This window comes from Amblyomma americanum, chromosome 4 (genome assembly GCF_052857255.1).
Source record: "Amblyomma americanum isolate KBUSLIRL-KWMA chromosome 4, ASM5285725v1, whole genome shotgun sequence".
Classification (NCBI taxonomy): domain Eukaryota; kingdom Metazoa; phylum Arthropoda; class Arachnida; order Ixodida; family Ixodidae; genus Amblyomma; species Amblyomma americanum.
This window is the reverse complement of record NC_135500.1, coordinates 11,640,753-11,781,939: the sequence shown is the minus strand read 5'-3', so window position 1 is coordinate 11,781,939 and position 141,187 is coordinate 11,640,753. Positions and strand designations below refer to the sequence as shown.

Genomic DNA, 141,187 nt, shown 5'->3' with positions numbered 1-141,187 from the left:
GTATGTCGTTGAGAATATTTTCAGACACAATTGCCTCTAGGTCCTCGTGCTGCTCTTCATTATTTTCTGGCACACCGTAGACAATTAGATTATTTCTCCTGCTTCTATTTTCTAAGTCGTCAACCTTACGAAGCAAAGTTTCCACAGTTTTTTGCATCTCGTCGACTCTCTGTGAATAAGATGTAACAGTAGAAGTCAATCCGTCCAGTTTTCCTTCGATAGCAGCTATCCTGTTATTTGTTTCGCCAAGTTGTTGATGTACTGACTCGTGGTTTGCTTTAGGACATTCAGTTCAGCCAGAATTTGTGTAAACAGTTTCAGTGCCAGGTCCAGGATTAAGTTCGACGTCACCACAAGAGCAAAGCAAGTCCACGAAACAATGGTAAGTCGCCAAAAGCACTACGCTCAGGGGCCGTGGGCACGGCAGAAGCAAAAGAAAGGCATCATCGCTATGGTAAACGTGGACAGGACGCTTGTCCCTCACCTGGATAAGAAACAAGAAGGGGCTTGTAAGACGCATATTCCTTGAGCTTCCGCCGCGCCCACTGACAAGGCTGCACCGCAGGTCCGTCTTTATACCCGTCAGAGCTGGTGACGTAGACGATGGTGGCTGGTGATAATCAGCGTGTGGTAGATTCCAGGCGGGCAGGTCCGGATTTTCAGTTCCGCAGGTGTTTTCCGCTGACTGGTTGGTCAAGAAAACGTGATGCTCGGTCGCTTCGACAGGAAAACCGAAGCATATTTCGCCTGGTGAAAGCTTCACAGCGATGAAGTGCACGGCCTGGATAAGAAACAAGAAGGGGCTTGTAAGACGCATGTTCCTTGAGCTTCCGCCGCGCCCACTGCAGCATGACAGCTGCAGGTATGAGAGCTTGTCTGTCGAGTTTACTCGTCGGAGTCTTTCTGCGTGCTTTACGGCAGAGGCGGTTTTCCAAATAGCCCAGAGCCATATACCTTTGTAAAAAATCTATTGCCTTGCCTGACTACTATTGAATGAGGCGAAAAGTCTGCGCCTTTTGGAAACTGGAGCAAATTTTTCCGAGGAAGCAAGGGAAGCAGTCCACATTGCTCAGACTCCCCTTTCTTAGTTTAACTTGGCAGGGATAATGGGATTCAAATGAATTGATTAGCAGGGGCTGATTTTGTGACGTTTCTTTGTAAATCAGTCACTTGATAATTTTTTCTGGAAGTTTCGAAAAAAAATTTAACGTCAGTTAAATTTGTCCTCCAATAAGGCTACTTAGCAACTATGAATCTGCAAAACGTCGCATCGTATCAATCTACACGTCTACACCGTTCAGAGTGAAATCCAACCGTCTGCATGATTCTTCAGCGGAACAAGCCACCAAAGCAGGTGAAAAAGTATGATCATTAGGTTTCAGACATGCCACAGCTATACACCTCGGAGCTGTGTGGCGACGGAATGTTTGGAAGAGAAATTTGTCATTGCCGCTTGGAATTCTCTACATATGGGGAAGTAATGAAAAAAAGGGATCCCAGAGAATGTTGCAAAGGCGGTTAACTATGCGAAAGCCGTATTTGGCAGGTAATCCTACGCGCTGCTGCCATACCAGAGAAAATTGGCACCTTGGCAACCAAATGCATCATACTTCTGCTGAATTTGGCGACCCATCTTATACTCTTACAACTACGAAGGTATACTGAATAACTGCTGTCCTTTTTTATGCAAGCTTTGAGTGGGGAACACGGCAGTCCATAACTTTTTGATTGCCGTGTAGTTAGAGCGTCTCAACCATGCTTAATACGCACACTCAAGAGTGCCAGAATACCATTGCCACCAGCGAAACAACTATTCACTGCCTATTTACAATTCAGTCGCCACGAAGCCGCATACAAACCATGCCACACGCATAGCGCACTGCACGCAACTGACGCGTGGGACCCAACGTGAGCGACTCCAAAACAGCCATTCGCAATTTCGCGAGGGGCCGCATCACATCTACTTCACTCCGCATCCTTCAAAACACCCCCCTTCCGATTAGAGAAGTTGAATTGATCTGGGTCCCGGCACACTCGTCTAATCCAGGGAACGAGGCGGCTCACGCGCAAGCCCGCGCGGGGTTTCCTCGACCGGGCAGTGAGCGCGCCCTCCGACCCGAATTTCACGAGGGACGGGTTGATCTCATTTCATGACATCACCCATCACTTTAGGCTGGAGAGGTGCGCATATACCCCCCCCCCCCCCCACACACACACAAATCGTTAGCAAAAGCGCAGGAAGTTACCTGGCGCCGACTGCAAACACGCTCCCTTCTGAATCCGGCAGTGCTTGCCCTCACGTACCGTGGCCAGTACGACCCAAACTGCCATAAATGTGGTGAAAGGGCCACATACGACCACATTCTCGAACTGCGCAAATGATTCGCCGTAGGCGGAGTTGATACAGCTCCCGAGCGGTGGGAGGCCGTGCTTGTCAGCTCGGACCCTAAAACTGAAGCACGGGCAATCGAGTGGACCAACGAGGTCGCCGCCAGCCATGAGCTAGCGGTCATCTGGTATGTGTCTCCTGCAACCTGCTCTCGACGCAATCAATGTTTTACAATCCAATCCACCCTGAAAGCGGAGGCGAGCGGGCGGCAGCGAGTCGATGTGCAGAGGACAGCAAGTCTGGGTGGCTCCACCGGATCTGCAAGATTGCCGAAACGCTCTCGGCCTGCGCTTAACCGCTAACCAACGTATTCGGTGGCGGCATCTATGGGAGCCACTGAAACCCCCCGCCCACTCACTAAATAAAATTAAAAAAATCCTGTGCCGAGGCTCGGAATCGAACCAGGGCCTTTGGCGCTTGAGGCGGAGAGGTTACGACACTCCGCCACGACAACTCGAGGTACAACCATCAATTCTTCCGATGCAGAAATCTCCGCGCTTTCGCTACGCATATCCTGGCCTAACAGAGCTAGGCCATCAGCAGTTTTTCTTAACTGCCGTGTACCTTGTCTCTTGTCCCTAATAAACGATTTCCGTTAAGTAGTTGACTGGCACAGCCGGGAATGTTTCGCCGGGCGGGCGTGCGAACACAAAGGTTCACTTGAAGCGGCACCTGGAGTTCCTCTGCTGTTCGGCGCTTGTATATCGAGGCGCGTCAAAAAACAAAACCACGGTGCACGCAAAATAGACGCGAAGGGCTATAAAAAATCGACTCTCTAGATAGATAGATAGATACTTGAGGCCTTGCCCTTTGTAACGGGTGGGCACCACTAGGTTGGGCACCCGGCCAAAAAAAAAAAACAAGATGGAAGCACACAAGGAGAGAAAGAAAGATAAAACGCACAAAAAATTGGAAAAAAGAAAAAAAACGCAAAGGCTAAAGTCAGGAGGTGGGGGGGGGGGGGGGTTCGCTCATCGACCTCGTTCACTTCCGACTCTGCGGCTTCGCGCTTTTAAACACAGTGCTCCACCAAAGAGTTAGTCGACGCTTGGTTCGCAGCACCCCCTCGCTCTTGACCTTGGAGCTGTCTCCTTCGTCGTCCACTGCAGGACCGTAAAACCCGAGCGCCTGTGGGAATGTGGTGCCCTCTGTCGGCATTGGATGGAGTCTCTGGCACGACATCACCAGGTGCTCGATGGTTTCCTCCGCGTCGCCACACGCTCGGCATATTGCTGCCTGTGCTTCTGGTGTTGCGTCGAAGTGACGGCGGTACACCAGTGTTCGCAGCGCTCCGGCACGGGCCTCAAACAGCAATGCGCTACCCAGGCCGTTGTCAAAAATCTTTTCAGGTCCGATGCTGTTTTTGCACTCGCGGTACACTGCCAGTGTCGGTTTTTCCGCGAGCGCCTGCAGCCATTGGCGATTCTCTTTTTCCTGGACCCGTCTCCTTGCCTCCTGCTTCCATGCCGTTGCCGATTCGGCACTTATGGGTGTCTGGAAAAGTCCATACTTGCCTTCTATCTTGTGGAGGCGCTTCACCCATGTAGTGCGTAGGCATGTCGCAGCGAGGTATTCAAAGACCCGCCTTGCCCATCGGTTGTGGCTCATGAACTGCAGTCAACCGCGGTACTCCAGCTTGCTGCATGCCTCCCTTGCCTCAAAACTAGACCATCCCAGGTCGCCTTGAATGGCTGCATTGGCCACCCGTCCATGACATCCGACTGCAGTGCGGCCGACCTCTGTTTGTCTGCGCTCTAACCAATTTCTGGTGGCTGATGGGAGGCAGACCACCGCGTTGGCGAATGTGAGTCCTGGCACGTGCGCGAGCTTCCAGAGGTCGCGGACCATGGTATACTGGTGGCACCCCCACAGGCACCGACGTCGGAGGATGCATTGCGCTCGAAGTGCAGATTGACGGACCTTAGCCTCGTGCAGTCTGAACATGTCAGTCTCAGCACACAAATTTATGCCCAGGTATTTATACGATCTGTCGACTGTCAGGGTCTCTTCATTCAACGTCAGCGATAGCTGATCATTCGCCTCGCCTGCCAGCTGAACAACCCTGCATTTTCGCTGGTTGAACTTGAGGCCAAGGCTTCGCAGCTCCGCGGCACAAATGTCTAGCATTTTTTGCACATCCTCTGCGTTTTCTCCCATGATTACCAAATCATCAGCAAAGGCAAGACCCGGCAGTCGGCTGGAGTTGTCAATTCCTGTGGTGCTGTACTTAAGGCCGAATCCCAGGTTTGCCTGCAGGAGTGCCTTTTCCAGTCCGGCCACATACAGGAGGTAGAGGAGGGGAGACAATGGACATCCCTGCCGAAGCCCCCTGTGTACGTAGACCCGTTCCGAATGCACATTGCCAAAAACGGCTGTGACTACGTTTTCCCTGTACAACCTCTTTATCGTCTCTAGAAGTGGCGGTGCCATTCCAAGAGTACCAAGGCGATGGAAGAGAGTTTCGTGCGGGACGTTATCATAGGCCTTTTCGACGTCCAGAAAGCAGCAGATGAGTCTCCTGCCTTCCTTCCTGGCAATGTCTGTACAGCTGGTGAGTACGAAGAGGTTGTCTTCTAGCCGTCTGCCCGGACGAAACCCATTCTGCAGCTCCGTTAGGACGTGCGCTGATTCTGCCCATCCGCTGATCCACGCTTTCAAGACTTGCATGAAAACTCGGTACACCACGCTGGTGACCGTGAGTGCCCGGTAGTCGCCGATGTGGGCTGCATTACCGCCGGGCTTCAGCAGGAGCACCACCCTGCCATTGCGCCAGTCCTCGGGTATGTCTCCGCCGTTAATAATGGTGGTAAACAACTCGGCCAGCTGTTCTCTCGAGTTTGGACCGAGTAGTTTTAGTAGGCGAGCTGGTATTCCATCGGGTCCCGTGGCTGTGCAAGCGCTGATGCGGCCCAGTGCCCGGTTCATGCCTGGCAGTGTGACCTCCCATGCGATATCTGGTTGGTCCTGGGATGGAGCTGAGGGCGATGACCCTTCAAGCTTGTCCTCAGGCATGCAGGCTGGTGGCCCATAGAGGCCTGACAAATAGTCCGTGACGTGTTGTTACAGGTCGGTGATGGGCTGTCCCGTGGCACTATCGACCATTTCTGTTGGCCCCACCCTTTCCCTGTCCAGGGAGCTGACATACCGCCAGAATTTCTGAGCCGCCGACTTGCCCTCTGCCCGCGGGGTTTGCATTTGCTTGAGATTTGCGGCAGCCAACTTTGCCTGCACCAGTGATTGCATTTCATGTTTGCGTTTCAGGTACATGTCCCACGCCACTGCTGCTGCGCCCTGGTCCTTATCTTTCACCGCCCTGCGATGGGCGCGGTTCGCGTCCCGGCGCACTTGCCATGCCTCTGCCACCTGCCTGTCCCACCATGGCTTCTTGTAGGCTTGCCTATGTCCCTTGTGGACCATATGTGAGCGCATTATCGCACGCAAGGCTTCCATGTACTCGCCGTATGTAGCGGCTCCTAGCCGCCTCTGGCTCTCTTCGAATTCCTTGGCGACGACCTCCATCTGCCTTACCGGAAGGTAGAGAGCTTTCAACCGTTGGAGTCTGTTTTTCCGACGATGTGTGTGGGTGAAGTCCAGACGCAGGCGATTATGGTCGCTGCCCATGCTAACCAACCCCTCTTCATCAATGTGGAGGTGCTGCATAAGGCTCAGAAGACGAGGCGATACCAGCGCATAGTCAATACATGTTGCACTGTTTCTGGCGCACCACGTATATTGACCGTTGCATCTCGAGTCTAGATTGGCGATGTTGAGCTGGAGCTGTTCCGCCAGCCAGAGGAGAAGGTCACCGTTAGCGTCAGTGTATCCGTCAAGCTCAGAGAGGTGGCCGTTGAAGTCCCCAAGCATGATCACCTCCCTGTCCTTTGCAACCAGGTGAGCGTCTCTGCACACGCACTCCACTAAACCACGGTTAGTGTCCGGACGACTGCTGCGTACCGAAAGATATACCACGAATAGCGCTGTGGGGACCCCAAGAAGATCGCCTACCACCCATAAGTGGTCGCTGCATGCCTCGTCATGACCCACACGATCACTGCACTCTTGCGCCTGCCACTCCAAATCACGGCGCCACATCACTCCCACACCTCCACCTTTCCGACTTTCACCCAATCTGTTCTTTCCCGCCCAACACCAGCTCGGGTCGATGGGAGGCTCCTCGAGATCGCGGAGGTGGGTTTCGGCAACCGCGTATACGGATACTTCCTCTGTTCGAAGCGCGCTGTACAGTTCCGCCCACTTTTGTTCTCGTCGAGCGCCGTGCAGATTGAGAAAGCCAACTCTGAAGCTTCTTTGCTCCTTGCGCCGAGGTTCTGGGCGGCGACGCTGCTGCGCGCCCCTTACTGCGCTTGCCGCGGCCACTGCTGCCGTATGTGGTGTCGGACGAAGTCGCCTACCATCTGGAAAAGGTCGCCGGGCACTCCCCCCGAGTGAGCCAATTGCGAGAGGTGCGGCGTCGCCTGGAGAGGGGTTGGGCCACCGTGCGATGTCATCACATTGCTCCGCATCGTGCCCAGATGCCATGGGGCCGCCGACAGCGGCAGCTGCGTCCTGGGGGGCAGCTGCTCCCAATACATCGGTTGGTCCCAAGGTGAAGGCGCCTGTGTGAGGCCTGTCCTTGTTCCGGAGCTCGCCCGGACACCTTGGTCTGCTGGGGCTGGTCCCGCTGCCCCGACCGCATCGGCTGTGTTCGGTTTCTTCCCGGCCAGTTCCACTTGTCGACGGGGTGTGTGTTTTCCTAGGGCCGGCCGACCGCTCTTCAGGGCCGGCGCTTTCGGATGCAGTCGGTTGGGTCGTCCGCTCCGAGGCTCCCGCCTCCACTCTAAAAAAGAGCGAGCCGCGAGTGCCACTTCTTTTGCTGCTTGGCGAGCTGTGGCTGCCAGGTAGTGTACGCCATCCTGCGCCATCCGTTTGTCGCCCTCCAAGAGCTCGGAGAAGTCAACGAAAACTGTGTTCCCCGAGGCGCACATCTTCCTCAGCTGTGTGTTGAGGAGCATTGCCCTCGCCCGTGGCTCTTTTCCACGTGTTTTAACTCCTGGCCGCCTGTGGCGCCGCCAAGCATCGGTTTTCTTTGCTTCCAACATCCAGGCTGTCTTTTGTCTCTTGAGTGATAAAAGTGCACTACCGGTTTTAAAACAAAACTTACTTCAATATTGAACTGCGCAACCTTTTTTTTTTGTCAGCCTCAGAAATTCGCGTTACATGTAGGAAGGAAAATTCCTCCAAGGTGGCGTCTCTTGTCCTATGACGTTGCCACGCTTGTACTTGCGAGATTGGCCTGTGGCGGCGATGCCTGTATTTTGGTTCTTGCTATTTTCCACCTCACAAGAGCTTTGTTTTCAGTAAGAGCGGCGTTTTTGTGATCAGGAGCTGGTATTCTATCGATACAAGCCTACTTCAATTTCTCCTCAGTGTCCCTTTAATAGTAAGAAACTCTATGGGCTGGACGTCGTAGCCGTCTACTTGGAGGTATTGGAACGCTATATTACGCATCATCAAGAGAAGGCAAGCGTAGCAGGGGGCCGCATGTATTCGATTCCAGTGTGGTTCACTGCACCGCCAGCACCGGCTCAGGCATGGTGTGCTGCACCAAATGGATGGATGGATGGAAGGTAGGAGCGTCCCCTTTGAAAAGGGGTGATGGCAGTTGCCAATATGCTCAGCTTTTCACCATCGATTCACAATGCCCTCTGCACGGCCGTCCGCGATTGATTTGGGTGCAGCCGGGGTGTCGCTTTGGTGCAAGGAACCACGGCACCAGCTGCCAAGGGGCAAAAAAAGGTACGCCGTGAGGTATCAGGCCTGTATTGTTAGTGGTCCGTAACATCTTTGCACGTTGTTAAATGCGTCAACGTCCAATTTTCTTAGTGGAACGCTTATTGTGCATCAAGTTTGCAGCAGAATTCTGTGCCGTAATTTAACCGAGCTGCGTGCCGCAACTCGGCAGCAAAACTGGCCGGCTGCATTGCACGCAAGAATGTGCAGACTTGCAGCTTTTAATATCGGTTCATAACTGTCAGCTACTCATGCAGGACACATAGTGGATAACACAGCACATGATTAATTACCCATATTCCTAAACGGACGCTGCAGAAACTCATATTTCCAGCGGCTGTAGTCCGCGAACTGCCGAAGCCTCATTGTTTCAGCAAAAAGGCATATTGCGTCATAGCTGCTTTATTTGCGCGATAAAATGGTGGAGCAAATACTGTCATGCACTCGCAGCACGAATGGCAGACATAGCAAGAATGTTTTGCAGGTTTTATTGTAGAAATGTAGCGTTGCTTCCAGTGCACAAGACCTGGAATCTGTAGGCCGGTTCGCAGCAACGCGATGTGCAGCGATTCCGCTACATTCAGTAGTAACACGTCACTTTCAGCAGACAGATGACAAGTTAAGCTAGCTAAACGAACAGACACGTTTAACTACTCACCTATGTGAAAAACGGCACTTCGGCCGTCGGCACTCTCAGCACGGATGTGGGGTCGACCGCTTGTCAAGCAATCACACCCTCTCATAGATTTGCATCCTTTAATTCCTCAGCCTGTCGGCAAACTTAGGCCGTGCACAAGGCTGGCCTCAATATCGGTGAATTCAACGCACGGCAGCCGTATTGTAGTACGTCGCACACCACGCCGGCACCTGCACATTCCTACGCGTCGACGTTTTCACAAAGTAACATTTTCAGCGTGCCCGCTCTTTTCTGCTTCGCGCAGTTCACGGCCTATCCACTCAGTCACATGGTGTTACCGGTCGGACAGAAATGATCTGCGGCGAGACGCTAAATACACTCACATTTCACACATGACAAGCGAGGTAAATGCTGCAGCTGCCGCGCGCGACCACCAACAAGGCGAATGCCGCGCCGGCCACTAGCGCCCCTTGCGGATGACGTCACGTGAATACCTCCTACTAGTGTGTCGAGCCATAGCCTCCTATATTTATTCATGCCCGCGCAGTGGTGGTGCGGAGACCGTCCGTCGCCCTCTCCTTTCCTCCTCGATGTACGCCTCTGCTCTCCGCGAGAGGCGCTCGCACCCCATACTTGCTCTCGCAGACACAGCTAGGCGTCGAGGCCCATCGAAGCACCCAAACCGATCCGTAAAGCAAGAGTTGTGCGATTTCCGTCGTGTTGTTTGCAGGTAAGTGTGTGCGTTTTGCGACAGCAGCATGTTTATATTTTTTCTTGAAATATCAGGGATACATGACCGTGTACACAAATGAAACGACCGTTTGTTTACTAGATTTTCCGCGACCACGTGTTAGTTGTTGGCGTCGTTGCAATGTATATTGCTTTACTACTATAAAATCTACCATTTACGATGCATAGTTCTTATCGTTTCTTTGTGTTACTATCTTTTTTATACCCAATCAGTTTTCTATCTGCAGTGTGGAATCGGTTGTGGTGTCCTGCGCCCGACAAGATGCCGTACTGCTGTGTGCCACGCTGCAAGTCATCCAGCAAACAACGGGCGCCGGGCGTATCGTTCCACGAAATACCAAGTGATCCGGTACTGTGCGCAAAATGGCTAAAAGTCATTTCTCGTGGAAACTGGGCACCGAATACGACGTCGTGCTATTCGACTGTATGCAGCCGACACTTCAGTTCCTCTGACTTTAAGGAAGGTTGCAAAATTCGGAAACTTAAGAAAGGCGCTATCCCCAGCATTTTCGAAGAATATCCGGCGTACTTGCAGCCTCCTAAAAAAAGAGACGCGATGCGTCAGTGAAAAAGCGCGAGGCTGCTGCGCTAGCCAACCCACCACCGCCGAAGCGACGAGCAGTCGACAACCAAATGGAGTCGAGTCCGCATCCGCTCGACGAATTGCCGGTTGTTGACGTCGGCTTTGAAGATTTGTCACCTGTCGACTGCACCGCTACCGAACCGTTGCCAGCCGTGAACAACGGCGCTAGCGAGCGCTGCATCACCGCGACTGTGCGAATGGACAGAGCAGTGCAGGTGTCTTCACAATTCTCGGTTTCGACAGTGGAAAAACGAAAGTGGAAGCGCAAAGAACGAGACTTAAACGCGCGTATTGAGCGGCTCAAGAATACGGTCGACAACTGCAAACAGGAGATACAAAAGCTCAAGGAAGAGTCCTTTGTTCATGCATTCCTCCAAGTTGTCGAGAAATCGAAGGAGAATGACTTGGCTGCGTCAGTATTAGTAGAACAAGTTAAGAATTTCGGGAAAACGAAACCAATGTGGTCTGATCTTGCAGTGCGCCATGCTGTGGTTTTACGTAACCTCTCGACTCGCGCATACGAGCATATAAGGACTACTGGCTTTCTCCAGCTGCCCAGTCGAAGCACTCTGGAGCGTTTTATGGGCTCATCGCGTGGAGATATCGGCGTGACGGAACTCGTGAAGCAAAGGCTGTCAACCGAGCTCGCTTCTCAACCCTCATCGCAAGCCAGAGCGTGCTCGTTGATTGTAGACGAAATGCGCGTGAAACAGAGGCTACTTTACCATAAACAAAGGGACGCCTTCATCGGCGAAGTAGACTACGGTGGGAGCTTTCCTAAGAAAACAACAAATGAGCCTGTGCTAGCCAACTCACTTCTGTGCTTCGTCCTCAACGGCCTTTCAGTTTCGTTCAAAATACCCGTGGCCTACTTTTTCACGAGAAATTGCACTGGCCGCGAGCTGCACACGCTCATGCGACACGTCCTGAAGGAAGTTGAAGACATAGGATTTTTCGTCGTGCGCATCGTCACCGACAATCACAAAATCAATGTCTTAGCGTTCCAACTTCTATGCAACGGAAGCCTCACGCATTGCATTGAGCACCCAGGAACACCGAATCGAAAGCTTTTCTTAACATTCGATCAGTGCCACTTAGTCAAAAACGTGCGATCGCAGTTTTTGTCGCGTGACATTGGAAAAGGCGGCGAAATAACGGCGAGCCATTTGAAGAGCCTCTACAAAATGCAGCAAGGCAGCCTTGTAAAGCCAGTTCGATTTCTAACGAGGAAACACGTGTTCCCCACAAATATTGAAAAAATGAACGTGAAAAGAGCAATTCAAGTTTTGTCTCCTGCCGTGACAGCTGCACTGAAGCTCCTGCAAGAGCAAGCGGGCCACACATGCGACGCAAGTTTCGCTGGTGTCGGACCGACGGTTGAATTTATGGACACCATGCACCGCTGGTTCATGCTCATGGACGTGAGCAATTGTACCCAGCACATACACCAGAACAATGCCGACTGCAAGCAGTTCGAATCTACAAGCGATGAACGGCTGATCTGGCTTGAAAAAGCTTTCTCGACTGCCTGGCCGACCTTAAAAGCCAGTGCCTGGCGAAGAACTTCCTAACCAAGGAGACTTACAAAGGTCTGGTGATGACAACTCGTTCAAATGTTGAGTGCATTCGGTATCTTCTTGAAGAGATGTGCTTTCACTTTGTTTTAACCAGGAAAATGTCGTCTGATCCAATCGAGACGTTTTTTGGCTGGCTGAGGAAGTCAGCAGGCTCAAATGATCAAACGGATGCCCGAGCTGTTCTCTCAGGTATCAAGAAGACTCTGAAGACTGGAATCGCGTCGGCGTCAAGTACGAGCAACGTAATGGCAGCAGAAGGCAGCGATTGCTTGTCAACGCTGCCGCAACAGAAAAACACAAGGGAAGGAACCAGCGAGGAATTCCCTGCAGATGCATGTAGAGAGCTCACAGAGCGGCTCAAGCGAGGACAGCCTCTGCTTCCTACTCCAGATGTCGCAGCATTGGCTATGGTCGGCGGCTACTTGGCAAGAGCTGTACAAGAAAAGATCGATTGTGAGGAGTGCGTCAGCCTGTTAGCAAAGCCAAACGCCTCGGCGCCCTCGGACTCGCTGATAAAGCACCAAGACCGCGGTGGACTCATCTACCCGTCTGGACAACTTTTAGCGGTTCTCTACGCATTAGAGAAATTTATCTGCGTTCTTCTCGCAAGAAGAAGGCACATGAATCACCCTTTGAAGGAGGCTGTGAGTAATGACGCTGCAATACTCCGCGAGCGCAAGACCTTGATGTGCTCGACGCCAGGACACCAAGAGAACCTGCTACAACTGTTGCTGACGAAGTTTTTTCGCCCAATTTTCACAAATTTTGCAATGAAGGCGATAGACAAACACGACATGGCTAAAGTGTTTGAAATAAAACCGCTGTCACGAAAGACCCTGAAACTGTGAGCTATGATCTCACAGTTAGGCACTTTTTGGTGAAGGGCTGGCTCTCCACAACACGTTTTGTGTTGCTTACTTCCGGTGCACATTGTGTACAAACATCAATTCAACGTGCAATTTTATTTAATAGTTCCATGTCAAATACGAACGCCAAACGTGTCTCCACGAGCGCGCGCGCAAGCAGCGTTGTCGCGTCGTCTTCTCTGGGACTGGATGGATGGATGGATGGATGGATGGATGGATGGATGGATGGATGGATGGATGGATGGATGGATGGATGGATGGATGGATACGGCTGAACCCTTTACATCGGGCGGTGGCTCAAGCCACCTAGCCATGTCTTGTGAAATTTTACTCCTGTCTTGCTTTTAGCCACCAATCGGATAACCTTCGCTTGGTTACTTCTAACCTCTTAAAATCCACTTTCCCTTCACTATCCCTAAACCCCAATGCCTTGGGTAAGTCAGCCCCGCTGCCTTCCACTGTAGGGTGAAGCCCTTTACAGAAAAGTGTCCAGTGTTCAGCTGTTTCCTCCTCCTCTCCGCACGCAATGCACAAAGTGTCCATCTCCTGGTACCTGACTCTATACGTCTTAGTCCGCAAAACTCCAGTCCTGGTCTCAAACAACAAAGAACTTCCCCTACAATTATCATAGATATTTTCTTTGACAATTTCCTGTTTAAAGGTCCGGTATGTTTCTAGTGCAGATTTCGTCAGCATCCCGGTTTTCCACAAAGCTCTCTCTGTTCCTTTAACCTTTTTCTTAACCGATAATTGCTGATTTGCCCCCTTACTGCTGTCCAGATATTTGCTTGTCAATTTTCTAGTTCGCTTTCTCCATTTCGTGTCAACATTCTTTATATACAGGTATCTGAAAACTTTCCTAGCCCACCGCTTTTCCTCCATCCTTCTCAATCGTTCCTCAAATGCTATCTTACTGCTAGCCTCTCTGCTCTCGAAAGACGCCCATCCCATATCACCCTGTACCCCCTGATTTGGTGTATTGCCATGTGCTCCCAAAGCTAACCTCCCTACTCCCCGTTGCCTAATTTCCAGCCTTGCTTGAACATCTGGCCTCATACACAGGACCGCATTCCCGAAGGTCAGGCTAGGGACCATCACCCCTTTCAAGATCCCTCTTACTACCTCATACCTATTATAATTCCACAGTGCCCTATTTTTCATGACAGCTGCATTCCTACTAGCTTTATTCATTACATATTTTTCATGCTCTGTCCGATACTCAACACTGTTATTTATCCACACCCCAAGATACTTGTACTCATTCACTACTTTTAGCACGAACTCCTTTATTCTATGCTCGCCGCCCTCTTCATTAAATGTCATGACTGCAGATTTTTCCTTACTATACTTGAAGCCTAATCTATCTCCCTCTGTACTGCATATGTCTAACAACTTCTGCAGGTCTTCCTTGTTGTCAGCCATTATCACTATATCATCCGCATATATTAGTTCCGGTAATGTCTGTTTAATCAATTCCCCTTGCTTGAAAAAAGATAGGTTGAAACCTAGTCCGCTCCCCTCTAGCTTGACCTCCAAACCTTGCAGGTACAACATGAACAACAAAGGGGATAGAGGACATCCTTGTCTAAGTCCCCGCTGTATCTCTACAGGCCCTGATACATTTTTTTCCCATTTTATGAGCACTCTGTTACCTCTATATATATCTTTTAAAAGATTAATTACTCCATTTTCGACATCCAATGTGCCCAATATGTCCCACAAATGCTCCTGAGTAACGTTGTCATAGGCTCCCCTAATATCCAGAAATGCTAGCAATAAGGGCCTATGTTCCTTTTCCGCAATTTCTATACACTGTGTCAATGAAAATAGATTGTCCTCCAACCTCCTTTGTTTCCGGAACCCATTCTGTAGTTCCCCTAACACCCCCTCGTTCTCCACCCAAGCCTGCAGTCTATCCTTTATAATTTGCATCACCACCCTGTAAACCACAGATGTCACTCTTATGGGGCGATAGTTACTTACGTCTGCTTTGTCCCCCTTTCCCTTATATATCATGTTCATTCTACTTAATCGCCATTCATCGGGGCCTTTCTCATCCACTATCATTTTGTTCACTACCTGTATTAATGTTTGCTTGGATTTTGGTCCTAACTTCTTTATCAACATAATCGGGATACCATCTGGTCCTGTTGATGTGCCACTAGGAACCTTCTTCTCTGCCCTTTCCCACTCTCCTTGCTCAAGTGAAGCTATTGCTGTAACCGGTCTATCCTCCTTCGATAAATTATGTACCACGTGCTTTGCTGAAAATTTTTCCGTCATCCTTGTTCCTATGTGTTTTATTGCTTCATCCCCTTCTAGTCGAATACCCTCATCTGTAACAATAAACCTTTGTTCTAGCCTAGTTTTATTACTCATTGCATTTAGATGTTTCCAGAATTTTTGGGCTGCTTTTCTATCCTTTTTATTTACTTTTGACATCCATTGGGCACCCTTTCTTCTAATTTTCTCATTAATCAAATAGGATGCGTCCCTTCTACACTTTATGAAGGTATCCCATTTTCTGTCTACTTCGGGTTTTGGTTCCCCCCTCTTCTTGGAATATCTGTGTTCCCTGGATGCTTCCTTGCGCTTTTCTATTGCCCTCTTGACCTCCTCATCCCACCAACTCTTGGGTTTGCATCTTTTCCCTTTTAGCTTTACTCGCACCTTAGCTAGCTCTAGCTCCAGTAATCGAGTTAATTTGGTATAAGTCCATTCTGTTTCACTATCCTCAAAAATTACTTTCTCGATTTGTTTGGCTGCTACTTCCAATTGCTTTTCTGAGTAAAAATTCCCCCCTGATTGTTTACCTTGATTCAGTCCTACATTGCTTTTTCTTCTGAAGTTCAACTTGATACGCTTGTGGTCACTACCTAGACTTCTGGAACCATCTTCATCTATGCTCATTACCCCTAATCTGTTATACATCCTCTGTGACAGTGCATAATCTATCGTCGAGTGCAGACTCCCCGCCTCCCATGTTATGAGCCCTTCACACTTCTCGGTGCTGTTGCATACAACTAAATCATGCCTGTCACACATGTCCTGCAGCATGCTTCCTGTCGAATCCGTGTACCCATCCAGGTCTTCTATGTGTGCATTCATGTCGCCTAATATAATTATCTCGCCCTGTCCTCCTAGCTCATCAATGTCGCTTGCAATACATTCTAACATTTTCCTGTTTTCCTCTGTGGCATTAACCCCTGTCCACAGGTATACAAAGCCAAGGAGTGTTTGCTTGCCTGCCACTGTTCCTTTTAGCCATAAATGTTCCCTGCATCCCAGTCTAACCGATCTGGTGGCGCGATCTGGTGGCGAGCGCATGAACTAGGCGGTACGGTCGGCGCGCTTTGTTCCTCCCCTCAGTGGGCGGGCATGAAAATGGTCGAGCGGAGCGCTCTCCCAATGAGAGAGGGTGGCAGCGCACGCAATGCCTTCCAACTTTGGCCGCGAGGGGCGCTGCTCGTCGTAAAGGTGCTATAGTAGGGTACAACTTAAAAAAAAACAGCAGTTGTCAACACTGGCAATAAAATTTCAGTTGTAAGTCAGCGCCCGTCTGTTGTCTTCCTTCAAGTTCGCGCTGTTTTTCAGGAATATGTCAACACTGTGCCACGGTCCGCGGCGTCTTGTATTACTCCGCTAGCCAATGACAACAGTAAACGAAATCAGCTTTTTAATGTTTGACTTTATTAAACGAACCAGGTATCAAAATTTTAGAACTTATAATTTTTTCTTGTGATTTGCTTCTTGTTTAGGTAACAAGAAAAGATTTAACAACGGACTACTTTTTGTCGTAGAGGAATTCTGTGCAGCGGCCCTGAATGTAGGCGGTGCTTCACTGCGTTCCAATATAGACGTCTAACAATACGTCTAGTGTAAAGTGTACTAGAATAGGTAGTGGGCTGACTGAGCTCCATCCGCTGTCGCGGTTTACGTCTCGCCTGCTAGATGGCGCCACCACTGTATTCAATGTAAGCGGCCGCGCTTTGGCCGTGCGAAAGGTACGTGGTCGCCGCTGTAGAAACGGTCTAATTTCTTGAATGCTCGTTTCTCATATAAATAAAGAGCTTGGACAGTATGCTTGTTTGTCAGTAGTACTTCGTCTTTCTTTTCATGAGGGAAAAGTTTCTTTAATCACCATTTTTGTAACGCTGGCTTTGCTGAGCTTGCACTCGTATCGAAAACTCGCGTCTTGCGCCGAGTAAAAGGCTGTGGGGTTCCTCTCCATTGACAGCAAGTTTGGGTATATTTACTCAATAATAGCGCGACATAACAAATGAATCACTTACATTCTTGTCAAAGACAGCAGTTTTACTGCTGTCTTTGATTAGAAGGTAAGTGATCCATATGTCGCGGTGTTATCGAGTTGCGCGCGTGCAGAAATTCGTTTTCGGCGTTACCCTATTTGCAGTCCTTACAGCAATTCAGGCACCTTTGGAACGATGACTTTCCTGTATACCTACCTATTTGACTCTGGCTGAGCATATTGTGGAAGAAAAATAGAGGTATATCAATGAAATGTTAAGCAGCATAGATATGAAGATTTAATCGCACATGAATGTTGAAACAAAAGGTAAACCGTTTAAAACACCTTCCATGCTGTAGCTTGTCACATATGTGCCAGAAAACATGCGCCTATACATCAGTCGTTGCTCTACATTATTCCAACATAAAACGCATTTAATTCTCCCGACACTAACATACTGCATAATTTCCTATATCTGCCTTTCCAGAGAGTGATGTTGGTATAGCCACACTTATTTTTAAGGAAATATTTTATGAAAGAAAAAGAGAAAAAAAAATGCAAACAAAATGTTGGTTGAACAACTTTAACAAAAGTTTATTATCTCGACAAGCACAATGCAACAAGTAGACAATGCAGACAGCATGCACATTTCAAGAGCAGCGGCTCAACTTCAAATGCTTTGTGTGATGACCCCCATAATGCGCAGGTCCACACGGGACGGAGAGGCAAAGAGACACCGTATGGCTCAGTTTAAACAAACAGGTATATTCAATAATTACACATGATTATGGTTATACATCAGAGGCTGGGGCGTCCGAGCTTAAGTGCCGACGACTTCATGGGGGCGATGGAGTGGCTCCGGAGTTGGGCTCGAGCGGTTGCTGGCAGAAGCTGCACGCCGTCGGGCTTCGGCGCTGAAGGCCCTCTTGGCGAACGATGTCGTCCTGAGCGTGTATGCAGTAGAATTTCAATAGTCGTCCGTTTCTTCGAGGATGGTTCACAAACCCTTCCTCTAGTGTCGTTCGGCTTGGAAGATGAACAGGAGGCGAGCTTGTAGATGATGACAGCAGAGCATAATTTTACAACATACATATACAGAGAGTTAAACTGGAAAAAGCAGAACTGAATTTACAAAAGAACAAACTTTGCACTACTTTCTCATCGACCGGGCAGGTTAGTGCCTAAGTAGCATCACATTACATGCTAAGCATGGAGCCCCAGCTCAGACTGAACTGCATCCGTTTACATGCGCTTTTAAGCACTTGATTAACAAAGAACTAAGGGCGGTCATTTCCAGTGCCCCGCCCAAAGCATCAATTCTCCAATCCAAAATAATCATGCGAGATGGGGACCACCCCTTGGGTTGGGCTTAGCCTCGACCCCAGAGTCTGTTAACAATACAAACTAAATAAACACCAAAAACGCCACCACTCTCTCTCAAGTGAGAGTATACACAGGCTCTCTCTTCGGAGCTAATTCACTAGCGCCTGTCTTTCCACATTCTTGGCGAGTACTGCCTGTCTGTCTGACAGGTGTCCGTCACGGCCCTTCTGGGAAGCTGTGGGTGCCTTCCCGGCGATAGCCCACGACAAAAGGGGGGGGGGGGGGAGGGAAAGAATGTTGTCTTCGCGGTAGCGCATAGCGTCGGCTGTGGTACGGCGCGCTCTGGCCCGCTGACAGTTCCCTTGTCCTGGAATGTGCCCGGAAATTGGGGAGGATAAAGCCTGTTTCCCCGGGGCGGCGGCGGGTCCGGTTGTTCTGGTCGTCACTCAAAGAGCATGGCTGGGTAATTGATGATGCCGCTGTCACGGGTCTCCGTCTACGCCGCGCCGTCGAACGTGGATCCTCGTAGCACACACGGAATGTCACACTCGCTCACCCTCCAGAAGAATGTTCTCCGAACATTTGAGTCTACGCAGCTCCCCTTGTCTTTCTGAATCGCCTCGCACAGTGCGTCCGACAAAAACACTTTTCGCTGCACTCAACACCACTGCACAACACCATATGTCTCCGCTGTCATAACTGGCGTCTCCAGGGGCAGCACTGATCTTCTTTTACAGATAAACATGAAACTCAGCACCCAAGCCTCTCTTTTCTAGTCCAAACTGGACGAAATAAATTTACCACAGTTATAAAGGAGCTCCCACTTCTAGCACGATCACGGCACAGACAAAAATATAGACAACGAAAGGAAGTAGGGCAGGTTCTGCATGCGCTCCGCATGCTCTCCTGTGAAGGTGTTACTTAATGACAGAAAGGTCTAACTACCAACTCCGATAACTTAACACATAAGCACATAGCAATGTTATGAGCTGCGGCATTACACAATTCTAACCAGTTCACAACTCCGCTCTGTTTACGCCATTAGTCCGACTTAGCTTTCCGATTTCGCAGCGGATATCGGCCTTCATGAGTCATACTAAGTAAGTCTGTGCCCCTTTGTCTGCTTTGGGACTCGCGAGGGCTCGTGGCAGGAGCCTCTCCTGGCGTTATCTGCGCGGCAACCTCGCGCGCTTCTTCTTCTAGCAATGCATGAAGTAAATCCGGTGGCATTCCGGCCGTCACCTCGGGCGCCTGCCGAACAAAAGCAGGAGAGGGCGTTTCTTGCGAACTATCTGCGCGCTCCGCTTCACTTCTGTCCCCATCAAAATCCGCGCTTTCCCTTTCCTCATTTCGTGAATACTGAACCGGTGCCGACTTGAGGCGATTTGCGTGTATCCTTATCAAACGCCGGTTCACGTCTCGGACTCTGAAGTTTACCGGAGAAAGCTTCTCGACAACCTCGCACGGTCCTTTCCACTTCGTCTGGAACTTACGAGCTAGCCCAATCTGCCTTTGGCAGTTTTCAATGTACACGCTGTCCCCCACATCAAACGGCGCGTCTCTAGCACTGCGATCGTGCACCTCCTTCCTGCGCTTCGCCGCTTTCTTTAAGGACTCCTTTGCGATGTCCCTCGCCACTTGCAAGCGCGATTCTAGCTCAACCTTATAGTCGTCCAGTGAAGCGTATGGGACACGACGGGGGCCCTCTGGCACTTCACTAGGCTGGTCCGGGTCTCGGCCGTAGAGAAGAAAGAATGGCGATTCGCCCGTGCTCTCGTGTGCTGCGGAATTGTAGGCAAACATTGCATACGGGAGCCACAAGTCCCAGTTCCGCTGGTCGCGCGAAACAAAATGCGACAGGAACCCGGCCACGGTTTGGTTCAGTCGCTCCACCGCGCCGTTGCAAGCCGGATGGTACGGTGTTGTCTGCTTCTTAGCGATCTTAAGCAGCTCGCAAACTCTCCTTATTAGCTGCGACACGAAGTTCGTTCCCCGATCTGTCAAGAGTTGCCTCGGGGGTCCATGTCGGAGCACGATCTGTTCGACAAATGCTCTTGCAACCGTGTCTGCCTTCTGATCTGGGAGTGCTACCGCTTCCGCGTATTTTGAAAGGTGATCGACAAATACTAAAATGTACTTGTTTCCGGAAGTGGTCGTGGGCAATGGGCCCATTATGTCCATACCTGTCCGCTCGAAGGGAGCCGAAACCTCAGAGAACGGCTGAATTGGAGCTGGTCTTCGTCCCTTGGGTGTTTTTCTTTCGAGACAGGAATGACACTTCGCACAGTAGTCTCTAACATCCTGTCGCATGCCACTCCAAAAGTACAAACGCTCCACACGCCTGCGTGTCTTTGCTACGCCAAAATGACCGGCGCATGGCGCATCGTGAAACTCGCGAAGAACCCTTTCTGTCCACGACCGAGGTATGACGACTCTCTCCCAAGCGGTTTTCTCTGGTCTCCCTTTCCTGGTTGGCCTCGTGCGCCGACACAGGGTGCCGTCTTTGTCAATGAAATAACCTAGCTGTTCGGGGTGAGACGGTGCGCCCTCTAAGCTTTCGATTATTCGCTTCAGGTCAGGATCTTTGCACTGCTCTGTGCGTAATTCGGCGGGGTCGACTACGGGGACAAACTCATCTATAGCTGCCACGGCAGCTGTGCGGCTGAGTGCATCAGCATTCAGATGTGTCTTTCCTGACTTGTGCTCAACTTCAAAGCAGTATTCCTGCAGGTGTAGATTCCATCTAGCGAGTCGCGAGCTAGGGTCCCTGACACTCATCACCCATTTCAGAGGATGGCAGTCTGTGACTAGCTTGAATTTGCGGCCGTAAAGGTAGCATCTGAAGTGCTTTACTGCCCAGACAACGGCGAGGCACTCCCTTTCCGTAGCTCCGTACTTTTGCTCTGTGGGGCTCAGCTGTCGGCTAGCAAAAGCAACGGGATGTTCTTTGCCCTCGATAACCTGAGATAGCACGGCACCAACTGCGAACTTTGACGCATCTGTGGCCATAACGAAGGGCAAACTAAAATCCGGGTGGCGCAACAGCGGTGCACTCATTAGCTTCCTTTTCAGGGCCCCAAAAGCATTCTCCGCGTTTTCGTCCCAGCGAAAGGCGACATTTTTGGCTGTTAAGGCGGTGAGCGGCTTAGCGAGCTTGGCGAACTCCTCTATGTGCCTTCGGTAGTAACCGATCAGGCCGAGAAACTGCCGGACCTGGCGGACGCTAGTCGGGGATGGAAAATCCGAGACACACCTTAGTTTCTCAGGGTCCGGTCGCACGCCGTCAGCTGAAACAACGTGCCCGAGGTATTTCACCTCGTTTTCGAGGAATTGGCACTTAGAGGGCTTCAGCTTGAGACCGGCTCCTCTTAGTCGCACCAAAACCTGCTCAATATCGCGCAAATGGTTCTCAAAACTGTCACTGTATATGATAATGTCATCCATATACACGAAGCACAGCCTCCCCAGAAGACCTGCCAGGATAACATCAGCGGTTCTCTGCCAGACAGCAGGGCTGTTGGTCAGACCCATCGGCATTCTTTTCCATTCATAGTGCCCTGAGGGCGTGTTGAATGCCGTTTTCTCGGCATCTGCCGGATCCATTGCTATCTGCCAGAATCCCGCCGCCATGTCCACTACCGTGAAGTACCTGGCAGAGCCCAGCTGAGAAAGCGTCTCCTGTATATTGGGGATGGGGTATGGATCGATGCGAGTTACGGCATTTAGTTTGCGGTAGTCCACTACCAATCGATACGAGCCATCTGGCTTTTCCACCAATAGTGCTGGTGCTCCCCAGGGTGACTTTGAGTGTTCGACAATGCCGCGATCAATCAGGTCCTGCACCTGCCGCTCCATCTCCTCACGTTGGGAGTAAGGAATCCTGTACGCACGCTGGTAAACGGGCGATGAAGTGCCGGTTTCTATCCTGTGCTTTATAACGCCACAGCAGCCCAAATCCAGGTTGGACGCGGCGAATACCTCCGAGTAGTCGTTCAGCAAACCAGCCAGAGCCTCCCTCTCCCTGGATTTTACGTGAGAAAGATCGAACGACACCTTTGGAGCAGCCGAAGGACTAGCATGCTCTACAGTTGCGAGTACCGTATCGGTGGGCTCACGTTGCTCTATCGCAGAGGTGAAGAAAGCCAATGTTTTGTTCTTGGGAAAGCTCAGTGGCTGCTGGCTACAGTTAACCACCCGTAGGGGCACTCTGTGGGCGTCATTAACTGTCACGAGGCACGCGGCTGCCTTCAGGCCATTGCTGAGAGAGTCGACCGGCTCAAGCACTCCCACGGCGCCGCTCTCTACATCTGAAGGCACAAACGCGTACAAAATGTGCTCCGACCAAGGAAGGACGACCGCCTCCTCGACCAGCCGGACGGCAACCCGCGAATATACCTTCTCCAATGATCCCACTGTTTGACGGGTGTCAATATCGGTAATGCGAATCTCAGCCCCTCTCCTGTTCAAAAACGGAACTTTTGAGCCGCCCGCATTAACCTCTTCCTCAGAGAATGAGACTACTACCTTCCCTTTTCTCAAAAAATCCTGCCCTAATATACCTGACATTCCGTTTGGCAGAGACACCGTGTCCGGGCATACGTAGCAGGGGTGCTCCAATGCAATTTCGCCGAGAGAGAAGTGTAACCGGTAGAGTCCACTAATGCCAAGAGGATCCCCCGTTATGCCTACAAAATTGGTTGCCATACCACCAGACGCTTCCAACACCTCGCGGTCCCCCTTCCTTCGAAGCGTGTTAAAACTGCTCTCCTTAAGCAATGTCACCTTTGACCCCGTATCTATCAACAATTCCATACAACAACCATTTAACTTGCAACGCACAACAGGGCATGCCTCGTCGGCCACACAAACTACCACCACCTCATCATCTACTGCTCCCTCCCCACGCTCCTCAGGCTGGGGAGGACTAACTAGTTTTTTGACTCGGTATCTGGAGCCCCGCTGTAGGCTTGCTTAGGGCGTGTCTCGCCTGCTTCTCTTTGTGGCTCCCCACGGCGCACGTTTTGGCAGAACCTGGCGATGTGTCCGCGACCCTGGCAAGCGAAGCATACGATTTCTTCAAAATCTGGCATACCGCGCCTGTAGCTTTGTGGCGGTCTCCGGTTTCCAGCGAATGGGCGCTGTTGAGCGCGCGCTTCAACCTCGCATTCTACTTGCTGAGATAGCAGCTGTTCTAAGCGATCTAACCGCTCTGTCAAGAGAGCAACCTCAGGGTTGAGCACCGCTCTCTCTATGACGCGTACTCTCGCTGCGGCTGTCGTTAACGCCTCATTTTGTTCCTCATCCAATGCGGCCTCCACGGCTTGGTCGAAATTGCTCGGCTTGCGCGAGAGCACGAACCGGCGCACGGGGTCTTGCAGACCAGCCACGAACAAAGCGGTCATTTCCTCTTTAAGTATATCCTCCGCGTATTTCTTCTTAAGCTGGTCTCCTTCCTCCTCCCTGCTTAACGTATCGCGCGCTAAGCGCTGAAGCCGCGACGCAAACGTTCGCACGTCCTCCCCTACCATCTGTCCGGCGTCACGGAACCTCTGTACTCGCACGTGACGTGGTTCAGTGTCAAAATGCTCAAACGCGAGCTTCTTAAATTCCGCAAATGATTTTGTGGATTTTACTTTTTCGTCTCGCCATGCAAAATCATGAGCAGCTCCTGCCATCTTACACCTCGCCATTCCCAGCATTTGAGCATCGGACCATGCCCCCATTTTCCCAATCTCTTCTAGCATGGAAAAGAAATCGCAGATTGGAACCCCTGTCTTATCTCCCGTAAACGTCGGAATGACGCTTCCTAATGCCAGCATGCTTGCTCCGAGCGACGGCTGTGGAGTGGGAGCTCCCTCAGATACAGTCATTTTTTTTTTCAAGCCCTCCAGTGCCTCAAGCCTCTCAAATGGGGGTAAAAGTCCCACAATCAGTCCCGTGATTCCCTTTTGATTACAATTTTGATGTCATGAATGTCACAGCATTCAGAGGACATTTGCTTTTGAGACCCCACTTCTGACACCAGTGTGATGACCCCCATAATGCGCAGGTCCACACGGGACGGAGAGGCAAAGAGACACCGTATGGCTCAGTTTAAACAAACAGGTATATTCAATAATTACACATGATTAAGGTTATACATCAGAGGCTGGGGCGTCCGAGCTTACGTGCCGACGACTTCATGGGGGCGATGGAGTGGCTCCGGAGTTGGGCTCGAGCGGTTGCTGGCAGAAGCTGCACGCCGTCGGGCTTCGGCGCTGAAGGCCCTCTTGGCGAACGATGTCGTCCTCAGCGTGTATGCAGTAGAATTTCAATAGTCGTCCGTTTCTTCGAGGATGGTTCACAAACCCTTCCTCTAGTGTCGTTCGGCTTGGAAGATGAACAGGAGGCGAGCTTGTAGATGATGACAGCAGAGCATAATTTTACAACATACATATACAGAGAGTTAAACTGGAAAAAGCAGAACTGAATTTACAAAAGAACAAACTTTGCACTACTTTCTCATCGACCGGGCAGGTTAGTGCCTAAGTAGCATCACATTACATGCTAAGCATGGAGCCCCAGCTCAGACTGAACTGCATCCGTTTACATGCGCTTTTAAGCACTTGATTAACAAAGGACTAAGGGCGGTCATTTCCAGTGGCCCGCCCAAAGCATCAATTCTCCAATCCAAAATAATCATGCGAGATGGGGACCACCCCTTGGGTTGGGCTTAGCCTCGACCCCAGAGTCTGTTAACAATACAAACTAAATAAACAACAAAAACGCCACCACTCTCTCTCAAGTGAGAGTATACACAGGCTCTCTCTTCGGAGCTAATTCACTAGCGCCTGTCTTTCCACATTCTTGGCGAGTACTGCCTGTCTGTCTGACAGGTGTCCGTCACGGCCCTTCTGGGAAGCTGTGGGTGCCTTCCCGGCGATAGCCCACGACAAAAGGGGGGGGAGGGAAAGAATGTTGTCTTCGCGGTAGCGCATAGCGTCGGCTGTGGTACGGCGCGCTCTGGCCCGCTGACAGTTCCCTTGTCCTGGAATGTGCCCGGAAATTGGGGAGGATAAAGCCTGTTTCCCCGGGGCGGCGGCGGGTCCGGTTGTTCTGGTCGTCACTCAAAGAGCATGGCTGGGTAATTGATGATGCCGCTGTCACGGGTCTCCGTCTACGCCGCGCCGTCGAACGTGGATCCTCGTAGCACACACGGAATGTCACATTTGCCTTTTGGCGCTTCCCCGACTTGTCAGTATTTATACTTTTAACATAGAAGTGAAGTCGTGTAGTGACATAGAATTTGATTATATTTGGAGAAAGGGTGGAAGCATGACTGGAACAACCGACCTCTTGGCCAAGTCTGGCTTTGACAACTGTCAGCACATCTAAAATGCTGTCAGAGTGCAGCTGTCCATGGGAGAAGCAGCCTGTGAACAAGTCCTCAAGCTTCTTTATGAAACCAAATAAGCGACCAGTTGGATAGAGGAGCCCTCCATTGTCACGAAACTTTGTCAGCCTCGCAAGCTGGAAAGTTTCATCTGGGGCAGGCATAGTGAGAAGGGTCAGACAGTCTTGGCAATTAGTTTTTAAAACGCATTTTCTTGCAACATAGCCAGCGATGTGAAAAATTATTCTTGAGTCACTGCTGGCAATGTGCTGGTTGTGGTCTTGGGAGGATGGAGCTGTGTGCATGCTCTTAGCAGCACTCATTGGCAGATGAAAGTCTGCTGCATTCTGCGCAGTGTCTGGCAGGCTGTCAACTTTCAGGAGGGAGCCCAGTTCGTCCTGCTGACAGTTACCTTGACTGGCACATTTTACTAGCCCATAAAATGACAAGCAGTTAATGATAACTAGAAATTGACTTGGTGTTGGGTGGTCATTACTGCCAGAAGACTGTCGAACGATCCCAAAAAGGTTTTCAAGAGGGTCTTGACTAGTTTTGGAGGTCATTAGGTACTTAAAACCTACTTTTCTTGTAAGGTAATCTAGCAAGCCTAATGTGCTTGAAATGGTTACACGCAGACCTGTTGCCGTGGACTCACTCACAAAGCCACCTGTCCCTTTTACATGCTCCTCCCATGCTTTAAGATAGGATAAAAAATCCTGCAGCACAGCTGTTGCTCGAGAATCTGGCCGGAGGGCTTCCGCAGGGAACCGCGAAGTCATCACAGATATCAGCTGGTGGATTTTGCTGAAATACACAAAAAAGCTCTTCAGATGTTGCTTGCACCAAGTTAGACTTAAACATCATTTCCAGCTAACAAAACCATAATGCAAAGGTTTCATTACTTTTAAAATTAAGTAGCAGAAGAGAAAATAGGCATTTCACCTGAAGAATTCCTGAGTTGCATCCATTCTTCCAAGAGTGGCTTCTAACGTGTCCTTATACAGGTGAAAAGCTTCGAGCACTTTAGTGCCGAAAAGCTGGAACGCATAACTGACTCTCATCTTTTCAAATGCGTTTGGCTCAATATGACATCGTGTTATCCCTTGCATAACCTTGAGGGTAACATTGCAGGAATCCATTTTGTAGGCTTCCTTTACGTGTTGCATATCCACCTAAAAAGAAATTGGAGAGGACCCTGTTAAGCTTCAAGAGTGAGTAATAGCACAACAAAATCCTCAATAAGATGAAGAAGAGACTTACATGGCCAGCTGGAGTGTTGAATCCAGATTTCAACAATGAGTTGCGTAGACATTTGATAAGATGAGGGAAGTCGGATATAAAAAAGAGGTTTCGTGATGCATCGCTGGGGTGCTGAATTTTGCAGGTGGTAGACTCAGCTGATGCTTGTATCCCAAGTATCCTCCACATCCTTCTATTCCAGCTTGCGCCGTCGCATGTAATGAAATCAACAAAAAGGCCACTCTTTTCGGCCAATACGGTTGCCTCAATAACAACTTTGGCAAGAATGTCCCCCATCATGTTGCCATGTGTGGCAAAATAGCCAATTACCTGGCTCCATTTTCCCTGAAAGGGAACAAATAGTATAACCATGCCATGGTCACATGGGACACCTTTGTCTTTGGCTGCTGTGAAAGGGCCTAGGTCTACAAAACCCTCAATAACCTCAGACGTTTTAACTGCAAAGTGTTCCGACAGCTTTAGCTCGTCTATAACTAATCCACCTTGTTTTTTCCAGGCATCAAGCTCAGCTGACTTCACTTTTAGCTGCCTCAGAACTTTGTCGCTGAAGCCAACACAGTGCGATATGCAGATACATAGCGCTTGAGGGTTGATTTGCACGGTAGGGAAAGAATGCTATTACGGCGAAGATGCTCATACAGACGAGGACTTTTCATCTTCATTATTATGCAGTCCAGGACCCACATTTTCGTGTAGCGTAGACCATTAGGTTTCACTTTTGAAGCTGCGAAGCACTGTCGAACAGCTTCCTGCTGTCTGGGGGGCAGTTTTGAGATCTGTGCTTCTAATGCTTCTGCTTGAATGGCAGCATTTTTCCCTCTCATTTTAGCAAGTTCATTTTTCACATCTCCTAGGCGAACAACTAGCCTCTTGTTTCTTCTCGCTGCAGCTCGCAGTTTAAGCACAACAGATCGGCCGCTCTTTTTATCAGTTCTTTTGACCCTCGCTCGTCTGATCTGCAGTGCTCGTTTCAAGTAGCGGCAAGACACACACTGCGTACCTGCAAGAAAAGTGCATTGAATTGAGTTCCCACGGAGCCAAAAAATCAATGAACGCAACATAAAATGAGTTGCAAATTAGGCAAAATGGACAGCATAATTACCTCTTTCAGCGACCTGACCCAGGCAATTGCTGCTGAAGTACATGTGCTCGAGGGTCACTACGTGGGATTTAAGGTTCTTCGTAAAATACCTTTCTTCATAATCTTCAAGTCGCATTACTCCAGTGCAAACACTCATAGAATCAGTTGCTCTCAGCACATCTTCTGCTTCCCCGCTTGTTTGCAATGTGCTTTTTTTTAGCAGAATTCCTCTCACAAACACTTTGTAGTAACTGTGCGTCTGTGACTGAAAGAACATTACCACTTTTTCTGAGCACACCTCATTTCTTGATGTCAACACAGACGTGCAGTACACGACACCGTCGTGTCCAGGAAACCTGTGCTTGGTCCACTGCTCCGACGGTACCTGAAGACTGTCAAATAACAGCGTGGGTTCCTGCTGACCCAGTGGGCATGAAAATTCTGCATCGGCGTCCGGCTCCACGCCTGCTTCCGTCGAGGAGGCCGCGCCTTGCTCAGCAATCGTTGCAGCGCTTGTGTAGGACACCGTCGTGTCACTGTTCGAGCACGGTCTACGCTTCGCCGGAGACGCGCAACTCTCTGACTTCCTTTTACGAGCAGGCCTCTCTTTCACAACTTTTTTCGTCAAATACGCGGGTAGGTTTGGAAGAATGGTTGGCACAGCATCACTGCTAAGCAGTGGCTTACCACGTGGGATCCGCACTTCCCTGCCACCAATGATGTGTACATAGTCGCGAATTACGTAGCGCGGCTCAAAATGTAGTTCGCACACGGCACTTGTGTCTTCGAGAGGCTTGTCCGCTCGATGGAGGTTTTTTTCCCACAGTCTTCGAAGTGCTTCATCCTTGGGCACGCTGAATAACGACGGCTTTGGGGCACCTTTTACATGTACATAGCCCGTTTTACAGCCGGGCGCAAAACAGTGGTTCAAACGGCGTGGTGCCATTTCACACGCAATAGCGACGCACGATATACTTCCCTGCGATGATTTCTTATAAACATTAGAATTGGTAATGTAAACTTCGGAACACATGAAAGAAAGCACAGCGGAGGCAGCGGCGCGCAAAGCCAGGAAGGCAGCGGCGGAGGCAGCGGAGGTTTACATTGACGACGACGACAGCGCCTCCGCGCGGGTCCCCGGGAAAACATAAAAATGTTCACATTTCCGGCGACGCGGGAGCGCACGCCGCCACCGGAGAGTCAGCTCACTACCCAATAGTAGTTCTAGTTCACTTTAGTCTAGTGTGACGTCTAGAAAGCAGTCTACATGTCCATGTATTTTTTTTTTCGAGAAGTGTGCCATGAGGCATAAGTTGAAAAAAGGAAAGGGGGGAAGGAATGCACGGGATTGAAAGTTAAAAGAAGGAGTGAAGAACCGTTGCGCTGAGGTAGTCGCAGAGGCTGTTAATGAAACGGTTGTCCATTGTCCACTTCACGTAGTCACTTTCGCGGTTCCACCGCAGGCCCACCTCCCTGAGGAGCCGTTTTCTGATAGCAGCCGTCGCCGGGCACATCCACAACAAGTGCCGCACATCACAGATGTCCGGTGCAGCGCTACAGTGAGGGCACCTGTTCGACGAACGTCCATGTATTGGAACTTGTCTACTGCTCACGCCGCCTCGCGGCATAATAATGTAACTAAAGCTTATGAACAGTTGTACTACTATTTTTCACAAACTGAGCAATAACGATAATTAAAAACGTGTTTTCAACAAGTTTACACATTTCTTCTGCAATGACTTTGCGCGTAAACCGGACTGGTGGATGTGCCTATCGGTCAGTCTACTTGTAGCAGACGGGGCCGCTCTTCGAAGACGACGCTAAAGAGATATGCGATTATTCTTTTATTATTGATGCTAAACAGTACATGCTCCTCGAACGTGCTCGTCCAGATGGTCCTGTAAACATAAGAAAGAATACGAAAGACTGTAATCAATATGCGCGAAATGCGATACGGCTAATATACACTGCAACAGGAAAACACATACGTGACATTAAACCTGCTGTCTGCCGTACGTGGCACTCGGAGACAGCGAGAGACCTAAATACAGCAGTGATCTTTAATCCTGCAAAGACTAAAATCAATTCGCAACATGCCGGTGTATTTGTCCTGAGAGTGTAGAGATAAAAGGAATGCACGCGAAAGAGTTGATGCAACTAATACAGTAACAGAAGGACACGTTTGTTAACCGTCACGCCAGCCGTCTTAACGCCTGTCGAGGAAACCAACGACAGCGACGAGTATTCTCTAAAATCAAGGTGCTAATTAAGATCCGGCATCGTCAGATGCCGGATCACGTAAACAGATCTACAGCGTCCGCTGCTGTGGCAAAGCTCTCAACTGCACGATTTTCTCCTGCGTGATTCACTGCTAGGAATCGCACGTCCACGAAGATTAATTAGCCACTAGTTCGCGTACCAAATAACATAATGGAATGACTCACATTTTTCCTTTCCTATACTCCGTGTACTGTCCGACGCCCGCAAGAGCACGACTCGCTCATCCGCGTACATCAGCTCCACCATCTTTAGACAGCAACTTAGCCTGCATCGATGTGGACTTCGGCGCAACAGTCTTATGAGACTGCTTCGCCGAGAAATGGAACGCGGCCCAAGATGGCGGCTGTCCGGCTAGACGTCTAAGTAGCCGTCTACTTGGGACTATTGGAACGCAGCCTTAAAGTTGTATCCGACAAAAAACACTACTGGCTGCAGGCAATCTTACCAGCCTGGCATTACCAGGAGAAAATTCTGGACTGAAACAGCGATCGCCGAAGCGTTTGACACGTACCACCAGGTGCAGTTTGCTAAATTTTTATTCGTTTATTCTTTGTGGTGAACCGCGGAAGGACTGAAACAGAATTCATATTGACTGCCTAATGCTCAGCGAGGTACCCAACTTGAAATAAGCAACGAAATTTGATGCGTTGACCGCATTACGTTGTTGTGATTGAACGATCGAGTATAGTCCGGACTCATTGTTGCTACATGGAAACTTCCAATCGAGATTTTATTCGACTAGGGGCCAGCCGATTGCGATCCACGCATCGCTATCGCGGGTGAAGGATATCGTATACACCTTCATGCTGAGTGAGCGCTCGGCTTGCTCTGTCCAGGTGGAAAGACCGAGTCGTGGCCCCCATTCTCAATGGCGAGCAGAACATCTAACACGGAATGGCGTCGCATATAGGTAAAAGGAAAGCAGGGCACTCTCGCTCTTTCCCACCACAGGTTCGGTCTTCGAATATCGCATATGCGACGATCAACACAAGCAGTTGGAATAGGTCCCACTATTGATGTGTTTTATTTGCAAATCACAGCTTGCTTCATACAACTTATGGAGGTGTGTATGAGCTTGCGCTTCCCTTTGTAACGGAACAAAATGGAATGGTGATTGTACCATTGATTAATTCTTATTTACAAATCTGGAATATAGTAAAAACAGAGCTTGTTGTAAGCACGTGCTTGCTTTGTTCTTTTCCGAGAAAATACACTGTAGCGACCACAAGGCTACGTTCTGGCATCAAGTTTCCAAATGTTACCATTCTTTCTATATACAAAGTGACAAAGTTGTTTTTCTCCGCTCCATACCGTGCGTAGGCTACAGAGCCAGCAGATGGTTCAGATATTTAATTTGGTCCAGGTTGCAGGGATACAAATTGAGTCCAACGGATGCTGATCTTCATAGCAATACAACCCATCTGCTACTGCGGGCATGAGTTCTCACTCGGCTGCTCTGTTGCTGCCGACTCGTCGGAAACATCGTCGAGCGTGCTTGACGGTCCATGGCTGACGCCTGCACCGGCACTGCGCGTTAGCCCTTTAGCGGCAGGTTGGTCACACGTACAGGTTCATCACTTTCCTTTTCGATGTCTTCTTAGGCTGAAGGCTTTTCGGATAGTTGTCGAATACTGCTGGCATGACATCGGGCATGAGACGTGGTATATCTCTGGCGAGCTCGTTGACGACACCGTTCACCGTTTCTCGATGTGGCAGTCTTCAAAATGTTTCTCGCAGACAACACACGCTGGAGTCAACTTGCGGTCCTGTCTTTTGATCAGCCGCTCCGTGCAAGCAGTGTTGGGTACGAGGACACACGGAACACGGAAGCCTTGCCGGATTCGACCGGTAGCCACTCCGACAGAGCGGCACGAAACATGCTTTTTCTCTCACATGGAACAGCACGGACAGAACAGAAAAAAGCGTAGATGCGACCAAAATGCTACAATCCACACCGCGCACGACCAATGCAACTGCAGCATGTCCGGCAGCGACGGCACCTTTACGACGAGCAGCGCCCCTCGCGGCCGAAGTTGGAACAAGCGTTTGCGGGTCGGTAGGCTGGAAACGCTGATTAGTCCAAAAAAGTGACGTCACGCCTGTAACGTCATGGTCACGTGACTTTTAATGACGTCATGTCCGGTTGGGGACAGACATTTTCCTTAGATTTTTCTCGGAATTCCCCACGTTTTTGACAGCGTGCGCGGATAAAAAAGCGCATCTTTACCTCCACCCCACCCAGTTCGACCACTTTGCTGAGCGGGGTGCAGTTGAAGAACCCTTGCCTAAATGCTCCCGCCATTCACGTTTACGCCCCCCCCCCCCCACTTTCCCGAACTCGGATGTTTTGTAGCCTTTTTTATTTTGTGTTTGCATACACAGTGCACGTGTCTCTACTTAAGCTAATTGCGCCGCTGATTCCGCATTGACTATTCCTGCTGAAGAGGCTCCAGGGAAGTGCAAAAAAGACGAACTGCGCAACAAGAACACGGACGAAAGGGAGGCAGACACACACTAACGCAGACTTACAACTTTACTAAAGGAAGGAATACAAGGCAAATATATATAGCGATCCCCAACGCACTTCAAATCTGATCAATATGGCACGTGACAATCTGCCCGGGCGATAAACAGACCACACAAGAACCAACCGCTTACAAGATAATCTTATACCGGGCCGGCCCTTTCTATGAAAACAAAAAGCAAAGGAACGCTTAGCGACAGTGCACACTTGAGAATTACGCGTTCTGCAAAGTAAGGAAATTCATAACAAAAACCACACCACTGTAGCCATCTGATACCACTGAAGCTCGAACCGCTTACAAGCGCAGGTGCTGACACCAAAACCAAGAGACGAAGCACTCCCCCTTTTGAAAGCAAACAAAACGGGAAACAAAAACAACCACATCGGTCATCGTCAAAAACAAAAAAACGGTGAAAAAAAGGGCACCAGGTCAAAAGGGTAAAAAAAACCATGAATCAGCTCAAGAAGCTACGTCACAAAAACAGTGAAAATAGGCACCGAGTCATTTAAAAAAAAACAAAAAGATGAAAGACGGGACAACAGTTTAAGACAACAACGGTTTTAAAAAAGGGGGGTGAATGAAATCCAAAGCGTAGGAAAACATCTCAAACCATGACAGAACCGAAACCAAACTGAGATCGCTAATCAAATGAACAACGAAAGCATCAAACACAATCAGGAGGCACTGCTCAATCACCAGGGCACAAACAGGCCACTAGGCTACACATGCCCCCGCAAAAACGAAAATTCTTTGGATGATAAGGAAATGGAAGCCTTGCTAACACAGTTGTCCGTAGTGCCGATGTAAAATGTTTCGACGACGAGACGCTCCCATTTGTCATTCAATCTGGCCAGAAATTCCGTCTTTTCGAACCATGGTACACAGTCCCGTTGCTTCATTTTTGTGCAGTCCGCACAATGCTTGGCCAAAAACCCTCCATCGTTGTTTGCCACGCTCAACCGGTGCTCCCTTGCTCTTTCATTAAAGCATCTGCCGGTTTGGCCTATGTAGACTTTTCCGCAACTAAGGGGAATGCGGTAAACAACGCCGGAAACGCAATCTTTGAACTTCCTTAGATGTTTGATTTTGCAAGGGGTCTTCTTAGTGTTCTTCATCATCACGCACACCTTGGACAGTCTGCATGGAGCCGAGAAGACAACGTTGACGCCTCCTTTTCTCGCCACTTTCTTGATGTTGTGCGAGAATTTGTGGATGTATGGAATCACATGGGCCTTCTTTTGCTCAGCGTCTTCTTTGTCTGCGTTCTCTCTTAATTTTTTGAAGCACATTTTCACACACACTCGAAATGACGTGCGGAGGGTATCCAGCTGCTTGCAAACGCTGAAGCTGGTACTGGAAGCTCTCTTGGACTTTGTGGTCACAAGTCTTTTTCAGGGCCGACTCAACACATAGGGAAATGATGCCTCGCTTGACCAACTTCGAATGGGCACTAGTGTAGGGAAGCAAAGCCTTTTTGGACCTGGGTTTGAAGGACCAGCACAAACGCTGTTTCTCAAAGTGCAGATCTAAATCCAGGAACTGAAGATGACCATCAAGCGGTAGCTCACTGGTAAACCGGAGCCCGAAAGATTCAGATGAAAATGCCGAGAGGATCTTTGAGGCCAAATCCTGAAGATTGCCGTCCCCCGGTGGGGTCAGGAAGACCAGGTAGTCACCGACGTACCTGCACACGCGGGTGACAGCCATCCCTCGCAGTTTGTCTTGAAGACGTCGGTCAAAGGATGACAGAAAAATGTCGCTTAAGGCTGGAGCTATGCTCGAACCTATACAAATGCCTGCTTTTTGAATATGATAACTCTCATTGAAGTGGATGACGGAAGACTTTAGATAGAAATCTATAAGTTCCAAGAAGTTGCCAGTGTTGAGGCCAACTGAGTTCCGGAACTTCGTCTCTCCGTGAAGCTCCACGCATTCTCTGATGGCAGCGAACAGTCCTTCGTGCGGAATGGAATAATACATGTCCTCGATGTCGACGGAAAAAGCCGTCGTGGAAGTTGGTAGCCCTTTTCCCATCAGCTCAACGACTTCTTTGGAGCTTCTAACGAGGAACGGGTCATTGCCTAATAACACATTCAAATGTATCTGCAGGAAGTTCCCAAGCTTCCTCTGCCAGCAGTTCCTGTCCGACACGATTAGTCGAAAGGGGCAACCAATTTTATGCGTTTTTCCAGTGAAAAACACTTCAAGGGTTCCGGCATCCTCGTTTTTCACGGCCTTCATCAAATGCTCTAACTTGAAATCCTTTAAAAGTCTCAAGGCTTCTCGCTTTCTTTTCTTCGGATTGTGCTTGACTGGCGTGAAGTTCTTTGTAACGGCATCCATCGCCTTGCTCTGGAACAAGCCTTGCGGTAAGACTACAAAACCCCCTTCCTTGTCCGACTGGATGACCGTTAAGCCATTTTCTTTAAGAAAATTGACGACCTTCTTGACAGGTGGCTTAGAAGTTGTCCTGTTACTCGCATGGCGGTAGGCGCACTCCACACCCTCTCCGATGAGTCTCCTTTTCTTGTTCGGTCACTCTCTCGCCGATACCGTGGACTAACCCGAGAAGGCTTGGCCTGGAGCATGGTGGTTCGAAGCAGTACTTGGGGCCTTTGTCCAGGATGGTCTCGATATCCTTTGGGATGCTGGCTCCTCCTAAAACTGTGACCGAGCTTGACGTATCTGCCGGACGAGGAGTGGCGGTCAGCTTCAACATAACCTGCCTCCACAGGAATTCTGTGGACCGTGCTGCCATTTTGAGGTGTTCAAAGTACCGCACGGACAGCGTCGGGGAATCGCTTTCCTCTTCAAGAAGAAACTTCATCCAGTCTCGCAAGAGCCGCACTTGTCGCCAAGCTTCAGACTTCATGAGCTTGCAAATCCTCCTGGCATGTGCCCACGACGGACCGATGTAACCAAAAAGATGAAGGACTTGCAGAGGAACGAGTTTCCTCTTCAGGCAAAAAGACAAAAACCTGGACTGACATGTGGCCACGGCGATGAGACAAGTGCATGAGATCGCTGCATTTTGCCTTGTTTGGGTACACAGAAAAGAGCCCGTGGTACTAGAACGATGTTTCAACAGGACTTTTCGGGCTAGTTGGTTGATCATAATGCAAAAAAGACGAACTGCGCAACAAGAACACGGACGAAAGGGAGGCAGACACACACTAACGCAGACTTACAACTTTACTAAAGGAAGGAATACAAGGCAAATATATATAGCGATCCCCAACGCACTTCAAATCTGATCAATATGGCACGTGACAATCTGCCCAGGCGATAAACAGACCACACAAGAACCAACCGCTTACAAGATAATCTTATACCGGGCCGGCCCTTTCTATGAAAACAAAAAGCAAAGGAACGCTTAGCGACAGTGCACACTTGAGAATTACGCGTTCTGCAAAGTAAGGAAATTCATAACAAAAACCACACCACTGTAGCCATCTGATACCACTGAAGCTCGAACCGCTTACAAGCGCAGGTGCTGACACCAAAACCAAGAGACGAAGCACTCCCCCTTTTGAAAGCAAACAAAACGGGAAACAAAAACAACCACATCGGTCATCGTCAAAAACAAAAAAACGGTGAAAAAAGGGCACCAGGTCAAAAGGGTAAAAAAAAACCATGAATCAGCTCAAGAAGCTACGTCACAAAAACAGGGAAAATAGGCACCGAGTCATTTAAAAAAAAACAAAAAGATGAAAGACGGTGTGACATTCCTTGTGTGCTACGAGGATCCACGTTCGACGGCGCGGCGTAGACGGAGACCCAGATGACAGCGGCATCATCAATTACCCAGCCATGCACTTTGAGTGACGACCAGAACGAAGGGACCCGCCGCCGTGACAGCGGCATCATCAATTACCCAGCCTCTGATGTATAATCTTAATCATGTGTAATTATTGAATATACCTGTTTGTTTAAACTGAGCCATACGGTGTCTCTTTGCCTCTCCGTCCCGTGTGGACCTGCGCATTATGGGGGTCATCACACTGGTGTCAGAAGTGGGGTCTCAAAAGCAAATGTCCTCTGAATGCTGTGACATTCATGACTTCAAAATTGTAATCAAAAGGGAATCATGGGACTGATTGTGGGACTTTTACCCCCATTTGAGAGGCTTGAGGCACTGGAGGGCTTGAAAAAAAAAATGACTGTATCTGAGGGAGCTCCCACTCCACAGCCGTCGCTCGGAGCAAGCATGCTGGCATTGGAAGCGTCATTCCGACGTTTACGGGAGATAAGACAGGGGTTCCAATCTGCGATTTCTTTTCCATGCTAGAAGAGATTGGGAAAATGGGGGTATGGTCCGATGCTCAAATGCTGGGAATGGCGAGGTGTAAGATGGCAGGAGCTGCTCATGATTTTGCATGGCGAGACGAAAAAGTAAAATCCACAAAATCATTTGCGGAATTTAAGAAGCTCGCGTTTGAGCATTTTGACACTGAACCACGTCACGTGCGAGTACAGAGGTTCCGTGACGCCGGACAGATGGTAGGGGAGGACGTGCGAACGTTTGCGTCGCGGCTTCAGCGCTTAGCGCGCGATACGTCAAGCAGGGAGGAGGAAGGAGACCAGCTTAAGAAGAAATACGCGGAGGATATACTTAAAGAGGAAATGACCGCTTTGTTCGTGGCTGGTCTGCAAGACCCCGTGCGCCGGTTCGTGCTCTCGCGCAAGCCGAGCAATTTCGACCAAGCCGTGGAGGCCGCATTGGATGAGGAACAAAATGAGGCGTTAACGACAGCCGCAGCGAGAGTACGCGTCATAGAGAGAGCGGTGCTCAACCCTGAGGTTGCTCTCTTGACAGAGCGGTTAGATCGCTTAGAACAGCTGCTATCTCAGCAAGTAGAATGCGAGGTTGAAGCGCGCGCTCAACAGCGCCCATTCGCTGGAAACCGGAGACCGCCACAAAGCTACAGGCGCGGTATGCGAGATTTTGAAGAAATCGTATGCTTCGCTTGCCAGGGTCGCGGACACATCGCCAGGTTCTGCCAAAACGTGCGCCGTGGGGAGCCACAAAGAGAAGTAGGCGAGACACGCCCTAAGCAAGCCTACAGCGGGGCTCCAGATACCGAGTCAAAAAACTAGTTAGTCCTCCCCAGCCTGAGGAGCGTGGGGAGGGAGCAGTAGATGATGAGGTGGTGGTAGTTTGTGTGGCCGACGAGGCATGCCCTGTTGTGCGTTGCAAGTTAAATGGTTGTTGTATGGAATTGTTGATAGATACGGGGTCAAAGGTGACATTGCTTAAGGAGAGCAGTTTTAACACGCTTCGAAGGAAGGGGGACCGCGAGGTGTTGGAAGCGTCTGGTGGTATGGCAACCAAATTTGTAGGCATAACGGGGGATCCTCTTGGCATAAGTGGACTCTACCGGTTACACGTCTCTCTCGGCGGAATTGCATTGGAGCACCCCTGCTACGTATGCCCGGACACGGTGTCTCTGCCAAACGGAGTGTCAGGTATATTAGGGCAGGATTTTTTGAGAAAAGGGAAGGTAGTAGTCTCATTCTCTGAGGAAGAGGTTAATGCGGGCGGCTCAAAAGTTCCGTTTTTGAACAGGAGAGGGGCTGAGATTCGCATTACCGATATTGACACCCGTCAAACAGTGGGATCATTGGAGAAGGTATATTCGCGGGTTGCCGTCCGGCTGGTCGAGGAGGCGGTCGTCCTTCCTTGGTCGGAGCACATTTTGTACGCGTTTGTGCCTTCAGATGTAGAGAGCGGCGCCGTGGGAGTGCTTGAGCCGGTCGACTCTCTCAGCAATGGCCTGAAGGCAGCCGCGTGCCTCGTGACAGTTAATGACGCCCACAGAGTGCCCCTACGGGTGGTTAACTGTAGCCAGCAGCCACTGAGCCTTCCCAAGAACAAAACATTGGCTTTCTTCACCTCTGCGATAGAGCAACGTGAGCCCACCGATACGGTACTCGCAACTGTAGAGCATGCTAGTCCTTCGGCTGCTCCAAAGATGTCGTTCGATCTTTCTCACGTAAACTCCAGGGAGAGGGAGGCTCTGGCTGGTTTGCTGAACGACTACTCGGAGGTATTCGCCGCGTCCAACCTGGATTTGGGCTGCTGTGGCGTTATAAAGCACAGGATAGAAACCGGCACTTCATCGCCCGTTTACCAGCGTGCGTACAGGATTCCTTACTCCCAGCGTGAGGAGATGGAGCGGCAGGTGCAGGGCCTGATTGATCGCGGCATTGTCGAACACTCAAAGTCACCCTGGGGAGCACCAGCACTATTGGTGGAAAAGCCAGATGGCTCGTATCGATTGGTAGTGGACTACCGCAAACTAAATGCCGTAACTCGCATCGATCCATACCCCATCCCCAATATACAGGAGACGCTTTCTCAGCTGGGCTCTGCCAGGTACTTCACGGTAGTGGACATGGCGGCGGGATTCTGGCAGATAGCAATGGATCCGGCAGATGCCGAGAAAACGGCATTCAACACGCCCTCAGGGCACTATGAATGGAAAAGAATGCCGATGGGTCTGGCCAACAGCCCTGCTGTCTGGCAGAGAACCGCTGATGTTATCCTGGCAGGTCTTCTGGGGAGGCTGTGCTTCGTGTATATGGATGACATTATCATATACAGTGACAGTTTTGAGAACCATTTGCGCGATATTGAGCAGGTTTTGGTGCGACTAAGAGGAGCGGGTCTCAAGCTGAAGCCCTCTAAGTGCCAATTCCTCAAAAACGAGGTGAAGTACCTCGGGCACGTTGTTTCAGCTGACGGCGTGCGACCGGACCCTGAGAAACTAAGGTGTGTCTCGGATTTTCCATCCCCGACTAGCGTCCGCCAGGTCCGGCAGTTTCTCGGCCTGATCGGTTACTACCGAAGGCACATAGAGGAGTTCGCCAAGCTCGCTAAGCCGCTCACCGCCTTAACAGCCAAAAATGTCGCCTTTCGCTGGGACGAAAACGCGGAGAATTCTTTTGGGGCCCTGAAAAGGAAGCTAATGAGTGCACCGCTGTTGCGCCACCCGGATTTTAGTTTGCCCTTCGTTATGGCCACAGATGCGTCAAAGTTCGCAGTTGGTGCCGTGCTATCTCAGGTTATCGAGGGCAAAGAACATCCCGTTGCTTTTGCTAGCCGACAGCTGAGCCCCACAGAGCAAAAGTACGGAGCTACGGAAAGGGAGTGCCTCGCCGTTGTCTGGGCAGTAAAGCACTTCAGATGCTACCTTTACGGCCGCAAATTCAAGCTAGTCACAGACTGCCATCCTCTGAAATGGGTGATGAGTGTCAGGGACCCTAGCTCGCGACTCGCTAGATGGAATCTACACCTGCAGGAATACTGCTTTGAAGTTGAGCACAAGTCAGGAAAGACACATCTGTATGCTGATGCACTCAGCCGCACAGCTGCCGTGGCAGCTATAGATGAGTTTGTCCCCGTAGTCGACCCCGCCGAATTACGCACAGAGCAGTGCAAAGATCCTGACCTGAAGCGAATAATCGAAAGCTTAGAGGGCGCACCGTCTCACCCCGAACAGCTAGGTTATTTCATTGACAAAGACGGCACCCTGTGTCGGCGCACGAGGCCAACCAGGAAAGGGAGATTAGAGAAAACCGCTTGGGAGAGAGTCGTCATACCTCGGTCGTGGACAGAAAGGGTTCTTCGCGCGTTTCACTATGCGCCATGCGCCGGTCATTTTGGCGTAGCGAAGACACGCAGGCGTGTGGAGCGTTTGTACTTTTGGAGTGGCATGCGACAGGATGTTAGAGACTACTGTGCGAAGTGTCATTCCTGTCTCGAAAGAAAAACACCCAAGGGACGAAGACCAGCTCCAATTCAGCCGTTCCCTGAGGTTTCGGCTCCCTTCGAGCGGACAGGTATGGACATAATGGGCCCATTGCCCACGACCACTTCCGGAAACAAGTACATTTTAGTATTTGTCGATCACCTTTCAAAATACGCGGAAGCGGTAGCACTTCCAGATCAGAAGGCAGACACGGTTGCAAGAGCATTTGTCGAACAGATCGTGCTCCGACATGGACCCCCGAGGCAACTCTTGACAGTGTGACATTCCTTGTGTGCTACGAGGTACATTGTTCGACGGCGCGGCGTAGACGGAAACCCAGGTATTTCTTTGTGTGTGCTACGAGGATCCACGTTCGACGGCGCGGCGTAGACGAAGGGACCCGCCGCCGTGACAGCGGCATCATCAATTACCCAGCCATGCTCTTTGAGTGACGACCAGAACAACCGGACCCGCCGCCGCCGCCGCGGGGAAACAGGCTTTATCCTCCCCAATTTCCGGGCACATTCCAGGACAAGGGAGCTGTCAGCGGGCCAGAGCGCGCCGTACCACAGCCGACGCTATGCGCTACCGCGAAGACAACATTCTTTCCCTCCTTCCCCTTTCGACGTGGGCTATCGCCGGGAAGGCACCCACAGCTTCCCGCCGTGCCTCGTGAACAAAAGCGCATTCCCAGAAGGGCCGTGACGGACACCTGTCATGGCGGACAGGCAGTACTCGCCAAGAATGTGGAAAGACAGGCGCTAGTGAATTAGCTCCGAAGAGTGCCTGTGTATACTCTCACTTGAGAGAGAGTGGTGGCGTTTTTGTTGTTTATTTAGTTTGTATTGTTAACAGACTCTGGGTTCGAGGCTAAGCCCAACCCAAGGGGTGGTCCCCATCTCGCATGTTATTTTGGATTGGAGAATTGATGCTTTGGGCGGGCCACTGGAAATGACCGCCCTTAGTCCTTTGTTAATCAAGTGCTTAAAAGCACATGTAAACGGATGCAGTCCAGTCTGAGCTGGGGCTCCATGCTGAGCATGTAATGTGATGCTACTTAGGCACTAACCTGCCCGGTCGATGAGTAAAGTAGTGCAAAGTTTGTCCTTTTGTAAATTCAGTTCTGCTTTTCCAGTTTAACTCTCTGTATATGTATGTTGTAAAATTATGCTCTGCTGTCATCATCTACAAGCTCGCCTCCTGTTCATCTTCCAAGCCGAACGACACTAGAGGAAGGGTTTGTGAACCATCCTCGAAGAAACGGACGACTATTGAAATTCTACTGCATACACGCTCAGGACGACATCGTTCGCCAAGAGGGCCTTCAGCGCCGAAGCCCGTCGGCGTGCAGCTTCTGCCAGCAACCGCTCGAGCCCAACTCCGGAGCCACTCCATCGCCCCCATGAAGTCGTCGGCACGTAAGCTCGGACGCCCCAGCCTCTGATGTATAACCTTAATCATGTGTAATTATTGAATATACCTGTTTGTTTAAACTGAGCCATACGGTGTCTCTTTGCCTCTCCGTCCCGTGTGGACCTGCGCATTATGGGGGTCATCACACTGGTGTCAGAAGTGGGGTCTCAAAAGCAAATGTCCTCTGAATGCTGTGACATTCATGACTTCAAAATTGTAATCAAAAGGGAATCACGGGACTGATTGTGGGACTTTTACCCCCATTTGAGAGGCTTGAGGCACTGGAGGGCTTGAAAAAAAAATGACTGTATCTGAGGGAGCTCCCACTCCACAGCCGTCGCTCGGAGCAAGCATGCTCGCATTAGGAAGCGTCATTCCGACGTTTACGGGAGATAAGACAGGGGTTCCAAACTGCGATTTCTTTTCCATGCTTGAAGAGATTGGGAAAATGGGGGGATGGTCCGATGCTCAAATGCTGGGAATGGCGAGGTGTAAGATGACAGGAGCTGCTCATGATTTTGCCTGGCGAGACGAAAAAGTAAAATCCACAAAATCATTTGCGGAATTTAAGAAGCTCGCGTTTGAGCATTTCGACACTGAACCACGTCACGTGCGGGTACAGAGGTTCCGTGACGCCGGACAGATGGTAGGGGAGGACGTGCGAACATTTGCGTCGCGGCTTCAGCGCCTAGCACGCGATACGTTAAGCAGGGAGGAGGAAGGAGACCAGTTAAGGAAGAAATACGCGGAGGATATACTTAAAGAGGAAATGACCGCTTTGTTCGTGGCTGGTCTGCAAGACCCCGTGCGCCGGTTCGTGCTCTCGCGCAAGCCGAGCAATTTCGACCAAGCCGTGGAGGCCGCATTGGATGAGGAACGAAATGAGGCGTTAACGACAGCCGCAGCGAGAGTACGCGTCATAGAGAGAGCGGTGCTCAACCCTGAGGTTGCTCTCTTGACAGAGCGGTTAGATCGCTTGGAACAGCTGCTAACTCAGCAGGTAGAACGCCAGGTTGAAGCGCGCGCTCAACAGCGCCCATTCGCTGGAAACCGGAGACCGCCACAAAGCTACAGGCGCGGTATGCGAGATTTTGAAGAAATCGTATGCTTCGCTTGCCAGGGTCGCGGACACATCGCCAGGTTCTGCCAAAACGTGCGCCGTGGGGAGCCACAAAGAGAAGCAGGCGAGACACGCCCTAAGCAAGCCGACAGCGGGGCTACAGATACCGAGACAAAAAACTAGTTAGTCCTCCCCAGCCTGAGGAGCGTGGGGAGGGAGCAGTAGATGATGAGGTGGTGGTAGTTTGTGTGGCCGACGAGGCATGCCCTGTTGTGCGTTGCAAGTTAAATGGTTGTTGCATGCAATTGTTGATAGATACGGGGTCAAAGGTGACATTGCTTAAGGAGAGCAGTTTTAACACGCTTCGAAGGAAGGGGGACCGCGAGGTGTTGGAAGCGTCTGGTGGTATGGCAACCAAATTTGTAGGCATAACGGGGGATCCTCTTGGCATAAGTGGACTCTACCGGTTACACTTCTCCCTCGGCGGAATTGCATTGGAGCACCCCTGCTACGTATGCCCGGACACGGTGTCTCTGCCAAACGGAGTGTCAGGTATATTAGGGCAGGATTTTTTGAGAAAAGGGAAGGTAGTAGTCTCATTCTCTGAGGAAGAGGTTAATGCGGGCGGCTCAAAAGTTCCGTTTTTGAACAGGAGAGGGGCTGAGATTCGCATTACCGATATTGACACCCGTCAAACAGTGGGATCATTGGAGAAGGTATATTCGCGGGTTGCCGTCCGGCTGGTCGAGGAGGCGGTCGTCCTTCCTTGGTCGGAGCACATTTTGTACGCGTTTGTGCCTTCAGATGTAGAGAGCGGCGCCGTGGGAGTGCTTGAGCCGGTCGACTCTCTCAGCAATGGCCTGAAGGCAGCCGCGTGCCTCGTGACAGTTATTGACGCCCACAGAGTGCCCCTACGGGTGGTTAACTGTAGCCAGCAGCCACTGAGCCTTCCCAAGAACAAAACATTGGCTTTCTTCACCTCTGCGATAGAGCAACGTGAGCCCACCGATACGGTACTCGCAACTGTAGAGCATGCTAGTCCTTCGGCTGCTCCAAAGGTGTCGTTCGATCTTTCTCACGTAAACTCCAGGGAGAGGGAGGCTCTGGCTGGTTTGCTGAACGACTACTCGGAGGTATTCGCCGCGTCCAACCTGGATTTGGGCTGCTGTGGCGTTATAAAGCACAGGATAGAAACCGGCACTTCATCGCCCGTTTACCAGCGTGCGTACAGGATTCCTTACTCCCAACGTGAGGAGATGGAGCGGCAGGTGCAGGACCTGATTGATCGCGGCATTGTCGAACACTCAAAGTCACCCTGGGGAGCACCAGCACTATTGGTGGAAAAGCCAGATGGCTCGTATCGATTGGTAGTGGACTACCGCAAACTAAATGCCGTAACTCGCATCGATCCATACCCCATCCCCAATATACAGGAGACGCTTTCTCAGCTGGGCTCTGCCAGGTACTTCACTGTAGTGGACATGGCGGCGGGATTCTGGCAGATAGCAATGGATCCGGCAGATGCCGAGAAAACGGCATTCAACACGACCTCAGGGCACTATGAATGGAAAAGAATGCCGATGGGTCTGGCCAACAGCCCTGCTGTCTGGCAGAGAACCGCTGATGTTATCCTGGCAGGTCTTCTGGGGAGGCTGTGCTTCGTGTATATGGATGACATTATCATATACAGTGACAGTTTTGAGAACCATTTGCGCGATATTGAGCAGGTTTTGGTGCGACTAAGAGGAGCGGGTCTCAAGCTGAAGCCCTCTAAGTGCCAATTCCTCAAAAACGAGGTGAAGTACCTCGGGCACGTTGTTTCAGCTGACGGCGTGCGACCGGACCCTGAGAAACTAAGGTGTGTCTCGGATTTTCCATCCCCGACTAGCGTCCGCCAGGTCCGGCAGTTTCTCGGCCTGATCGGTTACTACCGAAGGCACATAGAGGAGTTCGCCAAGCTCGCTAAGCCGCTCACCGCCTTAACAGCCAAAAATGTCGCCTTTCGCTGGGACGAAAACGCGGAGAATGCTTTTGGGGCCCTGAAAAGGAAGCTAATGAGTGCACCGCTGTTGCGCCACCCGGATTTTAGTTTGCCCTTCGTTATGGCCACAGATGCGTCAAAGTTCGCAGTTGGTGCCGTGCTATCTCAGGTTATCGAGGGCAAAGAACATCCCGTTGCTTTTGCTAGCCGACAGCTGAGCCCCACAGAGCAAAAGTACGGAGCTACGGAAAGGGAGTGCCTCGCCGTTGTCTGGGCAGTAAAGCACTTCAGATGCTACCTTTACGGCCGCAAATTCAAGCTAGTCACAGACTGCCATCCTCTGAAATGGGTGATGAGTGTCAGGGACCCTAGCTCGCGACTCGCTAGATGGAATCTACACCTGCAGGAATACTGCTTTGAAGTTGAGCACAAGTCAGAAAAGACACATCTGAATGCTGATGCACTCAGCCGCACAGCTGCCGTGGCAGCTATAGATGAGTTTGTCCCCGTAGTCGACCCCGCCGAATTACGCACAGAGCAGTGCAAAGATCCTGACCTGAAGCGAATAATCGAAAGCTTAGAGGGCGCACCGTCTCACCCCGAACAGCTAGGTTATTTCATTGACAAAGACGGCACCCTGTGTCGGCGCACGAGGCCAACCAGGAAAGGGAGATTAGAGAAAACCGCTTGGGAGAGAGTCGTCATACCTCGGTCGTGGACAGAAAGGGTTCTTCGCGCGTTTCACGATGCGCCATGCGCCGGTCATTTTGGCGTAGCGAAGACACGCAGGCGTGTGGAGCGTTTGTACTTTTGGAGTGGCATGCGACAGGATGTTAGAGACTACTGTGCGAAGTGTCATTCCTGTCTCGAAAGAAAAACACCCAAGGGACGAAGACCAGCTCCAATTCAGCCGTTCCCTGAGGTTTCGGCTCCCTTCGAGCGGACAGGTATGGACATAATGGGCCCATTGCCCACGACCACTTCCGGAAACAAGTACATTTTAGTATTTGTCGATCACCTTTCAAAATACGCGGAAGCGGTAGCACTCCCAGATCAGAAGGCAGACACGGTTGCAAGAGCATTTGTCGAACAGATCGTGCTCCGACATGGACCCCCGAGGCAACTCTTGACAGATCGGGGAACGAACTTCGTGTCGCAGCTAATGAGGAGAGTTTGCGAGCTGCTTAAGATCGCTAAGAAGCAGACAACACCGTACCATCCGGCTTGCAACGGCGCGGTGGAGCGACTGAACCAAACCGTGGCCGGGTTCCTGTCGCATTTTGTTTCGCGCGACCAGCGGGACTGGGACTTGTGGCTCCCGTATGCAATGTTTGCCTACAATTCCGCAGCACACGAGAGCACGGGCGAATCGCCATTCTTTCTTCTCTACGGCCGAGACCCGGACCAGCCTAGTGAAGTGCCAGAGGGCCCCCGTCGTGTCCCATACGCTTCACTGGACGACTATAAGGTTGAGCTAGAATCGCGCTTGCAAGTGGCGAGGGACATCGCAAAGGAGTCCTTAAAGAAAGCGGCGAAGCGCAGGAAGGAGGTGCACGATCGCAGTGCTAGAGACGCGCCGTTTGATGTGGGGGACAGCGTGTACATTGAAAACTGCCAAAGGCAGATTGGGCTAGCTCGTAAGTTCCAGACGAAGTGGAGAGGACCGTGCGAGGTTGTCGAGAAGCTTTCTCCGGTAAACTTCAGAGTCCGAGACGTGAACCGGCGTTTGATAAGGATACACGCAAATCGCCTCAAGTCGGCACCGGTTCAGTATTCACGAAATGAGGAAAGGGAAAGCGCGGATTTTGATGGGGACAGAAGTGAAGCGGAGCGCGCAGATAGTTCGCAAGAAACGCCCTCTCCTGCATTTGTTCGGCAGGCGCCCGAGGTGACGGCCGGAATGCCGCCGGATTTACTTCATGCATTGCTAGAAGAAGAAGCGCGCGAGGTTGCCGCGCAGATAACGCCAGGAGAGGCTCCTGCCACGAGCCCTCGCGAGTCCCAATGCAGACAAAGGGGCACAGACTTACTTAGTATGACTCATGAAGGCCGATATCCGCTGCGAAATCGGAAAGTTAAGTCGGACTAATGGCGTAAACAGAGCGGAGTTGTGAACTGGTTAGAATTGTGTAATGCCGCAGCTCATAACATTGCTATGTGCTTATGTGTTAAGTTATCGGAGTTGGTAGTTAAACCTTTCTGTCATTAAGTAACACCTTCACAGGAGAGCATGCGGAGCGCATGCAGAACCTGCCCTACTTCCTTTCGTTATCTATATTTTTGTCTGTGCCGTGATCGTGCTAGAAGTGGGAGCTCCTTTATAACTGTGGTAAATTTATTTCGTCCAGTTTGGACTAGAAAGGAGAGGCTTGGGTGCTGAGTTTCATGTTTATCTGTAAAAGAAGATCAGTGCTGCCCCTGGAGACGCCAGTTATGACAGCGGAGGCATATGGTGTTGTGCAGTGGTGTTGAGTGCAGCGAAAAGTGTTTTGTCGGACGCACTGTGCGAGGCGATTCAGAAAGACAAGGGGAGCTGCAGGGACTCAAATGTTCGGAGAACATTCTTCTGGAGGGTGAGCGAGTGTGACATTCCTTGTGTGCTACGAGGTACATTGTTCGACGGCGCGGCGTAGACGGAAACCCAGGTATTTCTTTGTGTGTGCTACGAGGATCCACGTTCGACGGCGCGGCGTAGACGAAGGGACCCGCCGCCGTGACAGCGGCATCATCAATTACCCAGCCATGCTCTTTGAGTGACGACCAGAACAACCGGACCCGCCGCCGCCGCCGCGGGGAAACAGGCTTTATCCTCCCCAATTTCCGGGCACATTCCAGGACAAGGGAGCTGTCAGCGGGCCAGAGCGCGCCGTACCACAGCCGACGCTATGCGCTACCGCGAAGACAACATTCTTTCCCTCCTTCCCCTTTCGACGTGGTCTATCGCCGGGAAGCAACACCCTCTCAATGCTAAGGCCTCTCCACCGGCCGCGTGACGTCACGCCAAGGGACCGTGCAGGCCCCGCGCTCCGCGATTTCAGCGCGCCGCGCCCGTCTGCACTATTCGGGTACTGCCGTACGTAGCTGCCTTATAAGTGATTCCTTCATTTTCATTTTTGTCGTTGCTGCAGAAAAGAAATTCGCTAGTTTGTGCGCGCCTTAGGCTATCATTTTATCTGCTTTATATATTTTTTTTATTGCAGAACACCTTATTGTCAAGAAAGTTCGAGCTGCTAATACAGTTTTTTATAATAAACAATTTAGCATACGGCCGCCAATTTCGCATTATTGGTCATTATAATAAAAAATTGATTAGTTAATTTCAATTAATCATCTAATTATTAGGTTCTATCACGTACATGATGTCTGCCGTGCGGTAAAATCCATCCGCACAGACCGCACATGCGTATATCTAGTTGTTAAAGTAGAAGTTCGTGAACATTGAAAAAAAAAACACCGTCTACTGCGCATTGTGTTAGTTTTATTCTGTATTGTGTTTTGCTTAAAGCTTTCACACACAGCAATAATGACACTCACAATAATGTTGCGCTGTTGAGTATTTGTACAGCTAATCTGACCCTTACAATAAAAAACGACGAGACACCAGCAATGAAGTGTGCGCAAAGCATTTTTATTGCTTGGGAATAAAACTTACTTCTTCTTAAGCGTTGCTGCTTTCCGGGCTGCGGCCTTCTGCTGCGCATTGTCTTGTATGGCATCATTTCTTAGTTTGCAAAAGTTGTTTAGAACAACGTTGGTTGCAACGCGTACTACCAAGCGCAGGAGAGTTTGTGCAGTGTGGCCATTTTCACATGTCTCAATGTCGTGTTCGTCCAGGAGGGAAATCGTCTGTGAAATCACGACACCACGTTGATTTCTACAGGAGAGAAAATCTTCCGCGGTTGCTCCAAAAGACAACTTCTCTGCAACTAGTTTAGTCATCAGTACCATGTGAACTGTGCATGGCTGGGGAAACTTCAGCCCTCCTCTCGACAGGTTAGCTATCATGGCAGTATTTTCCGCTTCGATCTCTCGATTTTCAATCACCAATGTGCTGAAGCAAGCAGAACATGAAAGCTTCTTTAAAGCAGCATGAGCAGCGTATCCTGCAATGTAGACAATAGCATCCATGTCAGAGTGGGCGTGTGTAATATCGTCGTCGCTGACAGCCACAGAAAAGTTGCATGGGACAAGATCCTCACTTACGTCTTCAAACTCTGTTTCCTCGCGTGGAAATGTCAAAAGTTTTTGAAGACGAAGCTTCTTCTCACATTCGTAGAGCTGACGCACGGAAATGTGGTACTGTGATCCTGCCAGCTGGCGGTAACGGCCGAACCGGTCTTCTAGCGCATCCGTCTGAAATTTGCCCAGCAGTACGTACTTGAAGTGAAGTTCTTCTAAGCAGTAGCGCGAGAGTTCTACCAGAGAATAGCATGTCAGTCGCAAAGCACTGTGAGTCTCTTTCGTCAGCGAGCCACTGGTGATGTTTATTCTTGCCCAAGCGTCCAACCAGTCCACAACGCCGCTCAGGAAAGCTAACTGTGTGTCATCAACAGACCTTACAGGGTCTTGCATGCTGTCCCTTAGCCTCTGGCCTTTGCAAGGGGTCTTAACATTGACTATCTGCCACCATGTGAGGATAACGTCAATGAAAAGAGCAGTCGACTCAGCTTGAGGAATCTTGAACGCGGAACCATGTGTCCTGAGGGCATTTGAAACAAACTGATTAATGACGTCGAGAGCGAGCTTTACATTTTGCCGCTCCATTGAGGTTGGATTCACGGCTTTTGCGTTCAGTCTGTAAGCAGCCTTCACAAGCGACGTCTTCTCTGAAGAATAAAGCTGCCGCACAGCTGCGAAAGAAGCAGCTTTCATACGAGGAGGCCCTTCGGGCATTGCTCCACTCAAGTCCATTTCAGGGAAATAGAGGCATGTTCCAGGGTTTTTCTGGTTAATCCAATTGTTCCTAATGCACTTCAAGAGATGCACAGGATCGACCACGTAGAAAAGAGGGCGAGCGTTATCGGCTGGATGGGGATAGACAATGCTCACCTGAGGACTTGTAGCAAATAACGACATCATCTTGCGGTTCAGAGCATTGTTGTCCGTTATCACAGCGATAATTTTGAGCCCCATTTTCTCAACATTAATGATTATGTTCTTAGCATGCTCGTGCAAAATTTCTGCGCTCAGTTTGCTCACAGGTAATATGTGAATGACGTCCTTGTTTGCAGAAAGGAGTGATTGTACCATGAACACATGGGCTGTTGTTGCTGGTTCCGTTGAATGAACCGACGATCCTACTATTGTGCCCCCTTTGTAGTCGAAGTATGGTTTTATGTGGATCTCATCGATCATCAGGGTCACTGTCTTCTCGTGGTCTTTCATTGATTTGACTCGTTCTCGGATGTAGGAGAGACAGTGCGGTTGATTTTGCTCCACAAGAGGGTCAGCTTTGTAATTTGAGCAAACACGGCGCAGTGTGGAAGGATGGGGCAGAATGATTCTTGATGCAGCTCTTGTGAAGTGATATGCGTGAGGAGAAATTGAATTCAAAATACTGGCGAATACCAGCAGCTCTGCGCTATACACATGCTGTTTCGCGAGGAGAAGCTCTATCTGCTCAACCAGAAATTTCAGCAAAGAAGACTGTTCTTTCGTCGTATCACTGTCCTCAATGAGGTCTGCAAGCAGTGAACCGACAAACTGCAATACTTTAGTATGTTTCGACTCTTTCGTCACCTCAGGTATATTATGCAAGCCTATCTCGAGTTCTTCTAGCAGCAAGGACAGGCTGGAGGTGTCGCATACTTGAGCTGGCAGAATCCTGCCTGAAGGAAGCGACAGAAGCTTCACTCCATTCAAGAAAACAGAAAGTGACAGATCAGGGAGAACTACCAAGGCGCATTTCACATTAGGTGAAGGATCATTCTCGATGAGAAGGAACCTAACGCACTGCTCATCGACAGAAACGGTCCAGAATTTCGTGTTGCAGATTCCAGGCAACTTAGATTTGAACTCCTCGTAAGATGAAACTTTGTTTCTTTTCTGTTCAAGCTCATTAGACTGAAGTGACTTCCTCATAGCCTCCTGCAAAGCAGCGTTTTCCCTTCTTGCTTTTTTCGTCTCTGGCGATTCACTCCGTCCAGGCGTTGAGGACAAGTATTTTGGGCAGTTTGGAAAAACAGAAGGCGCAGCATCAATCTTCAACTGTAGCCTGTCACGCTTCACCTCTATTATTTTCCCTGTCAGTTCATCTTGGTGTGACAACGTCGTAATGAAGTCGCCTGCGTGGAAGTGCAGTTCACACACCTGCACGAGAAAATGAAGCAAGGCCATTCGCCATGACTCTCCATTGCCTAAAACACTAAGTAAAAAGAGTCTGAATAGTGAACAGCTTTTACATATTTACACAGCTTTTACACAAGCCTTATGCACATCCACAGAACTAAATGCTTCCTGGACAATTCATACATAAGTGTAAGAAGTGATATCATTGCCTACAAAGACAGCATGCCTTTCCGGGAGCGACAGCTCACAACTAAGATAATTACCAGCGCCTATTAAGCAATATTTCAGAGTCTTACCCTCGAATGCTCTGTAGGTGTGAAATCCTTCCGTGGAATGGCTCGCAACCAGGCTTTTCTTCGTACTTCGTCTCTTGGGAAGCAATAAACACGTACTTTGGGACCATTCTGGTAGTTCCCGCGGCACCCGGGAACACAGCACCGGCCCATGTTTCACGAAGTTGCACTCGCTACACGGCAGGCAATCAGTTTCCCATTCGTGCGCTAGCACAGGTACGCACGCCACACAAGAAACGGCCACACGAAACAGACACAGCCGTGCGAGGAGCGAACGGAAATGCACCCAACGCCAGGCTGAAAGACTCAAGCAGCAGCTAGACGCTCACTGCAAGACTGCGTTCGTGTCTGTGCTTGCCCGGGCAAGCGCGAGCACATCGAGGGAGACAACCGAGCGGAGCGGAGCCGCGCTTGGTGAGCAGCCTGACCGGACACTTGGCGTGACGTAGCGCGTGTGGAAAGGAGGGCCTGGAGAGGCCTGAAGAAAGTATTTAGAGGGTGTTGCGGGAAGGCACCCACAGCTTCCCGCCGTGCCTCGTGAACAAAAGCGCATTCCCAGAAGGGCCGTGACGGACACCTGTCATGGCGGACAGGCAGTACTCGCCAAGAATGTGGAAAGACAGGCGCTAGTGAATTAGCTCCGAAGAGAGAGCCTGTGTATACTCTCACTTGAGAGAGAGTGGTGGCGTTTTTGTTGTTTATTTAGTTTTGTATTGTTAACAGACTCTGGGTTCGAGGCTAAGCCCAACCCAAGGGGTGGTCCCCATCTCGCATGTTATTTTGGATTGGAGAATTGATGCTTTGGGCGGGCCACTGGAAATGACCGCCCTTAGTCCTTTGTTAATCAAGTGCTTAAAAGCACATGTAAACGGATGCAGTCCAGTCTGAGCTGGGGCTCCATGCTGAGCATGTAATGTGATGCTACTTAGGCACTAACCTGCCCGGTCGATGAGTAAAGTAGTGCAAAGTTTGTTCTTTTGTAAATTCAGTTCTGCTTTTCCAGTTTAACTCTCTGTATATGTATGTTGTAAAATTATGCTCTGCTGTCATCATCTACAAGCTCGCCTCCTGTTCATCTTCCAAGCCGAACGACACTAGAGGAAGGGTTTGTGAACCATCCTCGAAGAAACGGACGACTATTGAAATTCTACTGCATACACGCTCAGGACGACATCGTTCGCCAAGAGGGCCTTCAGCGCCGAAGCCCGTCGGCGTGCAGCTTCTGCCAGCAACCGCTCGAGCCCAACTCCGGAGCCACTCCATCGCCCCCATGAAGTCGTCGGCACGTAAGCTCGGACGCCCCAGCCTCTGATGTATAACCTTAATCATGTGTAATTATTGAATATACCTGTTTGTTTAAACTGAGCCATACGGTGTCTCTTTGCCTCTCCGTCCCGTGTGGACCTGCGCATTATGGGGGTCATCACAACAGATCGGGGAACGAACTTCGTGTCGCAGCTAATGAGGAGAGTTTGCGAGCTGCTTAAGATCGCTAAGAAGCAGACAACACCGTACCATCCGGCTTGCAACGGCGCGGTGGAGCGACTGAACCAAACCGTGGCCGGGTTCCTGTCGCATTTTGTTTCGCGCGACCAGCGGGACTGGGACTTGTGGCTCCCGTATGCAATGTTTGCCTACAATTCCGCAGCACACGAGAGCACGGGCGAATCGCCATTCTTTCTTCTCTACGGCCGAGACCCGGACCAGCCTAGTGAAGTGCCAGAGGGCCCCCGTCGTGTCCCATACGCTTCACTGGACGACTATAAGGTTGAGCTAGAATCGCGCTTGCAAGTGGCGAGGGACATCGCAAAGGAGTCCTTAAAGAAAGCGGCGAAGCGCAGGAAGGAGGTGCACGATCGCAGTGCTAGAGACGCGCCGTTTGATGTGGGGGACAGCGTGTACATTGAAAACTGCCAAAGGCAGATTGGGCTAGCTCGTAAGTTCCAGACGAAGTGGAGAGGACCGTGCGAGGTTGTCGAGAAGCTTTCTCCGGTAAACTTCAGAGTCCGAGACGTGAACCGGCGTTTGATAAGGATACACGCAAATCGCCTCAAGTCGGCACCGGTTCAGTATTCACGAAATGAGGAAAGGGGAAGCGCGGATTTTGATGGGGACAGAAGTGAAGCGGAGCGCGCAGATAGTTCGCAAGAAACGCCCTCTCCTGCATTTGTTCGGCAGGCGCCCGAGGTGACGGCCGGAATGCCACCGGATTTACTTCATGCATTGCTAGAAGAAGCGCGCGAGGTTGCCGCGCAGATAACGCCAGGAGAGGCTCCTGCCACGAGCCCTCGCGAGTCCCAAAGCAGACAAAGGGGCACAGACTTACTTAGTATGACTCATGAAGGCCGATATCCGCTGCGAAATCGGAAAGCTAAGTCGGACTAATGGCGTAAACAGAGCGGAGTTGTGAACTGGTTAGAATTGTGTAATGCCGCAGCTCATAACATTGCTATGTGCTTATGTGTTAAGTTATCGGAGTTGGTAGTTAAACCTTTCTGTCATTAAGTAACACCTTCACAGGAGAGCATGCGGAGCGCATGCAGAACCTGCCCTACTTCCTTTCGTTATCTATATTTTTGTCTGTGCCGTGATCGTGCTAGAAGTTCGAGCTCCTTTATAACTGTGGTAAATTTATTTCGTCCAGTTTGGACTAGAAAGGAGAGGCTTGGGTGCTGAGTTTCATGTTTATCTGTAAAAGAAGATCAGTGCTGCCCCTGGAGACGCCAGTTATGACAGCGGAGGCATTGGTGTTGTGCAGTGGTGTTGAGTGCAGCGAAAAGTGTTTTGTCGGACGCACTGTGCGAGGCGATTCAGAAAGACAAGGGGAGCTGCAGGGACTCAAATGTTCGGAGAACATTCTTCTGGAGGGTGAGCGAGTGTGACATTCCTTGTGTGCTGCGAGGTTCCGCGTTCCACGGCGCGGCGTAGACGGAGACCCAGATGACAGCGGCATCATCAATTACCCAGCCATGCACTTTGAGTGACGACCAGAACGAAGGGACCCGCCGCCGTGACAGCGGCATCATCAATTACCCAGCCTCTGATGTATAATCTTAATCATGTGTAATTATTGAATATACCTGTTTGTTTAAACTGAGCCATACGGTGTCTCTTTGCCTCTCCGTCCCGTGTGGACCTGCGCATTATGGGGGTCATCACAACGGGACAACAGTTTAAGACAACAACGGTTTTAAAAAAGGGGGGTGAATGAAATCCAAAGCGTAGGAAAACATCTCAAACCATGACAGAACCGAAACCAAACTGAGATCGCTAATCAAATGAACAACGAAAGCATCAAACACAATCAGGAGGCACTGCTCAATCACCAGGGCACAAACAGGCCACTAGGCTTTTTTTTTTTTACCCTTTTGACCTGGGGCCCTATTCTCGAGATTTCGCCATTTTGTTCAAATTGTGACGTAGGCGTGACGTAACCATCAAGGCGGTGCCAGGTTACGTACCCACAGAATCTGATTACGTGAAGAGAGAAAAAAAGTAAAAACTGATCTAGAAATAAATACCGTCGTCTGCTACTATTGGCGCCAAGTACGGAACAGAACGCCGCTTCGGGAGCTTGCGCTGAGCCTCTGCGTTGCAATCTTCGGTGCATACGCGTCGAGGGGCAGTGCGAAGGAGTGAAATATGTTGCGGCCTCTTGAGTATCATGTCGGATGTCCGGCAGCAGCTAAGGGCAGACTTAGGCTACTCAGTGCGAAAGACTCGCACGTCGGTTGTCAAAGGATTCATCGAGTTCGATGCGGCGGTGCGAGCGAGGGCGCAGCCTAGACGACTTTTCAGTCGAGGTGAACTGATGGCGTACCCGCGAGTCACGAGCGGCGCTACACGCGTGCGTACTGTTGCCCAGAGAAGCTGGCGAACATCAGGAACGGGGCCAGGGTATTCGTAATGGCGTACGTGCCGAATGGGAGCGGAAAGTGAAAGCTTTGGCCGGCATGATGCCTTTGTGGCATTTCTCCTTATAACGATCGACGACAGCTTCGCACATTTGCTTACCAGCCACAGTTGAATGCAGGAACTGAGACTAAGGCAGTTTTCTGGGGGAAAAGTCATCTCGTCCGGGCCAGGAAAGGAAGCAACGAGAGCTATATTTTTAGAGTGGTGCCGCCACTGCTGAAAAGGCGCCCAAAACGGCGCCTAAATACGCGCAGGCCAGCAGTCCCTGTCTGAGGACAACGCTCGCATACTTAGCGTTGTAAACTCTGCGGAAACCCACTGTTTCCTAGGCGCCGCGTCAGCTACGTCAGGTCAGCAAAGGTGCTAAAGCTTTTAATCGCCACGTATCGGCTTTAACAGAGAGCGGGGTGCAGCGGAGTTGTATCTGTGTGCGCTTGGAAGGCCTCCAAGATGTGTTTAGTGCTGAAATGCATGCTTGGCAAGGCAAGCCGATGTGCACATTTTAGGCAACGCGTTGCACCAGACTGTTGTTAGTCATGTTTGCATGCACCCGCGCACGAAACGAAACTGCAAAGCGCAGAGTATCGGAGTAAATCGCGTCAAGGAGAACACACCGAGAGCGCATCCCTTATTATCAACTTAAATGTGCAAAGCCAGGGAAGAAAGATTCTTTCCTGGCATTAATAACAAACAACATAAAACAAAGCGAAAACTCCCCCCCCCCCCACACACACACACAACATAATTTGAATAGAGCGTACCCTCACAAAATTCAGTGATGTACTCATATTTTGCTTCGCAAGCCTGCACGCATGCACTTTTGTGATGTAAGTGGCACATATATTACTTCATAAAAATTACAAATGTCAGCAATTTTGCTTGTTTTTCCCTTCCTAGAAAGGCATAAATTTTTTGTACTTGTTCAAGTGAATGCGTAACACTCACGACCACCACACAGAAGCAGCTACACTATATGTGCGATGCAAGTAAGCGCAACATTCTGTGAGGTGGGGCAAAATTATTTTCTTGAGCACTTACAGGCCGCCTCACCTCCCTTGCTGTCCACACAAGCAACACGAGTCACGCAGCGTCTTGAAGTTTCTTCGTTGTAGAATAACAGTTATGCACCTACCATAAAATCAAGCAGCTCCTTTAGATGCCTGATCAAGTACAGTACAGCAAGCTTCCAAGTAAGAGAGAAAGATATATGCCAGAAAAGGTGGAGAGGTCGGATAAGGAAAAGTTCTTTCACCTGTTATTCCACAAAGGGGCAGGGGAGGAACATAGAGGTAGAGAGTAAATATCGGTGACGACACCATATTATGGTAAGACACATGCAATGTGCAAGATACTTGCTTTATTTGCTTTGTTTTATGGGGTTTATGATCCCAAAGCGACTCAAGCTATGAGAGATGCTGTAGTAGAGAGCTCTCGATAATTTCGACCCCCTCGGGTTCTTTGCCATGAACTGTCATCGCACAGTACACGGGCCTCTACCGCTGCGGCCGGGATTGAACCTGCGTCTTTCGGGTCAGCAGCCAACCACCATAACCACTGAGCCACCGCGGCAGCTTTATTTGTATGATGCAAGAAACTTAATTTAATGTTCATGTATGCACACTCATTGCCTAGTACATGTCACACAAAGCCCGAACATGTGTTTTGGGGCCAAGCATTCCGGTTGGTCTTGCACGCAGTATTTAAAGAGACAACTAAGTGGCACCATGAGCCGAGGAGCTGAAGGAGAACAAAAACATGACAGTAAACTTAGGAGCACTACAGACAAGGAGGAAATTAATTTATTTCCATACTCTGAAGGCCCTGAAGTATACAAAGAAGAGTGGGGGAACACATAAAATTGGTAACTGCTTTTTTGAATTTAATACAGCCAAATATTGCAGCATTAGAGGCAGGAACATGGCAGGAAAAACAAAAGCGTAAGATTAGACAGAAAATAGGCAAGACATTCAATGTTGATGTCGCCCTCAGGACAACATATGGGAGGCACCAATACAGACAGCGGTAGTGTTCTGGTTAGGGTACTATTAAGATAAAAGTCTCCAGGATGCACAAAAAGCAATCTAGCCAGCGACGGTAGCCACTGGCTTTCGGTAGGTTTTTTAATGTGTGCACCACATAGGATGTATTCATGATAATTAATAAACCACAGGAGATTGTTCAACACGAAATAAATTATCCTCAGCACCATACCATACACAGCTAAAAGGAGAAGTCAGCAGTAGGAATTGCAACGATACGGTGCATGTAGACCCCTACGTGAAGACTTCACGCCACAGGATTCACTTTTTAGCTGTGTAGTGGAGTATTCAAGGCACCCATCATGCTATAAACTTCTGCAAGGTGAGGAAAACCCTTGTTTTAGCCTTTCAAGGCCCTTTAAGCTTCAAGAATACTGAGTTTTGCACTTCGGGGATCAAAAGCAGACCATGTGGCCTGAAGACTTGACTACAACCCTGCAATTCATTACAATTGAAGACAGCTGGCGCACCATTAAAAACCAAAACAGAAATGCCAAATACAAAGCAGAACAAGCATTCCAATTATTGATCTAGGCATTGTTTACAAACATACTTACTGGAGCAGTTGCTATGCTGTTGTATTCTGCCAGAAAAATATGTGCTGCAACCATAAAAAGCACCCTATTTAGAGGACGATGGATGCTAAATGGGATTGAAATGAATAAATCAGTGAAAACTAAAGCAAACCACGAGAAATTATTTCGCAATGTACGCAGTTGTGTACAAAGTGCCCTAAAGGGTTGAATGCAATTTTCTCATGCATTTAGTCATTTGCATCTTTTTTCTGCCGAACATCAGCACAGCCACGCATGCATAGATAATTTTACACAGAGGTGGGATTAGACATTGGTGGCACTGACACAGTTAATCGCAAGGGAAGGCCTGAGTACTGGGTAAAGTAGACAATAAACTGGTGATCAGGATAGATGTAAGTGAAACTGGTGTATTTTATTGACTAAACAAATCAACTGTAATACAAACGCAGAGAAAACTGCAATATGTTAGTGGAAATTGAGTGCACTGGAAGATATATTGCACAAAATTTGAGCCCCCTGAAATATTAGCTTGTTTTAAAAAAAAATAATTGCTTTGCTTCCAATTTTCTTTTGAAGGTCAAGCAGAATTTCGGAGCAAGTCAGCTGTAGAACGAACTTCCTTTCTGCAAAGTATCACAACAAACACATTTGTTTTTGATACAAAAGAAAATTTCATGACTGCTGCAGGACATGTGATGGCAATGACAGTAATGAGCCGATTGCTGCTGCCACACAGCAAAAGTGGTAAAATCCCGCACACATCAGGGTCACAGAGGCAGATTTCTCCGGTAACAAGACAAGTTGCAATGTGTGAAAGAAGTGTGATGCGGTATATGTGCACATTGATAATGCCCATTTCACGAAGTGCCAAATCCAATAGATTCCTGTGTTGAATCAAAAAATAGCAATGCATCCATTGATGCCCCAGTTTTACCAAAGAAACAGGTTGAACAGATTGTCTGGAATTTTTGTCAAATTCGCCTAACAGCATTAGCAGCAGCCAAGAAGCAAAGTGCCAGCAACAAGGTTGGTAAAAGCGGGGCGTTACACAGCAAAACTAATCAAACTAGCAGACAGCTGCCTTGTCTTTCATTCATACAAGCTTGGCAGATGGCAAACATGAAAGAGTTGCCTCACTTTTTGCTCAGAGGAAAACTAGTGGATTGCTGTATCACTACACATAGCATTTAAAAGCAACAGTAGAAAACAGGCACAGAGGCAAAGAAATGTCAGGAGACAAAGCTTGCTTTGCTCTGTGAGCACACACAGATGACACATTAGGGACCTCCTATCGGACGAACAGTTGCCTACAAAATCAGACTGCGCCCTGAGCAAGATGTGATAAATGACTGCGTACACATCCCTATGTTTCGTGCATGTCAAGAAATTTCAGTGAAGCAGTAATCACGTCATGGAGCACAAACTTTTAACAGAAATCAAAGAGAAGTACTGGTTCAAAGCTCTGCTGGCAGGAGAAAAACATTTTGGTGACTTCCTCTGTTTCACTGCACTAAAGCACCAACATGCACATTCTGCATAAAGAGAGCACACAGCATTGCAGTACATTAAGAATTAGCAACTGTTCAGTAGCGTTAAAGCATGTGTATAAGCACACATCCGGCCAATTTGCAGATGGTAGGATTAAAGTTTCTTCTACGCTTCCTGTCACGTGAAGAACTGCAGTATTAGAGAAAAGCCTAGTCTACACATCAAACACGCCTGTCATTACACACTCTAGTGACAAACTGAAAGGAAAATTTGGTCCTGTTTAAAGAGCGGCACAAAAATCACAGACTTGAACAGCTTTCTTGCTGTGTGCAATGAAACTTGAAGCACAAAAAATGTTTACATAGACTGATCATAGCATGACTACGAGGTGAAAACTATGCCAGTGAGTCCTGCAGCTAAGTGCGGATGCATGCAATGTGTCGCACAGTGCAAGTTGTGATTGCCTTTGAAAAGAATCTTGTTCCATATGTACAGCACTTGACACCTGTGAATACATCCAATGCAACCCTTCCAAAGAATGATTCTTTGCTTGAGAAGCACTCTAGCTGAGAGGTGAATGATGTTGAACCTTGCAGCAGCATTCCTCAGCACATGACTTCCTAGGATAGCAGTGATGCATCGAAGAGGCACATTATACACATGTCACCTGGAAGGCAATCAACACTGTCTTTAGTGCGTGAGCTTGAGTGCAATGCAAGTTTCATACACACAAGAGAAAAGACTTTCAAATACGAGACATCACAGGGCTGTAATTATCAAACTAAAGTTTCATGCATGACCGTAACTACTACTCAAATAAACTGCTTTTGTAACAGTTATATTTTATTGGTCATCTCTATCAAAATGATGGAGGAAGTAAAACAAAACTGTGAAAACAGCTTGACTACAGCCAGACTGATGGGTATAAATAATTATTACATATTTATTTTTATTGTGTTGCAGTGAAGGCAACTGCTACAAGGCACATTGTAGGGGAAGTCCAAGGTTAACTTTACCTCAGAATATTGAACTGCAATAAAATCTCACTACACGAATGCTTTTGCAACTGCATTTATCAAAATGCAGATGCCAAGCCATTGCATTTGTGTGCAATGAAAGAAAACCATAGACATGCAGACGCCCTACGAGTCACCCACATCCGCATATTGTAGTAATCTGAAAGCTCGTTGTGCGTTTTACTTTACAGACAAGACTATTTTGAAATGCTGTTTTTATTTGCGCAAGGCTTCCTCGCTTAATAGGCTACAAATAAATGTGCCACGAGATTCACAGCTGTTTGCATGTGACCAAAAAAGGGTAGGAACATAAGGGACTTGTTATTACACACCCGAAGAAAGCCACCAGCCATCAATATGAACTTTGCATGCAGCCATCTGAAGAAAGTCAAAAGCAATTTTTCGTTGCTGTTTCCCTTACCTCATCGATACTCGAGACGACGTACCTGGCACATGTACGGTGCCTTGCTGACACCGCTGTCTTCAGAAACTGCCCTTATACACACAGACACTGATGCACACAAATTGAGCACACAGATGATGCACTGATGAGGGCAATTTCCTGATGAGCACAGTCCCGCCGACAAGCCGAGCACATTCTGGAAGCATGTTGCTCAGCCGGCAGACAACCTTTTGTGCCACCCTCTCATCACTCACGCAGTTGAATATCAGGTCAGCGACAGCGTGTAAATAGAGGCAAACACTGAACTAATTGGTGTCCAGACGTTCACAGCTACCGATCGCGCCTTGAAACACAGGATCAGAGTAACGGCCGGAGCATCTACAATACCATGTTTAAGGCAGACCAGTGTGCTCACGCGCTGCCTCTTGCCGCAAATCTTCTTGCACAGCCACCACACCATATATCGCTGGCCAGGCAGTCACACTCCCGAACCGGGCAGTGCTTCGAAAACACTGAGGCGCACTCACGAATGCTTCGCTTCTCGCAGCCCGTGACAACAAACGGCAGCTACGGACGCCGCCATATCCGCGCTGTAGCAACCGCGACCGCGCGGACCGATAATTTCTTATCACGAGAGAAGCGTTTGAAACGGGAGCGCAGCTAGAGTTCTCACGCGGGTGTAAAATTACGCTCTGATAATTAAGGCTCTAAAAGGCTGCTTAATTAAGAGGTACCATTATAACGCCGTTTCAATGCTTCTACATTCAAAACAACCATGTTTCGAAACAGTTTATTACTTCAAATAAGCGCCTACCAAACTACGGTGAGCTAACAGGCGTATAAATCAGTGTGGTCATAATTCGACTATGTCCACCATAATTCGACCATCTTGCGGCCGTCTCAAATTATGGCGGCCAAATGGGGCATTTTTCATCAATGGCAGCACTTCCTTTGCGTCACTAAACGTCATTTTGACCTCACTGAATTATGCTGCGTATCACGTGACATTCCTCCAGCCAATCACATTCTAGGAAGCAACCCTGACAGTACGAACTTTTTTTTCTCAAAATTGCTAAAACGAGCCAAGTGTTTTCTTCCATGCCAGCTGTAGCTTCGTTTTTCCTCCACAGACATTTAAATTTACCAACCCGGCACAAAATATAACTGTGCTAAAAATCAGTCTTCAAGTACACGTCATTTTGACGTCACGGCAGAAAGCTATTTCGAAGCCTGATAGTTTCGCGCCACAAATTTAAAACTCGTGACTTGCACGTGATCGTCCAATAAGCCAATCAGAGAGACAATATGGCGGCGAACGGCGGCCATGCGTGTCGAGAATAGGGCCCCTGGTGCCCTTTTTTTCACCGTTTTTTTTGTTTTTGACGATGACCGATGTGGTTGTTTTTGTTTCCCGTTTTGTTTGCTTTCAAAAGGGGGAGTGCTTCGTCTCTTGGTTTTGGTGTCAGCACCTGCGCTTGTAAGCGGTTCGAGCTTCAGTGGTATCAGATGGCTACAGGGGTGTGGTTTTTGTTATGAATTTCCTTACTTTGCAGAACGCGTAATTCTCAAGTGTGCACTGTCGCTAAGCGTTCCTTTGCTTTTTGTTTTCATAGAAAGGGCCGGCCCGGTATAAGATTATCTTGTAAGCGGTTGGTTCTTGTGTGGTCTGTTTATCGCCTGGGCAGATTGTCACGTGCCATATTGATCAGATTTGAAGTGCGTTGGGGATCGCTATATATATTTGCCTTGTATTCCTTCCTTTCGTAAAGTTGTAAGTCTGCGTTAGTGTGTGTCTGCCTCCCTTTCGTCCGTGTTCTTGTTGCACAGTTCGTCTTTTTTGCATTATGATCAACCAACTAGCCCGACAAGTCCTGTTGTTCCAGGGAAGTGTCCTGCCATGTCTGCGTTTTTTTTTTGTTTACTCGTTTTGGCTAGCGGCACGCGAGTACATGCATCTCCGCCACCGTCTGTTTCTGTACTCGCCGCCGCTCTGCCTTGTGGGAAAAAATGTTCTAGCGGATTTAGAATCTTTAATTAGAGACTCATTCTTTTAGCGGACTTCAGGTTGCTTAGTGGATTTGTAGTGGAGCTGAACAAAACGAGCAATTCTGTCATCGTGCTTTAGTAAAAAAATTCAGGGGGCACTTAGGCGACCTAAAGTGTGCGAGGTGAAAGCCTTTCTGCACCCACTTTGGCTGCTTCTTTTAATCTCGCGTAATTTTTTATTTCCAAATATTTTATTTTAATAACATTCTTACTTCTGTACTTTTATGTTTACTAATTATTGCCTAATTACAAATTGATGACTAATTACTAAACACTCAATACCTAGTAATTTCTAAAGGTATACGGGTTATAGCAATTATGCCATTGATGATGTCATAGTGCAACAGATTTCGCACTACGACTATGACAGGTTACGTGCAAGGAAAGGACTACAGCAGGGTCGCTGGCAGCCTGCTCGTCATCTGCTATATGAGCCAGTTGGTGTGGGCCGTTACATGACACGTCTCGAAGAAGACCTTGAAGCGCGCCGAAAGTTCTTCGATCGAACGTCTCTCTCTCGAGAATCTGAAGAACCTCGTGAATTCGAGATTGAAGTAGCTTGCAACCATGCTTTTAAAGTACTTCGAAATTTGCCTGCGGTCGGTCCAAACAAGCGAGTTAATTGCGGCAAAAGACAGCACGGAGCCGGATTCCTTATCTTTAACTACTCTACAAGGATCTATGCGATGTTGTCGACCCTGACCAATTCCATGGCCTACTCAAGTCCCGTTAGGCACGAATTAAACCGAGCTCACATAAAAAAATACACGACAGAATACACCTGCACCATGGAACACATTCTGCACTGCGCTGGCACCAGCGGCAGTTTTTCAGGATTGGTGCTGTGAACCAGAACTGAATCGAATGCAGAATGTTAGGTGGCCGGATGACATTAAGAAGATATACGGTGGCTGCAGCTGGCAAATGTTAATTGGAGAACATGGGAGAGGCGTTTCAGCTGCAGAGAGCGTAGTCCGGCTGACGACGATGATCCCGCCGACGTGGTGCTGACTGGTGTTTTGTGATGGATCGATGAGGTGTTGGAGGAATCGTTTGGTGGACAATTTGCAGGCGATGCCGTCGCACACTCAAATGGAGCGGCAGAGCTCCTCCGAATGCTGTTGGATTTAGAATTGTAGAGTGGCTAAGCATTTTTTGAGTGTTCTGTTAAGTTTATCACGGAGGCTGCGACAGGCCACCCAGAGGTAGCAGAGTCGGGTGTCTAGTGTGGGAGTATTCGTGATCGTTTCAATCTGCTGCGTATGGTGTTCGATGTCAGCCTCAAGAGTGTGTACCCAGTCGCTGATAACAATGATTGGTTGTCTGAGCAGGCAGTCCGCTCTATGCGGAGAGGGTCTCAGTTAATGAGTTTGTGTGCTATGTAGTGTGCCTGGGTGGTTTGAAATAGGATAGTGACTTGTATAATGTAATGACCACTGCCTAGTGTATGTTGTGTTATGCCAATATACGTGGGTGTCTGAAAGTTGTTTACAGAAAGTTGGAGGTTTTGCAGGAGCAGCCAAAGCCTGCGACCTCTGCGTGTGATTGTTGTGCATCCCCAGTCAGTGTGCTGACAGCAGGGTGTGTTTCCCTGCTAGCCGGTGCAGCTATGGCAGGAGGGAGTTCAACGAGGCCATCGGCTGGGATGGGGGAGTGGTGGACCGCAGACGCCCTGCGTGATCACCGAAATTATCCATTGCCAGCACCATTCATGCAAAAACCACCTTGAAAATCCTACTAGCCTGTCGTAATTGCAGTGCGTGAAACTCCAGCGACAGAAAAACTCGCATTACTCCCTCTTGCTAAGCATTTTGGACCTGCCCACAAAGCTACCGCTCTATCCGCCATCCCACTGTCCTACCCATGCTGTGGTTAAAATGAATGCCACTCTTATTGCCGGCATCCTCTGCCAGGACGACACGCTTCTCAGCTTGAGGAGGAAGTGCTATGCATGCCCCAGGCAATTACGTCACGTTTCTGCCCTACAAGGAGCTAATAAACTGCACATTTGTTGTTCTCATTATGTACAAACACATCCTAAATGCCAAGACGTTACTTCGTTTTCTTTTGTGTGCCCACAAAGCCTCACGTCATTTTTTTATAATACCGTGGACATTTTATGGTGTTTACACCAGAATGCAGTTCTTGTCTATTTTTTAAATTATTTGCTGACGAATTGCCAGTTTATCCTGGTGCTATTCCTGGTGGTATTTGTTGTACAGAATAAGTCACTCATAGTTTCATCGCCATAGAGGAAGGAAAGAACTTCCTCCATGTTCATCACCTTTTTGTCAGCCTGAGCACTCGATTAAGTAACTAATGCACAAATTGTATTGTTTAGAGCAAGGAAATGCTGTCACCTTTAAAGAAAAGTAACAGAAGTTGAATGGCAGGACCATCAGACAAAAACTGAAGTTAACGTTAGCTGCCTAAAGGTGTGTTGTGATGTTATCGTTGGGTTGTTGCGCTGGACTGCAAGGACAGGGCATCACATGGTCTGCGTGTCGACAGCAGTAATGGAACTGTCGCTTAATATTTGCAGTAGCCAGAACATAACACTTTTTAAGTTCACCGTCCTTACATGAAGTGGAGAAGTGAACAGTGCTTTGCTAGCAGACGACATTTGGAAACTATGTTGAGCCTTCCAGTCGCTAGAGGCAGGCAACATGGCAGAGCAGTACCTCTAAATGTTTGGCAGATTACCACAGCGCCATGCAACACTGACACGACACGCAAGACAGGACAGCGCCCATTCCGTCTTGCACGTCTTCTTCTTGTGTTCGTGTTCCACAGCGCTGTGCTTATCTGTCGAAGAAAAACAATGAACCAAATAGCCCAGACCAAAATCCTCTAAATGTGCCACTCCATGCAGTGGTACTGCCGTCCCACCATGCCCCTAGCTAGTGTACCTTTGTCAATTTTCTCCCTTGCTTGAGCAAAGTTCTGCACAGTGACCAGTTATCTGTGGCATGCATGTCATGGGTACCGATCTTTGGCAGTTGAAACTGAATTTGAAATTGAATTCCTCCATTGGCTGAGCGAAGCTTGTACTCAATAGCCTGTGGCATGCATGTCGTGGCTGCCGACCTTCTGCAGCTAAACCGTAATTTATGAAACTGGTTGGGCTTACGGGGGTTTAATGTCCCAAAGTGGCTGAGGCTATGAGGGATGCTGTAGTAAAAGGCACAGGAAATTTCGACCCCCTGGGGTTCTTTAACACGTACCGACGTCACACAGTACATGAGCCTCTAGCGTTTCGCCTCCATCAAAATGCGACTGCCAAGGCTGGGATTGAATCTGTGGCTTTAGGGCCAGCAGCCGAGCGACACAACCACTGAGCCACCGCAGTGGCTACAATTTATGAAACTGAATACCCCCTTTATTTTTGTTCGAAACAAAAAGTACAGCCCCCATTTATGATAGTGGGCAAAGGAAGCACTACTAAACAGCTGTTAATGCAGCAAGACTTTACTGTTCTCCAAGGCCAAGGTCAATGCAATTTAGGTGGGCGCTCTCCCACTGTTGCTTCAAAGGGGGGATGAAATGTCAGATGACACAACCTAGTTGCAGTGCTGCTAGAAGCCCCACCGTACAAAGAAAGCAGCCTCCAACAGCAGCAGTGAAATGATGTGTGCTGGCAACATGGGTCGGCTTCTACTGCAACTGTCTGTGGTGGCCACAATGCCTTCCACACATGCGCATGCACCACTGCCCCACCCGGAGAGACCAAAAATGCCACCAGGCTACGGGTGCCCTTGAGGCACAACCGGCCAAGGTTGGATACTTCACACCACATGGTGCAGCGCAGTTGCTTGGCTCTCAGAATGGAAGCACCCTTCACCGCTTACTTCACAGCAGAGGTGAAGCACTTGCAGGAAGCCGAGTGGCTGAGCTTGCAACCACAACTCCTTAGGTTTCCAAGCTTGCTTGCACTCTTCTCTGGTATGCATGGCCAAGCACCAATGCAATTCATTCTTTCATTTCACGAAAGTGTGGCTCAGTGATTCACCATTAAACCAAACAGCCCACACTGAAAAAATAATGCTGCGATGATTATCACCTGGAAACTCTCCTCAAATGCAAGTGTAAGCCGGCTTTTTTATCCTCTATGCGCAGAACTAGGTTGTTTTTGTTCTCTTTCTAGAGGTGGCATCTGCTCAAGAGAGGGAGAGGAGGGGCCTTCAGGTGTGGTCCAGCTCCAGGAGGGACTCGTGGTACGGCGGAGGCTCCTCGGGGGCCAGCAGCGCCTCCTCGGAACCTGGAATGAGAGGAGCCCTCCCGTCAGCCACACAGCGGGGGCGCCTCTCTGGAGCAGGAACCCTGCACTGCACACACACTCAAGGTGTTGGATTTTACCATACTATTCAATTAACTAGTCATGACAAGTCCCATGTCAGCATGACCAGTCAATGAAGGCAACATGCCAGACAGGGCTTTTTCACGGTGCTGCACAATGTGGTCAAATGATGTGTTCCACCTCATGATGCCAGATCTAGTGCCACACACATCACGCAAATCCACCAAGAGGACCACAATGGGCCAACTCCTTTGAGGGAGCTCTGTCCAATGAAGAGTGTGCAACCCAAAACAGATGCTGCTGTTTCTGGAAGACGCTGAGGCCCACTAGCAGTCAATGGTGGTGCATGTCCTTGAACAACAAAGTCACCAAACGCCATTCCATCAGCATACAACACCAGCTGCAGCATCGCATTGCTTGTCAATCCACAAACACAATGTGTGCAAATGAAAAGGTGGACGCTAGTGCTCCCTCAACCGAGAAGGCCCCAATGCTACGTGTGGCAAACTAATGAGTGTCAATTGAGCTCCACGAATAGCGACACAGAGAACATAGCAACAGCCATCTTTATTAATCTACAAAATCTCTTGGATCCGTCAACCGCCTGGGTAGGGGAAGAAAGAAAAACAGACCACTGACTGATACTGGACGGCACAGACAAATGCCATCGGTGGTTTTCACTAGGTCAGCGACTCTTTGGGTTAAGTTATGGTCTGCAGATTACAAACCAGGCAGTTTGAAAACTAGCGGCACCGTGAAAAGCAAACATAAAACCGAGGAGCTTAGTTGCACAAGTGAAGCCAACACAGGCTACGCTGAACCAGGCAACCTGTGCAACATGAAGCATTTGTCTGGGAAATTCTAGAATAAGAAACCTGACCAGCGCAGGAAACACGGCACAGCACAGCCACCTCGCTCTTTTCCAACAGCTCTGTGAGACTGCAACAGCGGGCACATCTGACGCCCTGCAGCCACTGAAAACCAGTTCTGAGTAGTCCCCATGGCTTCTGAGGACCAGTTCAGTAAAAGGAGAGACTCTCCTGGGGCGCGCGCTCCGGAAGTCCAAGCCCGTCTCTTTGGTGAGAAGACCGTTGCGGTGACTGGCTAGATGGTGGTGGCCTAGATGGGTGTGGCGGCACATGCAAAAGCGCGCCGCGGTTTCCTCGCTTGTCAGGAACGCAAGCGATGCTGCTGAGGAAGCATCGCTGGGCGCCGAAGATCTAGAGGCAAAGAGAGAGACAGAGACAAGAGAGTCACCGGCACCAAGAGGTGTGAGGAACTACAACACCATCATTCTGCGCAGTATAAATGTTTTTTCTCCCAGTCCTGCACAAATATGTGCACAGACTGCTGTGCCAGTCATTGTTGAGGGCCACGTGCGCCTTGAGATCGGTGCTTTGGATGACGCGCAAGTTTTGCGACGCGTCTGAAAAACATGCAGCACTGCCTGCACTACAAATGGATACAGCTTAAGGTTGCAGCGAAGCTCTGCCCATATTCAGGACAGTCATGGAGAATTCCATGACACCAAAATGGTAGTTGGCTGTTAAAAGTTTTTCTTGTTACTTACACAAAGGCTAACCACAAGACAAAATTAAAAGCTGAAGAATTTTGATGCCTCTTGCAATGTTTGATACAGTCAACTGATTTATGATTATGTGTTTTTATGGCGCAAGGGCATCTGTGGCCAAAGAGCGCCATGGCACAAGGTGTTTTGGACAGTCAGCTGATTTCATATATTGTTGTGATTGGTCAGTGGAGTAACAAGATGCTGTGGACTATGTTACCAACTGTTACCAACTGCTGTTTCTTAAGGTTGCATTCTACTGAAGGCACTCGCACTAGAAAGGGAAATAAAAACGCCATCACAAAGTTTGCTGCCTGCTTCTGCCGTGAAGTGTTGCCTACCAGCGCGTTGCTACGCCTAACGTGCTTCCCAATGGAGAGGGAGAGAAAACATACTTGGAGGCCTTTAAATGGAGCAGCCAGTGTTCCACACTGGAGAAGAAGCAGCCTGGGAACCAGCCACAGCTGGTCAAATAGCTCCGCGTTGGGACGAATTGGGCCATGCCAGAGCCACCTCAAACCAACTCCCACAAGTCCCTGCCATCCGCAAAGCCAGCATTGCAGGCAGTTGTGCGCTTGATCCCATCATTATTGGCACATGTCCCGCCTTAATTCTGATTTGCAATTACACTGGGTGTGCTCATAATGTTCCACCAGCCATTGTGGACTGGCACATGATCACTGGACAAACAATAGGGGCTCCACTGCACCAATTCAGCGCAACTCCAATGCAGTAATCAATCAAAGGCAACAGCATTGCAATGGATGGATGGGACACAGAAGAGACACTCCACCAGCATTGAACAGGCAGAGTACTCAGTGACGGCCTCACAAGGTTCCCCCCCATCCTTCCTCCCAAATGCACTGCAGGTGACACCTGGGGCCAGCTTTCTCGGGATACGCTGGATCACTGCAATCGGCTCTACATCCTCTTGTCATTTGTTTATCGGAAAAAATGGGCAATAAACATCCCACGCAACATCTATTTTCATGATTATAATTCAGTAGACCATCCCTTGTGTTACGTACTGGGCAAAAATAATGCTTCTAGTACTTGTTCACGAGAAAAGGGGCAAACTGTTGCAAAAACAGAGAACTCAACGAGGAGCATTGCAAAATTACACTCAACATACCATTTCAATACACAACAGCCACAATCTTTATTTCTCTCGTTTAAAGGGGTAGAGACACCAAATTCCAAGGTTGTACAAAGACTGTCATACGTTTCCTTTGTATGTGAGCACCATAGGAGCCAAGTATTAAACTCAAGGGAGTTCTAGAATATATTTAATATCATTTTAAAGTTTGTAAAAATGCTCGCTCTTGCAAGTCCGACCCATTCCTAGTGCATCAACATGACGTAGGGACAGAGAAGAAAACACATAAGGTATTTGTTATGTCATTGCACAGTTTTCTGACGTACGTGACAAAGTTTTGTGGCAAAATTCTTCTTCACCTTCCGACGCAGAGCTATGTGGCATTGAGACTTGCCCTGTGCCCGTCTCTCCATGTTTACACTCACCACGTGCGTGCCAAGCAGACGTGCCCACTCGACGTCATGGTTTTCCAGACCCACACGACAACGCATTGTCTGGTTTTCGACGTTATGTAAAAAACTGGAAACTACGAACTGAAACCGAAACTGGTGGGTACAAATAGTACGATTATTAATTATATTGCCGTTGCTGACTCTACGCCAACGCCAACGTGACAATATAATACAAGTTCGTGCTTTTAACATCATGCTCCATGCTTACAGAATAGCTATGCATTATTTACAACCGAGAGGTGCAACACAAAAGTGTGGTGTCTCTACCCCTTTAAATGCTCCCTTTATTTTTGGGCCTCTTTTGTGATCAACAGACGATATGCGAAATGTGCAGCACTATCACTTGGCGCTTCGTGCACTAGGCCCGCCATGTTGGCTCAGTAGAGAAAACGAAACTGCTGCCTTGTGCCACTTCTTTTGAAAGGTGAAATGCCGATGCACTGTTGCGTGCAGTGGACTGTGCGAAGCCACTACGATGCACATGGGTACAATACAGCTTCTCGCTTTTTAATTTTTTTTCTTTACTCATTTAATAACACCAAATGCCATAGAAGTTATGTGTTAGCATGCTGGCCAGTGCATAGCTTTTGCTTGCGCTGATTTTCCACAAAGCTTTTAGGTGATTTGCACTAAAATTAGGATATGGCAGAGTCCTTGTTCTCCCTGATCAAAATTAGGAGTCAATTTCGTGTATTTGCTAACTCTCTAATAGCGCATAGTCGGCCGGACATGAACCTATAGATATGTACTTGAACAATGTAATAGAGGAGGTACTCCTCCTGTGTTATCCTACTCCTGTGTTGCTTAAGCATGTAATCCAGTCATGAAGAAGCGCGTTCATTTAATTTGCCGGCAAATCGTGGCCATGGGCACTCACAGGACCATACGTCAATTACTTTGCTAAACGTTCAGTTAAGTTTTTTTCATGTTCCATTTTAGAAGGGCAAGAAAGTCCTCCCGACTGCGGAGATGTTGCCATGCACTGCTCTCCTCTAATGTCGTGCAATCGCGCCCGCATGTTATACGCATTATTGCGTCTTTGTAATGTAATACACACAATGTATAAAAACTGAGGTGGGAATGTTTTATTATTTCAGGATTCCTGCAATCGATATCCACGGTGAAGAAAGTTTGTTCAAAAAGTGAATAATGTAGCTATCTTATTGTGAAAGAGAGATGAGTTAAAAGTACGTACGACAGAATGCTGAAAATGCTTCAGGCCGTCTAATTTTTACTATCGCTGTGGCAAGCTGTAACAGCCTGCTGCTCCATGTCACAGCCATCAGTCCAGCTTCGGGAACAAACGCTCTTCTGCAATCGGACCTCTAGTCCGAGGAGAGCGATAAGAATCATTACCTATCCAAAATATACCGCACCACTTTTCAAATCCACTGGCATTCTACCTTTTCATTCCATGCACACTTTACCCCAGATAATTCATAGAATACCCACTTCTCCATAGTATCTCAAGTAGGGAGACTAGAGCTGCTAGTGTGTCACAGTACTTACAGGCAAACATTATTAGATTTCAATGAAGCTTTAATCTCGAACAGCATTCCTAACCATGTTAAGCCACAAACTTCAAACAAAAATGTTCTTGATGAATACGTGAAGTTACGGTGTGAATTTTCTTTTTGTGAAGCTGAAAATGTTTTGTGAGTGCTTTGTTTTTATTCCTGCATTTTACCTGAAAATGTTAAAAAGTTCTGACTTTCATTTTTAGAACTGAAGTGCTCTTCTCCGCATGCTGCAATTATGTTGTATTTTATTGTGATGGACCCAAAACTAGCCCTCAGATATGGGTCCAATATCACTGTACATATTGTATTGTACTAAAGAACACTGCCGGAAGCAACCTAACATGCAAATTTCACACCTGTGCACACAGCTTGACCAGTATTGAGTCCTTGCATGCACTAGTACTGCTGTGGGCGGCTTCTCCCATCAAGTGTGCTCTTTATGGCAGCAAGGTAGGATCCACGCTGGACCTTCTCTAGCTGTTTATAAAACTTTCTCCTGGCTTTCCTCGCAACCTCTTGTTGCAAAATAAAAATGCAATTCAAATTAATACTGCAAGTAGGAAATCTGAAAAAAAAAAAAGTGCATCTTTGCTTGCAAATATTTTGCATTATGCCGCAAGTCTTTGCAGTATTAGTTCATTCTTCAAAGCTGCTGGCAATATGCCTACTTTCCTCTTGTTAAAGGAGTATAGACACCTAATTTTAGTGGCATGTTTTCTTCTCTACAATGATGGGGAAGACACTACTAGGCTTGAATCGATGTGGTATTCACTTATGAGCGCTAAATAATTTATAATCAAACTTTTTTTGTCATGCTGTTCAGGTTTCGGTTTCAACAGCCGAACGATGGCTGTGACATCAAATAGTGCTTTTATGTCATATGAGGCATGGGAAACGTCGATACAATCGCTGTTTTGTCATTTTTATTCACTACAGTGCTGAAGTCAGCTTTCTTCAAGAGCCGGAATGACAACGAATGTGGAAGCAGCGATTATATTTCAGTTTTTTCATGTTTCACGTGACCTGTAAGCACACGCTGACGTCACAGTCCTCATTCCGCCGTTGAAACCGAAACTGAGACAGCACCAGAAAGAAATGCGATGATAAATTAACGGTCGTAGGAGAATACCAGGTGGTAATCCATGTATAATAATGCCTTACGCATCATTACAAACAAGAAAACACGCACCCAAATGTTCTGCATCTATACTCCTTTAAAGGGGCCCAAAAACACGAAATCGATGCATTGTTTTGCCTCTTGGTTGCACAGAATGAGTTATAGTGATGCTATTAGAATCAATCATACCGCATATACTCCGGTTTTTAATATTTCAATTAGCTCGCAAAAACAAATTCATGGCGCTCACGGTGTCACCATACAGAGGCAGTTCTTAGCAGTAGACATGACATCATTGGGCGGGAGCTTGATGTTTGGACAAACAGTAAATACACTGGAAATTGTGTTAATAAATACGGATACATTTTATCAAGTTCTTGCGTTTTATATTACATCAACAAAACCAACTTGCTTGCCTTAGGTAAAAGCGTTGTAAAGCAAGTAAAACAAAAATACATCACCAGAGGATCTGGCTATTTTTTTGCATTGAAGGCCTCTCTGTACACATCCTATGACCTAGCACACAGCACTTATGGCTACTCTCTATGTATCTTAGAGTGGCTTGGTGGAATCGACCCGATCGAGCCACTGCATTCTACAAGCATTCGTTTCGGTCCCAAGGAAGGATGCAATGAAAAAAACCATGCGTTTCACATTTAACAGTGCGCATCGTCAGCTTGTGGACGATCACGCGAGCGGCGGCGCCAGATGGCGCCACATTCCCATAAACAGCACGTGCACCTTGCTCGCCATGACCAATCAGCGCGTTCCGAGTGGCGTGCCATGATGCGCGGTAAGCAGTAGCAGTACGCGCTATGCTAAATGTATCTAGTATCTTGCGCAGGCCGTCACTCCGTTGCAGTATCTCGCGCCGGAGTTCGAACCGAAAGTCAGGGAATGTCACTGATCAGTGTTACCTTCTCTGCCGTGTGAGAATGAAGCATCACTGGGTCAGCTGAGTGTTCACATGGTTGTTGTAACAATGAAAATGACACTACTAGCCTTGGAAAGAACGAGTTACGGCGATTAGGCAACAATGGTTGCTAACTTTCGAGACGTGGCAACACTGGCAGCCCATTCAACCAACCAGCACACAGTGGAACGTTGTTATAGCAAACAAGTAAAAGATCATAAAATAGTTTGCTATAGACTAAGTTCCTTCTACAAAATTTTGTCAAATGCATGCAACAGCAGCGCAATTTAGTCATTGAAGGTACAGCAATTCTGGCAATCCTTACTAGAGAAACGGAGAGATGTTTTCCTAGGTTTTGGCGGCGTTTGGAAGGCGCTCGCAGCTATTCCGAAGGCCGTAAGAAACCAAGCACCAGTTTGGTTAGCTTCCCCGCATCACAGCAGTGTCGCGTGGAAGGCGGCACGTCAGAGGGAAAGCTATCGCCGTTTTCAGCTCCTCCGCGACAGCTGACACGAGCGTCGGATTGTTACTGCAAGCTTACAACCACCTGCGCTGCTGCTTCCATGGCGCTATCAAGTGAGGCCAGCGGTGTGAACGCGTGCTGACTGCTGGACTGCAACCCTACACGCCGCTGTTGGAGAGTGCGAGATAAAAGTACAAACATTGGCACAAACGCATACCTCATCACCACCAGCCACTTGTGCCATGCGGCGAAGCCTGCTGCCTGCCATCCGAACAGCACAGTTTGGCACTAGGGAGTTGGACATAACCGTTTCATGGCCAACTGCGCTCGATATATAAAGTAGAAATTGCATGCATTTGTCAAAAATATTTACAAAGAGTTCGATATAGCCAGTAATTCGTAATATCCATGTTTGTTATACTGAGGTTTGACTGCATTTCGCATTTACAATTCTTCCACTGCACGCTGTAGCTCTGACATTGCAAGAAGTCGCACCCAGTGTCACTTTCATCAGAGGGCACTTTTCGCACTGGGGGGTGGGGGGGAGTGCTGTGATGGCCCAGTATGCCAGCCTGTCTGCAGTGGTGCACTACAGCTGAGGTAGCCGTGGTGTTCTCAACCCCACTGGCTTCATCAAAACACACTGCAGTAGACTGTGGGGAGCAGTCATCTAAACTTTATCTGCATGTCAGTTACCGCAAGTTGAACATTCTTGTTGACAGCGCGTTTAGAGCACAGGGACAGAAGAACCACAGAGGACGACGTCACAGGCGTCATCAGCGCCTGTGACGTCGTCCTCTGTGTTTCTTCTGTCCCTGTGCTCTAAACGCGCTGTCAACAAGAATGGATCATTACCAACTAGCCCGGCAATTTGTCCTATTCAAGTTGAACATGACCCAAGAATAACTGTGAACTGCTTTTTGGCTTTTGATGCACAATGCTAATATAAAAGCCTGCATGACATTAGCGCCATTTCTGGACAATGTAAAGTGAACAGCCACCCGGAATGCGAGTGGATTTGCACATGCCACCTGCCGCTGCTAGACCCAATGAAAATGCACACCACAACCAAGAAACATGGGGAAGGAAGAGCAAGGGAAGGAACTGCCACTATGATGCTCCTCTTTCTGTGCTCCTCGTCCATGTGGAAGCTACGGAGGTGCCCCTTTATCAATTAAATTTGTGTGATGATGACCAACCCAGTGAAATTCAATTTCTCTAAAGCAGAGACATGTGGGTGAGCTGCTCAACAAAAGGCAGACACAAAGCAAAAGTACTGCCAACACTGCTCACAGGGAAACAGATACTACAGTGCAGCAGTGGAGCTGCATGGCTACGTGGCATCGCTCAAGAGTTGACAAAAAACAGGGTAGAATAAAACTAGGCAGGGAGGGAGACCGCCAACTCACCACATGCGCCTCACTGCCCTATAAGTGTGAAAACAAGGCAAGCATGCATGGCAGTAGGCGGTGCACAGAGGAGGGAACCACACCCACCGGCCTGCGATGATGGGGCCTTGTCAGTGGAGATGGCGTACTTGGGCACAATCCGCAGCAGCGGGATCTGGAGGTGGGCGCAGATCTGGTTGCACACAGTCACCGAGTAGTGCAGCAGGTTCCCCACTGAGTACACCTGCCGTAAGCGGATTCATTCTCATAACTGTGGCCATTGGTATAGCAACACTGACTCTCCTTTCTTGGCCACTGCAGCCAACCATGCTTGATTTTTACCTGTCCACGACCAGCTGTGGCATGAAAACAACTCTCACCATATCCATAGAGAAAGGACACCTTTTGCAGGTTTCAGGTCACTTGCCACCAAATTAATATAAAACTGTGTAAAAGAAATGCAAATAAAGACATTATTACTACTGAATTCGACTTGGAAGCAGAAAATAAATCCCTAGTGCGATGATCACATTGTTCTCAAGTGCCTCTTTTCAAAACAAAAACAACATAATTAGTAGCAGCAAAACTAGTACCTGACCAAATGCCATCCACAACTCATTGGTATTTCCCGAATTCGCCATCACCATCAGCCTGACTACGCTCACTACAGGACAAAGGCCGCTCTCATATCTCTCCAAATAAGCCTGTCCTGCGCCAGCCGTGGCCACCCTATACCCGCAAGCTTGCTAATCTCATCTGCCTAGCTAACTCTGCTGCCCCCTGCTAGGCTTGCCTTCTCTTGGAATACAGTCCGTTAATTTTAAAAGACCATCGGTTATCTTGCCTTCACATTAGATACCATTAAACCATGTTTGATACCTGGCCCACTCTGCCCTCTTCTTGTCCCTTACTGCTAATCCCATCATTTTCCTTTCCACAGCTCGCTGCGTTGACCTTAAACAGGCCCCCAGATTTCTGTCCCATAGGTAAGTACCGGTAAGATACAGCTATTGTATACTTTTCCCTTGAGGGATATAGGTAAACTGCTCTTCTGATGAGAGAACCTGCCCTATGTGCTCCACTCCATTATTATTCGTTATTTCCCTCTCATGATCCGAATAAGCATTAAAACCTGCCCTCAGTAGACGTATTCTTTTATCACTTCCAGCACCTCGCTACCAATTGTGAACTGCCGTTCCCTTGCTAGACTGTTGAATATTACTCTGGTTTTCTGCATGTTCATTTTTAGACCCGCCATTCTCCTCTGCCTGTCTAACTTATTGATCATGATTTGCGGGTCATCTCCTGAGTGACTCAGCAAGGCAATGTCATCAGCAAATCGCAGATTTAGATATTCTCCATTAACTCCTATCCCAAACTGTTCCCAATTCAGGCCTCGGAATACGTCTTGTGAACAGGCGGTGAATAGCACTGGCGAGATCATGTTTCCCTGCCTGACGCCCTTCCTTATTGGAATTTTATTGCTGCCTATATGGAGGACTAAGGTAGCTGCGCAGTTACCTTAGATATCTTCTAGTATTTTCACATAAGGCTCTTCTACACCCTAATTCCACAATGCCTGCATGACTGCTAAGGTTTATACTGAGTCAAATGCTCTCTTGTAATCAATGAAAGCTATATATAGTGGTTGGTTATATTCTGATATTGTGAACATGATCTACTGTGGAATATTCTTTACGAAAGCCTGCCTGATCATTTGGTTAATTGAAGTCTAAGGTTGCCCTGACTGTATTTGCGATTACCTTAGTAAATACCTTGTAGGCAGCGGACAGTAAGCTGATCGGCCTGCAATTTTTCAAGTCCTTTCTTATGAAATAAGATAATGTTAGTGTGCTTCCAAGATTCTGGCATGGTCCAGGTCATAAGGCAGTTTTTTAAGCACAATCTCCTCTCCGTCCTTCAACAGGCCTAGCTATGTCCTGAATTGATCCCACACCTAGTTCTAGTCTATCCGCTAATCTGCGATAGCCTAGTATATGCCCCCCATTTAGTCATACCTCAGCACCATGAGGGGTGGCTCACTCACACTCATGGACACTCGTATTCACATACACTCACACTCTCACTCATGACCACTCGCACCCACAACCACTCACTCATATTCGCACGTATGACCACTCTCACTCATGTCTACTCACACTCGCAACCACTCATGTCCACTAACACCCACTCACTCTCATGGCCACTCACTCACTCTCACAACCACTCACTTGCACTCACAACCATTCACTCACGCTTACTCATTGTTTGCTGACAACAGATGGGATGAGAAATTTATTGCCGTGGCCGACTGTGCTCGTGATTCCCGTGCCATAGCCCGAGTCGCAAAGATGTGGTGGTGAGCCGCCCGGGCTTTGTCGGGCTATTTGGCCAATTGTTCTTTATTCGCACAAAGCCCGCAGTGCCACTACAGCGGGGGGCACAAAACATCATAAAACAAATCCACAGTTTGCGGCATTATACTCACAACCACTCACTCGCACTCCCACTAAAGACCACCCACACTCATATCCACTAACTCACGTCTACTCACACTCACAACCACTCACTCATACTCACACTCACAGACGTGAGTGTGAGTGAGGCGATATGAGTGCACTCATGAGTGTGTTCCAACCTATGCCTTTAGTACTGTATACGCCTCACCTGTCCTCCTAACTTCACTAAGCCCTATGACATCCCATTTAATGCCCGCTAGTTCCTCGAACAGCACTGCTAGGCTAGTCCCACCGGATAAGGTTCTAGCATTAAATGTTGCCAGGCTCTGATTCACTCTCCCCAACACGCCATACAACTCACTTTTCCAAACACTGTTCAGAAGAGTGCTATTTATTTTACACCGTATAAATGCATGTAAGGGCCGCATTTTTTCCCCATATTCGAGGGCCAATTTTCGGGGTGCAGCCCATACATGTGATGAGCGGAAATTTTTTTTTTAAAGTAAACACACCAATCAGGGAATGAGCGGCATTTATTCTACGGTTAATCGTCATTCACGGAGTGTAATTTAACAGTACGTAGTGTTGGGTGAGCTGGAATTGATTCATACTGAGGACCAGCGCAAAAACGGACAACAGACCAGGAAGGAGAAGACGACACGGGTGCTGCAGGAGAAGACACGGGCGCTGCAGCCCAGAGCCCTTGTCGTCTTTTCCTTCCTGGTCCGTTGTCCGTTTTTGCGCTGGTCCACAATATGACTCACGGAGTCTTCCGACTGCAAGCTGGTGCTGTGCTCTGGTGCACGCTCATCCTACAAGAACTTGCACAGCTGTCAAAGCGTAGCCGCTGTTCCGCACTTCCATCACATAGCCCAGCAGCTCGTCTTCCAGTTCAGGAAACTTACACAGCTTTCCTCGGAGAGCGTGCCTTTTGCATCTTCTGTTCCTCAATGAATCATTTTGGTTGCACCATTGTCAGACGCACTTCTTGGCCATGTCGAATTTCCTGCCCGCCGCATGCTTGCCATGTTCTAGAACAAACTCCCAGCCGTGTAGCTATGCTTGCCCATCGTGCTAAAATTGCAACACTCGGCGACAGCACACGAAAGCCATAACCATGGTGAACTAACACGCCACCACAACTCCCGTGCCTTTGACAGCCACAAAAAGCTGGAGCTAATGATACTGATGCCGATATGAATAGCAGGAGCTCGCAGCCTCGGGCGCTATCCGTGGACGGCACCTGGAAGCTCCTGTGCAGCCTCCGTGATCAAGCGAACCGCTGCTCGCAGCTGGAGCTGATTACGGAGGCCACAGCGCGTGCATTTCAAAGGCTATTCCTGCATGAGTCGTGGAAAGTTCATGTGCAGCCCTTACATGGATCTTTTTTCTTTAAATATTTCCTTTGGGAGAACAGGTTGCGTCCCTAACACACGTTTATAAGGTACCTGAAAACTCCCTGACCGAGGGGCATACACAGGGCCGAGATTTAGATGTTGGGCTTCATTGACTGCACATTTATCCCAATCAAGCCACACACATTTATCCCAGTCATTGGCAGTGTGGAGAAAAAAATTAACTCTGGTATCAAGTGGCGTGAGCTCCACCACTGGAGCGAATGGTGGCAGCATCAATCGCAAGGGGGATCACATGACACCTTGCTGCGGAAGCAGAGGGGGCTTTTTTCTATTATTGGAAGACACAGGTCCCATTATTCTGTTTATATTTCCCATTTAGGGAGTTCTTGCGCTTGTGATGATGTGCCATCGTGGCAAAAGCAGAATGTTATGCTTAGTGGTTTATAAAATCAGATCAATTATTTAATCAACATCACTGATGCCCAGTAAAAAAAAACCAGTTACTAGCGGATTGACGGGGACTGTGCCACCCAGTACAAGGCAACTGTAGCACGCACAGTTCAATGCATTGTTATTTACTAATAAAAAGCAAAAACATTATACAGTTTACGAATACTTGAAAATTGTCGAAGGAAAATGTACAAGAGTTCATCCAGCACATCTCCTGACACAGCTCCTAAAACTGCAAAAATACGTACAGGATCTGCACATGCATGCTATGAAAAGAAATCCAGAAGAGTGTGGTGGGGGGGCTAGTTGGTAAAACATTTTTCAAACATCAAAGGACAGGACACAGAAATGAAGCACATTGTTAAAGCATTTAAAGACTGCTCTGTGTCGTCCAGGATCACCTGCTATGAAATAGTTCAAGGGAGATTTTTCAAAGGCCTTTGACACAATTAACCACACCACTCTGCTAACTAAACTTGAAATTTACGGTTTTAGGGGCCCATTCCTTGGCTTAATCAAAAGCTATCTGCAGTTCAGGTGTCAGAGGATTTGAATAACTAACTGTATTTCCGATAACTTACCCATTCATTCTGGTGTACCTCAAGGAAGCATTCTTGGACCTTTGTTATTTAATATTTACGTTAACGACATAATGAATATTGACACCACTGCCCGATTCATCATATATGCTGATGACACTAGTCTGTTCTTTAAATCTGGTTGTGCAAGGGACCTGTTGGCTCTTGCGAACGCTGCGTTAAGTGAACTTAATCGATGGAGTTCATTGAATTCACTGTCTATAAATAAAAACAAGACAAAGGCTGTACTTTTTCAACCTAAAAACAAAAATGTCCACATTGACGGCCAGTTGCAAATGGGTTCCTCGATTATCAACTTTGTGCCATCCATTAAATTCCTCGGGGTCGTATTTCAAGAAAACTTACTTTGGAATCTTTATACAGACTCAGTTGCTAACAAAATCGCTCGTGTTGTGGGAATACTAACGAAACTTCGATTTTTTCTTCCCTTGAGCGTCAAAAAACTGCTTTATAACTCTCTCTTCCTGTCCCATCTGAATTACTGTCATTTAGTCTGGGGAAACACCACGATGTCTAACATCACAAAACTTCTTCCATTGCAGAAGAAAGCAGTGCGCGCTATCGCCAATTCTTCATATGACGCTCATACGCAGCCTCTTTTCAGCGCCCTTAATTTACAACCGGTCGCCTCCATATATCGTAGTACTTTACTCAAGCGTTTCACTATTGCGAAAAAACAGAACGCGAAATTTTCCGAGCATTTATCTCTATTGACAATGAATTCTAACATTTACAACACACGTCACAGAGAAACATGGTACGTTCCTAAAGCGCGCACTAACTACGGTCAACAAATGTTATGCCACGCACTGCCATCTTTGTTAAACTCATTAGAAACTCAATAGACACCTATCTCTCCTTTGTTGGGCTCACTGTGGTTCCCTTTTTTTCCCTGGTATACACTGACGCCATGAATGCTTGACCAATTTTCTCTGCTTGTAACTAATTTATTATTTATAGATGCGAATTTCAAGACTATTATTTGCATCATGTTATACTATTCGCTTTCTGTGATATAATTCCTTGCAGCATTCTATCGTTGATTTGTTTACCCGTATGTATATCTGTTATACAATGTTCACTAATGCTTTTTTTCTCGTTTATCCAGTATTGTATGTTTTTGTTCTCTTTATTGTGCACAGTGCCATTTCTGTATGGGGTACAGACCCCATCAAGCCAAATTCATTTGGCCTTTTGTCTGTACTCCCGTCATCTGTACATGTATAGATGCAAATAATCTTGAATTGAATTGAATTGAGATGGAGAGCAACTGGACCACATTTCATTTGCGTTGCATCACTCTGCGCAGCTAAGCACCTGTCACACTGACATTACCTTTTCGCTGCGATTCACTGGCCTTTGTTGCCACAGAAGCTTCAGTGTTGGAGCAACACGTGCTGAATGATGGTTTAGGAATTTTGGTTGCTGCACTATTTTAGACTGTCTTCGACAGCTTGTTCACAGCTCAGCTTTGCTGCTGAAATAGTCTAATATACTCAGATGGACCCTGGGATGCAGTGCAAAGCAGGAGAGATGGCACAATGCCAGCTGGCAGCGAATAATAGAACCCATGGAAAAGAGAGAGCCATGTTATTTCATTGTGCAGGGTAGGCAGGCAATCACCATGCTTGAAGGCATGCACCCAAAAGTCACCGATGAAGACACTGACATCACCGCCCACCTTCAGCATGCAGAAGAAGCCCGACAAATTGCTACAGACCAAGGAGCAACAACGCCCGACTCTACAATCTCTGCTAACATCACACAGAATACTAACCTATGTGTGGGCACACTCACCACCGGCTTTTGCGCCACTACTTTGGCCCATATAAAATTCCTCATCGAATCAGAGAACCTGAATACAGAAGTCATCCCCGATGGAGTTGCAGCATCTCAGCGGTGTTGTTCACGCCCAGAAGTTGTGGATGTGCACCTGAAGCCTTATTATGGTTGCTAACGGACATTTTGTGTTTGCATTCTAAGTGCTTATTTTTTGCACTCCTCTTTTTGATGTAAGGCATCGAGCCGATGCTTCTTTGAGAGGGGAGTAACGCCATAAATCTTTGTACTCTTTGTTCACTCTGCTTTATCCCCTGTTTGTGGTGCACGATACAACCAGATGACTCAGCCAGTCACGCTTGCACGTTGTTTCAGAGTGTTGTTTTGGTGCCTAATCTCAATGGCAAGCTTCAAATTGAGCATGGCAGAGAACAGTATGGATTCTGTCCCTCGGTGACTGCCAAGCACTGCCGTAGAGTTGTTCCATTCCTTGTGAGTCAGCCCAATAACTGCCGTTGCCAATATGTCGCAATATTCTAGATTAGGCCAGATGAGGGCCTTGCAGGTCAACTTGGCCAGACCACAATTAGCAATGCTGTTCACATGGTGCACCCATTTTCTTCACCTCTTCCACATTAGCTAACCCCAAGGAATGCAGACTGCAAGGAGTTGTGAAATGTTCAGCACAATTTGGTCACTTATTCTTTGAAAACTGAGTGTATTAGGAAGACCACAGAGAGAGGACGACACCACAAAACCACCAAGGCCATGGCTCAAGGAAAACCATGCACCAGCCACACTCCAGAAAACACCGCTGCAAGGGGCCTCTGTGTAGTCTTGTGGCCACCATTGACACTAACAGCATTCCCACCCGTATGCAAAGTGTCACATGAACAGGATGTTGGCTTGGTTTGGATGATGTTTTCGCCTTGCTACACTTGACTGATGATGGCCATAAAGACTCATTCCAAATGTGTCCATGTTGCTCTACCTGATGAGTTGTTTTGAAAAACAGTTTCTGCGTAGTTCCCAGTCTTTCAGAGCTGGAACCCATTCTGACCACAGAATGCTGCAGCTGCTCATGCGAGTCCAGTGTAACTACTCACCAGCATCCACCCAAGAGCAGCCGACACAGCTTCCACAGAAACCTTGTAGAAAAATTCACCCTGGCCCGGGGTTCGAACCCAAGACCCAAGAGCTCTGCCAACTAGCATATGGTGGGGCAAGAGCGAATTGACCAACAACTCCAATATCTAAGGGAAATCCCCAAAGTGCAGTACACATCTGCTCCAAGTTGAGGGTCCAGTGCATGCTCGCAACTGGGCTGGATCTCGAGATGTGTGCTGCATCCCACTATGCGGTCTCAATCACTGACACAAAAAAAAAGGAGCTCTGAAAACACGTACAAACTTAAGCCCCCAACAGAAGGCACACCAAACTCATATACCTCTTACAAGAGCTGTGTGCTTAGACTGAACTATGTCAAGTCTCCTTTTCCCACCACAATGACCATTCCAAGCAGCGCAGCTCTCATAGGGGGAAACCAAGAAATGCGCAGCAACTTCTCTGCAGTTCCCACTCAGTAGCGTAAGCCACAGCTGCACCTCACCACACCAGTTGTCTTTAACAATGACCATTCACCGACTGGAATACGCACTGCCACAAAAAGAGGTCAGGCACCGCAAGAACTGTCTGCTTTGAGAGGCGTCAAATGTTCCTTACCAGGCAGAGAATGAGGATGGCATACTCATTGATGAAGGTGTTGAAGTACTGGTTGAGGAAGAGCATGCCAGGGCCCAGCAGTGCAGAGTCCATGTAGTCCATCTCACTCCGGCACATGTGTGCCACCTGCATTGTATTTAGTGGCAGACACCACCACCCAGAAACAGGCACCAAGAAGGAACGTACCACCAGCCGGTTGGTGACCTTGGCAGCCACCATGCCAAAGGCGATGATGTAGAGGCATGGGTGGTGCTCGTAGATGCTGGTGGTTGACTTCTGATAGATGATGAACGCTGGCACCACCACTAGAGCAATGGGGATGCTGGGAGACAGCACGCTGGTGCCCTGGGGAGACATCTTTCATGTTATGCAGACCCTGCCTTTTTCTGACACACACCATCATCATCATCAACCATTGCAGGGCAAAGGCCTCTCCCATGTCTCTCGAATTAACCCTATCTTTTGCCAGCTGCATCCACCCTTTGCCTGCAAACTTCTCAATCTCATCCGCCCACCTAACCTTCTGCCGCCCCCTGCTACGCTTACTTTCTCTTGGAATCCACTCTGTTACCCTTAAGGACCAGCGGTTATCTTGCCTTCGCATTACTTGCACTGCCTAAGCCCATTTCTTTCTCTTGATTTCGACTAGGATGTCATTAACCTGTGTTTGTTCCCTCACCCACTCTGCCCGCTTCCGGTCTCTTAACGTTACACCTATCATTTTTCTTTCCATGGCTCGCTGCGTTGTCCTTAACTTAAGCTGAACTCTTTTCGTTAGCCTCCACGTTTCTGCCCCGTAGGTGAGTACCGGTAAGATACAGCTGTTGTGCACTTTTCTCTTGAGGGATATAAGTAAACTGCTATTCATGATCCGAGAGAACCTGCCATATGCGCCCCACCCCATTCTTATTGTTCCCTCTCATGATCCGGATAAGCGTTAATACCTACCCTAAGTAGACGTATTCCCTTACAACTTCCAGCACCTCGCTCGCTACCAATTGTGAACTGCTTGTTCCCTTGCTAGACTGTTGAACTATACTTTGGATTTCTGCATGTTAAATTTTAGACCCAATGTTCTGCTCTGCCTGTCTAACTCATTGATCATGATTTGCAGTTCACTGCCTGAGTGACTCAGCAAGGCAATGTCATCAGTGAATCGCAGATTACTTAGGTATCCTCTATTAACTCTTATCCCCAACTGTTCCCAATTCAGGCCTCGGAATACCCCCTGTAAAAAGGTGGTGAATAGCATTGGCGAGATCGTGTCTTCCTGCCTGACATCCTTCCTAATTTGGATTTTATTGCTGACTTTATGGAGGACTATGGTAGCTGTGCAGTTGCTATAGAGACTTTCCAGTATTTTCACATAAGGCTCTTCTACACCCTGATTCCGTAATGCCTGCATTACTGCTGAGATTTCCGCTGAGTCAAATGCTTTCTCATAATCAATGAACGCTATATACAGGGGTTGATTACATTCTGCGGATTTCTCTAAAACCCGATTGACCATGTGAGTGTGGTCTATTGTCGAGTATTCTTTACGAGAGCCTGCCTATCATTTGGTTGATTGAAGTCTAAGGTTGTCCTGATTATTAGTGATTACCATAGTAAACAGCTTATATGCAATGTATAGTAAGCTGATCGGTCTAATTTTTCAAGCCCTTGACGACTCCTTTCTTATGAATTGAGACATTGTTAGTGTTCTTCCAAGCTTCTGATATGCTTGAAGTCATAACGCATTGTGTATGCAATGAAACCTCGTTATAGAAAACAAGTAAAGAGTTGTAAAATAGTTCGCTATAGACGAAATTCATAATACAAAATTTCATCAGAAACCTGTGCAACAACGGCACAATTTAGTCATTGAAGGGACACCAGTTCTGGTGATCCTTACTAAAAAAATGGAGAGTTGTTTTCCCAGGTTCTGGCGGCGTTTCGAGAGCGCTCGCGGCTATTCTGATGGCCGCAAAAAACCAAGCGCCAATTAGGTTAGCTTCCCCGCACAGCACTATAAGCGCAGGTTAGGCGCCCTTTAAGGTGGCTTTCCCGGATCACTACCGAGTCTCGTGGAAAGCGTTATGTCTTAGGAAAAGCTACCGCCGTTGTCACCACCTCCGCAACAGCTGACATGAGCGTTGATCCTTACTGCAAGCTTAAAACCACCTGCGCTGCTGCTTCCATGACGCTGTCGATGAACGCCAGAGGCGTGAACGCGTGCTGACAGCTGGACTGCAACCCTACACGCCGCTGTTGGAGAGTGCGAGATAAAAGTACAAACATTGGCACGAATGCTGACCGCATCACAACTAGTCACTTGTGCAGTGCGGCGAAGCCTGCCGCCTGCCATCCGAATGGGCACAGTTTGGTGCTGGGGAGTTCGATATACCCGTTTCATGGCCAACCGCGTTCTACATAAAGTAGAATTGCATGCGTTTGTCACGTATATTTACGAAGACTTCAATATAGTCAATAATTCCCTATATCCATGTTCTTTATATCGAGGTTTGGCTATACAGGGTGGCTAGTTTTTCTTGTACAATTTCCCTTCGTCCTTCAACAGATCTGCTGTTACCTGATCCTCCCCAGCTGCCTTTCCCCTTTTCATTGCTCCTAAGGCTTTCTTAGTTTCCACTTTCGTTGCTGGCGGGACGACGCATTGTTGTGCGCTGCTGTCACTATCATTAACGTCCGATTACAATGGCTACTGTATAGATTTGCGTTGCACTCATCAGCTAATTTATCTTTTATCCATAGTGCTGATGACATTGCCCTCTTCGTCTCTCAATGAATACACCCAATTTTTGCCTATGCCTAGTTTCCTCTGTAGAAGCAGTATGCCTGCAAAACCATGTTACTCCGCCACATATCACTTGTTCCTCTCGAAGCCTCGGTGTGTTTGGATAAAAATAAGAGTGGTATACAACAAAGAGCAAGCGTGTTGTGTTGTGTGCTGTGTTGGGTTTTATGGCACATAGGCAGCTAAGGCCATCATGCGCCAAGCACAAGGTATAGAATTGCTTTTCTACAGAATGTTTTGGAGTATAAAAAAGAGGCGATGGTGCAGATGACTTAAAAAGATTGTACTGCCTAGTAATAAAAGGGAAGAAATTTGGAAATGGCTAATCGTAAAAGCCTTAAAGATGGTCAGGCAGCCTAAGCGGCTTTCCTTGGCTAGCAAGGATCCTGAGGCTCCCAACCAATCAAATAAACAGCCTCAGCCTACTTCTCAAGAATGAGAAAGTGGCTGAGGTGTATCATGTATAAAAGCGATCCAGTGGTTAAAAAAAAAATCACAGCTTTTCAAGTACGCCTGCTGCTTTTAAAAAGCTAAAAATGGAAGGTATGTTAACAATGGCATTATCAGCTAAAAGCAATGTAGGGTGGAAAGGAATGCATTCATGATAAAATTGAGTGAAGTACTTTTTTCTTAGTTTTTCTAGTTTTATACACGAAAATAAAATGTGGTTAACCGTAAGTTCATCTCCGCATTCTTCGCAAACAGGTTTATCTTGTTTTGTTAGCAGGAAGTTGTGCGTAAGGTGCGTGTGGCCTATTCTGAGACGGCATAAAATCACTTCTTTAAAACGTTCTTGGTGCACACATGACTTAAATTCACCTAAAATCGGCTTTATTAAGTGTAGTTTATTATTCAATTCGCTGTTCCAAGCCGATTGCCATTTTTTCCTTAACTTCCTCTGTACTAATTTCATGCAGTCATTCAAGGGTATATTTATTTTTTTATTTCCTTGCCACGAGCTTGAGCAGCACAGAAATCTGCTCGCTCATTGCCTTTTATGCCAACATGACTCGGGACCCAGCAGAGTTTAATGTTTTGTCTTCTAGCTGTGGCTGTTACTATGCTGTGTATAATGTCACCAAGTATAGGAGTGATTGCGTTTCTTGAGTGGAGGGCTGTAAGTATACTTAAAGAGTCTGTGTAAATAATAGCGTTTTCGAGGTTCTCGCTGAGTATTTTTTCTACGGTCACATATACTGCGTAACATTCTGCAGTGAAGATGGATGCGCACTGTGTAAGTCGTATTGTTCTCTCCGAATTCCCTCGCACCACTGCACTTCCTACATAAGTATCCGTTTTCGAACCGTCAGTATAAAAGGCTGTGAAACCATTGTATTTTTCCTCAAGTGCCAGAAATTCTTGTACTATTTGGTGTTGTGGAGTTTGCTTTTTGCGGAACTGTGTGAGAGTGAAATCACACAATGTAGGAAAATCATACATTGGAGGCAGTGGACCTTGTCTTTGCGCAATGCTGGGTAATGTGTTCAGTATGCCGAGATTCTGGCAGATCTCTTCAAAGCGCAAGAGCAGTGGCCTGGTGGTTTGCGGTTTGTTGTTAAAGATTGTTCTGGATGGACACTTTCTAACTATTTCATAACAGATGTGTTTTGGAAGGGAACGGATTTTTAGGACGTATGAGCATGTAAGCATGCTTCTTCTATCTGTAAGTGATGGTTCGTTTGTTTCGACATAAAGACTGTTTATGGGCGACGTCCTGTAAGCGCCAGTGGAAAGATGCAACCCCAAATTATGCACTGGATCTAGTCGTTTCAAGTAGGATGGCCTTGCAGAACCATACACCAGGCAGCCATAGTCTAAGCAGGACCGTACCACAGAGCGATAGATGTGTAGAAGGCTTGCCCTGTCAGAACCCCAGTGTTTGTGTGAAAGCACTTTGAGTATATTCAGCGATCGAGAAGCTTTCTTTTTCAAGGCATTCATGTGAGGTAGAAAAGTTAGTTTTCGGTCCAATGTTATGCCTAAGAATTTGTGTTCAGTTTTTAAAGGTAACTGGGTTTCGTTTAGGTATAATGTGGGGTCTGTCTGTAGACCCCGTTTCAGTGAAAAAAGTAAGGCCACTGTTTTCTGTGGAGAGAACTGGAAACCACTCCTGTCTGCCCATGTTGCCAGTTTATTTATTGTTAGCTGTATTTGTCTTTCGCAAGTGGATATGTTTGAGGATGTACATGCTATCTGAAGATCGTCAACATAAACAGAATACATAATGGACCTTGGGATTATTTTCCTAATAGAATTAATTTTTACGACAAAGAGAGTTGTACTTAAAATACAGCCTTGGGGTACCCCATTTTCCTGAATGAAATTCTTTGAAAAGGTCGAGCCTAGGCGCACATGGAATGAGCGATTGGATAAATAGTCTTTTATGCAATTTAACATCCTGCCGCGGACGCCAATCTCGGCAAGGTCTTGCAGAATCCCAAACCTCCAGGTTGTGTCGTATGCCTTTTCTAAGTCAAAAAAGACTGCAAGACATTGTTGTCTGTGTATAAACGCATCTCTGACAGTATTTTCAAGGCGGACTAGGTGATCTGTGGTGCAGCATCCTTTTTTAAAACCACATTGATGGCTGTCGAGAAGTTCACGGGATTGAAGGACAAAAGTTAATCTTATGTTTAGGACACTTTCAAAGGACTTGGCGAGGCAACTGGTAAGGGCTATGGGTCTATAACTGTTCGGAGCGGTTGGTGGCTTCCCGGGTTTAAGAAACGGCACAATAATAGCTTCCTTCCAAGCTTTGGGTATTTTTCCTGATACCCAAACTTTGTTAAAAAACTTTAGAAGTGCCTCTACGGCAGGTTCAGAAAGATGGGCTAGCATTTGGTAATGTATTTGGTCTGGGCCGGGGGCGGTATGTTTACCGGCAGAAAGTACTGTTTGGATTTCTTGTATTGTAATTAAACTATTGTACGGTTCGTTTGTACCGCAGTCTGTTGGCAGTCTTTGTTTCTCTGCTGTCTTTTTGTATTTTAAAAATGAATCGCTGTAGTGGGATGAGCTGGAAACTTCAGAAAAATATTCGCCTAAAATATCTGCCTGTTGTTCTAGACTAGTCTGTACACCGGGAGCGGTAAGAAGGGGGACTGTGAACGGAGAGTAGTTGCCTTTCAGCTTTCTGACCTTCTCCCACATTTGTTTTGATGTGGTTGAGTTGTTTATCAACGACACGTAATTTTTCCAAGAAGGTTTTTCTGCACTACGACGGATATAACAAGCTTTTGCTCTCGCCTTTTTAAATTTTATAAAATTCTCCTGTGTGGGGTATCTGCGAAAAATGCCCCAGGCTTTGGTTTGTTTCTTTTTTGCTTCTTTACATTCTTTTGTGTACCAGTATTTGTGATTTTGTTTGACTATTCCAGAGGATTGAGGAATAGCTTGGCGTGCAGCGGCAATAATACAGTTTGTGAGACATTCGTTTAGTTCGTCTACACTCACGTCGTCAGAAACTATTCTATCTAGGCTGGCTTTTTCACGGAACAGTGCCCAGTCGGCTAAGTGCAGTTTCCATTGTTGTGGTTTAGTTGGGATTACTTCGGGTGAATGTGCTAAGCTAATTAGTATGGGTAGATGATCACTTCCATATGGGTTATCTAAGACATCCCAATTAAAATCTGTAAAAATCGAGGACGAACTAAAAGACAAATCTATGCAACTGAATTTTCCTGAGCTAGGGGAACAATAGGTTTGTTTGCCAGTGTTCAGGAGGCAAAGGTTATTGGAGAGTATAAAATCCTCAATCAGTTGGCCTCTAGTGTCGGTTTTGTTACTGCCCCAAAAACTGGTGTGGGCGTTAAAATCTCCGACCATCAAAAACGGTTCTGGTAGTTGCACTAAAAGGTCTTGTAAGTCTTGGAGTGTTATTTTAAGATGTGGATCAATATAAACGCAGCACACTGTGAGTGTTTTAAATGTGTGCAGGATGGCCGCCACAGCTTCTAATTTGGTTTTAAGCTTGTGTTCTCGGGCTGCGATTCCACTGTTAACAATGATGGCTACGCCACCCGAAAGCCGGCTCACCTGCTCTCGGTCACGGCGGAAGACCTTATAGTGTTTTAGAATGTTTTCGTGTTTAAAGCCTAAATTTGTCTCCTGTAAACACAAGGCGACAGGTGAGTATGTGGCTAATATGTCTTTTGTGTCGCTTAGGTTATGTAAGAGTCCCCTACAGTTCCAGTGTATAAAAGCCATCTTGTATTATGTGGGTACTGAAAGGAACTAGGTTGGGTTTTCAGGCGCCCTTATTCGGGGCTTTTTTTTTTTTCGGTCTATGGAGCCCCGCCGCCCTTTCGACGTCGACGCCTTAGGACTACTTTGACTTGTGTCCATCGTGTCCATCGCATCCTCCGACACGCTGGACGAACGTGCGAGCCGCACGTTTGTTTTCATGTTCGGCCTCTCCGTGTGGGGAGGGACCTTGGGGCCCGCGGACCTGGAGGCCCGCGCGTCCTGTATTGTGGGTGGTGGCGCAGCGCTAGCTGCTGCCACCTTGGGCACGGGTGGCCCCGCTACAGGCTCACTGCGTGTGGCCTGAGTGGGAGCCAAAAGCGGCTGTGGTGCTGTGCCCCTTTGCACCACATCGGAGAAAGTAGGTTTGTGTATCGAAGCTACCCTCTTCCGCGCTTCCCTAAATGTTATGTTTTCTTTGACTTTGATTGTGACAATCTCCTTTTCTTGTTTCCAAACTGGACATGCGCTTGAGTATGCAGGATGGCTGCCCTCACAATTTACACATAGGTGTGGTTCAACTGCACAGTTTTCGGAATCGTGTTCATGGGAAGAGCATTTAGCACATGTGAGTTGGCCCCGGCAACTCTGAGAGCTGTGGCCGTAACGTTGGCATTTGAAGCAGCGTCGTGGGTTTGGTATGTACTGTCTTAGTTGGAGATTTATGTAGCCTATTTCTACGGAGTCGGGGAGGATACTAGATGCAAATGTCAGGACAATGTGCTTTGTGGGGATTTCTTTATTATCTCGTCTCATTTTTATCCTGTACACGTTGGTCACGTTTTGCTCCTTCAAACCTTCCAGAAGTTCTTCATCAGTTACATATTTGAGGTCATCATCTGAGATAACTCCCCTAACAGTATTCAAAGATCGGTGTGTGCCAATTGTGACCGGTATATCTCCGAATGACTTCACTTCTGACGATTTCTCTTGTTGGTGGTTGTATAAAACTTCTAAAAGAGGGTCTCCGTTTGCTAGTTTTTTGATCTTGTACCCTTCTCCTATGGCACTTGTTAAAGTCCTGGTAACAATGAATGGTGACACTTGTCTAGCAGTCTGTTCCTCGTGTTCGCTGTGAACAACGTGGAATCGAGGGAAGCTTGTAGCGTTTTTTTTTTTTGAAGAATTTATCTGTCTCGGTGCGCCCTCTTTTTCGAGGGAGATCGGGTTGAAAAAAATGAGAAGCCATGGAATGTGTTCTTTGTTCGGCAATGGTGGCAGCCACCCACCATGGAGCCCTACATGGGGACGGGACAGGTGCCTTTAAAAAGCCCTGTCTGCACCAGCTGTACACCATCACTATAACCAAATATGGCGTAACAAAGGTTTGTCAGCCACACAAGGTTAACCCTCGCCGCCAGGAAAAAGGAAAAAACCAAGAAGTGAGTGGGAGACAGGAGAGTTGTGAGAAAGGGGTAGGAAAGTGAAAGATGAAGTGGAGAATAGGAAAAGGCGACTGCCGATTTCCCCCGGTCGGGTCAGGCCGGAGGTGCCGTCTACAGGAAGCTGGGGCCAAAGTGGTGTGTTGCCTCCGCCGAGGGGCCTTAAGGTCCAAACGCTCGGCATCGGCTCAACCACCAGGATCCCCTTTTCCCCGGACACGGCGATGCCACGCACGGCGAAACGTGGGTGCTCGGGTCCGTGGTGATGCACTGTTCACCATCATCCCCTTGCGGGGATGTCCCTGCGGATGCTCGGGAACCCGCGGTGTCGCCACACACCGTCGCGACGCCTGCAGGCTGCAGGCGCCCCCCTGCGGGGAACAAAGAGCAAGCACTGGGAATCACGGTTGAGGCTGTGGGGTGCTCAGTGTTCAGTGCCTCAGGATTAATTTTCACCAATTGTGAACTGCTTTTTAGGCACGGATGGAGTGAGAGTGGTACACCCTATCAGCCACATACAACCTTTGTCCATAAAGTTTCGAGACTGATTAATTTTTTCCTCTACAAATGATTCCCCAAAACAAATGTTGATGTGTATGTGTAGCGCCATCTTTTCGGGCTAACCTGAGCTATTTATGTTAACTGCTGTGGCAGCCGATAGATGGCACTACATGTAGAAAAATACGTTGTCACTAGTCGTCTGCGCATTCTACTGTAAGTGAATGTGGAGAGATGGACGTCCACCTCTAACAGCGTGTAAACATAAAATTCTGTGTGAAGCTTGGCAAGACAGCCACATAGACGTATGAGCTCCTTCATGACGCTTACGGCAATGAGACATTATCGCGGGCACGAGTTTTCGAGTAGCACAAAAAGTTTGTTTCGAAGAGAACGTTGGTGGAAGATGACACAAGGCAGGGGTGTCCTTCAACCTCACAGAATGAAAACGTGGCTCAGATCAGGGAAATCGTACAGCAAGACCGCACCATTACAGTCCGCATGCTGTCAGATATTGTTTTTCAGCAGCGCAGGGACAAAGGACGAGACAAGTGCACAGACACAGCGCCGTGTCTGTGCACTTGTTTCATTTTTTGTCCCCTGCACTGCTGAAAAACAATGTCACACCAACTTGCCCAAGCTTCTACAGTATCACACTATCAGATGCTCTCGACATTAGTAAGACAACATGCCACCAAATTTTGAGTGAGGACTTGGGGAAACAAAAGCTGAATGCCAGACGTGTGCCGCACTCTCTCGCACAGGACCAGAAGGACACGCGGGCATCAGTGAGCGCTGATTTGCTCTCCGAGGCACAGAAGGATGCTGCATTTGTTGGCATCATCATTGCTGAAGACGAAACATGGTGCTTTCAATACGATCGTCAAAGAGGCAGAGCGCCGAATGGCGGTCCACAAGTTTTCTGGCGTCGAGAAAGGTGCGGCGACAGAAGATTAAAACAAAGACGATGCTGATAGTTTTTTTCGATGCCAGAGGTGTAATACAAAACGAGTTCGTCCTACAAGGGCAGACGGCGAATCAGGAGATTTATATCCGCGTGCTCCAACACATGCGTGACGCACTGCGACGCTATCGCCCTGAATTATGGGCATCTAGACAATGGAGCCTTCTCCGCGATAACGCAAGGCCGCACACTGCTCTCAGCGGTACAGAATTTCTCACCAAGTACAGCATTACTGTACTTCCCCATCCGTCATACTCGCCTGACCTCCCTGCATGAGATTTTTTCCTGTTTCCTCGTGTGAAGACAGCCATAAAAGGTCGCTGGATGGGGAGCGTGGAGGCCATTCAGGACGCCACAACAAAGGAGCTGACAGCCCTGCCAAAAGAAGCGTTTTCCAACTGTTTCCAAGACCTCAAGAAGTGTTGGAAGCTGTGCATAGACTGCAAGGGAGACTATTTTCAAGGGGTGTTTCATAAATGATTTCAATGTTAAACGCATTTTTTTAATGGACTCAGTCTCTGAACTTTACGGACAAAGGTTGTACCAAACTGCTAAATGTAATTCTTACTTCTCGAAATCTTGATGAGTCACAGAACGAAAATGTGGCAAGGGTTTTACCCCTTGCCACATTTTTCTGCCAATCATATACTTAAAGTTTGTAGCAATGCAATGCCCCTGCATCTGCTTTGGTTGTATGGCGAACTACTTTTTGAGTGCGGACTTAGCCTGCATGAACGGGCATGATAGCTTTGGCAGCATGGACAGCTATGTATGAAACAGAGTCAGTGTTAAGATGTAGTATAGCCTGGTAGTATAGCCAGGAAACAGAACTGCAAGCAGTCCTGCAGTTTCGGATTCCAGCGCGATGCAAGCTCTGTAGGTTACCAGAAATCATTTAACCAGAAATTTTCTCACACTACCTACCACCTGTCTGGAAAAGCAAAAGCCGCCGCAAGCTAGCCAGTTAACATGTTCACTGCAGCAATGATTTTCAGGGCCCTGATTCTTGTGCGCTGTGGTGCGCCACCCTTAGATTTTCACGGGTGAGGGTGACCCAACTTACCGTATATACTCGTGTAAGAGCCACCACTGTGTAAGGGCTGCACCCCCAACTTTGGAGCCGAAATTTTGAAAAAAAAAATTTTGCAGCCAAACGCGAAAATTCGTGCATTAGCAGAAGTTAAATTTCATAAGTGACTACTAGATGGCACTAGCTGCTTTCAACACCCTATCATCATCAGTGCTTTGAGATCATGTGGGGACGTGGTCTTGTTTTTGCAACTGTTTCGCTCTGGGAGCCATTTTTTCTTTGCATGGTGCTGCAGTCTTAGGCACTGTGTTGGTTCGGTCGTGGTTGCCGTGTGCAGTGTTGTTCAGTGGACCGCAGCCTATGTTTGCCGCCTGGTGACGATAGGCAGAGATTTGATTTCATACACCACAGCCTTCAAGCTGAGTCATCGTTTACAACAAAGAACACGGCAAGCGGGCAGCTGGGTGCAAGTCCGACGTCAATGAAAAGTGTGCGCGTCGATAGTGCAACCAGAAAGAACAGCTTGCTGGTATGAACTGCAGTCGGAAAGCATTCCGCGAGAAGTTTTCGGAGCTTGAAAAGGAACTTGTGGAGTGCGACATGACGACAAGAAAAAACGGCTATGCAGTGTCGACGGAGATGATCTGCCTGAGAGCCGTTGCCATCGCTCGCCACATGGGCATTCCGCTTGCGAATTTTAAAGCAAGTAGGGAATGGGTTGAACGCTTTATGAACTGGAATGCGCTCTCCATTCGGCGCAGTATGACATTGTGCCACAGGCTGCCCAATGAGTACGAGGACATTTCGTTAACAGCCTTTGAGGGGAGCACGGCTATGACCTGAATCAGATAGGGAACGCGGATCAGATGCATGTTTGGTTCGATACACCAGACAATAGCACAGTTGATTTTAAAGGTGCAAAAAATATCTCTGTGTGCACAACCGGTGCAGAATGGCAATGGTGCACGGGGATGCTGATGGCACACAGCTGCCACCGTATGTAGTTTTTAAGAGGAAGATGCTGCTAAAGGAAAAGTTTCCAGATGGCATTATCATCGTGTCTACGAACAACGTTGGGTGTGTGATAAACTCATTCAGGACTGGGTAAAAACGGTGTGGGTGAACCGACCGGGCGGTTTGTTGCAAAGGAGGGCTTTGCTCGTCCTCGACAGTTTTTCAAGGCCATCTCGCAAACCGTGTAAAGGCCCGGCTTGCCAAAACTTGAATGAATGTAGCTGCCATTCCTGGAGGAATGACAAGCATCCTGCAGCTGCTGGATGTGTGTGTCAATCGGCCATTTAAAGCTGAATTCCGGCGTTGTTACTCAAGTGGATGGCAGCGGACGTTCACGAGAAGACTCCTACTGGACGGTTGAAGACAGCTTCACTGCAGAAAGTTTGTTTGGTCAAATGTTTAGGGGAATCCCCCAGGGTGGAGTAGATTTGCAATAACGGAGTAATTACTTCCTTATTACAAAGTTTGTTTGTGGATTTTAAGTGCATGGTGTTCAGTGTCATGCGACACCATTGTGAAAAGCTTCAAGGTGACTGGAGCACTGAAAAAGACAGGAGGCCCTGAAGATGACTACCTCTGGGAAGGGATGAACTCTTGAAGTAGCTGCCAGAATGAAAGTGACGAGGAATTTCCTTGAATAAAGCATGTGCGGCTTGCAGTGTTTAGAACAGTCACAGCAGCAGTGGGACGTTTCTGCAAATAGATATAGGCCTGACTCATGTAGGAACTGCCCCCCGTCAAAATCTCGGGAAAAAAAGTGTGGCCCTTACACAAGTATACACAGCATTAGAACCGACAACAGAAGGCAACAGCAAACTGGCAGGTGTTCCAAGGTCTTTTAAATGTCCCACTCAATATTTGTGCCGCATACAGGACACGATCCACTGATAATTAGACGCAGTGAACAGGTTAAATATTAACATGCAGTGTGAATTTTCATATGCAGAACCAGGCACTGGCATGGGATGCTACAACCGGTGGCTCAACCGCGCAATAGGCCTTATGCAAAAATTGGCATCCCCTTGCGTTCACCGCGCGCATTTCCGCCGTGTTGGGGGATTCCGGATACCGCAGTACATTGCACTATGGGATTAGCGACATGCACGTTGGCATCTATCATCATCCAAAATGCCCAAGTACTGCTCTGTACCTTGCTGTACACAAAAAAAGGATCCAAGGATGACTAAGGAAACAAGATGAGACTGCCAACTTCATACGAGGCACGATATGAGGCCAGCAGGAAGCTACTTGCGGGTGTTGAGTGTTTTTCGAGAGGTGATAATTAGATCGCAGACCAAGTCACAAAACAAATAACATGCGCTGAACTAAAAACGCCCAAAGCTAAGCTGTCTGTTTAACTTGCATTTGTCACAGAGCACTCCTGCTTGCTAGCAGTTACGGCGCACTGCGTCGGTCAGCTAGTAGTTTCTCATGCAGGATTAGTTTTGTGTCTGCCGCTCGGCTTCATGTGCCCGTTTTTTTTTAATCCTTAACTACAACAACAAAATAGAACTGTGCGGAGGAGCAAATTTTTCGACGCAGTCTGCAGGCCTAAACGTTAGCGTTAGCAGGCATTCTGCAGAACGCCGGCCCCCTTGTGCCTTTAGCACTGAACTCCACTACACAAATGCGCTCTGCGTGCAATGAAACGGCACAACATAACCTAAAGGTCATGGAAGCTAAGTCACAGTACCATTGGATGGCCTTAAGCACTTGAGAAAAACAAACAATCGGCAAGTTTCACCAAGGCATGCGCTCATAATCGAATGCACAATAGCGAAACGGTGCCGTCCATGCAATGCGGGTGCGAACACGTTACCTCAACCTCGATCGTCGACGCAAGAAGAAAACAAACAAACAGAGCACAACAACCGAAGAACAGTCTGAGTCTTGACATTTTAAAACTTAAAGAAAAGATACCTCCTGCCCAGTACACTTCCTATTCTTCAACTTTAGCAGGCTGACATACGACTCCGTTGTGAATTTCTAGCTTCGCTGCCGGTGCCTCTCTGACTGAGTTTTCGATGCATAATAGGTATCTACGAAATCGCTCGGAAATGTGGGCAACACAGAAAAGGTCCGCAGACCACTCGTCGCTCATTATTTTTCTCTTAAACCTTAGAATAAAAGGATCATCAAACTGGGAAAGCCGCTCACATGATCTGCACCATGGAATCCTGTGACCGCAATCCCCCAACATGGCATCGCTTGCTTTTTTTGGTTTTCTTCAGATGGCAGCATTTTTTGCATAAAGTCGCCAGATGGTCATTTCTGCAAAATACCGGTCAGCTTCTACATGCAACAATATGGTTTGTGGGGTTTAACGTCCCAAAGCGACTCAGGCTGTGAGGGACACTGCAATGGAGAGCTCCGGATAATTTCGACCACCTGGGGTTCTTTAATGTGAGCTGACATCGCACAATGCCCAGTCCTCTAGCATTCTGCCCCCATCAGAATGCGCCCGCCGCGGCCGGGATCAAACTCGAGTCTTTCGGGTCAGCAGCCGAGCACGATAACCACTGAGCCACAGTTGCAGCTACATGCAACAATATATCTAGTTCAGGCTAATGTCTCCAAGGTGCCAGCCATGCCAACTGCCACCGCAGAAAGGTTATTGTAATGGTAATAATATACCTTAGTTTCAGTTTTGCATCAGACTGCAGCATGCATGCCATTTCAAGGCTCAATTTTCTCAAAAGAAAAAATTCTGATGGTTACCACACCAATGTAATGTGACATTCTGCAAGTTGTTTGCATTTGCAAATGTATCGTTGACCACCCTACACAGTAGCATCATCGCTGTGCTGAAACTCGAATAGCTGTGTTCTGAGGATGCCATAAATCCATGCCCCGGCAAATGGCGCCCCTCCGTGTTGCACCAACCACACTGCAGTTGCAAGAGATGTGCCCTTCATTGCTGTCACAGTAAAAGGATCAGGCAAATAAGCATTCAGGCTAGAGCTGATGTGTAAAATGCATTAGAAATGTGAGTCGAGAGCGCCGTTAGTGAAGCTTGCGACTGACCAGCCAATAAGGCCCAGCTAGAGTCGCATTTCATTTCAGTGGCGGAAGAGCAAAAGGGGAGCACACTTACAGCCACGGTGGAACCGTTTTTGCCCACTCCACCCGAGAGAATGACAGCAATGTCCGTGTAGCACATGACGAGGGAGACGGAGAGCGCCGTCGCCACGGGGAGCAGCCGCAGCTCCACATTGAACAGGGGCAGCTGAACGCACCACCACCACCGGAGAAAGAGAGAAAGAGGACAGGTTAGCCCCCCCGGGGGGTTAATCCAGCACCATCACCAGCATTGAGATTTGCTAGCCCACTCGCCACAGAAGGTGCCCCAGCCGTGCATGGAGAGAGATCCCAGCTGGTGACCACCACACTTACGGCCACTGTGGAGCCATTCTTGCCAACGCCACCTGTGAAGATGGTCCCTGCGTAGCTGACGAGAGCAACGCTGCCCGCCATCACGCCCAGACACAGGGGCAGAAACTTGAGCGGCAGCTCAACAAAGGGAACCTGCAGGGGCCACAGCTCGGCTCCAGACGGCACCCTTACATCCACACACTGCTCTGGACCAGCTGAGCTGACTATGCATTAATGATGCAGCAGACAGACGGCTCCCAATGCCAAAACTCGAAGGGGGGAAAGTAAAGCACCAGACAAGGAACTTCTTTTTGGATGCGAAAACAAAAGCAAGAAACAGCACTAGGTCCAAACTGTTTGTGCCATTTCTTAGCGCCATTTACTCAAGTTGGGCCAGCCAGTCCTTTTCAAACTGCCCACATGAGGATAAAGACGATCCTCTGAGAGAGGCAAAAGAAAGGAGCTTGGAAAAAGTGTATCTTCCAAATCCCCACACAAGGATGGACCAGAGAAAAGGATTAAAAGACAGCCACTAATCCCTTTAAATGAGGAACCCCAAAAGAGGAACCCCACAGAGCCAGGGAAACTGGATAATCAGAGACGTGACTAGAGCAAGGCCTCACTGCACACAAAAAGTTCAGCCCAGCTGATCTGAGCTCTGCACCTTGACTGAATGGCTGGGACACCTCTTGCACCAGTGCGGACCACAGAAACCAATGCTGGAACACACATGGGCTTTGTGTCTCACCTGGGCATGCAGGCTTTGTGTGTGTGTGTGCCACATCTAACTGGCAGGCACGGGCCAACTGAAAGCAAATCAGTGAGGAATCAATATAAAACAAACTGCACAACGAACTGGAAGAGCGCAGATTTCAACTACTTTACTAAAGTGTCACCTCATCAACAATGCGCATGCGCAGCAACCTCATGGCCATCAAATATGCCACCTACATTCCGTATATACTCGCGTAATGAATCCGCTTTTTTTTTTTTTTGAAAAGTTGACATCGGTTTGGGGGGAGGGTTCATTACGTGGGAAAAAAGTTCCAGCAGATTTTTTGGAAGGGTCAAAATTTCATATCATACCTCTGTCCGTTTCATCCTTCACGCGGTTAGACGAAGTTGGTGGCGCTGGTGTTCAGCATCGTTCACTTTGACGTGATCCGACAATTCTGTGGTAGGCGGCGCCGCCAGCCAATCACGGCGAGATAGCACGAACATGCTGAACACCGGCCCTGAAGGTCAGGCGCGTGTTTTTTATGCCAGGTTAAAAGAAAAAACACATAGAGGATGGTTACGAGTTTGTAATGCGAAGCATTAGATTAGAGCACAGTGTCTTGCCGCTCTGCCAAGTTCGCCCCCCTCCCCACCACCACCCCTCTGGCAGGAGCTCTCCTCAAAAGATAAACAAGCAAGCAGTGGCGGGCAGCATCTTGCAGTGCTGCCAAGGTCTGCGCTGTGGACAGCGCAAAAACTGAGGAACCCGCTACAAAAAGCTAAAGGCTAAAAAAAAAAAAAAAATCTGGACACCAAAAAAAAGGGGGGGGGGGGGGGAAGGGGGTTCATTATGCGAGTGGGTTTGTTATGCCAGTATATATAGTAATAGTCCTGTCATTTCGAAGGCCCTCGAACCGACAAACTCAAAGCACTGCTATGTCTGATGGCCATCTAGTCGAGAGTTTATCAAGTGAATGGAGCAGCCCGGAACTTGATTAAGATTTTGAGGGTCATCAAGTGGCAGTTGCAGCACTCTCGGATGTACAGTGCTTGCAGCATAAAATCAGACCAGTATTATCTCTGAAAAATATGGAACTTCAATGTATGCAACTTACTTTGCAGAAAATGGTCAGCTCAGGCAACAAAGCAACCCACGCCAGCTTCCTTAAGGAAGTTGGGCGAGTGCGTCTTCTGTGCACAAATGTTATTTACTACAACATGTCCAAGACAACAAAGTTCATTTCAATAGTGATTAATATTGCTGTTACGAATAAACATCTTGTTTTTAACCTTGTTCAGGCTAAACTTGTTGAATGATTGCTAGCATGCCTGCAAAATTAATGGCAGCAATGGTGGTGCCATAACACCTTAGTGCGAGATGATGAAATCCCTCAATGGCGATAGTGGCACAAACTCCTCAGAGTTGGATAGAGAGGAAGAATCTTGAAGGCTATCGACTCAACAGCCTTTGAAGGTGTGACAAGGGTCATCATCATCATCAGCCTGACTACACCCACTGCAGGGCAAAGGCCACTCCCATGTCTTTCCAATTAACCCTGTCCTCTGCCAGCTGCGGCCACCGCATTTCTGCAAACCTTTTAATCTCATCCGCCCACCTAACTTTCCGCTGCCCTCTGCTATGCTTGCCTTCTCTTATAATCCATTCCGTTAAAATTAAGGACCAGCGGTTACCGTGCCTTCGCATCACATGCCCTGCCCAAGCCCACTTGTCAATAATACAGTTACATCTCTACCTTTAACGCTTCAAGAGCTTCATGTGCCTTTTTGCCCTTTGCATAGCTGATTAACTTTCATTTACACAAATTAGTGCAAAAACAGAGACAAAGGGCAAGGAAGGAGGCATAATTGACAAGCACCTGTAATTGTCTTATGTTTCTCCTTACTTGTCCCTTGTCTCTGTTTTTTGCGCTAATTTCTTTACAATCGGCCACACCAACTAGCCCGACAGCATGCCCTTCTGAAGTGATTATCTTTGTTTGTGCGAGGAGCAGTGGGAGTCAACAGCAGTCTTTTGGCAAATGCTTTCTTTCGCTTTTGTGTAAAGGAACCAATAAACTATCAAAATGACTTCAAAGACACCACACACCTCTTCCGTTGTGCAGTTTGTTTTATACTGACATCTGCTCCTTGAATTCAATCTAGGAATGTCGTGCACAGAAAGCCTGTGTTGTCAAGCTAACGGTATGCTTCTGTGAAACACACCCCATGCCAGCTGAATACCCATTAAAGCCCGAATGTGCATCATCTGACTGCACAGTAAAAAAGGCAGTCCATACCAGACAGACTGCACATGGGCACCCATCAGCAACAAAGCCTGCAACACACACACAGGGGCCACGCTTTCAGACACATCCTGCAGGTGGCCTGACACAGGTGAAGTCATGGGCTACGTTACAGTAAACCCTCATTTAGTCAATCACAAATACCTCAAAATACCAATTTTGTCAACGCTGTGTCGCACAACAAACTCCAAGGACTACCATGTAACACATATGAATAAAATGTAACACATATAAATTCTCATTTTTTACGTTAGCCATTGAAGAATGGAATAATCTGCCTCACGAATTCATAGACGACGTCTCTCTTGATATCTTTTTTAAAAACGTAGAGTCGTTTTTTGAAAAACAGAATTTACAATAAAAAGAGCAAAAGAGCATCGTGTTGACCTGATTGTATCGCCTCGTGGTTTCGTCGTTCTCCTTTCCAGTGTTTTAAATGCATCAAAATGAACGTGTATAGCAATGCGCATGTCCTTTGACCGTTGATGGTCTCAGCCTACTTGCTAGTCTTTTCTACTGCAGGCGCATGTTTTGTATCTCGTGTATGTTATACTGGATATGCTATTGTTTTGTATAATTGTCCCATTATTTTGCCCACTCCTGTAAGAGCCTAACTAGGCTTACAGTATGCTTAAATAAATAAATAAATAAATAAAAATGTGTTTCCATTTATCTTGAAACTTGAACATTTTGAAAAATTATTAAATACCAATGGACGTGTCCACCCCAAGGGCGAGATGAGGGTTTACTGTAAAGGAAGCCATACCACCCACCTTGGTGGCCCAAATGTCGGGGCCAAAGACGGCAGACACGATGTGGATCAGCATCACTGCAAACTGCGCCTCTGTCACGTCAAACTTGCCGAAGCGCAGGGTGCCCGACACGTAGGTCTGCCAGTGGGCGCAGTAGAAAAGGGAGATGGCCACGAAGCACTGGAAGAACATCCAGGCTGGGTAGGAGCCCAGCTTGACTGCGATGCACACCGCCAGCGCCACAAACACGGTCGAGATGGAGTCGCACCCATGGTCAAACAGCTCGCCCAGGGGTGAGTTGGTGCCCGTGCGGCGCGCCTGCTTCCCGTCGCATGCATCCAGCGTCTGGTACACGAACAGCCCCAGGGCGCACAGCACAAACGCCCACCGAGGAACCTGCACACGTGTCGCAGTGCCTCAGATGCTTCACCTCCTCCACGAGACAGTCAAGTGGGCAAGATAAGCCTCTTTCCTCCAAGAGAGCAGGCTGGCTCGCCACAGAGGGCAATTCTTGGCCAGCTGGATACCATGCAGTCTCTACAGCTGCGACCTTGCCAAGACTCAATAAGTGGCTTCGTCGGGAGAGAAACGCAAGAATGCACACTACAGCCAAGCTTTATATTTTCATAATCATTGCTGTTCAAATCTGGTGGTGGATAAAATAAACATGACCATGCATTTCACTTTTTTGTAACAGAAAATCACTAATAAGAAATTTTTTAAAAATATTGAACACTTCTGCACACTGTAGGAAATTTGCAGTAATTTCAGCACAAAAACATTCACAAAGTTCATTAGTGCTATAGTCTGCTCCTGGACATGATAGCATAAATACACACGGGGCATACACAGAAAATGCTTGAAAATTTTCACTGTGAAGTTTACTTTATGAGCGATGTTCTGCTACTGAACAACTGAAATGCATGATAATTATTTCAGTTATCACCACCTTTAAAGAGCCACAAATAGCACAAAGCTTGACAAAATTTTACACACTACACAAATATGTTATCTATATATGCGTCAACTATCTATAGTGGTCCGCACGCCTATCATTTTTGTAATAGCACTCGTTTAAAAAACTGCAGTCTTAGACCAAACCACAGTATAGCACCCGCCTTGTTTGATGCCCTACTAACACAGGGAAGTAAAAAAAATTCACCTCTTAGCGTACAACTTTTAAAATTGAAAAGTATATTTCTCTCTTTCGAAGGAAATCTGACTTGTTATGATACAGTCAAACCACATCAAATGCCCGCCCTAACCAACTTTATAACAAAAGCGGTTATCTGATTGGTGGCTAAAATCAAGAGAACAGTAAAATTTCATAAGTCACGGCTAGGTGGCTTGAGCCACCACCCGATTAAAGGGTTCAGCCGTATCCATCCATCCATCTATCCATCCATCCATCCATCCATCCATCCTATCATAAAGTTGGAAACGTGGTATTCGGAGCTCCTAAAAGGTCATGCCTGGGCTGGCTGTGACTCATTCTTTGCTTGAAGACAATGTTTGCTGGCAAATCCAGGCTCAGAAACCTTTAAACTGGTGGCGTACCTGTGCAGAACACAGAGCAGCTGAGGGCCACTAATTGGTATGAACAGAGTGTGGTGGAAGTTCTGCCTCCCCCCCACCCTTTTCATTTTCTATTTTCTTTTTGGCCTGACCCAAATTTTCATCGATCGAGGGCAACAAGTGTCGTCACCACACTGCCATATTCGCCAGCCCATTTGAAGGAAGAGGACTGCCTTCACGGTTCTCGAGAATCCACCTGACGGTTCTGAATCAACCAGGCTGAAGTGGCTGAAGAGGAAGAATTAGTGAAATATGCGACAACAATTGTGTCACTCAAACCTTGAGTGATAGCAGAACTACGTGCTACACTGGGAGAAAGTTTTGCATAAAGAAGGTAGCCATTTTGTCGCATATATTACTGAACCCGAACATGACCACTGAAATCACCATTTGTCTCATTTATGTCAATCACAGGTGAATAGAAGTACGCAGGTTGTGAAGGTAGGGCTTGTGATCTGAGTGCACACGTCGGGCAAGTCGTTAGTATATCGCTAAGCAAGGGACTACCATGCAATACAAACTATGCAAATCACAAAAATGATGAGCCCTTTAGATGCATAGTGAGTGAAACGGATACTTGGCAAAAGTGAAAGTAGCACCTTTCTCCTGAAGTGTTTCAAGATGTTTGTGATAAAAGACCTATTCGTTTGGTTTATAGGGGTTTAATGTCCCAAAGCAACTCAGGCTATGAAGGGCTCCTCAAATTTTGACCACCTGGGGTTCTTTAACGTGCACTGACATCGCACAGTACATGAACCCCTAGAATTTCGCCTCCACCGAACCCGCGTCTTTCAGGTCAGCAGCTGAGCGCCATAACCACAGAATCATCACCGTGGCTTAAAAGACCCATTTATGATAAAAACTCGGGTGATGTGGTCTCTTCCTTACAGGGTCCCTCATCTTTGGGTTATGTACACTCGATTGATGGAAAACTTGCTCTTTTCTATTTCTCATTAATCAGGATATAGCTGGCAACGTAGAGGATTTCTACAGTATTAACGAGAGGGTAGCATCTATTGTAATTAGGCTCAATAGGAGGTACAAGTTGAAAGTGGTGCAGTGCAGGCCTACGCGCCTACATCCAGCCATGATGACCAGACCGTTTAAAGCTTCTATGAAGATGTGGAATCGGCAATGAATAAAGTAGAATCACTCTACACTGTACTGATGGGAGACTTCAATGCGAAGGAGGGCAGGAAGCAGGCTGGCGACCACGCGGTAGGTGACTATGGGATAGGTTCTAGGAATAGTAGGGGAGAGCTATTAGTAGAGTTCGCAGATCGAAATAATTTACGGATCATGAATACCTTCTTCCGAAAACGAGAGAACAGGAATTGGACCTGGAATAGCCCCAATGGCGAGTCTAAAAATGAAATCGGCTTTATACTATGCGCTCAACCTGTCATCGTTCAGGATGTGGCCGTCCGCGGAAAGGTGTGCTGTAGCGACCACAGAATGGTAAGGTCTCGAATTAGCTTAGAGTTGAAGAGGGAACGAAAGAAGCTAGTGAATAGGAAGTCCATTAACGAGCTAGCGATAAGAGGGAAAATAGAGGTATTCAGGATATCGCTGCAGGAAAGATATTCAGCCTTAACTGAGGAAGACGATCGTAATGTTCATACAATGAACAATAATCTGACAGCTATCACTACGGAGTGCCCCATATAAGTAGGCGGTAGGACGGCTGGACAGGATACTGGCAAGCTATCTCTGGAGACGAAAGGTCTGATTAAGAAACGCTAAAGCATGCGGGCGTCTAACCCTACCGAAAGAATAGAACTAGCAGGGCTATCAAAGTAAATAAGTGCAAGGGTAGCCGACATAAGGAAGTTTAATATGGAGACAATTGAGTATGCTGTAAAGAACGGAGGTAGCCTAAAAGTGGTGAAGCGGAAACTAGGCATAAGTAAAAACCAGATGTATGCGTTAAGAGACAAGGAGGGCAATGGCATTAGTAATATGGATATGATAGTTAAAGTATCTGAAGGCTTCTACACAAATCTGTACAGTAGCCAATGTAATCAGAATGGTAATGAGAGAGACAGTAGCACGCAGCAATGCATCATCCCGCCAGTAACGAAAGAGGAAGTAAAGAAAGCCTTAGGAGCAATGGAAAGGGGAAAAGCAGCTGGGGTGGAATAGGTAACAGCAGATCTGTTGAAGGACTGAGGGGAGATTGTGCTAGAAAAACTAGCCACCCTGTATATGCAATGCCTTATGACGTCGACCATACCAGAAGCTTGGAAGAATACAAACATTATCTTAATTCCTAAGAAAGGAGATGCCAAGGACAAAAAAAAATTAAAGACCAATCAGGTTACTATCCGTTGCCTACAAGGTATTGTGATGACCCCCATAATGCGCAGGTCCACACGGGACGGAGAGGCAAAGAGACACCGTATGGCTCAGTTTAAACAAACAGGTATATTCAATAATTACACATGATTAAGATTATACATCAGAGGCTGGGGCGTCCGAGCTTACGTGCCGACGACTTCATGGGGGCGATGGAGTGGCTCCGGAGTTGGGCTCGAGCGGTTGCTGGCAGAAGCTGCACGCCGTCGGGCTTCCGCGCTGAAGGCCCTCTTGGCGAACGATGTCGTCCTGAGCGTGCCCTCTTCCGTACTCCTTCTCGATTTTTATATCCTCTTCTCCACACTCCCTAGGGTGAGGACGCCCACGCCGGAGGGGAAGGAGGGGGGGCTAGGGCTTTCACTTGGGCGCACAAACATACCACCGCACTTATTGTCTCGCCCCCCTCACGTGTTGAGTCCGAGGGAAAGAATGTTGTCTTCGCGGTAGCGCATAGCGTCGGCTGTGGTACGGCGCGCTCTGGATCGCTGACAGTTCCCTTGTTCTGGAATGTGCCCGGGAGGGCCGCACCTGGAACGGCCACGCAAATTGGGGAGGATAAAGCCTGTTTCCCCGCGGCGGCGGTGGCGGGTCCGGTTGGGTCCGGTTGGGCTTAAACCCCTTCGTTCTGGTTGTCACTCTCAACGAGCATGGCTGGGTAATTGATGATGCCTGTCATCTGGGTCTCCGTCTTCCCTTGTCCTGGAATGTGCCCGGGAGGGCCGCACCTGGAACGGCCACGCAAATTGGGGAGGATAAAGCCTGTTTCCCCGCGGCGGCGGCGGCGGGTCCGGTTGGGTCCGGTTGGGCTTAAACCCCTTCGTTCTGGTTGTCACTCTCAACGAGCATGGCTGGGTAATTGATGATGCCTGTCATCTGGGTCTCCGTCTACGCCGCGCCGTCGAACGTGGAACCTCGTAGCACACAAGGAATGTCACACTCGCTCACCCTCCAGAAGAATGTTCTCCGAACATTTGAGTCCCTGCAGCTCCCCTTGTCTTTCTGAATCGCCTCGCACAGTGCGTCCGACAAAACACTTTTCGCTGCACTCAACACCACTGCACAACACCATATGCCTCCGCTGTCATAACTGGCGTCTCCAGGGGCAGCACTGATCTTCTTTTACAGATAAACATGAAACTCAGCACCCAAGCCTCTCCTTTCTAGTCCAAACTGGACGAAATAAATTTACCACAGTTACAAAGGAGCTCCCACTTCTAGCACGATCACGGCAGAGACAAAAATATAGATAACGAAAGGAAGTAGGGCAGGTTCTGCATGCGCTCCGCATGCTCTCCTGTGAAGGTGTTACTTAATGACAGAAAGGTTTAACTACTAACTCCGATAACTTAATACATACGCATATAGCAACGTTATGAGCTGCGGCATTACACAATTCTGACCAGTTCACAACTCCGCTCTGTTTACGCCATTAGTCCGACTTAGCTTTCCGATTTCGCAGCGGATATCGGCCTTCATGAGTCATACTAAGTAAGTCTGTGACCCTTTGTCTGCTTTGGGACTCGCGAGGGCTCGTGGCAGGAGCCTCTCCTGGCGTTATCTGCGCGGCAACCTCGCGCGCTTCTTCTTCTAGCAATGCATGAAGTAAATCCGGTGGCATTCCGGCCGTCACCTCTGGCGCCTGCCGAACAAATGCAGGAGAGGGCGTTTCTTGCGAACTATCTGCACGCTCCGCTTCACTCCTGTCCCCATCAAAATCCGCGCTTTCCCTTTCCTCATTTCGTGAATACTGAACCGGTGCCGACTTGAGGCTTAAGACTATCTGAACAAATGCTCCGTCATGCCCTACCGACCCTATTAAACCACCTTCATTGTCAAGGAATTAACATAAGCACCATTACCAACAATATGCTTAAGTCCTTTGTAACGCGACAGTGAGCGTGTATGAAATTGTTGTTGTATTTTAGAAATTCTCTTGTAGAATTGGTGTGCTACCGTGGCTGCATTCCTTGTACATACTGACCTTTATTTGTGGCTCTAAAATGAGTATATTATTTTTGTATTGCATATTACACATACTGACTTTTAAACTTTCTAATGTATAAAGATGTATGTTTCTTAATGTTCCACTGTATATGCCTCATAAATAGGGGGCCCGAAGCTCGTCAAGTGGAAACTTCCACTTTTTCTTCGAGCCCTCCTCGTCCTCCGCTAATCTTTTTGTGAGGAAGAAATAAAATTATTGATTGATTGATTGATTGATTGATTGATTGATTGATTGGTCTCGGACTCTGAAGTTTACCGGAGAAAGCTTCTCGACAACCTCGCACGGTCCTCTCCACTTCGTCTGGAACTTACGAGCTAGCCCAATCTGCCTTTGGCAGTTTTCAATGTACACGCTGTCCCCCACATTAAACGGCGCGTCTCTAGCACTGCGATCGTGCACCTCCTTCCTGCGCTTCGCCGCTTTCTTTAAGGCCTCCTTTGCGATGTCCCTCGCCACTTGCAAGCGCGATTCTAGCTCCACCTTATAGTCGTCCAGTGAAGCGTATGGGACACGACGGGGGCCCTCTGGCACTTCACTAGGCTGGTCAGGGTCTCGGCCGTAGAGAAGAAAGAATGGCGATTCGCCCGTGCTCTCGTGTGCTGCGGAATTGTAGGCAAACATTGCATACGGGAGCCACAAGTCCCAGTCCCGCTGGTCGCGCGAAACAAAATGCGACAGGAACCCGGCCACGGTTTGGTTCAGTCGCTCCACCGCGCCGTTGCAAGCCGGATGGTACGGTGTTGTCTGCTTCTTAGCGATCTTAAGCAGCTCGCAAACTCTCCTCATTAGCTGCGACACGAAGTTCGTTCCCCGATCTGTCAAGAGTTGCCTCGGGGGTCCATGTCGGAGCACGATCTGTTCGACAAATGCTCTTGCAACCGTGTCTGCCTTCTGATCTGGGAGTGCTACCGCTTCCGCGTATTTTGAAAGGTGATCGACAAATACTAAAATGTACTTGTTTCCGGAAGTGGTCGTGGGCAATGGGCCCATTATGTCCATACCTGTCCGCTCGAAGGGAGCCGAAACCTCAGGGAACGGCTGAATTGGAGCTGGTCTTCGTCCCTTGGGTGTTTTTCTTTCGAGACAGGAATGACACTTCGCACAGTAGTCTCTAACATCCTGTCGCATGCCACTCCAAAAGTACAAACGCTCCACACGCCTGCGTGTCTTTGCTACGCCAAAATGACCGGCGCATGGCGCATCGTGAAACGCGCGAAGAACCCTTTCTGTCCACGACCGAGGTATGACGACTCTCTCCCAAGCGGTTTTCTCTGGTCTCCCTTTCCTGGTTGGCCTCGTGCGCCGACACAGGGTGCCGTCTTTGCCAATGAAATAACCTAGCTGTTCGGGGTGAGACGGTGCGCCCTCTAAGCTTTCGATTATTCGCTTCAGGTCAGGATCTTTGCACTGCTCTGTGCGTAATTCAGCGGGGTCGACTACGGGGACAAACTCATCTATAGCTGCCACGGCAGCTGTGCGGCTGAGTGCATCAGCATTCAGATGCGTCTTTCCTGACTTGTGCTCAACTTCAAAGCAGTATTCCTGCAGGTGTAGATTCCATCTAGCGAGTCGCGAGCTAGGGTCCCTGACACTCATCACCCATTTCAGAGGATGGCAGTCTGTGACTAGCTTGAATTTGCGGCCGTAAAGGTAGCATCTGAAGTGCTTTACTGCCCAGACAACGGCGAGGCACTCCCTTTCCGTAGCTCCGTACTTTTGCTCTGTGGGGCTCAGCTGTCGGCTAGCAAAAGCAACGGGATGTTCTTTGCCCTCGATAACCTGAGAGAGCACGGCACCAACTGCGAACTTTGACGCATCTGTGGCCATAACGAAGGGCAAATTAAAATCCGGGTGGCACAACAGCGGTGCACTCATTAGCTTCCTTTTCAGGGCCCCAAAAGCATTCTCCGCGTTTTCGTCCCAGCGAAAGGCGACATTTTTGGCTGTTAAGGCGGTGAGCGGCTTAGCGAGCTTGGCGAACTCCTCTATGTGCCTTCGGTAGTAACCGATCAGGCCGAGAAACTGCCGGACCTGGCGGACGCTAGTCGGGGATGGAAAATCCGAGACACACCTTAGTTTCTCAGGGTCCGGTCGCACGCCGTCAGCTGAAACAACGTGCCCGAGGTATTTCACCTCGTTTTTGAGGAATTGGCACTTAGAGGGCTTCAGCTTGAGACCCGCTGCTCTTAGTCGCACCAAAACCTGCTCAATATCGCGCAAATGGTTATCAAAACTGTCACTGTATATGATAATGTCATCCATATACACGAAGCACAGCCTCCCCAGAAGACCTGCCAGGATAACATCAGCGGTTCTCTGCCAGACAGCAGGGCTGTTGGCCAGACCCATCGGCATTCTTTTCCATTCATAGTGCCCTGAGGGCGTGTTGAATGCCGTTTTCTCGGCATCTGCCGGATCCATTGCTATCTGCCAGAATCCCGCCGCCATGTCCACTACCGTGAAGTACCTGGCAGAGCCCAGCTGAGAAAGCGTCTCCTGTATATTGGGGATGGGGTATGGATCGATGCGAGTTACGGCATTTAGTTTGCGGTAGTCCACTACCAATCGATACGAGCCATCTGGCTTTTCCACCAATAGTGCTGGTGCTCCCCAGGGTGACTTTGAGTGTTCGACAATGCCGCGATCAATCAGGTCCTGCACCTGCCGCTCTATCTCCTCACGTTGGGAGTAAGGAATCCTGTACGCACGCTGGTAAACGGGCGATGAAGTGCCGGTTTCTATCCTGTGCTTTATAACGCCATAGCAGCCCGAATCCAGGTTGGACGCGGCGAATACTTCCGAGTAGTCGTTCATCAAACCAGCCAGAGCCTCCCTCTCCCTGGATTTTACGTGAGAAAGATCGAACGACACCTTTGGAGCAGCCGAAGGACTAGCATGCTCTACAGTTGCGAGTACCGTATCGGTGGGCTCACGTTTCTCTATCGCAGAGGTGAAGAAAGCCAATGTTTTGTTCTTGGGAAGGCTCAGTGGCTGCTGGCTACAGTTAACCACCCGTAGGGGCACTCTGTGGGCGTCATTAACTGTCACGAGGCACGCGGCTGCCTTCAGGCCATTGCTGAGAGAGTCGACCGGCTCAAGCACTCCCACGGCGCCGCTCTCTACATCTGAAGGCACAAACGCGTACAAAATGTGCTCCGACCAAGGAAGGACGACCGCCTCATCGACCAGCCTGACGGCAACCCGCGAATATACCTTCTCCAATGATCCCACTGTTTGACGGGTGTCAATATCGGTAATGCGAATCTCAGCCCCTCTCCTGTTCAAAAACGGAACTTTTGATCCGCCCACATTAACCTCTTCCTCAGAGAATGAGACTACTACCTTCCCTTTTCTCAAAAAATCCTGCCCTAATATACCTGACACTCCGTTTGGCAGAGACACCGTGTCCGAGCATACGTAGCAGGGGTGCTCCAATGCAATTCCGCCGAGAGAGAAGTGTAACCGGTAGAGTCCACTTATGCCAAGAGGATCCCCCGTTATGCCTACAAATTTGGTTGCCATACCACCAGACGCTTCCAACACCTCGCGGTCCCCCTTCCTTCGAAGCGTGTTAAAACTGCTCTCCTTAAGCAATGTCACCTTTGACCCCGTATCTATCAACAATTCCATACAACAACCATTTAACTTGCAACGCACAACAGGGCATGCCTCGTCGGCCACACAAACTACCACCACCTCATCATCTACTGCTCCCTCCCCACGCTCCTCAGGCTGGGGAGGACTAACTAGTTTTTTGTCTCGGTATCTGGAGCCCCGCTGTAGGCTTGCTTAGGGCGTGTCTCGCCTGCTTCTCTTTGTGGCTCCCCACGGCGCACGTTTTGGCAGAACCTGGCGATGTGTCCGCGACCCTGGCAAGCGAAGCATACGATTTCTTCAAAATCTCGCATACCGCGCCTGTAGCTTTGTGGCGGTCTCCGGTTTCCAGCGAATGGGCGCTGTTGAGCGCGCGCTTCAACCTGGCACTCTACCTGCTGAGATAGCAGCTGTTCTAAGCGATCTAACCGCTCTGTCAAGAGAGCAACCTCAGGGTTGAGCACCGCTCTCTCTATGACGCGTACTCTCGCTGCGGCTGTCGTTAACGCCTCATTTTGTTCCTCATCCAATGCGGCCTCCACGGCTTGGTCGAAATTGCTCGGCTTGCGCGAGAGCACGAACCGGCGCACGGGGTCTTGCAGACCAGCCACGAACAAAGCGGTCATTTCCTCTTTAAGTAGATCCTCCGCGTATTTCTTCCTTAGCTGGTCTCCTTCCTCCTCCCTGCTTAACGTATCGCGCACTAAGCGCTGAAGCCGCGACGCAAACGTTCGCACGTCCTCCCCTACCATCTGTCCGGCGTCACGGAACCTCTGTACTCGCACGTGACGTGGTTCAGTGTCAAAATGCTCAAACTCGAGCTTCTTAAATTCCGCAAATGATTTTGTGGATTTTACTTTTTCGTCTCGCCATGCAAAATCATGAGCAGCTCCTGCCATCTTACACCTCGCCATTCCCAGCATTTGAGCATCGGACCATCCCCCCATTTTCCCAATCTCTTCTAGCATGGAAAAGAAATCGCAGATTGGAACCCCTGTCTTATCTCCCGTAAACGTCGGAATGACGCTTCCTAATGCCAGCATGCTTGCTCCGAGCGACGGCTGTGGAGTGGGAGCTCCCTCAGATACAGTCATTTTTTTTTTCAAGCCCTCCAGTGCCTCAAGCCTCTCAAATGGGGGTAAAAGTCCCACAATCAGTCCCGTGATTCCCTTTTGATTACAATTTTGAAGTCATGAATGTCACAGCATTCAGAGGACATTTGCTTTTGAGACCCCACTTCTGACACCAGTGTGATGACCCCCATAATGCGCAGGTCCACACGGGACGGAGAGGCAAAGAGACACCGTATGGCTCAGTTTAAACAAACAGGTATATTCAATAATTACACATGATTAAGGTTATACATCAGAGGCTGGGGCGTCCGAGCTTACGTGCCGACGACTTCATGGGGGCGATGGAGTGGCTCCGGAGTTGGGCTCGAGCGGTTGCTGGCAGAAGCTGCACGCCGTCGGGCTTCGGCGCTGAAGGCCCTCTTGGCGAACGATGTCGTCCTGAGCGTTCTTCTTCCGTTTCTTCGAGGATGGTTCACAAACCCTTCCTCTAGTGTCGTTCGGCTTGGAAGATGAACAGGAGGCGAGCTTGTAGATGATGACAGCAGAGCATAATTTTACAACAGAACAAACTTTGCACTACTTTACTCATCGACCGGGCAGGTTAGTGCCTAAGTAGCATCACATTACATGCTAAGCATGGAGCCCCAGCTCAGACTGGACTGCATCCGTTTACATGCGCTTTTAAGCACTTGATTAACAAAGGACTAAGGGCGGTCATTTTCAGTGGCCCGCCCAAAGCATCAATTCTCCAATCCAAAATAACATGCGAGATGGGGACCACCCCTTGGGTGGGGCTTAGCCTCGACCCCAGAGTCGACCCCAGGTATATTCAATAATTACACATGATTAAGATTATACATCAGAGGCTGGGGCGTCCGAGCTTACGTGCCGACGACTTCATGGGGGCGATGGAGTGGCTCCGGAGTTGGGCTCGAGTGGTTGCTGGCAGAAGCTGCACGCCGTCGGGCTTCCGCGCTGAAGGCCCTCTTGGCGAACGATGTCGTCCTGAGCGTGCCCTCTTCCGTACTTTTTCTCGATTTTTATATCCTCTTCTCCACACTCCCTAGGGTGAGGACGCCCACGCCGGAGGGGAAGGAGGGGGGGCTAGGGCTTTCACTTGGGCGCACAAACATACCACCGCACTTATTGTCTCGCCCCCCTCACGTGTTGAGTCCGAGGGAAAGAATGTTGTCTTCGCGGTAGCGCATAGCGTCGGCTGTGGTACGGCGCGCTCTGGATCGCTGACAGTTCCCTTGTCCTGGAATGTGCCCGGGAGGGCCGCACCTGGAACGGCCACGCAAATTGGGGAGGATAAAGCCTGTTTCCCCGCGGCGGCGGCGGCGGGTCCGGTTGGGCTTAAACCCCTTCGTTCTGGTTGTCACTCTCAACGAGCATGGCTGGGTAATTGATGATGCCTGTCATCTGGGTCTCCGTCTTCCCTTGTCCTGGAATGTGCCCGGGAGGGCCGCACCTGGAACGGCCACGCAAATTGGGGAGGATAAAGCCTGTTTCCCCGCGGCGGCGGCGGCGGGTCCGGTTGGGTCCGGTTGGGCTTAAACCCCTTCGTTCTGGTTGTCACTCTCAACGAGCATGGCTGGGTAATTGATGATGCCTGTCATCTGGGTCTCCGTCTACGCCGCGCCGTCGAACGTGGAACCTCGTAGCACACAAGGAATGTCACAGTATATACTAAGGTAATCGCTAATAGAGTAAGGGCCACCTTATACTTTAATCAACCAAATGTGCCTATACTTTAATCAACCAAATGATCAGGCAGGCTTTCGTAAAGAATATTCCACAATAAATCATATTCACACTATCCATCAGGTGGTAGAGGAATGCGCAGAATATAACCAACATCTATATATAGCCTTCACTGGTTACGAGAAAGCATTCGACTCAGTGGAAACCTCAGCAGTCATACAGGCATTGCAGAATCACGGTGTAGATGAGCTTTATGTCAAAATACTGGAAGATATCTGTAGGAACTGTACAGCTACCATAGTCCTCCATAAAGTCAGCAATAAAATTCCAATAAGGAAGGGCGTCAGGCAAGGAGACACGATCTCATCAGTGCTATTCACCACCTGTTTACAGGAGGTATTCCGAGGCCTGAATTGGGAACATTTGGGGATAAGAGTTAATGGAGGATACCAAAATAATCTGCGATTTGCTGTTGACATTGCCCTGCTGAGTCACTCAGGTGATGAATTGCAAATGATGATCAATGAGTTAGATAGGCAGAGCAGAACAGCAGGAAATTAACTTTCAGGAAACCAAAGTAATGTTCAACAGTTTAGCAAGGAAACAGCAGTTCACAATTGGCAGCGAGGGGCTGGAAGTGGTAAAGAAATACATTTACTTAGGGCAGGTAGTGACAGCTGATCCGGATCATGAGAGGGAAATAACTAGAAGGATAAATATGCGGTGGAGCGCATATGGCAGGTTCTCTCAGATCATGAATGGCAGTTTTAACAATATCCCTCAAAAGAAAAGTATACAACAACTGTATCTTACCAGTACTCACCTAAGGGGCAGAAATGTGGAGGCTAACGAAAAGGGTTCAGTTAGTTAAGGACAACGCAGCGAGCCATGGAAAGAAAAATGATAGGTGTAATGTTAAGAAACCGGAAGCAGGCAGAGTGGGTGAGGGAACAAACTCGGGTTAATGGCATCCTAGTCAAAATCAAGAGGAAGAAATGGGCTTGGGCATGGCATGTAGTGCGAAGGCAAGATGACCGCTGGTCTTTAAGGTTAACGGAGTGGATTCCAAGAGAAAGTAAGCGTAGCAGGGGGCGGCGGAAGGTTAGGTGGGCGGATGAGATTAAGAAGTTTGCAGGCAAAGGGTGGGCACAGCTGGCAAATGACAGGGTTAATTGGAGAGACATGGGAGAGGCCTTTGCCTTGCAGTGGGTATAGTCAGGCTGATGATGATGGTGATGATTCCTCAATGCTGCCCTGTTTTGTACTGTTAAGTCTTGCGCTGAAGACAATAGTGTGTACGGAAAGCTGGGCAAGTTGGTTACTACTATCCATGGTAAAACAGCGTGGAAAAACAAGAGGACGGAGCAAACATGACGACACGTGTCGTCCTGTTTGTTCCGTCCTCGTATTTTTCCGCGCTGTTTTACCATGGACAAGAGTGTGATTTGTTTGCAAAACACCGGCGATTTGGCCCTTGATAATTTTATGGTGCTGCTTGAAATCTATCTTAGTAAACTTCTGCAATAATTGACAACCTGGTCCTTGTTCAACACGGGGGTGTTAGCATTGGTTCTTGGGTGGCACCCGTACTTGGTGATATTTTCTTGGCCAGCACTGATCATGATCTGGTGTCCTAGTTGGACGACAAGATAGTTCTTAAGGATTTTCGGTACATAAGTGACTACTTGGTTTTTCTTAAACAGCCATCCAGTTTGACCCACACGGACTCCGTGCAACAGCTTTATCGGTCTCTTAAAACGACATGGGAGGGGTCTAAACTTGGTTTGGTTTGGTTTATGGGGGCTTAACGTCTCAAAGCGACTCAGGCTATGAGGGGCACCGCAGTGAAGGGCTCCGAGAATTTCGACCACCTGGGGTTCTATAACATGCACTGGCATCACATAGTACACCGACCTCTAGCATTCCGCCTCGATCAACACGTGATCGCCGTGGCCGGGATCGAACCCACATTGTTTGGGTGAACAGCCGAGCACCACAACCACTGAGCCACCGTGGCCGGGATCGAACCCGCATTGTTTGGGTCAGCAGCCGAGCGCCGTAACCACTGAGCCACCGCTTGCCAGGCTTGCCTGAGCAGAACAGATTGCAAATTTTAGATAGCAACTTGACCTTAACATGAGATCACATAGGATGAATGTAGTCGCCACGTGCCCGAAAAAAACTTGTTGCAATCTGCTCGTTCCAAGACTGTAGAACAGACCATTGGCACGTTTTGCTTGAAGGCAGCCTTAGCAAAATCATGTGTTCACTTGGTGCACGACAGCCTCGACTATAAGGTTGGCAGTTCTGGTCGCTATGGTGGAGAAACACAGACTGACCCAGGAAGTCAAGAAAAAAATCAGACAGGCAGTTCTCCCCTCTTTGAAGAATGTAGCCACACTGGTATTCTCTGCCCCATGCTAGTTGCCCTCACTGTGCCCCTGAAGGAAGGAACGCGTCACATCACTGTTTGTCAGGTGTTTAGCTAGGGTTGCGCATCACATTCCTCTCACCTACACTGGCCAAACAGACCGACGTACAAATGATCGACCAAGGGAGCAACAGCTGGAAAAGAATGAAAAAGGGCCTAATATACGCTTACAATGCAGCGCATGCTTTTTAGATATGCATGATAACCCGTGATGGCCTTTGCCGGTAATAACAAAAACTTTGAGGCCAAGTTATGACCAGATGGCACGTGAGCATGCTCACGCTTTTCTCATAACGAACAAAAGGGATGACCGTGTAGTGGCTACTTGACCAAGCTGTACTAGATAGAAAGCAGGTTTTTGGCAAGCACTTAGTCAAAGTCAAATTTATTTTTCTCCGAGAGGAAGAAAGGGGGCAACGGAAAAAAGCTGCACATGCGCAGCTTGACGAAGCCCGGCCCCCTTGGGTACAGTTCAGCAGCAATTCAAGAAAAATAAACAAAGGACGCTCAATGACAAGCATTGTACAAGATATATACATATGGACGACAATGTCAGGGTTTTATACGTGAGATGCAAAAAGTAAGCGGCTGACATAATACAATGCACGTGGTACAGGGCGTAGTTGCAGCAATATGTAAGCAAAAATGTCGTTAGCTGCACGATATAAAGAAAAAAGGAAGGGATATAAAATCAGACAGGTGGGCAATAGTGCAGAGGAGGATAAGAAATGAAGCCAGAGACAATGGTGAGGGTATTAACAGAAAGCAGATGCATTACGATCTAATTTTTTGAAAAGTGAGCGTGCAGATTCTGTATTTGTATCAACACCAACGCGACTGAGTGCGTTCAAGAGGACGGCGATGTGGTATGATAAAGATTGATTGCCATATGTTGTGCGGCAGAAACGTTCGACCCATGAATTATTGTGTCTGGTGTTATGACTATGAGTGCGCGTGTCAAGGTTGAATAGCTGAAGAAAAAAGTGATTATTAGTGCGAACAGCAGTCTTGTACTGGCTTGTCTGACATGAAGACATAAATATGTGTTTAGTAATCGGTTTGTCTGACATGAAGATATAAATATGTGTTTTCTTTCTGAATAAAATTTGTCTTGAGTCTGCGCCTCTCCTTGTGCATCATCATCATCAGCCTGACTATGTCCATTGCAGGGAAAAGGCCTCTCCCATGTCTCTCCAATTAACGTGTCCTTTGCCAGCTGCGGCCACCGTATCCCCGCAAACTTCTTAAACTCATACGCCCACCTAACTTCCCGCCGCCGCCTGCTACGCTTACTTTCTCTTGGAATCCACTCCGTTACCCTTAAGGACCAGCGGTTATCTTGCCTTCGCATTACATGCCCTGCCCAGGCCCATTTCTTCCTCTTGATTTTGACTAGGATGTGATTGACACAAGCTTGTTCTCTCAGAAGAACAAGGTTCCGGGCTAGTTGGTAATGCATTTAAACGAAGAAACAGCGCGATGAAACACGGACACACGAAGAAACGACACACACGAGCCTCACCCACTCTGCCCACTTTCGGTCTCTCAATGTTACCCCTATCATTTTTCTTTCCATGGCTCGCTGCATTTTCCTTAACTTAAGCCGAACCCTTTTCATTAGCCTTCACGTTTCTGCCCCTTAAATGAGTACCGGTAGGATACAGCTGTTGTACACTTTGCTCTTGAGGGATGCTGGTAAACTGCCATTCATCATCTGAGAGAACCAGCGAAATGCTCATACCATAGGGCACTACCTGCCTTAAGTAGACGTTTTCCTTTACGACTTCCAGCACCTCGCTACCAATTGTGAACTGCTGTTCCCTTGCTAGACTGTTAAACATTACTTTGGTTTTCTGCATGTTAATTTTAAGATCTACCGTTCTGCTCTGCCTGTCTAACTCATTGATCATGCTTTGCAGCTCATCTCCTGAGTGACTTACAAAGGAATCACAAAAGGAATCAGCGAATCACAAATTACTTACGTATTGTCCATTAACTCTTATAGCCAAGTGTTCCGAATTTAGCCTCCTGTAAGCAGGTGGTTGTGCAGTACCTTGCATAACAAATTTTGTCAAAATGTGGCATGTTTACCAGACTGGACTAATGACAGGCTTTAGCAAAGCAGTTGTAGCATGCATTCTTGTGCTATGCCATCACTTATTAAACATTTGAAAGGCGACATCTGTGCCAGCACAATATGACTGTCCCTGATGCACTCTGAATGTGGTACTTAAGGCTGCAATTTGGGCAAGTTTGTACTGGTTCACTGTTAAACGGGACCGGGCTAGACTGTGCTCAGCTGAAAAGATAACCTCTACCACTGGGCAAGTAGGTGCCTTTTTTGTGTGTGTGCCTCATCTCCGCCTTTGCCCCTGTTCCCGCTCTACAATACTAAGTGAGGGGTAAACTTTTTCGCTATATGCAACAGGTAAGCAACGTGCGGTAGTAGTGACCTTTTTCTGCCCATATGGTGCCTGGTGGCCTCCTTTTGTCTCCGTGTTATTTCCTCAGGAAACACTTCCCATGGGGAACTCACACCAGCAGTCATTATGCAACCGATAACCCTTCACTGCTCTTTCTCTGGAGAGCATCACAATGCCAAAAAGTGGTGCAACTCAAATAAGCCTCACACTATGAAGGCACAGGAGAGAGGGGAACAGGCACCCACAAATGGATGCGCGGTGTTCCTTCATCACCCAACAGCTTACCTTAATGCAAGCCTCACACAAAGGCCACAGTTCTTGCACGTGAGGCCAAAATTACATTGCCAATGTGGTCCCACGCAAAAGGGCAGAAAGCAATGTAATGGGATAAAGTTTCTTGGTAAAATATTTTCCCAGCAACGGCTTTCCCATCCTCGAGGATCACACTGCCCACACCGACGTCAACTTAAGGAGAGATGTCACTGCGGCGCCTTGCGCGATTAACCGTCGACCGTTATGCACGCGAAGCAACGGTATAAAAAGAATGGGAGCAGCAGGGAGTTGCGCAACGCATGCATTACCTCCTGCGTGGCCGTCGGGCTGTACCACACGAGCACGAGCGATGTGGCGATGTTGACGAACAGTCCCGACAGCGTCATGAGGTTCGGTGCCAGCCAAAGGGGGCACTTGCTGGTCACCCAGTTCCAGAAGGGCTGCATAAAAGGGTCCGCGAACGATGCGCCCGAGCAGCTGTACTTGTGCTCGGAGAGCCGCCGCAGCTGCTGCTGGCTCAGGATGTCACTCGAGCCGAAGATCATGGCGGCCTGCGGGACGCACTCACTACTCACTACTGCACGCCGCTGCAGCCATCACTCCCGGAACACATTCAGCCTGGCGCACAACAAAGCCGAAAGGAACGCGGTCACACCGTGCACGGCCGACGCTGCAGGGAAAACGCCCGACTCGTTATTGGCTAACTCGCCTGATGGTGGATGGATGGATAAGGCGCATGGATGGATGGGTGGATTGATAAGGCTGAACCCTTGAAATCGGACGGTGATTCAAGCCACTTAGCCATGACTTGTGAAATTTTACTCTTGTCTTGATTTTAGCCACCAATCAGATAACCTTCACTTGGATACTTCTAACCGCTTAAAATCTACTTTTCCTTCAAACCCCAATGCTTTGAAAAAATCAGCCCCGCTGCTTTCCACAGCAGTGTGAAGCAATGCGGTACCTAGCGGCGCAGGAAAGAAACAGTGTCGGTAAAATAGCAGACGCTCCCCGCCAGCCTAATGGGAACACGTTAGCATAACGCTCATAGAGAAAAATTGAAATTGGTTTTTGGAGAAAGGAAATGGCGCCCCAGACGTCCTGAGGAGGTCTTAAAATGATCAGAACGTCCTCATCCCGAAGAGGACATTCTGAGTACGTTTTGGGTGCATTGATGGCCAAATGTCCTCCAACAAACACAAAACCTCCTCAAAATCTCCCCAAAATAGCCCATCGGGACATTTAGAATCTCCCCAGGAGGTGCTCATTTTTTCCGAACACATCCAAAAAAACGTCCCCACAACTAACTGTCCAAAAAGTTGTGCGTCCCAGGGAAAGCCCCAAAATGTTAATGCTCGATTTCTCGGCTCTGGCTCAATAAAACTCTTTCTCCTTTTTCATGCAGCCTTCATGCATCTAAGCACACATATGTGCCAAATTTCAGGCACATGCTTACGTTACAGGTGGTGTAATACATCTGTCCACTCGTTTGAATCCATGCTGGCTCGGCCATCCTGGACTTACCTGTTTACATGAAATGTACTAGAATTTTACACACAAAGGAAATATGAATTCAAAAGGTTGCCCGATACTGCCCACATAACAGGAAATAGCTGCGCAATACAGATGTAATTTCATTTTATTAGACGTGCTCTTTGCACCTAAATGAATACAAACAGCAGACGCATATGTATGCACCATTTAACACACAATGTACAGTACGTAGCACTACTGCAGCAGCATATAATAATGGCTGAATTTTTCTCTAGCTGTGAGAAATCTGAAGAATGAAGCAATAAAAACATAATACAGAAAGTTGATGCACGTTAAGCGAACATTTTAAGGGGCACAAAAGCATATATGCACACGCAAAAGCAAACGCATGTATACAGCAACTTGGGTGCCAAAAGAAAAGACGAGATGGGCGCACGCTACAGATACCAGTTTTAAGGTCACGAATTTTCTTGGAGTTAGCCTTTCTTTCTGGATCTGTCTGACTTAATCTTGGTTTTACAAAGGAGTTACATTATCGGCTTTTTTCGCCAGTCTCCCTTTTATCGATTTTATTACTATCTTTTTCTTGCTTTTAGACTTATTTTTTGTTGAATTTCATTTTTTTTGTATTTTGGCTGCGTTCCAATACTCTAGACGTCTAACAAGACGTCTAGTGTGACGTCTAGGAAGCAGTCATGTCCATGTATTGGAACTTGTCTAGTGCTCACGCCGCCTCGCGGCATAATAATGTAACTAAAGCTTATGAACAGTTGTACTACTATTTTTCACAAACTGAGCAATAAAGATAATTAAAAACGTGTTTTCAACAAGTTTACACATTTCTTCTGGAATGAATTTGCGCGTAAACCGGACTGGTGGATGTGCCTATCGGTCAGTCTACTTGTAGCAGACGGGACCGCTCTCCGAAGACGACGCTAAAGAGATATGCGATTATTCTTTTATTATTGATGCTCAACTGTACATGCTCCTCGAACGTGCTCGTCCAGACGGTCCTGTAAACATAAGAATACGAAAGACTGTAATTAATATGCGCGAAATACGATACGGCTAATATACACTGCAACAGGAAAACACATACGTGACATTAAACCCGCTGTCTGCCCTACGTGGCACTCGAAGACAGCGAGAGACCTAAATACAGCAGCGATCTTTAATCCTGCAACGACTAAAATCAATTCGCAACATGCCGGTGTATTTGTTCTGAGAGTGTAGAGATAAAAAAGAATGCACGCGAAAGAGTTGATGCAACTAATACAGCAACAGAAGAACACATTTGTTAACCGTCACGCCAGCCGTCTTAACGCCCGTCGAGGAAACCAACGACAGCGACGAGTATTCTCTAAAATCAAGTGCTAATCAAGATCCGGCATCGTCCGGATCACGTAAACAGACCTACAGCGTCCGCTGCTGTAGCAAAGCTCTCAACTGCACGATTTTCTCCTGCGTGATTCACTGCTAGGAATCGCACGTCCACGAAGATTAATTAGCCACTAGTTTGCGTACCAAATAACATTATGGAATGACTCACATTTTTCCTTTTTTATACTCCGTGTACAGTCCGACGCCCGCAAGAGCACGCCTCGCTCATCCGCGTATATCAGCTCCGCCATCTTTAGACAGCAAGTTAGCCTGCATCGATGTGGACTTCGGCGAAGCAGTCTTATGAGACTGCTTCGCCGAGAAATGGAACGCGTCCCAAGATGGCGGCTGTCCAGCTAGACGTCTAAGTAGCCGTCTACTTGGGAGTATTGGAACGCAGCCTTTGTCTTTCTCTCTCAGTTTTACTGCATCTCATCTTATACGTTTACCCATGTTTTTTGTTGGCTTCACCATTCTCGCTCATCGTCGTTTTTTATCCTTTTAGTTATCTATAGTGCACTTCATCTTCTGTGTTTAGCTGCGTTAATTGTTGGCTTCATCTGTTTTGTTAAATTTTCGTTTGCGTACCCGATCAGGGACGCCGCAACAGGGAGGAGGGCAGCCCCCCCCCCCCCCCCCCAAGTTTTCTCATCCCTCCCCCACCTGAATTCCTGCCTTGTTTACATTTATTTTGCTGTAACCTAACTTACGACCTCCGCGTTCCCATGAAGTCCCAGTAGGAAACTACACGTTGAAGACTTCCACAACTGGAACAGGCATGAATTATAGTGCTAGCCCTCATTTTGGTTTTCGTATAGAACGGCAATTTTAACAATGAAAACACTCTGGCGCAGGTACCAATTCGCAGTAGCAGCAGAAGCAGGGAGCTGGCTTCGCTTTTCCGTTGTTAAAATGTGGCGAAGTCCATTAACGTCTGCGAAGGGAAGTTTTCCGGGAGTCCCAATCACCGTCGTCTTTGTGAGTCGGATGTGTCATCACTCAGCGTGGCGCACGAAAAAGGGGAGACCGGTCTTTGTCGTCGCCAAGTGGCTGGTGGGCTGTTCGGCTGTTCATTGTTCGGGCTATGGGTACGGATGTTGGCGCGACGGTGCGGGGTCAGTCTAACTTGTTCAGCAGAAAATTCTAACAAATTTTAGTAGGAGCAGAGTCCCTGTGTGAGGTAGCCCACTCCTGCCGTCACGGAAGCAAAGCCCGTTTCCTTGCATTTCCTGCCTAACCTCTACTGCGGTGCTACAGGACGTTGACAGTGGTCCCCCCCCCCCCCCCCCTCTCTTGGGGCCGTCTTGAAGTCAAATGGCGATATTCCAGAAGTTACTCAGAAGGGGGAACCCGACTGCACAAAGAATGCGAGAGTGTCGTCTCGGGACGGGTGCATTTGGTTGGAAAACAAGCCTTGCGGAAAGCTGACTTACAGATTTTTCCAAATGGTCCATTATTGTGCAGTAGTTTGTCGCATCGAGGGGATGTCGTGGAAAAGCACGTTCAGCGAACTGCTCTCCTATTCAAAAATTCAGTCGTCAAACTTGGCCGACGAGGAGGCTTTGCGCATGCACAGGACGTTACTGGAAAAGTGGTCCATTACAGTGGCTATATATAAAGAAGCGCTTGGGAAGGGCCTTGGGAGTCGACCTTTAGGGAGCTTGGCGGAAGCTTGTACCGCGATCAAGGAAGGCCGGTGCCGTTTGTCAACTTCCGTGGACAGTTCCAGCCTTTTTGGGGGCTTATTCAGGCATGTAGCGCTCTATCTGCGCTTTCATTATTATTATAGTTGAGTATACATGTCTGCTTAGTCTTGCTCCTTTTGAAATAGAAGATTCGTTAGACATGCGGGTTAAATGCAAGTACTGACAGCGCTGCAGGTCATCATTAACCACAGCGGTGGATTAGTATGGAACAGAAAATCCATGGTGCTTGTTTTCTTTATTGCGTTGGCTCCGTCTTATTTTCAGCCAAATATATTCTTTGCCATGACACAATTCATTTTTCAGCAACATTGGTTTGCAGTGCATGCAAATAACTTAAGGTGTGCTTATCCGCAACTGGAAATATTGAGCTCAGATATCCCGTTTAAAAACCCTTGACAGTCCACATGACATGGTTCGTGCTTGAGCCGTGCGGTGGTGAGGAAATTGAAGCAATCTGAGGAATGTGAAGAAGACCCTCGCCCTCACCTTTTTTTTTGGTCTTTGGAGATGTTAAAGTTTCAATACAAGGCTCAGAAGTAAACCATATAGTCAGATGACTATTAACCACAGCTGAACGGTACGACGAAGCAGCGCTGACGGACGGGACGGAAGAGGAGACAGACACCAGCGCTTGTGTCTGTCTCCTCTTCCGTCCCGCCCGTCAGCGCTGCTTCGTCGTACCGTTCAACATGAACCAACCAGCCCGACTCGGCCCTCTCCTTGAACCACAGCTATACACAGGCCCTGAGTTCACGTAAGCACATGAAACCTTATTTGCCATCGAATAAATTTCCAGAATGAAACAAAAGCACAGTTCACATTTAAAATGTGATTAGTCGAATTCAAGGGGAAAAATCCTAACTGCTCAAACTAGTTTCCATTTGGTCACAGCTAGAATCAACTGGGAATTGTTCCATAAACCAGTTGGAACTTTCGCACACATCCATGTATATAGTTCATTTAAATCTGGAAGGCAGGTATTGTGACTCAAAGCGGCGCATGGGCAATACGAGACGCCATAGCGAAGGACTCCGCATTAATCTTGGTCAAATGGGTACACTGTGCGCATACAACGCACAGCCCATGAGCGCTTTTGCAGTTGCTCTCCTCCGAGATGCGGCCACCATGGCCGAGACTCGATCCAACATCTTTGGGCTCAGCAGCCTAACACCATAGCTAGTGAAACCACCGATTAGGGACATGAAAATGTGAGGTTATCTCATACATCGTAATCAGGTATCCTCGATGCACAAACTACCATATACAGCGATAATTTTTTTCAGTTAACATGCAGCACTCAATCGGTGCCCACGTTGTGCCGGCTCATCTGCGTATCAATTCCAACAACTGCAATCAGCAGCTGTGACGCTGTGACCAAGTGATGGTTCACAAAGACAGCTCGCCGAAAACCACGCCGTCCGCTGCAAAGCAAGAGACAGAGCTTCCTACCTGCACAGGACGCGAGTCAGCTATGGAGAGTGGATCAAGGCCAGATATCTTACTGCCGCTTTGCCCGACGCGATGGACCGTTAGAGACAAGTCGACGCAAAGAATCGTTGAGAATTACGCCAGAGTCCAAGAAACACCCATGGAGCTCTTGCAGACACCAGGTTCAGTGACCGAAAGCAGCAATGCTATTTTTAGAAGTTACGATCGGCTTTTACAGAAATTTGAAACCTTGTTGAGTATCCACATTTCCGTAGCCTTCTTTGGACCTCTTGAAGAATTAGCAAGGACTCTCCAGAGCGCAACATATTGCGCCGCAGGTGCAAAAAAGGCAGCAGAGGCTCTCTGCGAGGCGATCTTTCAGTTCCGCTCTGAAACTGCGTTTTAGAAGCTGTGGCAGCACACGAGCGCAACAGCAGCGCACCTAGGCCTGGAGGAAGCTCGTATATCAAGGCCGACAAAACCTCCTGCGAGGTATGAAACGACTGATAGACCTGTCCAGCCGTTAAGGCCGCGCTGCGCCAGGAGTATCGCTACTGCCGACGGAATCATAAGTGAAACAAAACGGCGTTTTTGAGCAGCCGGGCATGAAACAGCTCGTAAATCTATACGACATCGCAACCAGCGCCGCTTGAGGTAGTCGGTATACAGCAAATGAACTACACTCTAAGAAAAAAGGGTGTGAGAAAGGGGTAAAAAGGACTTTTACCCCATTTAGAGGACCCTAGGAATAACTTTGCACCCGTTAAAAGCACGCTACTGATCACTTACCCCCTTTTAGAAAACTTACAAATTACTTACGCTCTCTACCAGTGTTGATAACTGCGCGTCCTTTCTTGCCCCCAAAACAGCGGGGTGATTATACTTTGCTCGCATGACGCGATGGGGCGCTCGTGGAGAATTTTGTGTGAAGTGCCTCGATGCGCATGCCGACTTCATAGAGGGGCGGGAAAGAATTTATATAATGGTTGATTTCTCTTGTGTGGCAAATACATCAAGTAAAAAGATTAAGCTTAGCAGTCTACGCTCAAAACGGAATTCAAATGCTTACATCTTTTTCCCATATAGACTGTTTCTAGTACGACTAAAAACATTCCATGCTTTAATTTGACATGATGCGGCGATCAGCTCCAACGCTCACGTTCTATGCGCATTTAATCTGTGTCCGTTTCAAGCAGTGCATATTTCCTCCCTTCCGCTCAGCTGCACGTAATGGCAACATCGGCGGGCCCTGATGTAGTGTCATGATTAAACTTCCACCATAAGCTCACGCTCGTCTGTAGGACATTCGTGCTTTACATAATACTTCATTTTATGTTACGAGTGATAACGCAAATGCAATTTGCCCTTGACAGCCTCGCCGTTAACAGGGCTGGTGGTGAGCCCAAGGTAATCTTTTACAAAGGAGCAGAAAGAAATAGGGAAATGCTGAGTGGCGCATACGCAGATGAACCTACTGATTTGTGGGAAGGAGTCTTGGGTCCTCTGACGCTTTCTCCTCCTCCCTGGCAATGGAATTTTTTGTTTATTTCTCAATTAAATTTGAAAATGACTTTTGAATGCTATACGCCAAGAGAAAAACAGAAAGCAGAAAACGTGCTTGTCATAAATAATTATGGTGTAATCAATAAAAGAGTGCTCAAACTTTGTTATAGCCCACATTTCTCATGGCACACTCGCAAATTCCTGTAGCAAGGGGTGGGCAGGAAAGAGGAGAGAGAAGGCGCCTTTGGCCACGTGTCACTGCAGCAATTAGTCCAAAAAGTTTTTTGTCGCGAGTCCGCTTCTCCAGATTTTTAATCCGCTTTGTGCTGCTTCATTCTTTCGGCGAAGTTCCTGGTCTCGCCGATGTACGACGCCGAGCGCTATTGTGCTCCTGCGCAGAAAGCTCTGACTTGAATCATCATGCAGACGCGGGGCAATGTTAACACTCCCTAGGAATACTTGTCCCCTCAGGGTCTACGTTCAGTGACCCGGCGGATGACTAACCGAAGGCGGGATAGAGAAGCGGACGCGCAGCTCGGAAGCCACGCTAACCCCTCTCCGTGCTGTCCTTGCTGTATATGCACAGCGCTGACTTCCTGCTCACGGGAGTACACTCAAGGGTTTGAAGTTATCCCGCATTAGAAGCTTCTCGACTGATTTGCTAATGCGAGCGCAAGTGAGCGTGAATCCTAGACACACGTGTGAACACTGCAAGAGCGTTGTGAAACTTATTTTTTATTAAGTATGCTTTTTGACTGAGCAAATTTCACTACGTTCAGGTCAGCGCACAAATCTGTGTCCCACATCTTGTGGACCATCTCTACATGCACATTTTATTGATTATATATGTGTGTGTGTGCCTAAGTATTTTTAGTATACATTGGCTTGATTTGCTCTCCTGTGACAACTACAAGCTGAAATTTGCTTGATTTTGATATCTGGCACATATTCTTGGCCGTTATTTAATAATAACGCTTGGAAGATCTTTCTAAGCATGGATGGTTCATGGTTTATGAGGGTTTAGCATCCCGAAGCGACTCAGGCTGTGAAGGATGCCGTAGTGAAGTGCTCCGGAAATTTCGACCACCTGGGGATCTTAAAGTCCACTGACAGCACACAGTACATGGGCCTCTGGAATTTCGCATCCACACAAATTCGACCGCCGCGGCCGGGATCGAGCCCTCGTCTTTCGGGTCAACAGCTGAGCGCCATAACGACTGAGCCACCGCGGCGGCTTCAAAGTATAGAAGATATGACGATACGTACCAGAGTTGTACGTAACGCATTACATGTAATTGATTACTTGTAATCAGCTGCACTTTCTTGCAATTTTGTGATTAATTTATTACTTTTTTTTCAAACGGCAAAGTTCCAGGCAATTCATTTACTTTTTCTGTAGTTGATTACAGGTAACCAGTTCCTTCTTTCCAAAAAAAAAAAGCTGGAACCAAAGGTACCGCTTTCCTGACGGCAAGCAGTTTTCTTTGTGACCGAGCGACCACAGACCGGTTGCCGAGAAGCATCGCGCACGATCATGTCCGCACCACAACCGGGGGAACGCCGTCTTCTATGGGAGTTCTCCTCCCGAGAGGTATCACGTGACCGCTCTGTAGCCCCCCCCCCCCCCCCCCCCCCCCCGCGGTCTTGTCAGATGGCGCCGCAGCTCACCTCTCATTACACCCAAAATCGACGCAAGGTGTTCTAAAAGTGATCAGTGCAGCCGCTGATCGCTTCGCGAGTAAACGTAGGAATGTTTTTGACCGCAGCTTCGAAAAACAATTGCCCTCGGAAATTAATAGCGTAGAACAAATCATTGCAAACTAAACATTTTGACAGATTTGCCTGTCTGGTTGGGTTTGAAGACTTGTAATAAACTGCACTTCTCCAAACAAAAATTTTAATTTTTGGTTGGAACATTCCGAGGACTCCGACCATAGAATCAACTTCGAAGGAACCCGCATCCTGGGAACCGAAACAAATTACCACAAAAGGCTCCTTCTGGAATCCTGGCACATTCAAACCACCCCGAACAACATCAACCGCACAAAAGGAAACCTGCCCCCAGTATATGCCCAGGGACTTCGCTCTTCCACTCAACAAAAAAAAACAACGTCGCCATTGACCGCCTCCCCACAGTGCGACAACGTGACTAACAGCCTTAACGCCCTCTCTCCCTCCACCATGCCTTTCGCATCACAGCTGTCATTTCTTTGAACCCCTCCTCCCCTCTATACTTAAAAGACACTAGCTAAAGCCCTCAGTCACCCCTGGAAACGTTGGGTCAGCCTGGAAACGTTGGGTCAGCCTGGAAACGTTGGGTTAAAATTAAAAATTTTGGTTGGAGATGTGCAGTTTATTAAAAGAATAAATCATCAAGCAAGCTGCTGCAGTTCACTGCAGTCTGAGTAAATTTGTGTCATGGAACTATAAATGTTGGGAGGAAAGTAACGAAAGAGTAACAGCCTAGTTTTCTGTAATTGTTACGTTACTTTCCTGAGACTGTAATTCACTCCGGTATTCATATACATTTCTGATGGAGTCATTTCAATTGTACTCGGTTACTTATTTTCCGTAAGGTGTTGAAGAATGATATATAACGGAGCTTTGTCAACTTTTAGTTTTCTTTCTAGCAATAGTAGTAGCAATTTGTCATACATGTAAGAATTAGCAGGAACAGAATCCGAAAACAGGCTTTTTCCGCACAAGTGCGTGCACTTGCTCATTTTCCAACTTATACGCAATATTTCAAATAACTTATATTAAAGCACGCTTGCACCACCTTCATAGTGGCTGCCATTTTAGAGGCGAGAAGCGCAGAGCTTATGTACATTCGGCATATTTCCTACCGCACACTTTTTTTCAGTATTCAGCCGTCAAGAAAACAGGCGACTTTTTATGCCGACAGTTAACCAAGGAATTTTTTTACATATGCGCAGAAGCAAGCACCCGGCCGGGAAGGGCCACCGCACGTGCACAACAGGCGTACCTAAAACCGGTAGTATGTCTCCGGTATGCTAAATCCCTCCACCAAGAAAGCACACGCGGGGGACACGCGGAATCCGGAACGAAAAGAGGAAAAGAAAAAATCTGCCCACAAAAGGAGGAAAGGGTGAGGGGCGGGAAAGAAAGGGTGCAGAGGACGGGTGGGTTCGCTCATTCGCCCTTCCGCGAATACAGCGCTACCGGTCGTGTCACTGCCTAGTACTGGAAGCTGCGGCAGGGCGCAGTTTGCACTTTGCGTCTCTGGACAGTGCCTGTCTAGCTATCTGTACCTGTGGTGTGCAGTCGCCGAGCGAATAACGCGTCTCGATAGCCTGCCAACAGGCTAACTTTGCGATGACGCCATATCAGTCCTGGTAAGTACGGTCGAATGTTTATCTGCTTGTATTTTTTAGAGGGCGCGTGGTGGTAGGGAATTACGCTCATGTTCAGTTTTAGTAAAACAACTCAATTTCGTCCTCGCCAGTTCATGGATCTGAGAATAGATATTAATTGTCATGGTACAAATTGTGCAATGCACCGTTGAATCTCCAGTAATAAGTTTTAGATACGAAGCAATTAGCTGTTTTCGACACAGTCGCCTTTCTTGAACTCTTGGCGGCGGGTGTACGTTGCAAAATGCATGCAACCTCAAGCATGAGTGCAGCTAATGTGGTTTTTAGCTTCAGAGGGTGAGTCCTACTTTCTTTCAGAACCTTAATGATTGCTCTGAGTGGTTGAAGTTTAATAATTGATTAAACTGGAGTACAAACCTTTTTTATGATGAGGCACAAAGCCATATTTCATCTTTTTTTCTCCAGATGCAGCTGAGTGGCGCGGTCAGGATTTTCTCTTCTTTTTAATGCAGAAAAAGGGCCTGTTTTTTTTACCCAAACTCGAGCATTTGCCCCCTGCTGCTATGGCCCTGCTTAACCTTCACCCGCAAACATTTTTCTATCGCTATTTCAAGTCACTTAATCCTCACGAGAGTTGACAACTTGCAAAATAGACCATTTGCAGAAATGTGTAAGTCAGCTTCTCCGCAAGGCTTGTTTTCCAACCAAGAGGTCTCGTTCCCGGACGACACTGTCGCATTTTTTTGTGGAAACGAAAAGAGTGAAGTTCCCTGTTCTTAGTAAACTCAGGAATGTCGCCAGTTTACTTCAAAGTGGCCTGGAGAGAGCCATCAAGAGTACAATTGTACTCATGCAGTCAACCTTCGGTAGCACTGCAGTAGAGGCTAGCCAGGGAATAGAAGGCAATGGGCCTTTGTTCCTGTGCGCCGGAAGTAGTGAGCTACCTCACGCTTAACTTTCTAAAACTTTTCTACTGAACAACACCGTCGCGCTAACTTCCTTCCCTTCCCCCTCCCCCGCGCACTCCTAGCCAGTACAAGGAACAACCCACTCCCCACTGCTCTGTGACGAATGACGGTATCCCTCCTTTTTCTGCCTACACTCTGCTGCAGGCAGTGGGCGGCCATCCGGAGTTTTCATTCGCTCGAAGAATGTGAGTGTCCTCTGGGTTCGAGACATTTACCACCGTCTTCGTTATCACTCCCTGTTCTTGCCACGAAAGGGGAGATGGGTTAGTCGGTCCCGAAATAAATTAAGGGGAATCCACCCTTTTTCTGAAAATGCGAGACTGCTGTCTGTAAACGAGTACTTTTGGTCGGAAGACATCCTTTTGAAGAAGCTGACTTATATAATATTGCAAGTTGTTGCAGAAAGAAACGCACTATCTCAGTGCACATACGCTTTTGTTGCGCGCAGGCGCAAAAATTCAGCCACAATTTTGCTAGCTAGCGCCAAAAGCATAACTGGACAACAGCTGAACAAGAGCTCACTTCAGGTCATTTTTGTTTGTAAAAAATGTTCCATGGTCATACACTGACTCTAACTAGATGGTAGCACCACTGCATGCACGATAGCAACGGGGTGAGTGAAGACGCCCTGCTTATCATTTTACAAGCGTCAAATATACTGCGGTACGGTTTCTTATGTCTTGCATATTTCAGCTGCAAAATCGGGCCCCTTTGAATCAACGCCGAAAGAACGCTGTAATTAAAAAAAACTAGGCCATTTACGGAAGTGGGAGCTGCGCTCTATACTTCCACTGCATGTGAGATATGTGTACTGCACACCAAATGTAGGAGCCTTCTAGTTTGGTCTAGCTGGTGGGGCATGCATGTTCTTCAATCAGTATCATGATTTGGTATGCAGAGCTCGTGTTGTTCATTCTTTTACTTATTTCTTGGCCTGTACAGCATGCTCGCTTGGAAAACACCACACATACGCCTTCGCGCTTCAGACCAAATTGTCGCAGATTAAATTTTGATCTTATAATTACAATTTATGCGTTAAATGTGTGTACTGCCCGTCATGTTTCAAGGATTTCTTTTTGTCACACAGGTTCGCTTGGAGAATGGATGTCATCATGACGTTGACAGAAGACTGCTGAGTTATGTTGCCATTTTAAATTCAGTAAGAAATAAACGCTGTCGTGCATACTGGTGTACAATCACTGGAGTCCGAAACTGCACTCTGAAGTGCAGCACGGCACGCCACAATCTTATCACACTAACACGAACATAACCAGGAATGTGGAAGAGAAAAACATCTGTGAACTTGATGGCAGTGAGGTGCATATCATGCCTTTTCAGCAAGCAGCTTTGTTCTGTAGGTGTATTGTAATGCTGCGTTTGGTTTCGATGTGTGTAATACATTAAAGTAAATGCACCATTACCAACACCTACAAAGTGAAGTGGTTTTCTTTACAGGCCCAAAAACGATCTTACTTACTTTAATAACAATGGATACCTAGTATCACAGCGAACGTGTCTGTGCCTTACATTCGAGAAGTTGTAACAATACACTGTAATATGGGTTACATTCCTCTGGACGGTAACGTTACCCGTCCAAAAGAGACGTAAGGATGCACCTAAAAGAGCAAAACATACACACTTTCAGAGCAATGTTGTGCCCACTGACGTGGTGCAAAGTTGCACCATAGAAGCGTTGTAAAAAACTCATTAGGTAACTATAGCCCCTGCGAGGGTAAGCTTACGCTTACGTTACCCTTACTAACATGGCGTAAAGGTGCACCTAAAAGAGGAACCCATATGCTCTTGCAGAGCAATTTTACGCCAATTGATAAGGTGCAAAGTTGCTCTGTAGGAGGGTTGTAGTAAGCTCATTAGACAGGATTAACGGTAGCCCTTGCAAGTATAAGTTTGCACCCTGGGATTGAGCATAAGCTTATTCCGAGTGGGCGCAAACATGCACCAGAAAGTGAAGCATATGTTTACACTTTCATGGCCTAAGCGTTAGTCTTTCTGAGGAGGGGTAAAGTTAGTCATCAAGGGGTTATACTTACACTTGGCCAGACGGAATAACATTACCCCGATAACAGCCTAAACATTACACTGTGCGCACTTAGTCCCCCGACGAAGGTGTAACGTTACACCAAAAGGGGGTCGCCACAGCGTCAGTGGATTTACCCCCTCAAAGGACTAAGACCACTCCTTTTTTTCTTAGAGTGTAGAGGCGACTTTGGGAGTGCATGCAGTTGATTTTGACTTGTGCAGACTCTCGGCGAGTTTATGCTATTATCAACTCTTCTAAGCGCTGCTGATTCTACCACAACTCTGGGCATTTTGGAGATCCTACAAAGGGAATCGCAAAACATTCGCGAGTTGATGGTTCAGATCGTGAGGTATGTTCAGCTTCTCTCTTCCAAACCAGCGTCTGTCGCTTCTGGGGAACGCTCTTTTAGTGCTCTGCGCAGAATTAAAACGTATTTGCGCAACCGACCTACTCAAAAGAGGTTATCGCATCTTTTGATTTTGCATATACACAAAGAAAGGACGGCGCTCCTAAGTTTAGACGGCGTCATCAGGGAGCTTGTGAGCAGAATAGCGGAGCGAGCAGCAACGTTTGGTCCCGCCTAAGCACCTAGGAAGAGCAACACTGTCTGAAATATCTGCTGCTTGCGTGCATTACTGGTAACTGTATACATGTACTGTAGCGCGTTTCCTTGTATTGTGGTATTTTTACTGTTGTTTTATGTTATGGTTTTGTTAATGCGCGAACGCCTGTAAATTTGTCAAATGTCAATAAATATGTGTGCACTGAAAATTCATTTTGTAATTTTTTTCTTGTTAATGCTTGTATAATATGCACCATCTAGCGATCAAAGAAACACTGCATAAGGAAATAACTTTTTTTTTTCACGCAGTTAATTGTTCTCTCTCGCGCCAAACTTGGATTGTAATACCTGAAAAACCTAGGTACATAAACAAAAAAAGTAAAAAGAACTTGCTCAAGCCCCCCCCCCCCCCCCCCTCCAGCCTAAAATATACTGCCGGCGTTCCTGCCTCTTCCTGTTTTCTCTCAGTCTCTCCTTCAACCCTTCCCTTACGGTGTGGTTCAGGTATCCGCCGAGATGTGAGACAGATACTGCGCCGTTCTTTTTCTTGCAAAACCAATTTTTAATTTTTCGTTAGCTCCCCGCCATAATCCAGGATTAAGATTCGTACTCCCACCTGGCCGGTTCCTGTAGAACGCCGGAAAATCACGCGGGTCGAATTACACAAGTACGCCGAAGCGTTGATAAGCGGATTTCGCAAACCCGTACGCATAATCTCGATAACACTCCCTGCAAACAATTCGTCTGCCTCACAAATCAGCCGGCCCGTGGGCGTGCCTGCTAATGAAGCCATTGGAAACGTAGGAGGGTAGGTGTGTAGGCCAGTCGGTGAGACATGAAGGAGCTAGACACCGCATCGGAGCGTAGAGCGGCTGGAAAAGGCAGGGTGCCCGAGGTTTTTGTTAACCACGGTGGCTGAAACAGTGGCCAATAAGCTCCGTAAAAAGAAAAAAGGAGTTGCTTCCCAAGAACCAGCCGGCCAGAAAAAAGTGGAAGTCATTCCCTACCTGCACAGGGTTTCACATAATCTCAAAAAGATTTCAGGCAAATATGGCATCGACATTGTGTTTTCGGCACCCTGTAAGCTCTCTAGATTATGTAATCTAGTGGGAAAGGGGGACTCGATTCGAGGAACTTGCGGCAAGAAACATTTGGAAGAAAATAAGCGTGTCGCATGTGTAACAGGGGTAATCTACAAGATCCCCCTCAGTTGTGGGCGTTTTTATATTGGACAAACCGGTAGGTGCTTAAATGATCGCTTGAGAGAACATGCGCGTTCCTTGGGGGAAGGCGGGGGGTTCGAATCTGCCTGTTCATTGCCGCAAGTGTCGGGGTTGTTGGCCTCAGTTTAGCCAGACCCAGACTGTTGGAAGAAGGAAAGGGCAGCTTGAGAGAGAGATTATGGAGGCCATTGCCATCTTGCGCTCGCAACCGGATGAATGCGTTAGTTCGCCTTCGGTTTCCATCCTCCAAAAAGAACGGGTTTCCTTGACAGGCAACAGGTTGGGCTGCTTCCTTTTGACGTTTTCTTCCTTTGTCTTGTGGTTTTCATGCTTCCACATGCGGTCGACGGTTTTTAACACTTCTGATATCTGTAGATTGTGACTCGCATGATGAGCATTGCATAACGTTTTAAAGTCTGATTTCTGTAGATTGTGACTCGCATATCTTTCATGTGCATTGTTCTCAGTTAGGTCTTGTTATCTGTTGCTTTTCATTCCCCCTTTTTTCTTGATTGTAGGATCACACGTGCCTCTGTCTTTATAAAGCCATGAAGTTTCAAATGAAATTTTAGTTGCAAGTACCGCCCTGTGTCGTCTTCTTTCTCTGTCCCGTGTCCGCTGCGGTGTATAGCTTTTTTTTTTTTTTATTCGAGAAGTGTGCCATGAGGCATAAGTTGAAAAAGGAAAGGGGGGAAGGAATGCACGGGATTGAAAGTTAAAAGAAGGAGTGAAGAACCGTTGCGCTGAGGTAGTCGCAGAGGTTGTTAATGAAACGGTTGTCCATTGTCCACTTCACGAAGTCACTTTCGCGGTTCCACCGCAGGCCCACCTCCCTGAGGAGCCGTTTTCTGATAGCAGCCGTCGCTGGGCACGTCCACAACAAGTGCCGCACATCACATATGTCCGGTGCAGCGCCACAGTGAGGGCACCTGTCAGGTAGTGGCAGATCTTTGGCACGCCATTGATGACGGACAGATGGTGTCAGAGCCGCCCCTGCCCGAATCCGGCGCACGGATACCTCCTCCTGCCGAGTAAGACTACGGGGGAGAGGGTGCGAACACGGAGGAATTAGAGCGCGTGTTCGCTGGCGCAGAACTTCGGAATCGGAAACGTGGGACAGGAACGGATCTGGGGGAAGAGAGGAAGGTGGCGGATCGTCTAATGTATGAAGATGAGTCATAGCATCCGCTTGAATGTTATGTGGATCCTGGGCATGGCCGCGAATCCAGTGTATGCGCACAGGACATGGATACTTTGCGCAGAGCACATGAATAGATTGTGAAATCTGGAACGTTCGTCGAACAGCCTTCAGCTGTTTAAGGGCGGCGCGGGAGTCGGTGTAAATGTGAACTGTATTGAATGTTGGAACGAGCGGAAGGGAAGCAATGGCATTGTAAATGGCTTGAAGTTCCAATGCCAGGGGAGTGCACGTATCCGCAGTATACGTCGCGCGAGAGTTGAGATGCGGATGAGATGGACTATACACAGCAGTAACTCCCCTCTCTGCAGAATGAGATGCATCCGTGTATAATATGCACCCTTCAGGCAGATACGCTGCTGATACCGACGGGGAAACAGTGGGGCGATTGTCAGTGAGCTGGCAATAGGACCACGGTGGAAGTGTCTTTAAACGATGAAGTTTGAGAGATTGTTTTCGAGCTCTATTTGCCACCCGTTGGTCGATGATCTCACTGAGTGTATTAAGTTGGGCGAACTCCTGTAGCACAGGTATGGGTGTTAAACGAGGCAGATATGTTATGACGCGCATAGCCTCACGATTGATAGCTTCAAGGGAGTCCCACTGTCTGCGGGTGAGACGTTGAAATTGAGCCTGATATACTATCCGTGGCTGAAGGATAGAGCGCACAAGCTGGCGGGCCGTATGAGCACGTGCGCCACCAGAGCGCATAGCTATGCGACGAATCAGACCTAGAGTAGCGTGAGCCGATTTACGGGTGGCTGTCAGCCACGGGGTGCCAGTCCCAGATGTATGGAGGAGAAGACCAAGAATACGAACAGTTTCTACCGGAGGAATCAGAGAATTATGTACCGTAAAATTTAAAGGGGGAGCTTTCCGTAAGGCGGCTTTATTTCCAATTCGAATGAAACATGATTTAGTAGGAGAGAGTGTTAGACCCAAAGGTGGGAGGCGAGATGTCAATACATCCAGCGCGTGTTGAAGGACCGACTGATGAATAGACGCATCTGGATGACAGCACCACAAGGTGATATCATCGGCATATGCAAGCACGCGGATAGAAGGGATGGTCTCTAGGGCTCGAACCAGAGGAATTAAAGCCACATTAAATAATGTTGGGGCGAGAACGGAGCCCTGCGGCACTCCTCTATTGGAAGTGAAATTACCAAAGGGCTTTCCGTGGACACGCACGCTGAAGGTTCGATTTGCTAAAAAGGCGTGAATGGAGAGGAGGAACCGGTGAGGGTGTATAGCTCCTCCATTGGAAACGGTTGCTCACGAATGGTTGCTCAAGATTTTGGTGAATGTATTCGGGAATACTGACACCACATTGAGGTCAACCAGTGACGACATCGCTGGGATTTCATGTGCACTTCCGATATCTGTTGCTCAGGCCAGCCTCGGCGCTTCGGCGGACGCGGTGTTGCGTCGCATCTCTGTTTCCATCATTCAACTTATAAGGATTTTCTTTACAGCAAAGCTGTATACCTTTGCCCTCCAAGAAAATTTTCGTGTCGTCGTCAGCAAAAACCCGAGTGAAAAAGTACCGAGATATGTGAGAGAGGCGTCAATTCCTTTCCTTAAACCCAATTTTCATTTCATTTTGCTTGCCTTAAGGCGCGGTTCGGGTGTCCACCAAGATATGTGCGACAGGCGTCATTTCCTTTGCTTAAATTGTCCAACGGGCAAAGCGTCGCGCCGAACGGACGATGGCGTTCCGTGCAGCCCTTGGCAACGCTGCAACAGGTTGTCGCGTCCCGCTCTTAACGATGATTTGGTTTATGGTTTATGGGGGTTTAACGTCCCAAAGCAACTCAGGCTATGAGAGACGCCGTAGTGAAGGGCTCCGGAAATTTCGACCACCTGGGGTTCTTTAACGTGCACTGACGTCGCACAGTACATAGCCTCTAGAATTTCGCCTCCATCGAAATTCGACCGCCGCGGCCGGGATCGAACCCGCGTCTTTTGGGCCAGCAGCCGAGCGCCGTAACCACTCTGCCACCGCGACGGCCCCCTCTTAAAGATGAATCTTAAAGGAGTCGTAACATAAAAAAATTAACAGAAAGTGAAAAAAAAAATTTAAAAATAAAAAATAAAATAATATAGAAAATAGAAAAATACAGCTAGAAAACTTAAAATAAAACTTCAGCTTCGGCTTTAAGACCGTGAGGCAACAGTCTTGCAGCTAGCGTTGCCAAGGGGTCCACGGAACGCCGTCGTCCGTTCGGCGCGACGCTTTCTTTGCCCGTTGGACAAGTTAAGGAAAGGAAAAGACGCCTGTCGGACATATCTTGGTGAACAACTGAACCGCGCTGTAAGACAAGAAAAAAAAGTGAAAATTGGTACCGACGCGCGGGACCGACAATTACAACTATGCGTTCCGGTAAACATTACGTTTGCAGCTGCTTCGAAAGGGGTTGACGTCATTCGAAACCATCGTGTGAAGTGGAAACGGCATAATGCATGATAACGGCGCCTGTAGACATTGCGAAACACGTTCCTTCTCCCCGCATGTGTTTCCTGGTGAAGATTACGGTTGCGTTTTCGTGTCGTTACGCCAGGCTAAAAATTGAATGCAAACAGCATAGCAAACAGCATAGCTTCGCTTTCCGTCCACCTTCACAGCGTGAATTGGACCCACAATTTTTTTCTTATCGAGTTAATTTAGTCATTGGTGTGACATCACTTGAGACAGGACAAGGTCATGACCGCAAGTATGAGCCATTAAAGGCCTTCGCCTTAAAACAACTCGGCAATTTCTGCGACGCAGAGAAATAAAATTCAGGGGGGGGGGGGGACTTTGTTGACCTAAAGAACGGTGAGGCGAATGCCTTTAGCGCGGTGTTGCTACTTCTGTCGGTGATGTGGGGTGAAGAAGTTTATTAAAAACTACAAACAATGTTTAGGCGGTATCCTTCCAGATCAGCGTTCAGGAGGTGTCTGGCTGCGCGCAAATGCTTCCACATTGGAGGACGCTTAAGCTTTGCCTTAGACTGGGACGCGACAGCGTGTTGCAGTGTTTCCAAGGGGTACCGGAATGCGATCGCCTGTTAGGCGCGACGCCTTGCCCGTTGGACAATTTAAGGAAATGAAATCCCGCCTGTCTCACATATCTCGATGGACACCCGAACCGCGCCGTAAGGGAAGTAGTAGTAGCAAGTGCTTTTAATAAAATAATAATAAAAAGGAAGGAAAAGATTTTTGCTTGGCCCGGCATCTGCCATCGATACTGAAGCATCTGAGCTGGGGCAGCGGAATAAAGGATAGCAGGCAGAAAGGAGAAATGAAATGAAGGAGGTGAGGGGACAGGAAGAGAGGATAGGGGGAGAGTTAATATACACAAACTATTAACAACCTAAGAAACGTGTACAGCTCGCGCGCGTGGTTAGTTCGTGCTGGAGGGAAACTGAAATGAAATTTTGTTTTAAGGAAAGGAAATAACCCCTGTCTCACATATCTCGGTGGGCTTCCGAGCCGCGCCGTAAGGGAAGGAAAATGAAATGAAATTTTGTTTTAAGGAAAAGAAATGACCCCTGTCTCACTCGATGGGCACCCGAACCGCGTTTGATTGACAGCTATAGTGTGATATATTTCGCGGATGGACGTAAGGACGGAAGTAGGGAAAACGATGAGCCATTAAAGGCTTTCGCCTTAAAAACTATTACAGAGCAATATTAAGCGTCGACTATATCAATCGAATGTGTGACCAGGGTGCCACACGCACCGCTTGGAGGAACGTCGAGGCCTGGTGCAT

General features: G+C 48.1%; 1 protein-coding gene, 2 long non-coding RNA genes and 1 pseudogene across 11 annotated transcripts; 2 read left to right on the top strand and 2 right to left on the bottom strand.

Annotated features, from left to right (window-relative positions):
• The first annotated feature begins 9,929 nt into the window (after positions 1-9,929).
• On the top strand, positions 9,930-10,836 carry LOC144127738 (uncharacterized; annotated as a pseudogene).
• A 55,527-nt stretch (positions 10,837-66,363) lies between these two features.
• Positions 66,364-121,351, bottom strand: LOC144127790 (choline/ethanolaminephosphotransferase 1-like). 9 transcript variants are annotated; one of them, XM_077660697.1, is made up of 9 exons: positions 120,904-121,344; positions 103,184-103,558; positions 99,412-99,543; positions 99,113-99,244; positions 84,278-84,436; positions 84,092-84,217; positions 75,833-75,968; positions 71,519-71,648; positions 67,756-68,428 (listed from the first exon to the last, which is right to left on the bottom strand). In XM_077660697.1, the coding sequence occupies exons 1-8, from the start codon at positions 121,138-121,140 to the stop codon at positions 71,548-71,550; spliced, it is 1,398 nt and encodes a 465-aa protein (XP_077516823.1). In that variant the 5' UTR covers positions 121,141-121,344; the 3' UTR covers positions 67,756-68,428; positions 71,519-71,547. The 9 variants fall into 9 exon arrangements, with proteins under 9 accessions (XP_077516824.1, XP_077516828.1, XP_077516831.1 ...); XM_077660698.1 differs by lacking the exons at positions 67,756-68,428; positions 71,519-71,648 and adding an exon at positions 66,364-67,169 and having other exon boundaries at positions 120,904-121,342; XM_077660701.1 differs by lacking the exon at positions 99,113-99,244 and having other exon boundaries at positions 120,904-121,345.
• Positions 67,117-84,084, top strand: LOC144127793 (uncharacterized). The gene is made up of 3 exons (XR_013313566.1): positions 67,117-67,253; positions 76,665-76,710; positions 82,197-84,084. It is a non-coding gene; the product is annotated as an uncharacterized LOC144127793 (long non-coding RNA).
• Positions 121,352-123,033: 1,682 nt separating the features above from the next.
• Positions 123,034-123,815, bottom strand: LOC144130036 (uncharacterized). Its single transcript, XR_013313938.1, has 2 exons — positions 123,639-123,815; positions 123,034-123,102 (listed from the first exon to the last, which is right to left on the bottom strand). It is a non-coding gene; the product is annotated as an uncharacterized LOC144130036 (long non-coding RNA).
• Positions 123,816-141,187: the final 17,372 nt, after the last annotated feature.

Coding starts and splice junctions, on each gene's coding strand:
- LOC144127790 (XM_077660697.1), bottom strand. CDS start 121,140: ATGATCTTCGGCTCGAGTGACATCCTGAGCCAGCAGCAGCTGCGGCGG. Junction 103,559..120,903: donor GCCCGACGGCCACGCAGGAG/GTAATGCATGCG, acceptor ACACGTGTGCAG/GTTCCTCGGTGGGCGTTTGT. Junction 71,649..75,832: donor GGCCCCATCATCGCAGGCCG/GTGGGTGTGGTT, acceptor TCCTCGGACTAG/AGGTCCGATTGCAGAAGAGC.